This window comes from Trachinotus anak, unplaced genomic scaffold, assembly GCF_046630095.1.
Source record: "Trachinotus anak isolate AG129_WGS33_773 ecotype Australia unplaced genomic scaffold, CSIRO_AGI_Tana_v1 ptg000012l, whole genome shotgun sequence".
NCBI lineage: Eukaryota > Metazoa > Chordata > Actinopteri > Carangiformes > Carangidae > Trachinotus > Trachinotus anak.
Window position 1 is genome coordinate 25,345,919 of NW_027273863.1, and position 142,170 is coordinate 25,488,088.

Here is a 142,170-nt window from a genome sequence, read left to right on the forward strand (position 1 = left end):
TCTCAGCTCTGGACCCATTTAACCCTGTGAGCCCCTGATGGAGTGAGGCAGGGGGACCAGACGTTCAACTAACATCAAGGTTAAGATGTTGTATGGTCCATTTTAGGGGTGGGGGGGTTCAGGCAGCGATAAAGGTCTATATCAAATGTCTACAACACACGTTCATAACAGTAAGAGGTGCAATAAACGGAGGATCGGTCGCTCAGCTGAGTAAGTTTCCCCTTAACTGCTGAATCAGAAGCTGACTTCAGCGTCTGACAGCATATCAAGACAAAAATCATGTGTTTGTCCTTTTTGAAATATTCCCCTATAATCTCACTCTCCTCCTCCATTCTTTCAAACTCAGTTTGAAATTCCTTCAGAGACACTGTTGAGAGTAGAAGCAGGAACAAGAAATGACATAAAAGGGTTGACAGGGACTCTATCCAATCACAAACAAGAGGTGTTGTCCCACCCGTGAATTGTTATTGTGTTTAGATCCTCTCCAACACCTTCAACACCTGGTTTTAGTTTCTAGATTTCTGTCCCTGTTACCTTCTGGTCTGATCTGGTTCTGTCCTTCAGGTTTCTCTACAACTTTGTGATCCTTCAATAAAGAGATTAAAACCTGCTGCTGCTGTCTGAACAGCTGATCATCTGGTATGTTGTCCTCTCAGGCCAACTGGTGGAGGTGGAGGAGGGGGCGGAGTCTGTCCAGCTGCCCTTCAAGACCACAGCTGACCTGTCTGGACACATCAGACTGGTCTGGTGGAACAGAGACTACGGGAAGGTCCATGTGAATCTGAACGGTTCTGACAGACCTGAAGACCAGCACCAGGTTTACAGAGACCGAACAGAGATGAAGAAAGACCTGCTGAGAACTGGAGACCTCAGTCTGACCCTGAAACACCTCACAGTCAGAGACAGAGGAGAATACGTCTGCAGTGTCTCCAAGGACGGAAACTTCCTGACAGGGAAAACAGTGGTTCTCAAGGTCAAAGGTCAGTGTTGTTTGTTTGTCTCTGGTTGTTTGTTATGCCTCTGCGCCGGGGACAGTCCGGACCGGAGCCATCATGTTTTAGAGGTGTACAAAAAAAATATTTTACATTAGAATCATGATTCTATATCTCCTGATTTAAAATTGATTCATAAATTCCAAAAAACTGTCTGGTAACAGCTCGTTTCCATTTTTCTTGACATGAGTGTCAAAACAGGAAACTGAGCATAAAGAACTCTGACATCAGGGATTTTACATCTACCCAGAGTGTTTTAACAGCGGGACAGTCCTGGATAGGACTGTCCCGCTTTATCCGGCCAGTATAAATCTTGGTGTCTGTCATCCATCTTGGATAATCTAACAGGTGTAATATATGCTCTATTTAGAATTCTGTATTGTGTAATCCTGAACCTCACACATTTAGAGGATCTTAAAGCTGAACTCCAGATTGTGTTCCACTGAGAAGCAGTCAAAGACATATTTAAGTCAGTTTACATTCAGGCTAACCAAAACAATTCTATGCAATTGTGTATCTGTCTAATGAGAGCTGCATCATATGAGTCTATATGCTGCAAGTATAGTGGGTCCCAGAGGCCGTCCCGACACCAGACCCTCACGGCGCCGCTGCCACCATTGAGGCCTGAGTGAGACAGTTGACGAGGGGACCTCTTGGGGCCTTGCTCAACTCGTTGCAGGAGTAAACATATGAAGTTAAACTTTGGGAGGGTTTATCTGCCATCCAGAAAAGCGGTCATCCTTGCATCAGGGGGGAGGATGGGGAACGTACAAACATTATTAATTAAGAAAATAAAAACCACTGAAGAACAAAAACACAATGGAAAAGCCAGTTACTGGCATAGAAACTAGAAATGGGTCAATCCACATTTTTCAGTTCCGATCAGATTCTGATACACTGCTGAAAATCAGTATTGGCCAACATAGATTCTGATACAAGAGCTCTTTTTACTGTAATATTATTGTGTTTTAAGTTACATCATGAGGCTAAAATAAATCACACAGCACTTCTTATTAGAAGAGCAAAAAATATACACGAATGCACTGAATTTAAATGCATTGCAAAGGAATTTATTAGTTACACTTCAGGTAGCAGCAACAGCTGTAACATTTTTATTCAAATTTAATATTTGAGATGTAAAACTGATAATAAACTTATGATGAACATCAACAATAAGTTCACAGCTTCAACATCTTCTGACTGAGGACACTGGGTTGTATAGTTCGGGTGAAGCTGTCTCTGAAATGTATTTTCTGGATGGCAGATTATACCTGGGCTCTAAGTGCTCCGACAGGCTGTGGACGCCAACATTTTCCACAGCAGATGGTGGTTGGTCATCAAGTGTAATGAAGGTGAGCAACTTCTCTGAGATCCCTTCCACCTTTGAGTTGTCTGCTGGAAGTTTATCTGCAGAGCTTCAGTGAGAGTCTGCTGCCTGTCTCTTAGTGAGCATGAAGTGACTCGGCCCTGTCAGTCCGATATCTGATTAGTGAATGACGTCAATATCGGACCTGATACCGATATAGGATCAGATCGGGCCCATCTCTAATATAAATTCCCAAATCAACAATAATGCGGTGAAAGAAGCTAGAACTTGACTTCCCCTGGTTCTATAAATCCAGTAGAACTGAAGCTCCCCTCATTTATTATAAAGAAAACATGAATTGACTCCCTGTTTACACACTTTAAAGATATCAGTTCTTTGAGTTTGTCAGAAAAACTTTGGAAGATGTTTTTTCAGATCTTTTTCTGCATCCTTGGGCAAATTGCAGGTGAGGAGAAGATGCTCTGAAGTCTGTTCATGTTCTGAAGAACACAAACGTTAGATCGTGTTTTACAGTTTAATGTTAACTTACAGTAACTTCAGCTACAATAACAGCTGACTCAGAGAGACTCTCCAGCTGCATGCAGCTCAGTCTCCTCCTGTGAAAAACCAGAACTCTGAGTCCACCTGGTCTAGAGGAGCTGGATCAGTTCCACGCTGTGAGCTGATTGGTGCTCTGTGGTCTCCTCTCTGCCAGCTGCTTCCTGGTTTCTGTTGTAGCTGGAGGACCACTGAGCCTGAGGAGTGCTGCTTGATGTCAGATTAATTCATGTGTAGCTGTGGGCGCACACTGATGTGATGGTTCACAGTAATGACATGAGTCAGTGAGGAGGAGGAGGAGGAGACAACACTGTCTCTTTAAGACTCAACCAATCAAATAGATTTCAGTACAAATGTTTCACAGTTCTGCTGCCGCTGCTGCTGCTGCTGTCTGAACAGCTGATCATCTGGTTTGTTGTCCTCTCAGTCAAACAGATGGAGGTGGAGGAGGGGGCGGAGTCTGTCCAGCTGCCCTTCAAGACCACAGCTGACCTGTCTGGAGACGTCAGAGTTGAGTGGTGGAACCCTGACATGAAGGTCCATGTGAATCAGAATGGTTATGACATACCTGAAGACCAGCACCAGGTTTACAGAGACCGAACAGAGATGAAGAAAGACCTGCTGAGAACTGGAGACCTCAGTCTGACCCTGAAACACCTCACAGTCAGAGACAGAGGAGAATACGTCTGCAGTGTCTCCAAGGACGGACACTTCCTGGGATGGAAAACAGTGGTTCTCAAGGTCAAAGGTCAGTGTTGTTTGTTTGTCTCTGGTTGTTTGTTTGTCTCTGGTTGGCTGTCTCACTGTCTTCTGTCTCCTCTACAGGGAGAACCAATGGTGTGGTTGAAACACCCACTTTCACAAACGAGAGGGGGTTGATTGATCCAACTCCTCCGATGACTGATCAATCAGACGTTTGATCGTCACTCTGGGTCTTGGAGGTTCAGGATCAGTCCAGGAGCCCACCTGGTCTCAGAGTTCAAGGAGACTTCAGCTTCAGATCCTCAATTCTGACAGAGGTCTCACTCTGGAGGAATTCTCCTCACTCTCATGTATAGATGTCAAATATGTCCTGACATCGTCATGGAGCCTCTTCCTGTGTGATGTCATCATCATCTGTTCTCTCACTCTGAGCTGGATCACATGAATCTGGATCTGAGGCTGACAGGACATGTAGGAGCTGTTTCACTGATGATGTCATCAGATGTGGGTGTGGCCGAACTGTCCCAGCTGTCTCACAGCAGGACGTCAGTCTGGAGACAGCAGAGCCCACATGTGTTCTGTCCCTGGTGATGATCTGCTTGTGCTGTCTGACTGTTCCCTGATCAATAAATATAGATTTATTCTCTTTACATCAGTCAGGAGTCATGATGAAGAACAGTCATCATCTTCATCATCATAACAGTCTGTACAGAAACGTTCTCACTGCTCTAAAAATTCATTTCTCTTCTTAACTAATGTTTAAACCTTTAACCTGCTCAGTTATTTGATTTCATTATTATTTTAACAACTTTCTCTGTTTGTATTTTTCTGATTTCAACATTTCCTCCTTCTGTTGTGTGTGTGTGGTCAGATTCCTCCTCTTCACGTTATAAATAGTTAGCCTGATACCTTTCCTAAGTCCTTATCACCTCTCCTTCACTTCTATCCTTCACCTCCTGATGTTTTCCATGGAGGTGGAGGAGACGAGGTCAGAGGTCACTGCAGCCCAGGAGTCAGGACTGAGGAGGACCTGGTTCTGTGGGGGTCCCAGCTCCAGCTGCTGTTTTATGCAGATTTTAGCTTTGAATGAAAACAGACCAAAGACTTTGACCAGAGTCAGCTCCTTGTTTTCAGCAGGAAGTTGATTCTCTGTTCAACAGGTTTCTTCTTGTTTTTCTTTGACCTTTAACCTTTGACATCTTGTTAGACTGTGTTCTCTGCTGTGCTGAATAAAACCAGGTAGATCGTCCTGATCTACTGAAAACACAGAGTTCTCTTCATCTGTTGGGTCCTGTCACTCCACTGAGCTGAGGCCACGCCCCCTTTACCTGACGGTCCTCCACCATGTTGATCTGAGTCCCTCAGCTGAGGACAGAGTCAGCTGAGAGGTGACAGGGGTGGGTTACTGTGACATCATCACTATGGTTTCGCGTTTTCATGACGGTACAAAAAAACTAAACAGTTTGGAATCAAAAGAAAAATATGAAGAAAAAGAACAACCACACAAAGTTTCACATTTTATTGATTCTATTTTACAGACAAGCTTTTTGGTAAAAACAAAACCAGTGGGCTTGCAAGGCATGCAGAAGATATGTACACTTCTTTTTTTTTCCACTCATGTCAAGCTCCAACTGTCTCTGACAGCAGCTGAGAGCAGTTTACAGTTCACACTGTTCCATATGCTCAGCATTCATGTGTAAATGCTGCAGATTTATGGTCTTTAATAAATTGTTCCATGCAAGGTGTTCCAGTGCTTTTTCAGAGCAGTAAGTTTGAAAAAGCAATGAATACGTTTCTCAGAGTCGTTTCATTAGCTCAGTAAATCATTAATATTTCGCCTCTCATTTGCTACAAACATGGTCCATAAACTCAATACTGGCCAAAAAAAATCCTTCTTTTCTATGCAGAGTCTATGGAGCGAGCTTATTTTCCTTTACAGTGACTTCAAACCCAAGCAAGAGAAAATTATCCACAAATTAAAAGTAAACATGACATTGGTAATAGAAGACATTAATACCTCAGAGAAGAAATTAACAGTTTGATACTGAAATTGATCTAAAATGTAATGATTTAACTTTTTTTTTTTTTTTAAACCAAATTCTTCTCAGGCATCTGGAAGCTTCAGAAGCAATGTGCAAAACATAAATCCTAAAAAATAACCACAAGTCATGACACTGAAATTCCTTTTAAAGCAGCACGTTTCCAATCTGTATACATGCAGAAAGGCTGATATCAGAAACTGAAGTGCATTTGTGGGTATGCGTATACAAAAACCTCTTTTGAGATGAATAAAAACTAAAATGGCAGAATGTGTAAGGCAGAATTTTCCATCAGTAGCACAACAGGAGCAGGAGAAGGAGGAGAGATCCTGAAGAGAGGAAAAAATGAAAACAGATGAATGCAAGCATCATCCTCAAGGAACTGACAGAATGTGTTAGCACGTACCTGTTAGGTCGCCTGCTGAATGAGCCCTTTTTCTGGATCGTGTTTATCATCCAGATCCTCGTCAGAGTCTGAAAACAAAAGAGAAGCAAATGGATGTGAAGATAAAATGGCAAATTCAAAAAAATACCATCTGGAGCTTAGCTAGTTAGCTAGTGTAGCTTAGCTTAGCATAACCACTGGAATCAGGGGGGAACAGCTAGCCTGGCTCTGTCCAAAGGGACCAACGCTGTAATGTTACATTAGCTGATGTCACTGTGTTGTCACTGACACTCGTACAACAGGTCAGGCAGATAAATATATATCAAGTTATTTTGGGCGGCAGAGTTCAGCTAATAAAAAGCTACAGGTCGTTGAATAAAACTTTGCATTACAACAGTAATTAGTTAATTTGTCGATATAGTTTAGTTTTTACTTGGTGACTAAAAATATGGTATATTTTGATATATTTATTTATGTGATTTTAGTTTTAGTCTTGTTTTTTTCCGGATCAAAAATGAATTGGCAACACACACTGAACTGATCACCCTTAATTGTAAATACATAATTTTACAGGTTTGATACATGACTGCAGTGTCACCTCCAAAAGAACATAGATAAAAAAATCACCAGGTCCGCAGAACCTCAGTGACCCCTACAGGAGTTCAGGTGATTTCTGCAGGACACAGGTTCAGACTAAACCACAGGTGCAGTTTGACCTGCAGCCTCTGAGGAGGAATTGACAGGACTGACAGGGAGGATGCTGAGGTAAGTATTCTGGATGTTTTTCTTGGTTCAGTGGGAGTAAACAGACCTGCCACAGACTCTGGTGGAGAGTAGAACTGTCCGTCAGATAAAGGACCTGGACACATGAGTGGAGCTCGCTCCGTGGCGTCCATGAAAGACTGATACCCTGAAACGCAAACAGGAGGACACATGAGGGGACTGTCACAGCAGGAGAAGGACCACAGAGTATTAATACAGGTAGACGTAGTAATAACATCAGTGTAGTTCAAGTTGCACAATACTAGTTACATAAAAAGATTTAATAGTAAAAGTGCTGGAAAAAGATTTAATTATTTAATTAAAAATGTACCAATATTACTACTAAAAGTAGCAGCAGTAGTAGTTAGATTAACACATTAAATAGTAGTAATACAGTGGTAATATAGTGATTGATTCAATAGTAAGAGTGGCTGTCATAATGCAAACTGCAGTGATAATATTGCAAAGCAGAAGCAGCAGAATCACTAATATAAGCAGTACTAGTATTCATAGTATTAGTACACTAACAGTAATTTAAAAATAGCAGTGGTAAAGAGGAGTAGTAGTAGTAATACAAGTTGTTGTAGCAGCAGTAACAGAAGTCAACAGTAATAGCTATAATATTACAGCAGTAGCAGTACTAGTAACAGTGTGTGATAGTGATAGTAGTAGTCATGATACTGGTAGTAGTGGTAACCTGCAGCAATAGTTACTGTTGTAGTTACAGTAGTTGTAGTAGCAGTAGTTATGAGGCCAATGCTATAAGCAGTAGCAGCAGTAGTGGTCACATTAGTATCAGTAGTACTAATGCAGTAGGAGTATTTTCACATTTATGTAATGGTACTTTTACTGAAGTAAATAATACTTCTTCCACCACAGTATAATAGTGGTTACAGTATTAGCAGTGGTGGTGAGAGTATTAGCAGTGACATTAGCAGTAGCACTGCAGTGGCATTAGTAACAGCACTGACAGTTTAACAGTGGTAATTAGTGAAGAGCTGTGAGACTGTGACTCACTGTTTTCATCTTCAGCCTCCTGAGGCAGGACCTTGAAGTCGAGCAGCCATGTTTCTATCCAGGCCAACACGAAGGAGATGATGGGCAGCAGGTACCCAAAGGCCCCCTGAGACAGCAGCTACACACACACACACACACACACACACACACACACACACACACACACACACACACACACACACACACACACACACACGAAGAAGAATGCCTTTAGTTTTCAGTACACTTACTGTTGTATCTCATGTGACTAAAAAATAAATAAATAAATAAAACAAAGACCTGATAAATCTTTATGCAATATGAAGGAAAACTGAAGCAAGCAGGTTAACAACATGTGGAAATGAGTATGAATCAGTGTTATTACACCCTGTTTTATAGGCTGCATGTGTATGTGGGTTTTGCATCAACTATTATATAATCCTTTTTCCCCACCAAAAACTCCAATGATATAAAAATAAAATAAAAATTCTGTTAGACTTATTTGTGATTTGGGATAAGCAGTACTGCATAAACAGTTCTGTCAATAACAATCAATCAATTATATTCATGATTTATATTTATTATCATTATTAGAATTAGTATTGGTATAATTATTTATAAATAAATTATAAATACCCCTGAACACAAAAGTTAAGGAAAAATAAAAGAAAATGTAATAATAATAATAATAACAACAAAAATAACAATAATAATAATTATTAATAAAACATTTTAAAAGGGGACAAAAACATTTTCATGATGTTTACAAGTAATTCTCATAAAATTATAAAACATGATAAAGAATAATGTTAAATGTATCAGCAGGTTTGTCTTTGAGGGGTGAGATTATAAACAACCAGTGACAGTAGTTCTGACAATGACCAGCAGGTGGAGTCCTGAGTAAGCAGTCAGTCTGCTGATGGCACTGACCTTTTGACCTCTGGGCTGAAACACCATTCATGAAAATGTTAAGTAATTTAACAGAAATCATTACAATCATATTAATCTTACCTTTGATAAAATGACTTTAACTATCAGGAAAGCGCAGCTGACGGCAGTGGTGATCTGCACAGACAGAGAAACCATCAGAGACAACCAGGAAGCAGATGGATCTTATTATATAATTTTTATGCGATCATAATTAATATTAATATTTGGAAAAAATGGTCTATGATTATGCCATTAGTTATAATTTTCTCATCAGGAAAAGTTTTTGTCAACAATTGATAAATTATGTTGTGAATGAACTTTTCATATATTTTTACACAACAATTTTTTATATGTTTAAATCTTATTTAATTATTTTGTTCCACTTTTATCTGTCATTATTTTAGTGCTATATAAATAAAGTCACTGCTATTGTTATTATTAATGTGTGAACAGTGGCTTTTTAAAATGCATTTCTACATATACATGCCTGCCTTCCTGAGGAGACACTGAAGTTTTTACTGCACAACAACAGTTACTGAGCTCCTCTCGACCTCATGGGATAAAGTCAAAAATCAATCAACAGGATTGAAAAAAAAGTAATTTCCACTAAAGCTGACATTATAGACAGCATGACTTTTTTTTCCCCAGACAGCACAGAAACACTGTCATGTTACAGCCTTAAAGAATCATGAAAACTTACTGCGATGGCCCACCAGTGACAAAGCTTACAGACGGCGTACGCCAAGATGAGAGCGGCAAACCTGAAAACTGCCAGGAGCTGAGGGAGGAGAGGAAGAAAAGACACAAAGGAGAAGAAATAAAGATTAAAAGGGAACAATGACAATAAGATAAGAACACAAAAGAAATAGAGAAAGTAAGGAAGGAAATAAGATAAATAGAGAAAAAGGGGGAAACAATAAGAAAATAAAAAAAAGGAATGGACAAAGTTAAACAGTGTAAACGAATGACAACAAAAATGAAGGTCTTACAAAGATGTCGAAGAAAGAGCCGTGGTAGTCGTAGTGCAGGACTTCTTTCTCCAGCTGCTGCTGAATGCCGCCGTTCACCTGTTGCACAAATACAAACTGATGATCAATAAAAACCCTCTGAATGAAAACTTCAGTTCATCATCACATCATTTTCACACCTGAGACCCTCACACTGGTCGTTACTATCATTTAAAGCCACTAAAAATGAGAAGGCTTCGGTATAAAAATGCAATGTAAGACAACCCTAATTAAAAAATTAATATTGGTCAATATATCATCAAGTTTTTTATTTTTATTTTGAAGGAACAGTTAGAGAACTGGAGAAACACAAAGACTGGAAAACAGGAGGAAGCAACTTCCCCAGTTAACACATCATATTACATTTGTCTGCCCCCCCCACCAAATAAAGAGGACATCTTCGGTTTTCAGTGTTTATACGTTGCTGCATGTTGTTTATTTCTTTAAAATTCATTAAGAATATAAAACACTGACTTATTAAAGAGCTTTGGGATCATCTATGAGGGTAGATACCATAATTTCCACTGGTAAGTTTGTACTTACATCAAAAAAAGAAAAAAAACTTATGTTTCTGTTATTATCTATAGTATGTTTATGAAAAATCATTAATTAATTTCTTAATGACTATTTGTCTTCCACTGATATAAAATAACACTGGCCTCTTCATTTGAAGCGATGTAAGAAACCAAACTCTTTGCTGATGGAAAGACAGAAGCTCTGAGTGAGTTATGTTTTCATCTCGTCAGCAGCAGTGGTCTTCACATGAGCCTGACTCAGCTCTCAAACACTGGACTCAAAGTGTGAACTATGGGCTCGGCTTGACTGGATTTAGTTTACTCAGCTGCTTCATCAGTCCCTGTGGTATGTGGTATCAAGCAGATGAGGTGTCAGTGCTACAGCAGACACACTGAAAACCTGAGAGCAACAATGGTTTTCTGATTAACCAGTGTATACATGGTGATGTTGACTAAACCTATTCAGACCAGCTGCTGCTGCTCCTCCTCCAAAGCTAACCAGTGGTTATAGTAGTGGAATAACTCCATTATTTAGACAGTCAAATGTCAGCAGTCTGGGTCTGAGCAGAGTTATGTTAACAACCAGACTGCCTACATGCAGTGTTACACAGAGGAAGGAAGGAAAACTTCCACTCCACCGAGCCAACATCTACTTCATCTACATCTACGTCTGAGTTCCAGTGGAGACTCAGACGTAGATGTAGATGAAGTAGAAACCCGGGACATCAGTGAAAACAGGTTTAAAGTCACAGACTGAATAAAAAGTTCAGCGTCATGAGTCACTGGAAAGTCCTTCCGAATAAAGTTGTACAAAAAGTGTCAGTAAGTCGCCCCCCCTGTGTAGACAAAAGTTATTTCACTGCTGAAGGTTGACTTTGCTGAAACTGGAGCATTCTGGGAAAGTGTGCTGCAGTAAAATCACTTCCTCATTCAGGGAGCAAAGTTTTACAGCAGCGTGACCTTGATTCACTTCTCCAGCAGCACCTGACCCGTTTCTGTTTGGCCTTGACACAATTCAAACAAACAAAAAAAACATTTGACCATAAACCTGTTAGTGTGTGTGCAGGTGTAGATGTACTATAGTTAGTGGGCGTACCTATCTGACAAAGTCTTGCATAAAGTAATAACACATGATGACCGAGGGTCAGCTGAAGTCATCTTATGACACTGGTGACGTTAATGTTTGGTTAATGTTTGGACCTTAGTAAACACAAACAACATCAAACCCATTCAAGTCCACAACACAATGCTACCTTAACACAAGAACACCTTAAGACAATTAAAACTACTGGGAACCAGAAGCCAGAAGCCTGAAGACTGAAAGTTTGGGTTTGTCTTTACTCTGAGAACAAAGACGTTACTGTTCTCAACAAACCGAGCACACAAGTTATTACATTGTCCATGTAAGAATTAAAATGATCCTCTTGAGAATTCAGGTACCTTTAGTGAATAAACTCTGTGGCAGGATGCTATGTTGGCTAATTAGCACATCTGCAGCAAAATCACGAGACGTGCTGTATCTTTAGCTTTTAGCTTTTAGCTGTTAGCTGTTAGCAGCGTGGCTCTTACTTTGGTCCAGACTGAAAAGTCTTAACAACTATTCTTTGCCAGAGGATGAAAACTAATGACCTCGGTGATCACCTGACCTTTCCTCTTGCGCCACCTTTAGGTTGACATTTGGGGTTTTCACTGAAATATCTTTATCCGGTGTCACACATCTACTAGTTTCTCTGCTAAACTCACTAATGATGAATGTTAGGAAGAGAATAGTTGGTGTTTCTGTGCATTTCTGCAATACCCAACTGCAGCCGTACTATCTCTACACCTGTGTGTAATGAAATGACAAAAGACTTTTTAAAAATCATGAATCAAATGGTGCGTCTCCCCCTGGAAACTTCATTCAGTGTCTGACTCACATCCACAGCACAAACAGCCTGTTCTTACATTGAGCTCTATGATCCAGAGCAAGGTGATGAACAAAAGGTCAAAGGTGACGAAGAGGCAGAAGGTCCTCCTCACGTCGGAGATGCACTTCTTCTCCACAGCTTCGTACGACTCCACCCTCGTACGGATGGGCGTGGTGCTGATAGAGCCCACCCCCCTGCCGGTCAGCCGTGAATCGGCGCTGCTGCTGCATCGGCTTTCCATCGCTGGCCACGCTCCCTGGGCAGGGCTGCCCTCCCTCAGCCCGCCCACCGGTCAATGTTCAGAAGGTGGCCTCACACTCAGAGGAGGCGGGTCATCGGAGCAGGAAGCCGGGCCGGTCTTGGATGTGGACTCACTCAGTGGAGATGAACTGCATCACTGCATCTGCAGGGAGGGTGAAGCAAGATGTCAAAAAAAAACAGTCTCGTCTCAGAATGAGAAACGTGTCTGTTGTCTTTCTCATGAAAAGACCAAAACCAACAAAGTGTTAAACCACCTCTCAGCACTTTGACTTCTCTGTTCAGTCTGTGGCTTTCAGCTCCAAACCCACTGAAGACACCAATCTGCTAAAGGCTACTCCACATATGGTGAATGAGGCTCAAGATAGCCAAGAGACAACAACGGAGCTGTATGGCTCAGAGGAATAAGATGCCAGAGATGTTCATGACATTTGTTGACAATAAGAAAAATATATGACTTCACTGACTGTATTCTTTAAGGTGTGAGTTTACTAAAAAATTATTAAATCATTTTCTCATGTCATCACCTCTAGTGATTTGTGGCCAAGCAGGTAGTAATTTTCAAAGCTACTGACACTGAAAAACTACAACTCATAAAAATATGAAGCACTAGTCATACATTTCTAAACCTGGAACAAATCCAACCTTCAATATGGACACCTGTCCTTAGTCCATTAATTGCTTAAAGGTCCATATTGTACAAAGGCAGATGTCCATGTGTTTGTGATCATAAAGCAGGTCTAGGTTCTATATTAATACTGTGAAAGTATCAAAGCCTCAGTCCACAGAGAAATGCACACAGCCTGTATTCAGACACTGAGCCTTAAAACCAGCCGTCAGGACTTCTGGAACTTTGTGATGTCACAACAAAGCAGTCACTGCCCTCAGCCACACCCCAAGCCCCGCCCACCTGGACCCACCATCCAATCTTGCAGGATTTGGTTTCTCTGAGTGTTTACCTGAAATCTGCTATATTTTTAGTCAATCACTCAGAAAACAGTCAGCCAATCAGAAAAGAGACATTTTTTGGTTATTAAAATCACAGATACATCTTCATATTGATGTCAACATTTTAAACAAAAGTGTGGTACAGTGGACCTTTGATTTTTTGCTCTTAAAAAAAAGTAAAACATTAGTTTAAACAAATGTCATCACAATGTCCCTGAGCTCAAGGTGACGGCTTCAAATGTCTTGTTTTGTCCGACCAACAGCCTGAAATCCAAAGATATTCACTTTATTGTCATGACTAGGACTAAGAAAACCAAAAATACTCTCATCTGAAAAGCCAAAACCAGAGAGAACCAGAATGTTATAAGTTCAAATGTACTGAAATTACATGACTTATAATAATAAGTGCTCTTTGCAGGGCAGGAATAATATTATAATACCTGAGGTCCCTGTGTGAAACTGGGGGGTATTTTCATGTTTCAAATGCTTGACTGGAAAAAAAAAATACACAGTCATTATCTGGGTGCTGGGACTTTTGGCCTTGACCTCCATATAACTCTTGCTGTGTTTCAGGAAGTGAAGCTCATTGTGCTTTTGTAAGTCACTCTGATACAGACCAACAGAAAAGACACATGGCTCTCACAGTCTGGGTCCAGCAGACTCTCTCTACATTATAAACTGGGTGTGTGGCTGCACGTGCTCTCATATGATTTTCATATTTTACACTTGAGTCAGAAATCAGCTTCATCTCAGCACTGATTTTTTCTGAAGCAGACTTTAAATTCATCACAAAACCTCTGGTAGTACCTATTATAAATTATTTAAAAGCCACAAACTGTGACTGAAAGCGTCAAGCAAAAAACTGTTAATTCTCACAAGTCACACCACGTACTGTCATTTCCCCTGTAACTAAATCTTCCACCTCTTGCAGTTTCCTCTTCTCATGCCACAGAGCTTTTATAGCTGCAACAGACTCAATGTTAACAATGATTTAACCCTTAGATGCCTTTTTTTTAAACGGGAAATTTTTGTGACAACTGCTATTTCAGCAGTTCAAGCTGGTACTCGAATACCAGTTGACACAATATTCATGGTATCTGTAGATATTTATTTAACCAATTTATCTGCATTACAAAGATAATGACTGAGGAGAGTCAGCTCTTATAATAGTATTTTGATTAAACACACACCAATTGTGTTTGATAGAGGATTCAATAGCTTTCAATCAAAATGTTGAGCCGACTTTGCCTTATTTGGTGATGATTTTGCACTTTAAACTTATTATTCCTCTCGTACAGACAGTACAGACACACATCCTGTTGTTGTGCAGGTGTATACCTCCATCAATCTCACCACACACGGACACAGGAGGAGGAAGGTTTCAACCCCCTCCAGGTTTTATAATGAGTTTCTTCTTCTTCTTCTTCTTCAGTTAAACGACGTAAACAGTGTAACGTGACATGGATTATACTGAATGTGACGCATCTGTTCATGAGAGCTTATTGGAAAACACATCATTATAATACAGGAATTTCCCTCACAGATTAAAAACAGAAACAGGTAGTTAGTCTCAAATGCTTCATATTTCATGCTGTTAAAATGTGTTTAAAACGGCAAATAAACATTAAGTAAACGATTATTGTTTGAATTGAAATTATGACGATAATACAATTTTTTAACAAAAATAAATAAATAAATAAAAATCAGGACATAAAATTAACCAAACAAACACTAGTGATCTGTATTTGTTGCTTTTCTCCACCTACTTTTAATACTGTTTTTGTTGAATTTTTATTGTTACCATTATTATTACAGTTTAAGAAGTTTAATCCTTGAACGCAGTGAAAAGTTGACACTGTTGTTGGAATCTGTTGTTAGTTCACCACAGCCTGCTGTTCTTTGTAAAAACAGATTCTGGCAGAACTGAGTTACAACTCAAAAGCAGTTTCCAGGGGGCACTAAAACCTGATTCACCAGCTCATGTTTATGGTCCTGACGTAAGAGACAAGTGTTGGGAAACATATGAAAATTGTTTCCTGTTTCTGTGGTTGATAAAAAAGTTTCTGAGTTTCTGCCACAAACAAACTAACAGAATCAGACTCAGTGTAATTCATTTACTGGTGCAGTGGGGCGTGAACTTTAACCAGCAGCCACCTGAGAGAGGCTGATGGGAGCACTGGCCTGACTGGTTCGAGGGTGCAGGAACTGGAGCACTGTACAATCTTCACAGACAAACAGAGGAAGAGCAATTTAAAAAGTTTTAGGAGAGCGATGGGCTGTTTCAATGTCAAATACATAATTAACAGTGATCAAAAGTGATGTGAACATAAGTAACAGATTGGATTTGAAATGGGCAAATACTTGATATTAAAGTACTCAGTGGGTGGGACTGTCCTCACTTCCTCTCACCGTTGATACTGGGGGAGAAAAACCTGCAGCCGGCCAAGTGAATCATTTTGATCCGTGTGTTTATGGCTGTTCTCGTGTTTAAAAAGAAAAATCTAGCGGACTACTGGTCACAGGGTTTTTACAGATTAGTGGATTTCACTGAAACTGTTTCTCCACTATAATCTGCATGAAAGCAGTCATGCAGGAGAAGCTCTTTAAGTCTTGTGCTTCTTTAAGACCAAAGCATATTTGTGAATGTTCCTGTGGCAAATCATTTCCTAAGCATGACTGATGACTACCAGCTAATTCCTCATTGAAAGATATTCATAATAATAATAGTTAAAGCTAAATTAATAGATTTTTTTTCCCTCAACAAATCAGAGACACACAACTCAATGGTGGCACTGAGTTAAATCTACTTTCATGTTTTTTTTTCCTGAAAAACATACCTGCTAAATGTTCCACTGAGTTCACCAGCTGGTCTCTAACGGTGTCTGTCCACAATACCCTAAAACCAACAGTCAGCTAAAAGGGTTCAGAAGGAGTAAAGATTTACAAGTGTCTGGGTAAACAATAAAGTGGTCCGGGTGCACAATAATACTACATTACACAAGAAAGGCCAGAGCAGACTCCATCTGCTGAGGAGACTCTAGTCTTTGCCCCCTGGATACAGTGGAGGTGCATGACGCTCTCACAACACGGGACAATACTGTCGGTCTTCTCTTCCTGCTGCTGCCAGACTCTACTGCTGCTGTAACAATGCAGATTTAACCCCGTCAGATTAATAAGGTTCTCATTATCTTACAGAGCCACATCGATTTCTTTCTGTTTATGTTTCAAACCAGCAGCCTGACTTTGGGCTCTGGGGGACCATGATGGACAATTTTCACTTTTCTGATAAAAGAAGAAATTGATTACGTGAGAAAATAACAGATCACACAGTAAAGAAAATAACTGCCAGTTGCAGCAGCCCTAGAGAGGCCAAATCCATCAGACTGATAAATAACAAAACGGTTCATCCTGACATGAAGAAATGTCACTCTAGTCTAGACACACCTGCAGCCACCTGTGTAAAGGGGAGTCTCTTAAAGGTCCCACCCAGTCTAAAGGTAGATGTCCATGTGTTTGTGATTATAAAGCAGGTCTAGGTTCTATATTAATACTGTGAAAGTATCAAAGCCTCAGTCCACAGAGAAATGCACACAGCCTGTATTCAGACACTGAGCCTTAAAACCAGCCGTCAGGACTTCTGGAACTTTGTGATGTCACAACAAAGCAGTCACTGCTCTCAACCACGCCCCAAGCCCCGCCCACCTAGACCCACCATCCAACCTTGCAGGATTTGGTTTCTCTGAGTGTTTACCTGAAATCTGCTATATATATATATATTTTTTTTTATCAGGTCACTTAGATGACAGTGAGCCAATCAGAAGAGAGGATCTAAGCCTCTCTTCTGATTGGTTCACCGACCTGTTGTTGCTCCAGGTGCAGAGATAGGTCTGAGAGAGGAGATGAAATGTTTTTTGGATCTTAAAACCACAGATATATCCTCTTCTGGATATCAGCACTTCAAACAAAAGTTCCTACAACACCAGGAAAGTGTAAAACATGGGACCTTTAAGTCAACGACAGCCAAACCCAGGGTAGGACTGAGAACGGGGACAGGACAGTGTGTCTGTCCCCAGAGTCTCTGCAGCCTGATGCTCTGTCCAAACCGCAGCTGATACCGCACTAAAAGAAGCCATGAAGCCGTGTCCTCCCTCCAACTGTCCCGGTGATCAGCTGGTTAAAAATGAAAACTGCGCCACTTGAAATGACTGATGAAAGTATTCATGTGGACACAGAGAGAGAGAGAGAGAGAGAGAGCGAGAGAGAGAGAGGGAGAGAGAGAGGGAGAGAGAGAGAGAGAGAGAGAGAGAGACAGAGAGAGAGAGAGGGAGAGAGGGAGAGGGAGAGAGACACAGAGAGAGAGAGAGAGAGAGGGAGAGAGAGGGAGAGAGGGAGAGAGAGAGAGAGAGACACAGAGAGAGAGAGAGAGACACAGAGAGAGAGAGAGAGACACAGAGAGAGAGAGAGAGAGAGAGAGGGAGAGAGGGAGAGGGAGAGAGACACAGAGAGAGAGACACAGAGAGAGAGAGAGAGAGAGGGAGAGAGAGAGACTCAGAGAGAGAGAGAGACTCAGAGAGAGAGAGAGAGAGAGAGACTCAGAGAGAGAGAGAGAGAGAGAGAGAGAGAGAGACTCAGAGAGAGAGAGAGAGAGAGAGAGGGAGAGGGAGAGAGAGAGAGGGAGAGAGGGAGAGAGAGAGAGGGAGAGAGAGAGAGGGAGAGAGAGAGAGGAGGCCCAACAGCGTTAGCGCTGCAGACTCCTCCGCTGACCTGATTAACTGTGTGCGGGTCGATACCAGGAAAATCACGATTAAAGAAATGATGCCACGATGATCCAGAGCTTCATGTGACAGCTGCTCCGCCGGCTGCGGCCGTGTGTTAGACCCGGCGTGTGAAGCGCCTCCTCGGGGCTCCTTACCTCCCTGACCGGCTCCTGCAGGCGGTGCAATGTTGGGAAACAGCCCTCGGATGTTTTCAGTCAGTCCCTGCCTCAGTGCAGCAGCCGAGTCATCTGTCTCCCCTTCGTCTGCTCGCACCGGAAGGAAGTAGGCTGCACATTAAAGAAAAGAAAAAACACGCGCAAGGGATTCTGGGATATGGAGTCTGGAAATTGAATTTGACGTCGCGCTCCACCTGGTGGTCATGTTGGACATCAGCAGCTTTTCTTTGGTTAATATTGTCTGGACTTCTGCTCAGCTAATCAGTACAATGGCTTTGGTCTGAAAACGTAAAGGGAGGATACTTTCAAAAGTAATTTCACCAACAGTTTTTATTTATTAATTAACTTTATAAAAAGCGCAGTAAACAAAAAACACGATTATTGACAAATATTGTATTTTAGTGTAAATGTTGAAAAAATTACATATAAATACACCAATGAAAATATTAAATGAGCCCATAGAGACCTCATGGCAGTTTAAATTTTCATATGGAAAAGAAAATACACAAAAACAGTAATAAGTCTCCATGGATTTACTCTGCACCTTGGATATATGCTGTATTAACTGGTGTAATACTCTTATCTACTCATGTTAGTTTCACATTTTTTCCATTTTCATCATGAATGAGATCCTTGAATGAAGACAAGAAAATGTTTTATTTATTTTTTAAGAAAAACTTTATTCACTTTTTTTCAATTCATTTCATCAACACAATCAGTTTTTTTTAACATGAATCTCAGATATGGAAAAGAAAAGAATCAATCATCTTCTCATTGATTATTATCATGATAAAGACACCAACAAACATTTAGAGCACAGACAAGTTTGTGTTTTCATGTGGACAAATGTGAGTTGAGGTCAAACAAACATGATGATGAGCAGTGATATCCTCCATGGCTGCAGCTCCACCTGAACAAACTCAAACATCAACACAACCAGAAATGAGAAGAGGTCAAAGTACCACCCATAATGTTTGATTGACAGGTGATCTGTGTGCAGTGCAGAAACACAACAGCAATGAGCTTTTAGCAACAAACATGGAGACAAAATAAACTGGTGAACTAAAATACAGATTTGAACCAACTGCACCTTAAATGACCTTTGACTATTTGAGTTTGCAAAACTCAGCTGTGTCTCCATCACCAAAAAGATAATAAAGCCAAAGTCCAGCATGTAGAGGCTGAGTGAATGTGGTCTGGACTCTGTGGAGGAGAGTCATGGTTTCAGAGACGCTGTAGAAGGACAGAATACCTGCTCTGTGATCCAGGTACACTCCTACTCTGGAGGACCGAGGACCTGAGACTGGAGTGTTGATATTGGAGTGGTAAAATTCATAACTGTTTTTGTCACAATATAACGCCCAAGATTTGTCATTGTGTCCAAATCCACATTCATATGAGTTCCCTGCTCTACTGATATTCTTGTATGCGACTGCTACATTAACTCCTCTTCCTCTCCACTCCACCTCCCAGTAACAACGTCCAGTCAGACTCTCTCTACTCAGGACCTGATAATATGAAGTGAATCTGTCTGGATGATTAGAATAAGACTGTGGTTTACTCCATGTTACTTTTCTGTTTCCCTCAGATAATAACAGCCATGTGTTTGCTGTATTTGGATCCAGTGTGATTTTCTTTGAATATTTTAAGAATCCAGCTCTGGTCTTGGGCTCTGGTTGTGACAGTAAAACATCCACTTGAGTCTCTGTCAGTGAGATGTTTGTCCACGTCTCTCTCAGAATGTCCTGTAGTTTATCTCTGAGCTCTGACACAGCTGCTGTCACATCCTCAAAGTACCTCAGAGGACGGATATTGATGCTGGATGAGTCTGTAGATTGACTGAGTGGTGACAGTGAGGGGTAGTTGTATAGAAACTGGGTGTGATCCTCTGTGTGTGAGAGCTGCTTCAGCTCAGCATCTTTCCTCTTCAGCTCAGTGATCTCCTGCTCCAGCTTCTCCTGAAGCTCTTTAACTCGACTCACTTCAGTTTCCTGCTGGGATCTGATCTGCTGCTTCACATCAGAGCTTCTTTTCTCCATTAGACAGATCAGCTGAGTGAAGATCATCTCACTGTGCTCCACTGCTTTATCAGCAGAGCCATTGATAGCCTCCACCTCCTGTTGAAGCAGCTTCACATCTTTCTCTCTGTCCTGGATTCTCTGCTGGATGTTTTGTCGACTCAGCTGGAGCTCTCTCTGCCTCTCAGTCCTTTCTGCTGCAGCTGAGACTGTGTCGTGGCCTTTATGTTCATCCACAGGGCAGAGATAACAGATACACTGCTGATCAGTGCGGCAGAACATCTTCATCACCTCATCATGACGAGAGCAGATGTTCTTCTGGAGATTCTTGGAGGGCTCCACCAGCTTGTGTTTCTTTAATGGAGCTGCTTCATAATGAGGCTGCAGGTGTTTCTCACAGTAAGAGGCCGGACACGTCAAACAGGATTTGGCAGCTTTCAGTTTTCTCCCAGTGCAGACATCACAGGCCACATCTTCAGGTCCAGCATAGCAGTGATCAGCAGGAGCAGCTTGGAGTCCAGTCTTCTTCAGCTCCTCCAGTAAATCTGCTAACATGGTGCTTTTCACCAGGACAGGCCTCGGTGTGAAGGTCTGCCTACACTGAGGGCAGCTGTGGATTTTCTTCTCATCCTCTTCATCCCAGAAGCTTTTAATACAGTTCATGCAGTAGCTGTGTCCACAGGGAAGAGTCACCGGATCCTTCAGTAGATCCAGACAGATGCAACAAGAGAAGGTTTCCCGGTCCAACTGAACTCCTTTCTGCGCCATTTCACCTCTCAGTGTCAACAACTGTTTGAGTTTCAATTTCTCAGAAGTGAAACTAGTTTGAGCTGTGATCTAAACAACATGTGTCTCTGCAGTGAACGGGGCCTGTCAGCTCTCTCATTTCACCACATGTTGGTTCCACCCATCTTCAGACTGTAGATCTGAAGGGGAGGGAACAAGGAAACACATGGACAGTGGAGCTGGCTGTGTTAGAGAGCAGGAAGAAGAGGGAGGGTTATCAGGCTGTGACTCAGTCCAGGAGGAGGAGCAGTTTGATACTGTGTGTTTAACCCATTTTTACAATAGAGCCTTATTCTCATTTACACTGATCACCTGAACGTTTAGGTGACAAACTGGTTCCTTGGTTTTCATAATCAGTTCTTCTATTTTCTTAGAATACATTTGACTTTTTTTTCCTTTGTTTTATAAATTCCCATAATTCAAATACTATAGATGAAAATATCAATCATTGAATTCCTTGAAGTATTTTGAATATAACAGGTTAAATTTAGAATTAAATTTTAAGTAAAAGTGGTATTTTGATGTTAGATGACTTTAAAAACAAACAAATCAAACAAGGTACTTGTTGCAACTCTGAATCCCACAGGACGTGAATGCACCACATTATTTTACTCTCTAGTTCAGTTTAGAGACTGAAATGACAGAACAGATCCTAGAAAACTAACTGTTTTATACATCTCATTAATAATATTCTTTCAGTTGTTTTCCAAATGCTCCAACACACATCACAGTTTAGATGTCACATTGTCGTCACATTAGTACATTTTAAGTTTTTTTGATTAATGACAACACAATTATTTTGCATCAAGAGTGAAACAAGCCAAACACACTGTGGGGAAATGCACCTAAAATAACTGTGAGAACAATCTAACATTAGTGAGGAATAAAGCCGAGCACTGTTAAAAATGTCACTTATGGTTGATTACTGGCTTTCTGATAAGAGCAGAGTATAGTTCCAATAAACACAAACTAAATAAGATTGATCAGATTCAGTAACATTTTGTATTAAATGAAAAAAAGCTCAAATTTCGCACTTTATTTTACTTAGAAGATGAATTCCTAATGACTAACATCAGTTTCACAGAACTTACCATGATGTGTTATATCAGACATTTTTATTATAAATCTTCTCATCCTAAAATCATGATCTTCACTAAAAACTTCAGACAAACTGAGCTGAGGAGCTTTAACCTCCACTACATCCCTGCTCAGCAGGATGAAGGCGCCCTCTTGTGTTGTGCATCAGTTTTCAGATTTCAGTTGTTCACCTGCTTTGATGTTCACTGCAGGAAGAGGAGTAAAAACTTCACTCAGCCTGGGGGGCCCTGGTGGCTCACCTGACAGAGCACATATCGTGAAGGAAGACTCAGTCCAATAAGGCAGTGGCCAGGGTTTGAGACTGACTTGTGCTCCCGTGATGTATGTCGTCCCCTGAAGTTCGTGTCTCTCTCTCACTCTCACTATCCAATTTAAAGGCAAAAATGCTTTAAAAGAAAAACAAAACTTCACTCAGTGACTTGAATAGGCTCTATTTAATATTTTATGTGTGTCAAGGCACAACTAAACTTCTTCACACTGAAATTTACTGAAATCAATTATTTGCAATTATCATTTTTCCAGTATCTGAAAATCAACACATCAAAAAATGAGAAGAGGTTAAAGTACCACCCATAATGTTTGATTGACAGGTGATCTGTGTGCACTGCAGAATCACAACAGCAATGAGCTTTTAGTAACAAACATGGAGACAAAATACATTTAGGGACTAAAATACAAATTTTAAACGGTCATCAATCTATTTGAGTTTCCAGAACACAGCACTGCCTCGACAGAATGAAGAGATACGAAGTCCAAGTCCAGCATGTAGAGGCTGAGTGAATGTGGTCTGGACTCTGTGGAGGAGAGTCATGGTTTCAGAGACACTGTAGAAGGACAGAATACCTGCTCTGTGATCCAGGTACACTCCTACTCTGGAGGACCGAGGACCTGAGACTGGAGTTTTGATATTGTTAAACAAAAACTCATAATCGTCTTCATCACAATATAAAGCCCAAGATTTGATATTGCATCCAAATCCACATTTATTTGATTCACCGGCTCTGCTGATATTCTTGTATGTGACTGATACATAAACTCCTCCTCTCCACTCCACCTCCCAGTAACAACGTCCAGTCAGACTCTCTCTACTCAGGACCTGCCACCAGCCAGTGAATCTGTCTGGATGACTAGAGTAAGGCTGGTTCTCATATATTAACGTTGCTCTTTTGTTTCCCTCAGATAATAACAGACGTGTATGTGCTGTGTTTGGATCCAGTGTGATTTCCTGTGAGTATTTTAAGAATCCAGCTCTGGTCTTGGGCTCTGGTTGTGACAGTAAAACATCCACTTGAGTCTCTGTCAGTGAGATGTTTGTCCATGTCTCTCTCAGAATGTCCTGTAGTTTATCTCTGAGCTCTGACACAGCTGCTGTCACATCCTCAAAGTACCTCAGAGGACGGATATTGATGCTGGATGAGTCTGTAGATTGACTGAGTGGTGACAGTGAGGGGTAGTTGTGTAGAAACTGGGTGTGATCCTCTGTGTGTGAGAGCTGCTTCAGCTCAGCGTCTTTCCTCTTCAGCTCAGTGATCTCCTGCTCCAGCTTCTCCTGAAGCTCTTTGACGCGACTCACTTCAGTTTCCTGCTGGGATCTGATCTGCTGCTTCACATCAGAGCTTCTTTTCTCCATGAGACGGATCAGCTGAGTGAAGATCTTGTCACTGTGCTCCACTGCTTTATCAGCAGAGCCATTGATAGCCTCCACCTCCTGATGAAGCAGCTTCACATCTTTCTCTCTGTCCTGGATTCTCTGCTGGATGTTTTGTCGACTCAGCTGGAGCTCTCTCTGCCTCTCAGTCCTTTCTGCTGCAGCTGAGACTGTGTCGTGGCCTTTATGTTCATCCACAGGGCAGAGATAACAGATACACTGCTGATCAGTGCGGCAGAACATCTTCATCACCTCATCATGATGAGAGCAGATGTTCTCCTGGAGCTTCTTGGAGGGCTCCACCAGCTTGTGATTCTTTATCTGAGGTACATCATAATGAGGTTGAAGGTGTTTCTCACAGTAAGAAGCCAAACAAACCAAACAGGATTTGACAGCTTTCAGTTTTCTCCCAGTGCAGAAATCACAGGCCACATCTTCAGGTCCAGCATAGCAGTGATCAGCAGGAGCAGCTTGGGGTCCAGTCTTCTTCAGCTCCTCCACTAAAACTGCTAACATGGTGTTTTTCACCAGGACAGGCCTCGGTGTGAAGGTCTGCCTACACTGAGGGCAGCTGTGGATTTTCTTCTCATCCTCTTCATCCCAGAAGCTTTTCATACAGTTCATGCAGTAGCTGTGTCCACAGGGAAGAGTCACCGGATCCTTCAGTAGATCCAGACAGATGGAACAAGAGAAGGTTTCCCGGTCCAGCTGAACTCCTTTCTGCGCCATTTCACCTCTCAGTGTCAACGACTGTTTGAGTTTCACTTCCTCAGAAGTGAATCTAGTTTGAGCTGTGATCTACACAACATGTGTCTCTGCAGTGAACGGGGCCTGTCAGCTCTCTCACTTCACCACATGTTGGTTCCACCCATCTTCAGACTGTGGATCTGAAGGGGAGGGAACAAGGAAACACATGAACAGAGTTGAGCTGGCTGTGTTAGAGAGCAGGAAGAAGAGGGAGGGTTATCAGGCTGTGACTCAGTCCAGGAGGAGGAGCAGTCTACTGTGTGTTTAACCCTTTGCTTTTTTACAACAGACCTCATTTCTCATTTGTGATAAACTCCTTCAGATCTCTGCTTTTAGAGATTTGCATTTTCAGAATTAGCTTCTCTGTTGTCCTAAAATACAGATTAAATGTTTTATAGATTACAATTCAAATACAGTAAATGAAAAACAGAAATGAATTACTGCTTAAAGTACCTTTGAATAGAACATGATAAATGTAGAAACTTATTTCAATAGAAATTAAGGTGTTTTTAAACAAAAAATAAAACAAGTTACCTGCTTCAACCTATTCCCACGGGACATGAATCCACCAGATCATTTGATTCTGCACTTAATTTTGAGACAGACTTCACAACTCACATCAGATTAATAATATTCTTTAAGTTTTGTTTGAAATTCCCCAACAGACATCACACCTTAGCAGATATTCTCATCATACCAGTAAAAAATTACACTAAAATCAATGATGAATAAGCCAGAGAACTTTTTAATAAATGTCAAACATGGATAATTACTGGCTTTATAATATCAGTCTATTGATGAAGAAAAAAACAAAACCAAACCAAATGACAAGCAATAATTTTTCATCACTTTTTCTCTTACAGGTTCTGTAGATGATCATCACTGCCACTAGATGTCTCACTAGACCACCAGCATCTCAGACCAAAACAAACGCTCTGTCAGCCACACCTCAGCCCTCCGGTCGGCCAACCCCCGACAGACCCCCTTCCAATCCCCCTCCTTCCTCCCTCCACATTCTCATAATACATTCATGGTGGAAACACACAAAAGAAGCACAACTGAATAAAGTTACCATGAGTACACGAGAGCCAAATGCCCATGACCATTAGCCCACGCTAGCATTGCTGTGATATGCTAAAGCAATGCTGACAGTTAGCCAGCTAGCGATAGCAACAATTCCTGAACAAATTCATAATATTGCTAACAGCAAGTCAGCTAATGTTATCATGCTACTGTAGCCGTCGGAAATGAAATCTAACATTATGTTGCATCAAGTTAATAAGAATACTAGTTGAGGCTGAGTCAAGCTGGAGCCTTTAGCAGTTTGTAGGGTTCTCACTCTTGCTAAAGACAGAGCAGTATTGGCTCCATGATGGGACTGGGAAAGAAATTCAGCCTTGGAGTTTCTCCACAGTCTCACAAATGACATGTAAACTTTCTAGTTTTGATAATCCACTGGACGAACAGGATCCAACTGCAGTCCAACTGGGAAGGCCTGAATTTATTTTTGGCGTCTCACAAACAAACTTTCTGGATGTTTTGACTGGGCTTTGAACCATTAGTCCCCATGGCCGGTCGCTCTGTGCTCTGATCTCTCTTTGTCGGAGCCTTTTTAGATGTAAAGTGGATTCTTAAGTGGAGGAAATTGTGAAAGGTCACTTTCACCTGAATGCCGCATACTACAGTCAGCTCATGTGTGGGTGGTGCCTGTGTGTTTAACCGTGGGGAAGGCCGACGGTTTAAAATCTTGTTTAATCTCATTGACAGAACCTTTGGAAATAACTGACAGCAGTTTCACAGGAATAACTATGATGTTATATACCTGTCTTTATTCTCACAAGTCTTGTTATTAGTCTGAGCTTTTATGGCATGTTGGAAATGAGTTTCTACCACCTGCTGTGCGCAAATGCTTGTGCTTGGAAAACCCATCTATCACACCTCAAACAGATCAGTGCATGTCTGAGGAAGTATGGCTGAATCTCAAATAAACTACAAACCATAACGGCTGTGACTGACTTCATATACGTGCATGTTTATGAGGCACTTCACTTCTTTGACGGAGCATTTGGATTTATCAAACTGCCTGTCCTGAGCTAAGAAATTAGCAAATGCTTGTTAGCATGTAGTCAGATTCGTTCACGGAGACCCAACTGTTTGCTATAAGCTAGCTTGATAGTTTGGAGATTATCAATTGGTGACATGACAACATTAAAAGTCACTTGTCATCATGGAAGTAATCACTTCGTAATCTTAACCAGTTGTTATTATTATCTGTGAGCTAGCTTGTTAGCTTGCAGTAAGCAGGAATCACTGGACCTGAAAACAGTTTCCACAAATTAGCAGCAAATCAACAAACAGTTAAGAAAAAAAAAACCCAGACAAAGGCTTTATCTGAAATCACTTCCTTCTTTACTAAATACTGCACAAACTTTTTCTGATTTTCTGAGTTTTACGCATTTTTACTACTAACTGTAAAGCACTTTGTATCTGCTGTTTTAAAAAGTGCTATATGAATAAAGTTTATTATTATTATAGGGTAAGTGAAGACACACAATGACAATGGTTTGTAAGTGTCTGAAATCTTAAGCTCCTGTTCAGTATAGTGTAAACAGAGAGCAGTGAATTAGTGATTAAAGGAGTGATTTCAGACTCAGCCTCAGAATACTGTCAAGTGTCTGAGGTCAAAGGTGAGGGCTGGCGAGGCTTTAGCAGTCGGACTCCGCCATCCTCTTGGGCCGAGCTGATTGACAGGTGCTGGGCGGGGTGAAGACGTTGGGGTCGCTGATGCCCAGCTGGAGGTTGAAGAAGCGGGTAGAGGTGGTGACGCTGCTGTTCTTGGTGTAGGTCTCCTGCACCGGGTAACAGTCCTTCAGGGTGTAGACGCCCACCCAGGTCTCATCTGTTGGACAGAGGAGACATTATGGAAGCTCTGAGAGGAACTGGACGTTTTATTCCACCAACAGCTGCTCTTCTAACTGGTTATAATTTGGTATAAAAGAAGGTTTGTCTCGTTGAGAAGCAGCTGCACGAGGTGTTGAATGTAGACCAACCCTGGCTTAAAGAGGCACTAAAATTTCTTCTTATATCAACAATGGATCAAATGACTATATGTCATCAAACCTAAAGGGCCTGTTCACCAAAATTACACCCATTATTAGTAGCATCTATTTATCAAGTTTCGAGACCTAAAATTAGAGATTAGAGAAATTGAGATGGAAGCAGAGATACAATTACATCAGTCAGATTTCATTTGATTTCCAGTGTTCTCTGTATTTTATGCAAAACACACCATTGTACAGATTTAAAAACAAAAAACAAAAAACAGACTTACGTTGGCGCGCCGGCTTCCTGTCTGACCACTCCTGAACCTCCACGTTGTCCCCAGGGCCTCCGATGAAGTACAGGTCCTCGAAGGTGGAGTTGTTGGGGATGTCAAAGGGATCCCAGGTCTCCGTCAGTGTAAGCTTTGAGCAGTCCTTGGTTTTCTGGTCAATCTGGAACATCACTTTGCTCTGATACAAGTAGATGTACTCAAAAAACCTGAAGGTGAGACAAAGGGGTGAAAGGCATTTTTGGGTGGAGTTCTTTCTCATCCAGATCGAGGGTGTTGTACGATGTTTGTATTGTAAAGATCAATGAACTGAGAAAAATATAATGTTGATACTGGAATTCAGTTCACAGCTGCCCTAGCTGATTTTTGTTGTTGTTGTTGTTGTTGTTTTTGGCTCTTTGGGGCGAAACAGTGAAAACATCATCTGACATTCAGCTTATAAAGCTGTTCAGCTGTAATGATTTCAGTTTAATCATGTAGCATTGTTTTTAATTTTCAAAAAGATTACTATTAAAGCTGGCTTGATGTCCATTATCTCTTTATAATTACTGTTAATATTTATTTAATAAAATGTATTTTAATATGTATGCTTCATCTAAATGTATTTTTGGTGTTGGTTTCCTTATTATTATGAGATATACAGTATACATTTTTACTTTCTATATCATGGACTTTATATTTCAGTTATTAGCCAATCTTAAAAACTATTTTCGTGCTGCCAGGTTATTAAAAAAAAGTCCAACAAAATCCCTTTTTTTTTTTTTGGGAAACATTATTTTCTGAATATTATCACTCTCACAATACGACTGAAAATATATATCAGTGCAGGAAAATAACAGATGGATGATCATATTATTGAGGTAATTATTAGGTTAAATTTTTATTTCATGCACCTCTACCTTCATGTTTTGACTGGGAGCAGTAGGCTGATATTAAAATAAATCACTTGAGCAGAGGCGGATCTTACTTCTGACACGGGGTGTGTTTCTTGTGCTGCTGCAGGACTCGGATCCTCTGGTTCAGGCCGTCGTAGGACACGGCGGCCCGGTGGTTCCTCCCGGTGCTGTGGTCGTACTGCACCCACCTCCCCTCCCACTGCTGCGGGGCGAGGCAGGGCCCGGCCGCCTTTCTGACATCCAGCCCGGGGAGGCCGAGACCGGATGCCCCGGCAGCGACCAGAAACACAAATAACAGTCGGTGCATGGCGTCGCGTTGTTGTCACAGCTGACAGCGGGCTGCACCTGCTGCTCACAAGCGTCAGGACAGGCTGAAGGTTCGCCGGATGTCGCTTTCAAAATAAAAGCACGGATTTAATGGAACAACATCAACATGTAATTTATTCACAACAAAAACGAAACACACGCACATTAGGAGTTGTAAATAGAGCTAATTAATAATGTAATATGCATATAATAATATATTGGAGAAAAAAGCAAATACAACATCCGGAAGTCAGCAATATAAACACTGCAGTGTACTAATATACCACGTATACAATACTAATAATGTTAAATTGTAAAAGCTAGTACATAGAAAATGCATTGAACTTACTTAAAATTTACTCTAATTTAGAGATGAAAAAATGTAATCCGTTTATTTTGTTTGGTTGTGAGCCTCCTCCCCGCCACCAGAGGACACATGTTCCCATCCGTCCCGTTTTTTTCACGTCACACAACCAACATGGCGAAGAAACAACGTGGGAAAACAACTTCAGCGTCGAAGACGGCGGATAACGAAAATCAGGCCGAAGATTTCTCCTTAATGCTGGAGTCTAGTGACGACGAGGCGCCAGAAGAGGTGACCTTTGAGGACTCAAAGGCTCAGGCTCTGCGGAGCATGAAGCAGGCGCTGGAAACGGCCAGGAGGTAGCTAGCACAGCCGGCTAACATGTTCATGTGTACGGGGGCACCGCTAAGCCAAATTCCATTCAAAATAAATGGTCTTAGTGTGTTTTCGTGGTAATGGGCAGAATTAATACACCGCAGTGACTTATCCATCACAAATTCAGATTTCTTTGGGGGTAATTTTCATATCGGCGCAGACACTGAGCAGCTGTATTTAACAAAGTTTGTTGAATTGTTTCTCAATGCAACTCTTGAGTTGGCAGAAAAGACGAAGGATTATCCCGACAGTGTATCCCAGTAACTGAGGGTTGTTTAACGGAGTTTGGTGCCTGCCGTCTGTCAAAGATAACAGTTCAACATTAAACCAGTACAACAGCCATTTTTGGTATCATTTAATTTGCTTGGATTAATGAAGCATTTTCATGTTTGCAGGGAAAAAGAGCTGCTGAAAGAGAAGCGGAAGAGGAGACAGGAGCTGTTCCAGGAACAGAAGGTGTGTGTGTGTGTGTGTGTGTGTGATGATAAAACAATTACATAAACCTCCCTTAGTCACTCCTCTGACATTTTGTTTATTGCAACCATAAACATAATCAGTACTTTGTGCCCATGTTCTCAGTTATTTCAGACATCAACAGTGTAATAGTCAGTTTCATATCATTAATGAATTGCTGCAGCTCTACTGTGGTTTATAACTAAATACATACAAAACTAGTGACATTCATTACCATGCTAATACGCTGCTATAGCTAAATACAGCCTCATGTTTTTGTGTTGTCCTGTTTATTCTGGAGTATTTGCTGAAGTGGTTGACGGGCTGCTGAATACACTTGTCCTTTCAGGGTTAAGTATAGCTGCATGTAAATAATATTGACAGCTTTAAATAAAGCTTTGATCCGGTCTTTCTTCATTCTGCTGATTCCTGTAGAAAAGAAAGCTGTTACCAGACGACGTGTTGGAGGAAATCGACTCGACCTCTTCAAAGTACGTTTATTTCCCTGACTCATCCTGCAGCTCATTTTTAAAATCCATCCCTGCTCATTGAACATTTTAATCTTTATTTTTTAGGAAGCAGAAACAGTCTGAAGATGAAGGTGAAGAAGTTTCCCACCCTTCTGACATATTTTAATCAATAAGCTGACACTCTTCACTGCTAAACAGAGCAGCAGAATTAGCCTCAGAGTGGGACTTACTGTATCCTTTCAACCCGTTCTCACCAGCTGAAGAGGAGCGGCAGGACGATGAAGAGAGCAGGAAGAAGAAAAAGAAGAGGAGTGGGAAATTGGCACATTCTCGAAAGTATGTAAATACACCTTTAAAGGAGCTATTTGTAGCTTTTGCTATTGCTACATTGCCAATATTAGCATTAACAGATGTTTTTTAATTAGCAGTCTAGAATAAATGTTATGAGTTCAGCATCAAACTTCATTCCTTTACTCACCAAGAGCTGTCTCCAGAGGTGGACACTGCAGCCTCCAGCCTGTCCTGAAGCGCAGCTGCTCAGAGGACGTGTTATAACCTCTTGTCTTGTAAACACAGCGATGGCTGAAGCTTGTGGCCATCACCACCACCTGCTCCTGACAAAAAGACCAAGTTCTGCGGCAGAGAAAACTTACAAATAGCCTCTTTAATTATTGTTTTTGCCAGCATATAAATTCCAATTAATCACTAACTGCAGATAGTTCCAAAATCTGCCAGAAGAGTGGAGCTTGTTATAGCAGCAGGTTCATGCCCATAGTTTTAGAACAACATTATCCAGGTGTAATCTTCTAGTGTCGACGTACTTATTCCCATATGGTGTTTTAGGATAACTGATTTGGATGCTGGCTCAGACGACATGTATACATCAGGGCAGAGACTGGCTCCAGATTTAACCGACCAGTAACTGAAGCCTTTTGTTTTTTTATTGAAACTGGTCTCCTTCCTGTTTGTCAGTCTGAAGGGAAACTACAAGGTGGCGACAGTGAAGGAGGAGCAAGCGCTGGCGTCCTTTCAGCAGCAGGCGGCCGAGGATTTCATCCAGTCCAGACTGTACGGACCAGGAAGCTGCAGGACCACAAGTAAGAAGTCACCTATAGATCCAGACTGATCCAACAGCTGCCATATTTTACATTATTACAAAAAGATCCTTACAATTAATCAGTTGTATGTTATTCTGCAAGAACGTACAGTATATGGTTATGATTTTTTAGTTTAGTTAATTTAATTTCTGTGTAATCTAATATATTTAAATAGGGATGAAATAAAAGGAAATTGTCTGAAATGGATAAAAAAATTGTGCTGCAAGACGAGAAATCTGACAATAAGGTTTAGTTCTACACTGACTGAAGCTGTTTAGACAATAAAACAAATAAATGTCAGATTTATTAAAAGAAAAACACAAAACCCTGCAAGCTACACTCTGTGGCAGCAGTCTGTACAGACGATGATCTGTCTCAATTTGAGCTTTGCTACAGTGACGTGCCGTGTCGTCTCCCTGCGGTGTCCACTCTCCACGGACTCCCGCTGCAGACGACGGCGGCGACATTCACAGCTTTCAGTCTGACTGTCGGTGCGGTCGTCCAGCCGAAGGTATTTACACTTCACGTCCTTCTGCTTTCAGGTAACGAGCTGCTCTCCCTCCAGAACAAGAAGGGCAGGAATAAAAGCGCAGCTGTGCAGTTTGTCAAGAAGGACTGGGGTGAGTTCAGCAGAATGAACTGAGACTGCTGTGGAAGTTATTGAATGCACCTAAAAGGAGCTGAACATTTTTGAGTGTTGTGTGCTGCTGTTGCCCCACAATGCAAAGCACAGAGGCAATAATTAGAGAAGCTACTCAGAGCTATAGTATATTTAAATATGGATGGTATTGAGCTTCAGGAAGATATTGGCAGTTTAATCTTGCATATTAACTATATTGTAAAAATCATACTGTACATATTGTATACAGTTTGTATAGAAATGGAATCGGGACACAGCTCTGATTAAAGACACAGCCATACAGGGGAAAAATCCATTAATCCTGTTCAGACAGTGATGTTGCTCAGTCTCTAATCTCTGTCTGATCTTCCAGCCTGTAAGGAAAAAGCCAAAGCAGAGAAGCTGAAGAAGAGGTGGCTCCACAAGCAGCAGATTCCCTCCTGCTGACCGGTCGTCTCCACAGACCTCCACCCGGGCCTGCAGACCTCCTCTGCACCAGCCACATGTTGGATTTTAATGGACACCAATCACGGCCGGCTGTCAGAAACACTGTCTGGACAACAAATTATACTGAGTTAATGTGGGAACAGAAGCAGCCTTAGTCCCCCAGTTTATCACCAGGACCAGGACAGATGGGGGAGTGAGGTTACACAAAAATAAAAGTTCTTTGACAGACTGGTGAAGTTAGAGCTGTCCTCCATCACCAGAACCTGAGGCTCCTTGTCTTTGGAAACTGGGACGTTTCCTCACATCCACACTGAGTTTCTTAAAGAGTGGAACATATGGAGATACAACTGTTAAGGGTTTATTGCAAACTTTTCATCTATGATGAAGATAACTTCATACTCCCTTTGTTTTCTGTTCAATGGCTGTATTAATAAAACATTGCTGTTATATCTGTATCTTTAAAACATAAAATAAAGATTTGAGTGTGTACACACACACTTAAAAACTTTACTGCTTCAAATTATTAAAACAGTCAAAGATTCATTTTCACTTTATCAACGAATCATTTCAGCATTAAGACAGGAGAGAAATGATAAGGTATCACTGGTAAACTCAAGATCCACTTACTTAATATCTTTTCTGAGCTTTCAACAATTCTCCCTCAACAAATGCAGCAGTGAAAAAGCTGGTGAGTTCTCAAGGTCAAGAATAATCATTAACATTTAATTTACTTAGTCAGTGACTGAAACTAGATGTAGACTGAAGCTTGGTCTGTACTGCCCACTGCCCCGTCTGTGCGTCAGGAGCGCACCAACTGTGCACAGGTGCCCGTTTGCTCCGGCCTCTCGTCGCTTCTGCTTCCGCGAAAAACCTGAAGTAAAGAGTAAAGATTTAGATTTTTCTTTTTTCTTTTGGATTTTTTTTTTTTTGTTTTGTTTGTTTTTCCTGGAGTTGGCACATGGTTTACAGACCCAGGGATCTGGGCTGAAGCTTGCAGGAAGCTGGAGACTGACCAACAACCACATCTCTCACTTTGAGGGTGTCTGTGTTGTACAATCCAACAATGACGCGCAGTGAACTCCTGCTGTTCCTCTTCACCCAGCTCATCCTGGAGGCTGCTTTGACTCCGCTGGGTAGGTGCTGGCTGATTACATGTGGCTTGACGACAGGCGGTCTGACTGTGTATTAATCCATGCGGGGATTCAAGTCAGACCATGTAAATATTGCTTTTACTGTAATCATCTCCATGGGAAATAAATACCTAAGAATATTAGACAAATTTCACCAAAACAGGATTAATGTAGGCATTTCAGTCACACCAAAAGATTCACCTTTCAATCACTAGCTGATGCACAAGAATCCTTATGACAAGATTTCCTTACTGTAATAGAAACATTAAACAACGGGGCTCTAGTGGTGGATGTTTGGATTTATGATTGTAACATGCCATGTTCAGGCAGTCTGTATATAGTTCCAGACGGGAGACATCTGTCGGCCTGTAGTTCACTTTATTTACAACTCTGCATTCACACACACCTATAGTATATACACCTTTCCTGTTTGTCCGTCCCCTTATATGTTCCCTACTCAACAGGTACACATCTGCTCTCGCCACATCTCCCCCCTTTAGTTAACTGTCAGACTCTCAAAAGAACTTCTTTTGTTTTACCATATTTGTTAATAAACATGAACAGTAAACATACTAAACCTGAGCACTAAATATTCAAGTAACCAGCTTTACTTTTCCTTTCCTCTCTGTTTTTTTCTTTTTCAGTGGTGCATAACATCACCTGTAAACATATATCCTGGTTAACATCTGGTATAACATCAAATAACCATTCTTAACTGATTCTTTGGCAAACTTATTCTTTCATATGACATTCTCTTGTTGTTTTTTTTTTTTTCATTGAACAAACATCAAACATATGTATCTCTTTCTTCTCTACCCGGGTCCCCAAAGCTGTGCAGGGTTTATTCTGCCCTGTGAAACAAACCACAGCTTTCTATCTAGTCTACAAATCCATCCTTTTTGGTGGTCTTAAGTTCCGGCCCAATCTAGTCTCTCTGGCAGTCTATGGAGCAACCCTGATGTGAGATCGGTTTCTCCTGAGACTTCCTGAAGGCAGGTCTATGTTGTAAGACCTGGGTGTCTGAGCTGGACCACTGACAGTCCCTGTTTCTTTTGTGTCTTTCACCCAGACCCTTTGTCCAGGGCTGAGATCTTGTCTTGTCTTGGTGCTGTGTTGTTTGTTGAACCACAAGGTCTGTTTTTCTTTCAAGTCCTGATCCTTCTGTCTGAAAGCCTGGAGGTCAGGCCATGCTGGCTTTAGCTTCTCTTGGCTGACAGGCAGAGGCGTCCTGATGTTGCGGCCCATCAGCAGCTGTGCAGGGGATGAGCCGTGTGACAAGGGTGTGGCTCTGTAAGCCATGAGAGCTTTGTGTGGATCCTCCCCCTTTTTCTGGAGAGATTTCACCGTCCTCACGGCCCTCTCAGCCTCTCCGTTACTTTGAGGGTAGCGGGGGCTGCTGGTTGTGTGCATGAAATCATAGTCTCTGGCGAAGGCTGCAAACTCCGCTGCAGAGAACTGGGGGCCGTTGTCCGTGACTACGGTCTCTGGGACCCCATGACGGGCAAAAACAGTCTTCATCTTTCCTGTCACATGAGCTGTGGTGGTGGATGTAAGATTAGCTACTTCAGTATAGTGTGAATAATAGTCAACAACCACCAGGTACATGGCATTGTCCCACTGGAAAAGATCCCCTGCCACACGCTGCCATGGCCTTTCAGGCAACGGAGTCTTCAGCAGCAGCTCTGGTGCACTGCGAGCCTCACGTGCACAGGTTGCACAGTTTTCCTCTCTGTTTGATCTGTTTGGTCAGACCTGGCCACCACATGGACTGCCGCGCTCTGGCAACACACTTTGTTATACCTCAGTGACCTTCATGTATTTTGTTGAGCATTTCCTCTTGCATTGTGACAGGTATGACAAGTCTTGCGCCTTTCAGCAGTAGTCCGTCCACAACCAGCAGGTCCTGGTGCCAGTACCGCTGCAGTTGAGGCGGAAGAGCTTTTCTGCTCCGGGGTCAACCTGTTTTTGCCATGTTTTTCAGTCTTTTGCAGACATCATCTGTGTCCTGTGCTGTCCTGATCTGCACCAGCCTCTGCTCTGACGCTGGCAAGTGCTCCAGGGACACACACACATCCTGTTCCAGCTGCTTGTCCTCTGGTGTAGGCAGGGCTTGAATCGGTACCCTGGACAGTGCATCCGCTGTGATCAATTTCTTTCCAGGCACGTGTTCAATCTTGTACGTGAAGCGAAGTAGTCGCATCCTGAATCTCAGAATGCGAGGTGGCAAGTCATCTAACACTCTGGTGCCTAGCAGGGAGATGAGAGGCTTGTGGTCAGTTTGTATCAAAAAGTCCATCCCTATCAGGTAAGACTGAAAACGCTCACACACCCAGGTAAGTGCGAGCGCCTCCTTTTCTAGCTGGGCGTACCTGCGCTCAGTGTCTGTCATGTTGCGTGATATAAAGGCGACTGGCCTCCATTCTCCAGACAGCTGCTTCTGAGACAAAACTCCTCCCAGCCCAAAGGAGGAAGCATCTGCTGAAACTGTTGTCTCTCTGTGCAGGCAGCACTGTGCCAGCACTGTTGGTGAGCTCAGTTCTTTACGCTCTCTGCTGCGCACTGCCCCACACCCAGTCATTGTCTGTCTTGAGCAGGTCTCGTAGCGGTTGTGTGAGCTCTGCTATGCGTGGAGAGAACTTTCCCACGTAGTTAACCATGCCCACAAACCTTTTCACATCAGAAGCGTCTTTGGGTGTGGGCATCTCAGTGATTGCCTTGATTTTGCCCGGGTCTGCCTCTATGCCCCTTGCACTGACGATGTGACCCAGGAACATGACTTTGTCGACTGCAAACTGACACTTGTCGTTATTGAGCGTCAGGCCCTCTTCCTGGAGCCGCCCCAACACTCTGTGCAGCCTGTGGTCATGTTGTTCACGCGTTGATCCAAAAACAAGAATGTCGTCAGCATGACATACAGTCCCTTCTAGCCCTGTCAGCATCTGTGTTAGCCGCTTTTGAAAGTGTTCGGGTGCTGACAAAATCCCAAATGGCAGTCTCTTGTAACAGTATCGCCCAAAAGGGGTGATAATCCAGCCATGGCATCCAGCTTTGTAAAGACTGTTGCCCCTGCAAGCTTGGCCGGTGTTTCATCGATGGCTGGCAATATATGTCTCTCTCTGCAGATATACTCATTCAGATGGGTCATATCGGAGCAGATCCTGATCTTTCCTTTGGGCTTTGGTGCCACAACCATGCCTGCACACCAATCTGTAGCCTCTTCGATGGGCATGATCACCCCCATCTTCTCCATTCTCTGAAGCTCCTCTTTGACCTTTTCGCTTAACGGCAGTGGCACACGTCGTGGAAGTGACAATGCGTAGGGCTTGGCGTCTTCCTTCAGCTTAATTCTGTACTCTCCTTTTAGGCAGCCCAGTCCTGTGAAGACCTTGGGGTACTGTTTTTTCATGTCTGCCTCCAGCTCTCTTACACTGTCAACTAGATGCAGTAGCTTCAGGTCTGAGATTGCTGGCAAACCCAGCAGAGGAGTAGCAGGCTTTTGCACCACATATACTGGTTGTGTTGTTGTTCTGTCTTTATATTCCATGATGCCGTTGAACTGACCTCTCACCTTTAGAGGTTCATTGCTGGGCCCACAAAATGGTATTGTTGCTTTGGTGAGTGGGCCGTGCCATTCTTTTGAGTAGGCGGTACCTGGGATGACTGTCGCGTCCGCCCCTGCATCCAACTTGAAGGTAATGTCTTGGCCATTCACTTTCAATGTCTTTTTCCATGTTTCAGGTTTCTTTCCTGTGGACACCGCTCCCAGAAAAAGAGTGTCCTCTTCTTCTGCCTCGAGAACTGCACCTTCTCTGCCTGATTTACAAACGGCTGCAAAATGTCCTCTCTTCCGACATTTTCTGCATTCTGCGTCCCGTGCAGCACAGTTGTTCAGGGAGTGTGCTGGTCCTTTTCCACATCGTCCACAGTTTTGTCCTTTTTACTTTTTGTTTGTCCTTATATGTTCCCTACTCAGCAGGTACACATCTGCTCTCGCTACAATGATGATGCCCAATTTCTCTCCACTAAACAGCTGAACAACTTTCCATGTTCTCTTATGCTGCAGATAAATGCGGGGATCATTTAGAGTTAGACTCCCCAGGCTACTTGACCTCCCCGGCCTTTCCCTTTGAATACCCGCCCTCCCAACGGTGCATGTGGGTGATAACCGCCCCCGAGCCGGGTCAGAAGATCCTGCTCAACTTCAATCCACATTTCTATCTGGAGGACAGAGACTGCAAGTAAGAGTCCACTCCTCACTCTACCTCAAATGTAACCTTAACAAGAGCTGTCTCGATACTATTAAAATATAATTTTTCTTCATAAAAGATGTCAAATGAGATTAGATTACTTTATCATTAACCTTAGATAAAATTAAATCAAATTAAAATTAAAAAAATAATAAATTGGAGATGGGTGTGTAATTATTTAAGGATGGAGAGTCCAGACTGGGCTTCTTTAGTAGAGAGGGGCTTCTTTAGTAGTAAAGGAAAGGGATAGAGGTCAAATAAAAAAGATTTTTGACAGATAGCTCAGACACAACACATGCATATGTTCAGCAGCACCCATTGGTTTGTGACCTGCTGTTCTGAAGTCTAGAGTTTGTAATTTCACTGTTACCATCTTGGTTTTTTGAAACTGAACGACATGTATTGAAGAAGTGATTGAGACCATAAACTCATTAGGAAAATGTTTACTGAGTTAGTAAATCAAGTAGACTCATTTTCCCATAGTCTTCAATACAATCAGACGTCTTTTAGCAACCGAAGGAGTCGCCCCTGATGGTCATTCGGTAGAATGCAGGGTTTAAGGCACTTCTGGATTGGCTTCAGATTTCAGACCTGGAGTCTACGTCCATTTTTATGTACAGTTTATGTGTGCATTCAAGCAAAGAGTCTTAAAACATTGTAGAAGGGACAAACAGTAGTGCTCAACAATCCACTGAGCCAGGAAATTAACACTTTGCAACAACACGAACATTAACCTGTTTCTCCTCCTACAGGCATGACTATGTGGAGGTTTACAACGGCGGTGACGAGCTGTCGCCCTTGTTGGGAAGGTTTTGTGGGGAGATCGCACCGTCCCCGATCATCTCCAGCAGCAACCAGCTCCTCATCAAGTTTGTCTCTGACAATGAGACGCAGGGGGCGGGATTCTCTGTTCGTTACGAGCTCTTACAAACAGGTGTGGGGTGGTACACCTGAAAATTATTATCTATTATCTGACTGCTCATGTTTTATGCTTAGTTTGTCTCAATTACAACATTATCAATGTGTTCCCAAATCTCCCAACTACTTTGGTGGATTCAGTGTTACCACAACTGGGAAATGATGGTCAAAAGCTTTAAAATAAGAGACAAGTTATGATAAAGTGAAATTATCATTTAAATGGCACAAAACACCCACAAAACAAAAGTGATTCTGTTGTCTAACAAATCTAATACCCTGCAGTAACTTTTCAGAGAATACAAAGAGTGTTTTGAAATTCAGGTTCCAGTGCTGTCCAAGGTTGTCCAAACAGCCCAAGTGTACCAGCCTGATTGTCTGGTACACTGACCTCTAAGCTAAAGGCCAAATAATGGGACATGGGAGAAATCTGCCTCGACCTCTTAATGACAGAAAGCTCCTGTCTACAGTACCTCCTGTTAGAAAGGCTTTCTGGTAGAAGGCACCATAAAGGCCAACAGAGTCCACATTAAAGCAAATTGTTGTAGTGGGTTGATGGGGTTAAACATAGAAGTTTCACCCAGGAAACTGGGGTTCATGTTCTGCTTTACTTTTTGACTTTAAGTTGTGGTTTTTGTTTTTTCGGTATTTTTATCTTCAGTTTTCATTTGCAGTTTGTGTAGTTTCAGCAAAAAAAACTGATATGTTGCCTTTCTGGCAGAAAACCTTCAAAGCAAACATCTCCCACAGGCAATTCCGACAATATGGACTTAGATAAACATTGACTCTTGGCCTTGCTCTTGTTTTTGCATTTGCATTTGTATTTACTCTTTCCTCATGGGTCCACTTGAGTAGTTGCCAAAGTGCCAAGTCACCTCTGCCCACTCAATTTTCCACAAATGGGGGCTGATGACAAATCAGATAAAAAGGGGAACATGGGTTTATTCCTCTTTTTTGATTTTACCCAAGAGAGCAATGACGATGCCAAAGTTTCAGACACCCAGAAGGTTCAAAAACTGATGGCATTTTTGCAACAGGAGCCACAAAAGCTCCTTAATATGATATTTTGCCACATCATGGCAGTGGTAGTCATATGAGAACAGGTGATGGCCCCTTACTGCACTCTAACCCCTGATAGCTCACATCTCTGTCCAAACACATCTTGACACTTTAAAAACTCATCAGGCTCTTCTCCCTTCATAGGTGCAAATTGTTCCAGAAACTTCACGGCGCCAGGCTTCCCCAACAGGTACCCCAACAGCCTGAACTGCACCCTCATGATCTTCGCCCCCAATAGGTCAGAGATCGTGTCGGATTTCAACAGCTTCAGCATGGAGTCTGACAGTGAAGAAGACCCTGACACCACGCAACTGCTGAGCAACCTCTACAGATACGACTGGCTGGAGATCTGGGATGGCCTCCCTGCAGGTGAGGAGAGGATCTGGATCAGGCGGAGATCAATGAGAAAAATGGATGAAATTTTGATTGAAAACTGGGATGGTAGAAAAAGAGCTTTGGCTTTCTAGGCAGAGACTTGTGGAGGTGAGGGTGAGGGTAAGAGGGGAGAACGAAGGGTGAATGGCTGCAGGTGGGACAAGCTTGGATTGAGTGATGGAGGCGAAGGAGAAAAACAGAAGCGAGAAAATAAGCTGATAAAGAGGAAGGTGCATTGTGGCATCCCTCCTCCTTCCTCACCCAGGCTTGGGTCAGGCATGGCAGTTGAATGTGATAGCTAACAGGAAGATAAAACTTACAGTTTTAATTCAATACTCTATACTGTCTTGAAATAAAAGGATAATTTTTTGCTTTTGTAACTAATTATAATGCCAATATAGTGTGTTGTAGAAATGAGTGTTTCTGCTTTCTGTCATCTCACCTTACTCCTGTCTCAATGGATCAGCTGCTCACTATGACTGTCTGAAGCCTTTTGATCAGAGCAGGTTAAAGGCTTAATCTAAATTGGACGTTTGGTTTAGATGGAATATAAAAGATTAAAAACACAAGTCTCTTCAGTCATAAAGCCTGTCCCAGGATGGTGAGGGCCGGAAGGACAATGAGAATAATACAACGATACTACAGTTGATGAGTGATGAAGCTAACTGTCTCCATTTTCTTCATCACCCCTGCTCCATCGCATTAATTTTCTCTATCTATCACTCTTTCCTCTTCCTCATGCTTTTTTTATTTTCACTCCTTCACACTTAATGCTTCCTTCTCTTTTTTATTTCCCTTCGTCTTTCCCTTTTGAATCTCTCCTCCTTTGTACCTCTTATCCTCCTCTTCACCCTCCTTCATCACTCAGTGGGTACCCACATTGGCAGATACTGTGGCGAGACCTTCCCAGGCCAAGTGATCGCCTACACTGGCATCCTCTCCATAACCATCATCATCATCATGTTTCCTAGAGCACAGAACCTTGAGGAACTCCATGACTGACTTTAGTGTTGATAGAAGAGTCATTATTAACATGAACAAACTGGAGTCTATCTGACAAATATGACTTAAACCAGCTTAGTGCGGTTCCTTTAATGCCGACCATATGCTCTAGTCTCTGTAATAGAATCTTATGGTTGATGGTGTCAATTGCAGCACTAAGATCTAGCAGGACAAGTATAGAGACAAGTCCATTCTAGGACTTCCAACAATACTTTAAACTGCATGAAATATTAAATACGAAAGTAGCTTTTCAGAAAATATGAAAGGTATTTGGAAATTCAGGTGCCAGTGTTGTCCAAGGTTGGAGAACATTGGTCCCAGCCTGGTGCTGCATCTGTATTCTCTCTTCCCTGCTGGGTCCACTTGAGAGCCGCCATGGCAAGTTGCCTCTGACCACTTCAGTTTCCACCAATGAGGACTGGAGATTTTGTTTTTTAGCCCATAGAGCAATAATCATGTCAAAGTTTTAGACAGCTAGATCAAAAACGGTATTTCAGTTTATTCATGCATTTCCATGATGAAGATATTGTTTTTTGTAACAGGACAAATGGGGCTGCCTGAATATCAGGATAGAGTACAGAGCAGGTCAGATCCAATCCTCACTGCTTTAAAGGCAGTTGACAAACCAATGGGTGATGTGACAGTGGGTTGCCACTTGGTCCAAACACATCTTGGCACTTTTAAAGCTTATCAGTCTCTTCTCCCCTCATAGCTCCAGAATGTTCCAGAAACTTCACGGCTCCCCAGGGCGTCATCACAACACCAGACTTCCCCAAGGAGTACCCCAACAACCTGAACTGCACCCTAATGATCTTTGCCCCCAATACATCAGAGATTGTGTTGGAGTTCGATAGCTTCAGCATGGAGTCTGAAACCATGCAACCACAGGGCAGCCTCTGCGAATACGACTGGCTGGAGATCTGGGACGCCCTTCCTGCAGGTGAGGGGAGGATTTGGATCAGGCTGTGATCAATGAGAAAAATGGATGAAATTTTGATTGAAATCTGGGAGATTAGTGACCAGTAAAGAAAATATTTATTGCTAAGTCTACTCAAGAAACTGCAAAAAAATATGAAAAAACATATTCCAATTGTTCATCATCACAGATTATTTTAATTAAATATCCACAAGCAAGAAGATGATTACAAAATAAATATTTTCTCCACTGGCTACGTTAAGAAAATGCAAATAAACATATTTTAGGGCTTATAAAGTATTTAATGAACCTTCAAGGCCTTTTTTTCATCTTCAAAGCTTGTTTCAGAAAAAAAATATTTCAAGCTAAAGAAAATTAAAAAAACTGTTGCTGGGTGCTGCAGATAAGAAAAATATGTTGTTACCCTCTTATCTTCCTCTTCATCACTCAGTGGGTTCCCGCATTGGCAAATACTGTGGCAAAACCTCCCTGGGCCGAGTGATCTCCTACACCGGCATCCTCTCCATGACCATCATCACTGACAGCAGCTTCACTAGAGAGGGATTCTCCGCCAACTACACCATCCGTGAGAGGAGCCTCTCCTCAAACCTGAGTTTGGGGCACAAACATGAGTGTGAGCAGCTGAATTAGTGATGAGAAATAAAGGAGGTGGGGGTGTGATGTGGAAGGTACAGATGTCATGTGGCATGAGGAAGGATCAGGGTTCATTTCCTGGATATTTTTGTGTCATTTGTGTCAGTATAAAAATACGAGTACAGATCATAAAATTACCTCATCCACTGCTGATTGTCAGTGTTTGAATGAATTCATTCAGCCTCAGTCTAAGTGTCCTTAAGCAAGAAGCTGAATCCCTTGCAGCTCAAAAGGAGCTGGTCTACATGTGATCTATGGTGAGGACACTCTCCACTAAACAATTGAACAACTTTCCATGTTCTCTTATGCTGCAGATAAGTGTGGGGAAAATTTAGAGTTAGACTCCCCGGGCTACTTGACCTCCCCGGCCTTTCCCTTTGAATACCCGCCCTCCCAACGGTGCGTGTGGGTGATAACCGCCCCCGAGCCGGGTCAGAAGATCCTCCTCAACTTCAATCCACTTTTCAATCTGGAGGACAGAGACTGCAAGTAAGAGTCCACTCCTCACTCTCTCTCCGCTCACTGTCATGAGTAGATATTTCCTGTCTATAAAGGGTCACAGGTCATAAAATTTGCCTGCTTACCTTTGATATTTGTGGTCTGGGACCTGTCAAGTCAGTTTTAATTTTCATAGCACCACATTACAACTGAAGTCATCTCAAGGCACTTTTCATATAGAGCAGGTCTAGACTGTATTCTTTGTAATAATGATCAAAGAGACACAACAGTTCCCACCATGAGTGAACACTTGGTGACATTAGCAAGGACAAAACTTCCTTGAAGAGGCAGAAACCCTGAGCAGAACCAGGCCTTTAATAAACATTTAGATCTAAAGTTACCTTCACATCTCAGCATTTTTTTCTTATGCACATATAACATGTGAAGCCTCCACAGACTCAGTCATTCCATCAGAATGAATGGATGAACGAAGGACACAAACACACTTTGCAAAACACAAACCAGACCTGTATCTCCTCTCTCCTCCTACAGGCACGACTATGTGGAGGTTTACAACGGCGGCGACCAGCTTTCACCCTTGTTGGGAAGGTTTTGTGGGGAGATCGCACCGTCCCCGATCATCTCCAGCGGCAACCAGCTCCTCATCAAGTTTGTCTCTGACAATGAGACGCAGGGGGCGGGATTCTCTGTTCATTATGAGGTCTCCCAAACAGGTGTGTGGTGGTCCTTTGTTGGACTTATCAGTTTTCATTACCACAGGAAGGTACGATGCAGTTTTATCATCCTGGCGCTGACAGCGTCCTTGAATTTGCAATAACAAGGTGGTCAGATAGAGTAAAATGGACGCATCATGTACAGGTGTTTTGTGTCAAACTGCTCAGCTTTCATGTTTAGTTTGTCTTAATTATAACATTATCAAAGTGTTCCCAAATCAGTGCAATTGCTCAGGTAGTTTCAGTGTTACCACAATAAATGTAATCGTAAATGAGACCAAAAGTTTGAAAAGAAGAAGCAAAGTGTAACCAAGTGGAACACTACTTTAAACTGCATAAAATATTAAACACTAAAGTAGCTTTTCAGAGAATATGAAAAGTATTTGGAAATTCAGGTGCCAGTGTTGTCCAAGGTTGGAGAACATTGTTCCTAGCCAGGTGCTGCATCTGTATTCTCTTTTCCCTGCTGGGTCCACTTGAGTAGCCACCATGGCAAGTTGCCTCTGACCACTTCAGTTTCCACCAATGAAGACTGCAGATTTTGTTTTTTAGCCCATAGAGTAATAATCATGTCAAAGTTTTAGACAGTTAGATCAAAAACAGTATTTCAGTTTATTCGTGCATTTCTGTGATGAAGATATTGTTTTTTGTAACAGGACAAATGGGGCTGCCTGAATATCAGGATAGAGTACAGAGCAGGTCAGATCCAATCCTCACTCCTTCTCAGCTCCACCTTCTCATCTAACTATGGTTTCTCCTGGTTACAAAAACCAAGATGGCGACGGCCAAATTGCAAAGTTGAGGCTTTAAAGGCAGTTGACAAACCATGGGTGATGTGACAGTGGGTTGCCACTTGGTCCAAACACATCTTGGCACTTTTAAAGCTCATCAGTCTCTTCTCCCCTCATAGCTCCAGAATGTTCCAGAAACTTCACGGCTCCCCAGGGCGTCATCACAACACCAGACTTCCCCAAGGAGTACCCCAACAACCTGAACTGCACCCTAATGATCTTTGCCCCCAATACATCAGAGATTGTGTTGGAGTTCGATAGCTTCAGCATGGAGTCTGAAACCATGCAACCACAGGGCAGCCTCTGCGAATACGACTGGCTGGAGATCTGGGACGCCCTTCCTGCAGGTGAGGGGAGGATTTGGATCAGGCTGTGATCAATGAGAAAAATGGATGAAATTTTGATTGAAATCTGGGAGATTAGTGACCAGTAAAGAAAATATTTATTGCTAAGTCGACTCAAGAAACTGCAAAAAAATATGAAAAAACATATTCCAATTGTTCATCATCACAGATTATTTTAATTAAATATCCACAAGCAAGAAGATGATTACAAAATAAATATTTTCTCCACTGGCTACGTTAAGAAAATGCAAATAAACATATTTTAGGGCTTATAAAGTATTTAATGAACCTTCAAGGCCTTTTTTTCATCTTCAAAGCTTGTTTCAGAAAAAAAATATTTCAAGCTAAAGAAAATTAAAAAAAACTGTTGCTGGGTGCTGCAGATAAGAAAAATATGTTGTTACCCTCTTACCTTCCTCTTCATCACTCAGTGGGTTCCCGCATTGGCAAATACTGTGGCAAAACCTCCCTGGGCCGAGTGATCTCCTACACCGGCATCCTCTCCATGACCATCATCACTGACAGCAGCATCACTCGAGAGGGATTCTCCGCCAACTACACCATCCGTGAGAGGAGCCTCTCCTCAAACCTGAGTTTGGGGCACAAACATGAGTGTGAGCAGCTGAATTAGTGATGAGAAATAAAGGAGGTGGGGGTGTGATGTGGAAGGTACAGATGTCATGTGGCATGAGGAAGGATCAGGGTTCATTTCCTGGATATTTTTGTGTCATTTGTGTTGTACAGTATAAAAATACGAGTACAGATCATAAAATTACCTCATCCACTGCTGATTGTCAGTGTTTGAATGAATTTATTCAACCTCAGTCTAAGTGTCCTTAAGCAAGAAGCTGAATCCCTTGCAGCTCAAAAGGAGCTGGTCTACATGTGATCTATGGTGAGGACACTCTCCACAAAACAATTGAACAACTTTCCATGCTCTCTTATGCTGCAGATAAGTGTGGGGATAATTTAGAGTTAGACTCCCCGGGCTACTTGACCTCCCCGGCCTTTCCCTTTGAATACCCGTCCTCCCAACGGTGCATATGGGTGATAACTGCCCCCGAGCCGGGTCAGAAGATCCTCCTCAACTTCAATCCACTTTTCTATCTGGAGGACAGAGACTGCAAGTAAGAGTCCACTTTGCCTATTTACCTTTGGTATTTGTGGTCTGGGACCTGTCAAGTCAGTTTTAATTTTCATAGCACCACATTACAACTGAAGTCATCTCAAGGCACTTTTCATATAGAGCAGGTCTAGACTGTACTTTTTGTAATAATGATCAAAGAGACCCAACAGTTCCCACCATGAGTGAACACTTGGTGACATTAGCAAAGAAAAACTTCCTTGAAGAGGCAGAAACCCTGAGCAGAACCAGGCCTTTAACAAACATTTAGATCTAAAGTTACCTTCACATCTCAGCATTTTTTTCTTATGCACATATAACACGTGAAGCCTCCACAGACTCAGTCATTCCATCAGAATGAATGGATGAACGAAGGACACAAACACACTTTGCAAAACACAAACCTGACCTGTATCTCCTCTCTCCTCCTACAGGCACGACTATGTGGAGGTTTACAACGGCGGCGACCAGCTTTCACCCTTGTTGGGAAGGTTTTGTGGGGAGATCGCACCGTCCCCGATCATCTCCAGTGGCAACCAGCTCCTCATCAAGTTTGTCTCTGACAATGAGACGCAGGGGGCGGGATTCTCTGTTCATTATGAGGTCTCCCAAACAGGTGTGTGGTGGTCCTTTGTTGGACTTATCAGTTTTCATTACCACAGGAAGGTACGATGCAGTTTTATCATCCTGGCGCTGACAGCGTCCTTGAATTTGCAATAACGAGGTGGTCAGATAGAGTAAAATGGACGCATCATGTACAGGTGTTTTGTGTCTCACCGAGTTTATGTGATGTTCTCAGTTTTCTTTCATGTGTTTGCTTCTTTGTAAAATCACCAAAGCAAATCTTGACATGACAATTACTGTTAAATCTTGAATATTGATCAGAGAGGTGATAAGCAAACCCCCGTATTAGCCAAATTTATTTCATAGAGAAAACAGAAAACAAAAGTGAGTGTGAAAATGATCTGATTGTCAAACTGCTCAGCCTTCATGTTTAGTTTGTCTTAATTATAACATTATCAAAGTGTTCCCAAATCAGTGCAATTAATTCAATTCAATTCAATTCAATTCAATTTTATTTGTATAGTGCCAAATCATAATATACATTATCTCAAGGCACTTTACAGGGTAAGGTCAAAACCTTACTTTGTTACAGAGAAAAACCCAACAGTTACCACAAAGAGCAAGCGCTTGGCAACAGGGGGGAGGAAAAACTCCCTTTTAACAGGAAGAAACCTCCAACAGAAGCGGGCTCAGGGTGGGGGGTCTGCCTCGACCAGTTGGGTTTAGGAGGAGATAAAAAAGGGGGGTGGGGGGAGGAGAGACGTGAAAAGAGAGAGAGAGAGACCAGGAACAGCTGTGTAGGTAATGGTGTTATCAATAATAATGACAGATAACAGTGGTTAATAGTAATGATGAGCAGTGGTGGATCTGGATCCTGCTGCTCGAGAGGCAGAGAGACCTGCAGAATGAGGACAGAGAGAGGGAGAGAGAGGAGAAGCACAAACTACGGGGGAGAGAAAAAAAATACAAAGTTAATGGCATGAAGTCATCGAGAGAGAGAGGGGGAGAGAGACAGAAATAGAGAGAGAGCCCAGTGAATCATGGGAATCCCTCAGCAGTCTAGCTCCACAGCAGCATAACTAAGGGATGGGGTCAGGACATACCCGAGCCAGCCCTAACTATAAGCTTTACTAAACAGGACAGTTTTAAGCCTGATCTTAAAGGTAGAGAGGGGGTCTGCCTCCCGAACCCACACTGGGAGCTGGTTCCACAGGAGAGGAGCCTGATAGCTGAAGGCTCTGCCCCCCATTCTACTCTTACAAACTCTGGGAACCACAAGTTGACCTGCATTTAGAGAGCGAAGTGTCCTATTGGGAAAATAGGGAACTATAAGCTGTCCAAGGTACGATGCTGCCTGACCATTAATGGCTTTGTAAGTGAGGAAGAGGATTTTAAATTCTATCCTGGATTTTACAGGGAGCCAATGCAGAGAGGCTAACACAGGAGAGATGTGATCTCGTTTCCTAGTTCCTGTCAGTACTCGTGCTGCTGCATTTTGGATCAATTCGAGGCTTTTTACTGAATTTTTGGGACATCCTGACAATAAAGAATTACAGTAGTCCAGTCTTGAGGTAACAAATGCATGAACTAGCTTTTCAGCTTCCTGTAGACACAGAATGGGTCTGATTTTTGCAATATTGCGCAGGTGGAAGAAGGCTGTCCTAGAGACTTGCTTTATATGTGAAGTAAAGGACAAGTCCTGGTCAAAAATGACACCAAGGTTTCTGACTGTAGCACTGGAGGCCAAGGTGATGTCATCCAGAGTCAGTATATTATCACATAGTGTATCTCTAAGGTGTTTTGGGCCAATTATTATTATTATTATTCTTACTCTTAAACTGAATTTAAGAGTAAGAAATTACTGGTCATCCAGATTTTTATGTCCTTAAGACACACCTGAAGCTTGGCTACCTGGTTGGTCTCACCTGGCTTCATGGATAAGTACAACTGGGTGTCATCTGCATAACAATGGAAATTTATCTGGTGCCTCCTAATAATGTTTCTTAGAGGAAGCATATATAGAGTGAAAAGTATTGGTCCTAGCACAGAACCTTGTGGAACTCCATGACTGACTTTAGTGTTGATAGAAGAGTCATTATTAACATGAACAAACTGGAGTCTATCTGACAAATATGACTTAAACCAGCTTAGTGCGGTTCCTTTAATGCCGACCGTATGCTCTAGTCTCTGTAATAAAATCTTATGATCGATGGTGTCAAATGCAGCACTAAGATCTAGTAGGACAAGTACAGAGACAAGTCCATAGTCTGAGGCTATGAGGAGATCATTGGTAACCTTAACCAGAGCTGTTTCTGTGCTATGATGGACTCTAAAACCTGACTGAAAATCTTCAAACAAACCATTCCTGTGCAAATAATCACATAACTGGTTTACAACGACCTTCTCAAGGATTTTGGAAATAAAGGGGAGGTTGGATATAGGTCTATCATTGGCTAAAACATCTGGATCAAGAGTAGGCTTTTTAAGTAGAGGTTTAATTACTGCAACTTTAAAAGCCTGCGGTACATAACCAGTTGATAAAGATAGGTTAATCAGACTTGATATAGAGGTGTTGATTAAAGGAAAAACTTCTTTGAACAGCCTTGTTGGAACGGGCTCTAGAAGACAAGTCGATGGTTTAGATGAAGAAATCGAAAGAAATTACTCAGGTAGTTTCAGTGTTACCACGAATGTAATAGTAAATGAGACCAAAGGTTTGAAAAGAAGAAGCAAGTTGTAACCAAGTGGAACAATACTTTAAACTGCATAAAATATTAAATACTAAAGTAGCTTTTCAGAGAATATGAAAGGCATTTGGAAATTCAGGTGCCAGTGTTGTCCAAGGTTGGAGAACATTGGTCCCAGCCAGGTGCTGCATCTGTATTCTCTCTTCCCTCTTGGGTCCACTTGGCTAGCGGCAAAAGTTTTAGACATCTAGATTCAAAATGGTATTCCAGTTTATTTGTGCATTTCCATGATGAAGATATTGTTTATATGACATGATATTATATTGTTTTTTGGAACAGGACATATGAGACTGCCTTACAATCAGGATAGAGTGCAGAGGTAGGGGGCAGGTCAGATCCAATTCTCACCCCTGTTCAGCTCCACCTTCACGTCTAGCTATGGTTTCTCCTGGTTTCAAAAACCAAGATGGCGACGGCCATATTGCAAACTTGAGGCTTTAAAGGCAGTTGACAAATTAATGGGTGACGTGACAGTGGGTTGCCACTTGGTCCAAACACATCTTGACACTTTAAAAGCTCATCAGTCTCTTCTCCCCTCATAGCTCCAGAATGTTCCAGAAACTTCACGGCTCCCCAGGGCGTCATCACAACACCGGACTTCCCCAACAAATATCCCAACAAGCTGAACTGCACCCTCATGATCTTTGCCCCCAATACATCAGAGATCGTGTTGGAGTTCGATAGCTTCAGCATGGAGTCTGAAACCATGCTACCACAGGGCAGCCTCTGCAAATACGACTGGCTGGAGATCTGGGACGGCCTTCCTGCAGGTGAGGGGAGGATTTGGATCAGGCTGAGATCAATCAGAAAAATGGATGAAATTTTGATAAAAAATCTGCGAGATTAGTGACCAGTAAAGAAAATATTTATTGCTAAGTCTACTCAAGAAACTGCAAAAAAATATGAGGAAACTTATTTCTATTGTTCATCATCACCGATTATCATAATTAAACATCAACTAGCAAGAAGATGATCACAAAAAATAAATATTTTCTCCACTAGCTATGTTAAGAAAATGCAAATAAGCATATTTTAGGGCTTATAAAGTATTTAATGAACCTTCAAGGCCTTTTTTCATCTTGAAAGCTTGTTTCAGAAAAAAAAAAATTCAAGCTAAAGAAAATTTAAAAAACTGTTGCTGTTTGCTGCAGATAAAAAAGATATGTTGTTACATTCTTACCTTCCTCTTCATCACTCAGTGGGTTCCCACATTGGCAGATACTGTGGCACGACCTCCCCGGGCCAAGTGATCTCCTACACCGGCATCCTCTCCATGACCATCATTACTGACAGCAGCTTCACTAGAGAGGGATTCTCCGCCAACTACACCATCCGTGAAAGGAGCCTCTCCTCAAACCGGAGTTTGGGGAACAAACGTGAGTGTGAGCAGCTGAATTAGTGATGAGAAATAAAGGAGGTGGGGGTGTGATGTGGAAGGTACAGATGTCATGTGGCATGAGGAAGGATCAGGGTTCATTTCCTCCTGGATATTTTTGTGTTATTTGTGTTGTACAGTATAAAAATACAAGTACAGATCATAAAATGACCTCATCCACTGCTGATTACCCTGGTAAGTGTTTGAATGATTGAATTAATTCAGCCTCAGTCTAAGTGTCCTTAAGCAAGAAGCTAAATTCCTTGCTGGTCTACATGTGATCTATGGTGAGGACACTCTCCACTAAACAGCTGAACAACTTTCCATGTTCTCTTATAATGCAGATAAATGTGGAGATAATTTAGAGTTAGACTCCCCGGGCTACTTGACCTCCCCGGCCTTTCCCTTTGAATACCCACCCTCCCAACGGTGTGTGTGGGTGATAACCACCCCCGAGCCGGGTCAGAAGATCCTCCTCAACTTCAATCCACTTTTCTATCTGGAGGACAGAGACTGCAAGTAAGAGTCCACTCCTCACTCTCTCTCCGCTCACTGTCATGAGTAGATATTTCCTGTCTATAAAGGGTCACAGGTCATAAAATTTGCCTGCTTACCTTTGGTATTTGTGGTCTGGGACCTGTCAAGTCAGTTTTAATTTTCATAGCACCACATTACAACTGAAGTCATCTCAAGGCACTTTTCATATAGAGCAGGTCTAGACTGTATTCTTTGTAATAATGATCACAGATGCACAACAGTTCCCACCATGAGTGAACACTTGGTGACATTAGCAAGGAAAAACTTCCTTGAAGAGGCAGAAACCCTGAGCAGAACCAGGCCTTTAATAAACATTTAGATCTAAAGTTACCTTCACATCTGAGCATTTTTTTCTTATGCACATATAACATGTGAAGCCTCCACAGACTCAGTCATTCCATCAGAATGAATGGATGAACGAAGGACACAAACACACTTTGCAAAACACAAACCTAAACCTGTATCTCCTCTCTCCTCCTACAGGCACGACTATGTGGAGGTTTACAACGGCGGCGACCAGCTTTCACCCTTGTTGGGAAGGTTTTGTGGGAAGATCACACCATCCCCGATCATCTCCAGTGGCAACCAGCTCCTCATCAAGTTTGTCTCTGACAATGAGACGCAGGGAGCAGGATTCTCTGTTCATTATGAGGTCTCCCAAACAGGTGTGTGGTGGTCCTTTGTTGGACTTGTCAGTTTTCATTACCACAGGAAGGTACGATGCAGTTTTATCATCCTGGCGCTGACAGCGTCCTTGAACTTGCAATAACAAGGTGGTCAGATAGAGTAAAATGGACGCATCATGTACAGGTGTTTTGTGTCAAACTGCTCAGCTTTCATGTTTAGTTTGTCTTAATTATAACATTATCAAAGTGTTCCCAAATCAGTGCAATTACTCAGGTAGTTTCAGTGTTACCACAATAAATGTAATCGTAAATGAGACCAAAAGTTTGAAAATAAGAAGCAAAGTGTAACCAAGTGGAAGGATCCTTTAAACTGCATAAAATATTAAATACTAAAGTAGCTTTTTTCAGAAAATATGAAAGGTATTTGGAAATTCAGGTGCCAGTGTTGTCCAAGGTTGGAGAACATTGGTCCCAGCCAGGTGCTGCATCTGTATTTGCTCTTCCCTGCTGGGTCCACTTGAGAGCCGCCATGGCAAGTTGCCTCTGACCACTTCAATTTCCACCAATGAGGACTGGAGATTTTGTATGTAGCCCATTAAGCAATAATCATGTCAAAGTTTTAGACAGCTAGATCAAAAACAGTATTTCAGTTTATTTGTGCATTTCCGTGAAGATATTGTTTTTTGTAACAGGACAAATGGGGCTGCCTGATAATCAGGATAGAGTACAGAGCAGGTCAGATCCAATCCTCACTCCTTCTCAGCTCCACTTTCTCATCCAGCTATGGTTTCTCCTGGTTTCAAAAACCAAGATGGCGACGGCCATATTGCAAACTTGAGGCTTTAAAGGCAGTTGACAAACCAATGGGTGATGTGACAGTGGGTTGCCACTTGGTCCAAACACATCTTGACACTTTAAAAGCTCATCAGTCTCTTCTCCCCTCATAGCTCCAGAATGTTCCAGAAACTTCACGGCTCCCCAGGGCGTCATCACAACACCGGACTTCCCCAACAAATACCCCAACAAGCTGAACTGCACCCTCATGATCTTTGCCCCCAATACATCAGAGATCGTGTTGGAGTTCGATAGCTTCAGCATGGAGTCTGAAACCATGCTACCACAGGGCAGCATCTGCAAATACGACTGGCTGGAGATCTGGGACGGCCTTCCTGCAGGTGAGGGGAGGATTTGGATCAGGCTGAGATCAATCAGAAAAATGGATGAAATTTTGGTTGAAATCTGGGAGATTAGTGACCAGTAAAGAAAATATTTATTGCTAAGTCGACTCAAGAAACTGCAAAAAAATATGAAAAAACATTCCAATTGTTCATCATCACCGATTATCATAATTAAACATGCACAAGCAAGAAGATGATCACAAAAAAATAAATATTTTCTCAACTAGTTACTTTAAAAATTGCAGATAAACATATTTTAGGTTTTATAAAGTTTTGATTTTGTAAGTATTTAATGAACCTTCAAGGCCCTTTTTCATCTCTAGAGCCAGTCTCAGAAATACGTTTTTTCAAGCTTTAGAAAATAAAAAAAAACTGTCGCTGGGCGCTGCAGATAAAAAAAATATGTTGTTACCCTCTTACCTTCCTCTTCATCACTCAGTGGGTATCCACATTGGCAGATACTGTGGCACGACCTCCCCGGGCCGAGTGATCTCCTACACCGGCATCCTCTCCATGACCATCATCACTGACAGCACTATGACTAGAGAGGGATTCTCCGCCAACTACACCATCCGTGAGAGGAGCCTCTCCTCAAACCGGAGTTTGGGGAACAAACATGAGTGTGAGCAGCTGAATTAGTGATGAGAAATAAAGGAGGTGGGGGTGTGATGTGGAAGGTACAGATGTCATGTGGCATGAGGAAGGATCAGGGTTCATTTCCTGGATATTTTTGTGTCATTTGTGTTGTACAGTATAAAAATACGAGTACAGATCATAAAATTGCCTCATCCACTGCTGATTACCCTGGTAAGTGTTTGAATGATTGAATTAATTCAGCCTCAGTCTAAGTGTCCTTAAGCAAGAAGCTTAATCCCTTCCAGCTCAAAAGGAGCTGGTCTACATGTGATCTATGGGGAGGACACTCTCCACTAAACAATTGAACAACTTTCCATGTTCTCTTATGCTGCAGATAAGTGTGGGGATAATTTAGAGTTAGACTCCCCAGGCTACTTGACCTCCCCGGGCTATCCCTTTGAATACCCGCCCTCCCAACGGTGCGTGTGGGTGATAACCACCCCCGAGCCGGGTCAGAAGATCCTCCTCAACTTCAATCCACTTTTCTATCTGGAGGACAGAGACTGCAAGTAAGAGTCCACTCCTCACTCTCTCTCCGCTCACTGTCATGAGTAGATATTTCCTGTCTATAAAGGGTCACAGGTCATAAAATTTGCCTGCTTACCTTTGGTATTTGTGGTCAGTTTTAATTTTAATAGCACCACATTACAACTGAAGTTATCTGAAGGCACTTTTCATATAGAGCAGGTCTAGACTGTACTTTTTGTAATAAAGATCTAAGAGACACAACAGTTCCCACCATAAGTGAACACTTGGTGACATTAGCAAGGAAAAACTTCCTTGAAGAGGCAGAAACCCTGAGCAGAACCAGGCCTGAAACAAACATTTAGATCTAAAGTTACCTTCACATCTGAGCATTTTTTTCTTATGCAAATATAACTTGTGAAGCTTCCACAGACTCAGTCATTCCATCAGAATGAATGGATGAACGAACACAAACCTAAACCTGTATCTCCTCTCTCCTCCTACAGGCGCGACTATGTGGAGGTTTACAACGGCGGCAACCAGCTTTCACCCTTGTTGGGAAGGTTTTGCGGGAAGATCGCACCGTCCCCGATCATCTCCAGCAGCAACCAGCTTCTCATCAAGTTTGTCTCTGACAACGAGACGCAGGAGGCGGGATTCTCTGTTCGCTATGAGGTCTCCCAAACAGGTGTGTGGTGGTACTTAGTCGATGCAGTGTTATAATGCTGGCACTGACAGCATCCTTGAATTTGCAATAACAAGGTGGTCAGATAGAGTAAAATGGACGCATCATGTACAGGTGTTTTACATCTCACCAAGTTTATGTGATGTTCTCAGTTTTCTTTTATGTGATTTTAAAATCACCAAAGCAAATCTTGACATGATAATTACTGTTAAATCTTGAATGTTGATCAGAGAGGTTAGTATAAGGTTTGGCAGTTCGTTTTCTTTTAGGACCCACAAGCAGAACACAAGTGTGAGATTAAGCCAGCAAGGGGCATTTATTGCACAGTTTTTAGAGTTGGACAGACTAAGAGCAGTTGAGGGCTGGTGGCAGTGGAATTCAGGGGTCGTAGCAGTTCTGAATCTGAAGGTCCTCCAGAACACCGATGAGCTCTTGTAGCTGGGCTGGCAGGCAGGCAGACAGGCAGGGCAAGGTAGGGTAGCTGAGGCACCAAATCTGGGGCTTAAAGAGATTCAATCAGAACTCAGAATTTCACAACAGAGACAAGAGTCAAAAATTGCTGGCTGGATGTGATACCAAGGTAGGAAACTGTACAATCTGGCAAAGAGTGGAGGTCTGAGCCAGTCTTAAATACTGCAGCAGGTTGATGGGGATAATTGGAGACAGGTGCGGAGGCAGAACTGGCAGGAACAGCAAAGCAGGCAGCCACACCCAGCTACACACACATACACATAAACAAACCCAAAGGACAGACTGGGGACAAACACAAGAGGAGAGGGAAACAGGAGCACATGAGGAAAACAAGGGCCCAAGGGAAACTAATCCTAACAGTAACCCCCTTTTACCAGGAGCCTCCTGGCGACCCTTCAGGCTTGTCAGGATTGGCCTGATGGAAATCCCTGACCATATCCAGGTCTAGGATGAATGAGTGAGGAATACAAGACCATTCTTCAGGGCCATATCCTTCCCAGTCCAACGGGCATTGGAGGCCTCTACCCCTCCTATGAACATCCACAACGCAGTGGACCGTGGTGCTGTTTAACAGTAGAGGGGTTGATGATTTTGTCAATGACCGAAAGGACCAACAAACCGTGGAGCAAGTTTCTTAGATTCAGTCTTTCAGGGAGTATTCTTGGCAGATAACCAAGCAGACTGACCTGGAAGGTAGTCAGGGGCCGGGGTGTGATACTTTTCAGCAATTTTCTTCGCTGAATCCATAGAACGAAGGACAGCAGCTTAAGTGTCTTTCCATTACTTCTGGCAATGATGAAGGTCATGCTGAATGGAAGGTACAGCCAGCTTGGACTCCTGAGAGGGGAACAGAAGTGGCTGATAAACCAAATGGTGACAAACCTGTGGCAGAGCTGGTGAGAGCATTATGGGAATCCTCCACCCAAGGCAGATCCACCCAGAGTAGGGGTTGGAGGCCGCAACACAGTGTAATGCCGACTCCACAGGAGGAGGTGAATTGGGGCTCTCGCTCTGAGGCAATATCCACAGGAATGCTGTCTCTAAAGCTGAGGGCAGCTTGGACAGGGCCACTAGGTGAATGGCTTTAGAAAAACGGTCTACAATGGTGAGAATGGTGGTTTTACCTTGATTTAATAAAATCCAAGGCAATATGAGACCAAGGCCGACCAGGGACAGGAAGAGGTTGTAACAGGCCCGCAGGAGCAATGTGGGAAGCCTGAGCACATACTGAGCAGGCAGCAACGTATTCCTGTGTGTCAGAAACAATGGTAGGCTACCAGAAATTTCTCTTTAACAGAGATAAGGTGCGATTGATCCCAGGGTGGCAGGCAAATCGGGAGGCATGAATCCACTGCAATACCTGAGAATGGACAGAGTCAGGAACAAAAAAAGTGTTAGAGGGGCCATCACCAGGGTCTGGCTGATCTTGCTGGGCCTCCTGGATCTCAGATTTTACCTCCCAGGTGAAGGATGCCACAACATGATCTGGGGATGGAATGGTGTCAGGGGGTTCAGCACATGGATCCATTTTGGAGTCATGTTGAGATAGAACTGCTCCTACCCCAGAATCAGAAGGATCCACCTCTCTCCACAAATTGCTTGGAGGTACTGGGTTGGATCTGGACAGGAGCTGAGGTGAACAGATGTTTTAATTTGGGGAATGCTGCCTCCGCTTCAGGGACCAGGAGAATAATTGCTTGGTAGAGGTGAGTTTGGTAAGTGGTGCTGCTACCCTGCTGTAGTCATGGATGGGCCAATCTGCCACAGCCTTGATCTTTTCAGGGTCCACCTCCATCTGGCCACTTCTGATGATGTAGCCCAGGAAACCAACCTTGTCCACATGGAATTCACACTTCTCTGCTTTAACAAAGAGTTTATTCTCCAGGAGACGCTGGAAGACCTGGTGGAAGTGTGAAACATATTTAGCAGGGTTCTGTGAAAAGATGAGAATGTCATCCAGATACACAAAAACAAAATGGTTCAGGAAGTCCCGGAGCACATCATTAACTATGGCCTGTAAGACAGCTGAAGCATTAGTTAGACCAAAGGGCATGACTAAATAGTCAAAGTGACCCAAATTTCACTTGAGCCTCAAAGCTATCGTAAGACAGGGTTGTTAAAGGGCTGTGAGAATTCATAGCCTCCACCCATGCCAATGCTCTACCTCTAAAGAAGCCCAACACAAAATTGACCTTGGATGAGTCCGAAGGAAAGGCACGTGGACTCCCGTGAAAAACCATGTTGCATTGAAGTAGAAACCCATGACACTTCGTGATAGGAATCTTAGAGAGACGGAGTTGGGGTGGCGGCTTCGGGAGCTGGACTTTGACTTGCAGGGACTGGAACTGAATGCACAGAGGTTAGTGTAGAAACTTGAGCTAATTGTGAGACCTGATTGACCATAGACTGGTTGCTTTCAAACAGAGCCCGGATAACTTGCTCGTGTTGTCCGAGGAGGGCTCCTTGGCTGGAGAGGGCTCTCTGAAGAGCGGAAGCCTCAGAACTAGTGTATGCAGGGTCCATGTTGGCCATATTGTTCTGTGAGGTTTGGCGGTTCGTTTTCTTTTAGGACCCACAAGCAGAACACAAGTGTGAGGTTAAGCCAGCAAGGGGCGTTTATTGCACAGTTTGTTGAGTTAGACAGATTAAGAGCAGTTGAGGGCTGGTGGCAGTGGAATTCGGGAGTCATAGGAGGTCTGAATCTGAAGGTCCTCCAGAACACTGACAAGCTCTCATAGCTGCGTTGGCAGGCAGACAGGCAGGGCCAGGCAGGGTAGCAAAGAGATTTAATCAGAACTCGAGAGTTTCACAACAGAGACGAGTCAAAAATAGTTGGCCGGACGTGATACCAAGGTAGGTAACTCTACAATCTGGCGAAGTGTGGAGGTCTGAGCTGGTCTTATATACCTCAGCGGGTGAAGCCAATGACGAAGTTTGGAGACAGGTGCAGAGGCAGAACTGGCGGGAACAGCAAACTGGGCGGCCGCACCCAGCTACACACACATACACACACAAACAGACCCAAAGGACAGAGTGGGGACAAACACAAGAGGAGAGGGAAACACAGGAGCACATGAGGAAAACAAAGGCCCAAGGGGGCCTAATCCTACCATTTATAATCAAACCCCCAAATTCGCCAAATTTATTGCATAGAGAAAACAGAAAACAAAAGTGAATGTGAAAATGATCTGATTGTCCAACTGCTCAGCTTTCATGCTTAGTTTGTCTTAATTATAACATTATCAAAGTGTTCCCAAATAAGTGCAATTAATCAGATAGTTTCAGTGTTACCACAATAAATGTAATAGTAAATGAGACCAAAAGTTTGAAAAGAAGTAGCAAAGTGTAACCAAGTGGAACACTACTTTAAACTGCATAAAATATTAAACACTAAAGTAGGTTTTCAGAGAATATGAAAAGTGTTTTGAAATTCAGGTGCCAGTGTTGTCCAAGGTTGGAGAACATTGGTCCCAGCCAGGTGCTGCATCTGTATTCTCTCTTCCCTCTTGGGTCCACTTGGGTAGCGGCAAAAGTTTTAGACATCTAGATTCAAAATGGTATTTCAGTTTATTCGTGCATTTCCATGATGAAGATATTGTTTATATATGATATTATATTGTTTTTTTGAACAGAACATATGAGACTGCTTGACAATCAGGATAGAGTGCAGAGGTAGGGGGCAGGTCAGATCCAATTCTCACCCCTGTTCAGCTCCACCTTCACGTCTAGCTATGGTTTCTCCTGGTTTCAAAAACCAAGATGGCGACGGCCATATTGCAAACTTGAGGCTTTAAAGGCAGTTGACAAATTAATGGGTGACGTGACAGTGGGTTGCCACTTGGTCCAAACACATCTTGACACTTTAAAAGCTCATCAGTCTCTTCTCCCCTCATAGCTCCAGAATGTTCCAGAAACTTCACGGCTCCCCAGGGTGTCATCACAACACCGGACTTCCCCAAGGAGTACCCCAACAACCTGAACTGCACCCTCATGATCTTTGCCCCCAATACATCAGAGATTGTGTTGGAGTTTGATAGCTTCAGCATGGAGCCTGACACCATGGTAGCGCTGAGCAACCTCTGTACATACGACTGGCTGGAGATCTGGGACGGCCTCCCTGCCGGTGAGGGGAGGATTTGGATCAGGCTGAGATCAATGAGAAAAATGAATGAAATTTTGATTGAAATCTGGGAGATTAGTGACCAGTAAAGAAAATATTTATTGTTAAGTCTACTCAAGAAACTGCAAAAAAATATGAGGAAACATATTCCTATTGTTCATCATCACCGATTATCATAATTAAACATCCACAAACAAGAAGATGATCACAAAAAGTCATCTAGCTACGTTAAGAAAATGCAAATAAGCATATTTTAAGGCTTATAAAGTTTTGATTTATAAGTATTTAATGAACCTTCAAGGCCTTTTTTTCATCTTGAGCCTGTCTCAGAAACAAATACTTAAATCCTAAGAAAATTAGAAAGACTGTCGCTGTGTGCTGCAGATCAAAAAAATATGTTGTTTCCCTCTTACTTTCCTCTTCATCACTCAGTGGGTACCCACATTGGCAAATACTGTGGCACGACCTCCCCGGGCCGAGTGATCTCCTACACTGGCTTCTTCTCCATGACCATCATCACTGACAGCAGCATCACTAGAGAAGGATTCTCCGCCAACTACACCATCCGTGAGAGGAGCCTCTCCTCAAACCTGAGTTTGGGGAACAAACGTGAGTGTGATCATAAAATTACCTCATCCACTGCTGATTGTCAGTGTTTGAATGAATTTATTCAGCCTCAGTCTAAGTGTCCTTAAGCAAGAAGCTGAATCCCTTCCAGCTCAAAAGGAGCAGATCTACATGTGATCTATGGTGAGGACACTCTCCACTAAACAATTGAACAACTTTCCATGTTCTCTTATGCTGCAGATAAGTGTGGGGATAATTTAGAGTTAGACTCCCCGGGCTACTTGACCTCCCCGGGCTATCCCTTTGAATACCCGCCCTCCCAACGGTGTGTGTGGGTGATAACCACCCCCGAGCCGGGTCAGAAGATCCTCCTCAACTTCAATCCACTTTTCTATCTGGAGGACAGAGACTGCAAGTAAGAGTCCACTCCTCACTCTCTCTCCGCTCACTGTCATGAGTAGATATTTCCTGTCTATAAAGGGTCACAGGTCATAAAATTTGCCTGCTTACCTTTGGTATTTGTGGTCTGGGACCTGTCAAGTCAGTTTTAATTTTCATAGCACCACATTACAACTGAAGTCATCTCAAGGCACTTTTCATATAGAGCAGGTCTAGACTGTACTCTTTGTAATAATGATCAAAGAGACACAACAGTTCCCACCATGAGTGAACACTTGGTGACATTAGCAAGGAAAAACTTCCTTGAAGAGGCAGAAACCCTGAGCAGAACCAGGCCTTTAATAAACATTTAGATCTAAAGTTACCTTCACATCTCAGCATTTTTTTCTTATGCACATATAACATATGAAGCCTCCACAGACTCAGTCATTCCATCAGAGTGAATGGATGAACGAAGGACACAAACACACTTTGCAAAACACAAACCTGACCTGTATCTTCTCTCTCCTCCTACAGGCACGACTATGTGGAGGTTTACAACGGCGGCGACCAGCTTTCACCCTTGTTGGGAAGGTTTTGTGGGGAGATCGCACCGTCCCCGATCATCTCCAGCGGCAACCAGCTCCTCATCAAGTTTGTCTCTGACAATGAGACGCAGGGGGCGGGATTCTCTGTTCGTTACAAGGTCTCCCAAACAGGTGTGTGGTGGTCCTTTGTTGGGCTTGTCAGTTTTCATTACCACAGGAAGGTACGATGCAGTTTTATCATCCTGGCGCTGACAGCGTCCTTCAATTTGCAATAACAAGGTGGTCAGATAGAGTAAAATGGACGCATCATGTACAGGTGTTTTGTGTCAAACTGCTCAGCTTTCATGTTTAGTTTGTCTTAATTATAACATTATCAAAGTGTTCCCAAATCAGTGCAATTGCTCAGGTAGTTTCAGTGTTACCACAATAAATGTAATCGTAAATGAGACCAAAAGTTTGAAAAGAAGAAGCAAAGTGTAACCAAGTGGAACAATACTTTAAACTGCATAAAATATTAAACACTAAAGTAGCTTTTCAGAGAATATGAAAAGTATTTGGAAATTCAGGTGCCAGTGTTGTCCAAGGTTGGAGAACATTGTTCCCAGCCTGGTGCTGCATCTGTATTCTCTTTTCCCTGCTGGGTCCACTTGAGTAGCCACCATGGCAAGTTGCCTGTGACCACTTCAGTTTCCACCAATGAAGACTGCAGATTTTGTTTTTTAGCCCATAGAGCAATAATCATGTCAAAGTTTTAGACAGCTAGATCAAAAACGGTATTTCAGTTTATTCGTGCATTTCTGTGATGAAGATATTGTTTTTTGTAACAGGACAAATGGGGCTGCCTGAATATCAGGATAGAGTACAGAGCAGGTCAGATCCAATCCTCACTCCTTCTCAGCTCCACCTTCTCATCCAACTATGGTTTCTCCTGGTTTCAAAAACCAAGATGGCGACGGCCAAATTGCAAAGTTGAGGCTTTAAAGGCAGTTGACAAACCAATGGGTGATGTGACAGTGGGTTGCCACTTGGTCCAAACACATCTTGGCACTTTCAAAGCTCATCAGTCTCTTCTCCCCTCATAGCTCCAGAATGTTCCAGAAACTTCACGGCTCCCCAGGGCATCATCACAACACCAGACTTCCCCAACAAATACCCCAACAAGCTGAACTGCACCCTCATGATCTTTGCCCCCAATACATCAGAGATTGTGATGGAGTTCGATAGCTTCAGCATGGAGTCTGAAACCATGCTACCACAGGGCAGCATCTGCAAATACGACTGGCTGGAGATCTGGGACGGCCTTCCTGCAGGTGAGGGGAGGATTTGGATCAGGCTGAGATCAATGAGAAAAATGGATGAAATTTTGATTGAAATCTGGGAGATTAGTGACCAGTAAAGAAAATATTTATTGCTAAGTCGACTCAAGAAACTGCAAAAAAATATGAAAGAACATATTCCAATTGTTCATCATCACCGATTATCATAATTAAACATCCACAAGCAAGAAGATGATCGCAAAAAATTAATATTTTCTCAACTAGTTACTTTAAAAATTGCAGATAATTAGGGCGTATAAAGTTTTGATTTTGTAAGTATTTAATGAACCTTCAAGGACCTTTTTCATCTTGAGAGCCTGTCTCAGAAATACATTTTTTCAAGCTTTAGAAAATTAAAAAAAACTGTCGCTCTGTGCTGCAGATAAGAAAAATATGTTGTTACCCTCTTACCTTCCTCTTCATCACTCAGTGGGTACCCACATTGGCAGATACTGTGGCACGACCTCCCCGGGCCAAGTGATCTCCTACACTGGCTTCTTCTCCATGACCATCATCACTGACAGCAGCATCACTGGAGAGGGATTCTCCGCCAACTACACCATCCGTGAGAGGAGCCTCTCCTCAAACCTGAGTTTGGGGAACAAACATGAGTGTGAGCAGCTGAATTAGTGATGAGAAATAAAGGAGGTGGGGGTGTGATGTGGGATGAGGAAGGATCAGGGTTCATTTCCTGGATATTTTTGTGTCATTTGTGTTGTACAGTATAAAAATACGAGTACAGATCATAAAATTACCTCATCCATTGCTGATTGTCAGTGTTTGAATGAATTTATTGAGAGCTGGTCTACATGTGATCTATGGTGAGGACACTAAACAGCTGAACAACTTTCCATGTGCTCTTATGCTGCAGATAAATGCGGGGATAATTTAGAGTTAGACTCCCCGGGCTACTTGACCTCCCCGGCCTTTCCCTTTGAATACCCGCCCTCCCAACGGTGTGTGTGGGTGATAACCGCCCCCGAGCCGGGTCAGAAGATCCTCCTCAACTTCAATCCACTTTTCAATCTGGAGGACAGAGACTGCAAGTAAGAGTCCACTCCTCACTCTCTCTCCGCTCACTGTCATGAGTAGATATTTCCTGTCTATAAAGGGTCACAGGTCATAAAATTTGCCTGCTTACCTTTGGTATTTGTGGTCTGGGACCTGTCAAGTCAGTTTTAATTTTCATAGCACCACATTACAACTGAAGTTATCTCAAGGCACTTTTCATATAGAGCAGGTCTAGACTGTATTCTTTGTAATAATGATCAAAGAGACACAACAGTTCCCACCATGAGTGAACACTTGGTGACATTAGCAAGGAAAAACTTCCTTGAAGAGGCAGAAACCCTGAGCAGAACCAGGCCTTTAACAAACATTTAGATCTAAAGTTACCTTCACATCTCAGCATTTTTTTCTTATGCACATATAACATGTGAAGCCTCCACAGACTCAGTCATTCCATCAGAATGAATGGATGAACGAAGGACACAAACACACTTTGCAAAACACAAACCTGACCTGTATCTCCTCTCTCCTCCTACAGGCACGACTATGTGGAGGTTTACAACGGCGGCGACCAGCTTTCACCCTTGTTGGGAAGGTTTTGTGGGGAGATCGCACCCTCCCCGATCATCTCCAGCAGCAACCAGCTCCTCATCAAGTTTGTCTCTGACAATGAGACGCAGGGGGCGGGATTCTCTGTTCGTTACGAGGTCTCCCAAACAGGTGTGTGGTGGTCCTTTGTTGGACTTATCAGTTTTCATTACCACAGGAAGGTACGATGCAGTTTTATCATCCTGGCGCTGACAGCGTCCTTGAATTTGCAATAACAAGGTGGTCAGATAGAGGAAAACGGACGCATCATGTACAGGTGTTTTGTGTCTCACCGAGTTTATGTGATGTTCTCCGTTGTCTTTCATGTGTTTGCTTCTTTGTAAAATCACCAAAGCAAATCTTGACATGACAATTACTGTTAAATCTTGAATATTGATCAGAGAGGTGATAAGCAAACCCCCGAATTAGGCAAATTTATTTCATAGAAAACAGAAAACAAAAGTGAATGTGAAAATGATCTGATTGTCAAACTGCCCAGCTTTCATGTTTAGTTTGTCTTAATTATAACATTATCAAAGTGTTCCCAAATCAGTGCAATTACTCAGGTAGTTTCAGTGTTACCATAATAAATGTAATCGTAAATGAGACCAAAAGTTTGAAAAGAAGAAGCAAAGTGTAACCAAGTGGAACACTACTTTAAACTGCATAAAATATTAAACACTAAAGTAGCTTTTCAGAGAAGATGAAAGGCATTTGGAAATTCAGGTGCCAGTGTTGTCCAAGGTTGGAGAACATTGGTCCCAGCCAGGTGCTGCATCTGTATTATCTCTTCCCTGCTGGGTCCACTTGAGTAGCCACCATGGCAAGTTGCCTGTGACCACTTCAGTTTCCACCAATGAACACTGGAGATTTCGTTTTTTAGCCCATAGAGCAATAATCATGTCAAAGTTTTAGACAGCTAGATCAAAAACGGTATTTCAGTTTATTCGTGCATTTCCATGATGACGATATTGTTTTTTGTAACAGGACAAATGGGGCTGCCTGAATATCAGGATAGAGTACAGAGCATTTGTGTCATTCAGTATAAAAATACGAGTACAGATCATAAAATTGCCTCATCCACTGCCGATTACCCTGGTAATTGTTGGAATGATTGAATTAATTCAGCCTCAGTCTAAGTGTCCTTAAGCAAGAAGCTGAATCCCTTCCAGCTCAAAAGGAACTGGTCTACATGTGATCTATGGGGAGGACACTCTCCATTAAACAATTGAACAACTTTCCATGTTTTCTTATGCTGCAGATAAATGCGGGGATAATTTAGAGTTAGGCTCCCCAGGCTACTTGACCTCCCCGGCCTTTCCCTTTGAATACCCGCCCTCCCAACGGTGCGTGTGGGTGATAACCGCCCCCGAGCCGGGTCAGAAGATCCTCCTCAACTTCAATCCACTTTTCTATCTGGAGGACAGAGACTGCAAGTAAGAGTCCACTCCTCACTCTCTCTCCGCTCACTGTCATGAGTAGATATTTCCTGTCTATAAAGGGTCACAGGTCATAAAATTTGCCTGCTTACCTTTGGTATTTGTGGTCTGGGACCTGTCAAGTCAGTTTTAATTTTCATAGCACCACATTACAACTGAAGTCATCTCAAGGCACTTTTCATATAGAGCAGGTCTAGACTGTATTCTTTGTAATAATGATCAAAGAGACACAACAGTTCCCACCATGAGTGAACACTTGGTGACATTAGCAAGGAAAAACTTCCCTGAAGAGGCAGAAACCCTGAGCAGAACCAGGCCTTTAACAAACATTTAGATCTAAAGTTACCTTCACATCTCAGCATTTTTTTCTTATGCATATATAACATATGAAGCCTCCACAGACTCAGTCATTCCATCAGAATGAATGGATGAACGAAGGACACAAACACACTTTGCAAAACACAAACCTAAACCTGTATCTTCTCTCTCCTCCTACAGGCACGACTATGTGGAGGTTTACAACGGCGGCGACCAGCTTTCACCCTTGTTGGGAAGGTTTTGTGGGGAGATCGCACCCTCCCCGATCATCTCCAGCAGCAACCAGCTCCTCATCAAGTTTGTCTCTGACAATGAGACGCAGGGGGCGGGATTCTCTGTTCATTATGAGGTCTCCCAAACAGGTGTGTGGTGGTCCTTTGTTGGACTTATCAGTTTTCATTACCACAGGAAGGTACGATGCAGTTTTATCATCCTGGCGCTGACAGCGTCCTTGAATTTGCAATAACAAGGTGGTCAGATAGAGTAAAATGGACGCATCATGTACAGGTGTTTTGTGTCAAACTGCTCAGCTTTCATGTTTAGTTTGTCTTAATTATAACATTATCAAAGTGTTCCCAAATCAGTGCAATTGCTCAGGTAGTTTCAGTGTTACCACAATAAATGTAATCGTAAATGAGACCAAAAGTTTGAAAAGAAGAAGCAAAGTGTAACCAAGTGGAACAATACTTTAAACTGCATAAAATATTAAACACTAAAGTAGCTTTTCAGAGAATATGAAAAGTATTTGGAAATTCAGGTGCCAGTGTTGTCCAAGGTTGGAGAACATTGTTCCCAGCCTGGTGCAGCATCTGTATTCTCTTTTCCCTGCTGGGTCCACTTGAGTAGCCACCATGGCAAGTTGCCTGTGACCACTTCAGTTTCCACCAATGAAGACTGCAGATTTTGTTTTTTAGCCCATAGAGCAATAATCATGTCAAAGTTTTAGACAGTTAGATCAAAAACGGTATTTCAGTTTATTCGTGCATTTCTGTGATGAAGATATTGTTTTTTGTAACAGGACAAATGGGGCTGCCTGATAATCAGGATAGAGTACAGAGCAGGTCAGATCCAATCCTCACTCCTTCTCAGCTCCACCTTCTCATCCAACTATGGTTTCTCCTGGTTTCAAAAACCAAGATGGCGACGGCCAAATTGCAAAGTTGAGGCTTTAAAGGCAGTTGACAAACCAATGGGTGATGTGACAGTGGGTTGCCACTTGGTCCAAACACAATTTTCTGTTGCCATGGCGCCGCGGATGGCTGCCTCGGTGTGTTGGTGCGCACTTTTTTGCCTTATTGTCTTTATAAATTGAGTTTCTGCTTTGGTTTCCGGAGCTCTTTCACCAGAGAAGAGCTCATTAACATCAGAGAAACAACTCCAGTGGATTTTTTCCACCTTTCTCGACTCTCCTGTGGAATTATTGGACACTTTGGTCAGAGGTGCACTGACCGTTACTCTCGCAGTGAAACGCCGGAGGAGAGGAAAACGTGCCGGTGCGCATGCGCGTCTCCGCCGGCGCGGACTCCGCCCACCGCTCCCAGGTATCTTTCTCTCCAAGGTGCGTTCACTGCCCAACAAACTGGATGAACTTCAGCTACTGGTGCAGAAGAACAGAGACTTTTCTTCATCTTCCGTCCTGTGCTTCATGGAGACGTGGCTGTGTGGATGGTTCCGGACTCTGCGCTGGAGCTGGCCGGCTTCCAGCTCTTCAGAGCGGATCGCGACACAGAGCTGTCCGGCAAAACGAAAGGTGGAGGAATCTGCTTTTATGCAAACAGTGGCTGGTGCAGAGACGTGACAGTGATCCTGCAGCACTGTTCTCCTGACCTGGAGACTTTCATCATAAACTGCAGGCCCTTCTACTCCCCCCGTGAGTTCACCTCATTCATCCTGGTCGGTGTTTCCATCCCACCACAGGCCACAGCAGATACTGTGTGTGGAGCGGACCAACCCGGACTCCGTAGTTATTGTCCTTGGTGACTTTAACAAAGGTGACCTCAGCCACGAACTGCCCAAATACAGACAGTCTGTTAATTGCCCGACCAGAGAGGGGAACACTCTGGACCACTGTTACCCCACAATCAGTGGTGCTTATCACGCCGTCCCCCGGGCTGCACTGGGCCACTCTGACCATGTCATGGTCCACCTGATTCCCACATACAGACAGAAACTAAAACTGTGTGTAGCGCTCCACTCAGTAGTCCTATTGATGAGGGCAGAGCTTTTGGGTTCTTTTAAAATATTTATCAAATGTTTTTAACCCTGATTAACTCAGTTTTACATATTATCTTGGATTCCTTTTGAAATATACACGAGATGTTTTTCAACCTACTTATGAACTCACCTTTAAGTTATATTTCTAACAAAGATTTTTAACCCTATGTGTTTGAATGCCTCTCTCAGAATGAAATGATAACCTCTTTCCAGGTAAGTAAGAAAACAACACAACACAAGGTCTTAGAAAAATAGGTCTCAATTATTTACTTAATAAAGAAATTATTATTTAAAATGAAATAAGAGAATGTAATAGAAAATATGTTCTTTTTTTAAACCTTCAAAATAAAATGTCCCTCTTTTTTCAGGAGAACACTATAAATGAAATATCCCTTTTTTCTGGAAAACCACTGTAAATGAATTCTCCCTCTTTTAAAGGAAAACACTGAATACTGTACTTTACACCAATATAACCACTTTAACTCGTAAATGGATTAATTCAGAAAACCTCAAATTATCACTTTAAAGTCACTTAAACACAATTTGTGGGCCCACACACCCCTTAATGCAATATAAAGCCGGCATAGAGATTTATTTGAACTAAAATGTACCGTTGCAGGCCTGTTACGTGTTCGTTGTGGCCCAAACTTAATGGCCGCTTCACTCGTCAGCGAGCAGAATGAAAGAAACAACACCGGAGTTCAGGTCTCGGTCCTTCCGCGGTCACAGGTGCAGCCTCAGCATCCGAACAGCATCTCCACACGGACTCCGTCAGCTCCTCTTTCCTCCTCCAGGCTGCCGGGAAACTCACGAGTGAAGTCCTGGTCGCTCCACGCTCTGTCTGGGTCTCTCCTCCATCTTCAGGTCGGAAACAGCAGCTAAACCTCTCAAACAGTTCAACTGAGGGAGTCAAACCTGAACTAGAAAATGTCTGTCCAGTCGTGATGAACTCACTCCAGCTTCACTTCACGGCGGCTAAGCGCTAGCATTAGCATTAGCATTAGCACAAAACGTAAACAGTCTCTGAACTTCGGGTAGAAATTCCTCCCGTTTCACAATATGCAGCTCGTCACTCTTCTTACTGGTTGTTGTGCAAACAATCATAAGACACAAGTTACACACTGGTTTGTGCACTTCTAACCAACAAAATAACTCAGGAAACCTCTGGGTCACGCTCCTCTATCACTTCTCTCCCGCCTCGTCCCTCAGCCCGTCCCCTCCCGCTGCCCGGGCTGAAACACCTGACACCGGACGGTCCGGCCGATCGCTATTAACCCCATAAATGCTGGTTCAGACAGTTTTCACAAATACACTTTTAATTAAAATAATAAACATATAATATTTTTTTAACAGCTTTTAACATTTTTATCAGAACTGTTTAAATGGATTCCAACCTTTTTAATCACACTTTTTATATTTCTAATCCTAAATGATACTGTAAATATCACTTATTACTTCATGCTTTTAACCGGGTTACATGTGTAAACCTGTTGTGAGGACATCGAAGCAGTGGAGCAGTGAAGCCATAGAGGATCTGCGGGCATGTTTGGACTGCACTGACTGGGAGGTGTTCAGGACTGCTTCCAACAGTCTGGATGAGTTCACATACATCAGCTTCTGTGAGGACTGCTGTATTCCATCATGCACCAGGGTGAGTTATAACAATGACAAACCCTGGTTCACAGCTAAGCTCAGTCAGCTCAGGAGGCAAAAGGAGGAAGCTTTCAGGAGTGGGGACAGGGACAAGTTTAAAGAGTCCAAGTACAGGTTTAGCAAAGCGGTGAGAGAAGCTAAACGACTGTACTCTGAGAAACTTCAGCTCCAGTTCTCAGCCAACGACTCTGCTTCTGTCTGGAAAGGGCTCAGACAGATCACTAACTACAAACCTAAACCCCCCCACTCCATTAATGACTTCCGTCTGGCCAACGATCTGAATGAGTTCTACTGCCGCTTTGAAAGACAATGGGACAGGCCTGACACCAACCCCCGCGAGTCCAGCCTCCACCTCCAGACCACCAGCTTCTCCTCCCCCACTTCAGCAGGGGCCCTGGCACCTCCACAACTAGCCACATCAAAGGAACGTGTCTCTCTATCCTGGAGAGAGATGTCAACAGGCTTTTTAAGAAGCAGAACCCCCGCAAAGCAGCCGGTCCTGACTCTGTCTCTCCATCATCCCTGAAGCACTGTGCTGATCAGCTGTCTCCAGTGTTCACAGACATCTTCAACACCTCACTGGAGACCTGCCACGTGCCAGCCTGCTTCAAATCCTCCACCATCATCCCTGTCCCCAAAAAACCAAGGCCCACAGGTCTAAATGACTACAGACCCGTTGCCCTGACCTCTGTGGTCATGAAATCATTTGAGCGCCTTGTCCTGTCCCACCTCAAATCCATCACTGACCCACTCCTGGACCCCCTGCAGTTCGCCTACAGAGCCAACAGGTCTGTAGACGACGCCGTCAACATGGCTCTCCACTTCATCCTCCAGCACCTGGACTCCTCAGGGACCTATGCCAGGATCCTGTTTGTGGACTTCAGCTCTGCCTTCAACACCGTCATCCCGGCTCTGCTGCAGGACAAGCTCTCCCAGCTGAGCGTGCCTGACTCCACCTGCAGGTGGATCACCGACTTCCTGTCTGACAGGAGGCAGCACGTGAAGCTAGGAAAGCACGTGTCTGACTCCCAGACCATCAGCACTGGATCCCCGCAAGGCTGCGTTCTTTCTCCTCTGCTCTTCTCCCTGTACACCAACACCTGCACCTCCAGCCATCAGTCTGTCAAGCTCCTGAAGTTTGCAGACGACACCACTCTCATTGGACTCATCTCTGATGGCGATGAGTCTGCCTACAGGTGGGAGACTGAGCGTCTGGTGACCTGGTGCAGGCAGAACAACCTAGAGCTAAACGCTCTGAAGACAGTGGAAATGATAGTGGACTTCAGGAAGAGCCCAGCCCCACCCACCCCCATCACCCTGTGCGACTCCCCCGTGGCTACCGTGGAGCATTTCCGCTTCTTGGGAACCACCATCACAGAGGATCTCAAATGGGAGCTGAACATCAGCTCCCTCATCAAAAAAGCTCAGCAGAGGATGTATTTCCTGAGGCAGTTGAAGAAGTTCAACCTGCCAAGGACTATGATGGTGAACTTCTACACCTCCATCACTGAGTCCATCCTCACCTCCTCCATCACCATCTGGTACGCTGCTGCCACGGAGAGGGACAATACAGACTGCAGCGTATCATCCACTCTGCTGAGAAGGTGATTGGCTGCAATCTTCCATCCCTCCAGGACCTGTACGCCTCAAGGACTCTGAGGCATGCAAGGAAGATTGTAGCTGACTCCTCCCACCCTGGACACAAACTCTTTGAGACACTCCCCTCTGGCAGGAGGCTGCGGTCCTTCAGGACCAAAACCTCTCGCCACAAAAATAGCTTCTTCCCATCTGCTATTAGCCTCATCAACAAGGCTAGAGAGCCCCACTGTCGCTGATCCCCCTGATCCTCAACTGCACCAATCACCAGAAAAAATTCCTTGTATGTGAAAACATACTTGGCAATAAAACTGATTCTGATTCTGATTCTGATCTTGGCACTTTTAAAGCTCATCAGTCTCTTCTCCCCTCATAGCTCCAGAATGTTCCAGAAACTTCACGGCTCCCCAGGGCGTCATCACAACACCAGACTTCCCCAACAAATACCCCAACAACCTGAACTGCACCCTAATGATCTTTGCCCCCAATACATCAGAGATCGTGTTGGAGTTCGATAGCTTCAGCATGGAGTCTGAAACCATGCAACCACAGGGCAGCCTCTGCAAATACGACTGGCTGGAGATCTGGGACGGCCTTCCTGCAGGTGAGGGGAGGATTTGGATCAGGCTGTGATCAATGAGAAAAATGGATGAAATTTTGATTGAAATCTGGGAGATTAGTGACCAGTAAAGAAAATATTTATTGTTAAGTCTACTCAAGAAACTGCAAAAAAAATATGAAAAACCATATTCCAATTGTTCATAACTAGTTACTTTAAAAATTGCAGATAAACATATTTTAGGTTTTATAAAGTTTTGATTTTGTAAGTATTCAATGAACCTTCAAGGCCCTTTTTCATCTTGAGAGCCTGTCTCAGAAATACATTTTTTCAAGCTTTAGAAAATAAAAAAAGACTGTTGCTGGGTGCTGCAAATCAAAAAAATATGTTGTTACCCTCTTACCTTCCTCTTCATCACTCAGTGGGTATCCACATTGGCAGATACTGTGGCACGACCTCCCCGGGCCGAGTGATCTCCTACACTGGCATCTTCTCCATGACCATCATCACTGACAGCAGCTTCACTAGAGAGGGATTCTCCGCCAACTACACCATCCGTGAGAGGAGCCTCTCCTCAAACCGGAGTTTGGGGAACAAACATGAGTGTGAGCAGCTGAATTAGTGATGAGAAATAAAGGAGGTGGGGGTGTGATGTGGAAGGTACAGATGTGGCATGAGGAAGGATCAGGGTTCATTTCCTGGATATTTTTGTGTCATTTGTGTTGTACAGTATAAAAATACAAGTATAGATCATAAAATTACCTCATCCACTGCTGATTACCCTGGTAAGTGTTTGAATGATTGAATTAATTCAGCCTCAGTCTAAGTGTCCTTAAGCAAGAAGCTGAATCCCTTCCAGCTCAAAAGGAGCTGGTCTACATGTGATCTATGGTGAGGACACTCTCCATTAAACAGCTGAACAACTTTCCATGTTCTCTTATGCTGCAGATAAATGCGGGGATAATTTAGAGTTAGACTCCCCGGGCTACTTGACCTCCCCGGGCTATCCCTTTGAATACCCGCCCTCCCAACGGTGCGTGTGGGTGATAACCGTCCCCGAGCCGGGTCAGAAGATCCTCCTCAACTTCAATCCACTTTTCAATCTGGAGGACAGAGACTGCAAGTAAGAGTCCACTCCTCACTCTCTCTCCGCTCACTGTCATGAGTAGATATTTCCTGTCTATAAAGGGTCACAGGTCATAAAATTTGCCTGCTTACCTTTGGTATTTGTGGTCAGTTTTAATTTTCATAGCACCACATTACAACTGAAGTTATCTGAAGGCACTTTTCATATAGAGCAGGTCTAGACTGTACTTTTTGTAATAAAGATCAAAGACACCCAACAGTTCCCACCATGAGAGAACACTTGGTGACATTAGCAAGGAAAAACTTCCTTGAAGAGGCAGAAACCCTGAGCAGAACCAGGCCTGAAACAAACATTTAGATCTAAAGTTACCTTCACATCTCAGCATTTTTTTCTTATGCAAATATAACTTGTGAAGCTTCCACAGACTCAGTCATTCCATCAGAATGAATGGATGAACGAACACAAACCTAAACCTGTATCTCCTCTCTCCTCCTACAGGCGTGACTATGTGGAGGTTTACAACGGCGGCAACCAGCTTTCACCCTTGTTGGGAAGGTTTTGCGGGAAGATCGCACCGTCCCCAATCATCTCCAGCAGCAACCAGCTTCTCATCAAGTTTGTCTCTGACAGTGAGACACAGGAGGCGGGATTCTCTGTTCGCTATGAGGTCTCCCAAACAGGTGTGTGGTGGTACTTAGTCGATGCAGTGTTATAATGCTGGCACTGACAGCATCCTTGAATTTGCAATAACAAGGTGGTCAGGACGCATCATGTACAGGTGTTTTGTGTCTCACCGAGTTTATGTGATGTTCTCCGTTTTCTTTTATGTGATTGTAAAATCACCAAAGCAAATCTTGACATGATAATTACTTTTAAATCTTGAATGTTGATCAGAGAGGTTAGTGTAAGGTTTGGCAGTTCGTTTTCTTTTAGGACACACAAGCAGAACACAAGTGTGAGATAAAGCCAGCAAGGGGCATTTATTGCACAGTTGACTTGCAGGGACTGGAACTGAATGCACAGAGGTTAGTGTAGAAACTTGTTGAGCTAATTGTGAGACCTGATTGACCATAGACTGGTTGCTTTCAAACAGAGCCCGGATAACTTGCTCGTGTTGTCCGAGGAGGGCTCCTTGGCTGGTGAGGGCTCTCTGAAGAGCGGAAGCCTCAGAACTAGTGTATGCAGGGTCCATGTTGGCCATATTGTTCTGTGAGGTTTGGCAGTTCGTTTTCTTTTAGGACCCACAAGCAGAACACAAGTGTGAGGTTAAGCCAGCAAGGGGCGTTTATTGCACAGTTTGTTGAGTTAGACAGATTAAGAGCAGTTGAGGGCTGGTGGCAGTGGAATTCGGGAGTCATAGGAGGTCTGAATCTGAAGGTCCTCCAGAACACTGACAAGCTCTCATAGCTGCGCTGGCAGGCAGACAGGCAGGGCCAGGCAGGGTAGCAAAGAGATTTAATCAGAACTCGAGAGTTTCACAACAGAGACGAGTCAAAAATAGTTGGCCGGACGTGATACCAAGGTAGGTAACTCTACAATCTGGCGAAGTGTGGAGGTCTGAGCTGGTCTTATATACCTCAGCGGGTGAAGCCAATGACGAAGTTTGGAGACAGGTGCAGAGGCAGAACTGGCGGGAACAGCAAACTGGGCGGCCGCACCCAGCTACACACACATACACACACAAACAGACCCAAAGGACAGAGTAGGGACAAACACAAGAGGAGAGGGAAACACAGGAGCACATGAGGAAAACAAAGGCCCAAGGGGGCCTAATCCTACCATTTATAATCAAACCCCCAAATTCGCCAAATTTATTGCATAGAGAAAACAGAAAACAAAAGTGAATGTGAAAATGATCTGATTGTCCAACTGCTCAGCTTTCATGCTTAGTTTGTCTTAATTATAACATTATCAAAGTGTTCCCAAATCAGTGCAATTAATCAGGGAGTTTCAGTGTTACCACAATAAATGTAATCGTAAATGAGACCAAAAGTTTTAAAAGAAGAAGCAAAGTTGTAACCAAGTGAAACAATACTTTAAACTGCATAAAATATTAAACACTAAAGTAGCATTTCAGAGAATATGAAAAGTGTTTTGAAATTCAGGTGCCAGTGTTGTCCAAGGTTGGAGAACATTGGTCCCAGCCAGGTGCTGCATCTGTATTCTCTCTTCCTTCTTGGGTCCACTTGGCTAGCGGCAAAAGTTTTAGACATCTAGATTCAAAATGGTATTCCAGTTTATTTGTGCATTTCCATGATGAAGATATTGTTTATATGACATGATATTATATTGTTTTTTGGAACAGGACATATGAGACTGCCTTACAATCAGGATAGAGTACAGAGGTAGGGGGCAGGTCAGATCCAATTCTCACCCCTGTTCAGCTCCACCTTCACGTCTAGCTATGGTTTCTCCTGGTTTCAAAAACCAAGATGGCGACGGCCATATTGCAAAGTTGAGGCTTTAAAGGCAGTTGACAAACCATGGGTGACGTGACAGTGGGTTGCCACTTGGTCCAAACACATCTTGGCACTTTCAAAGCTCATCAGTCTCTTCTCCCCTCATAGCTCCAGAATGTTCCAGAAACTTCACGGCTCCCCAGGGCGTCATCACAACACCGGACTTTCCCAAGGAGTACCCCAACAACCTGAACTGCACCCTCATGATCTTTGCCCCCAATACATCAGAGATCGTGTTGGAGTTTGATAGCTTCAGCATGGAGTCTGAAACCATGGTAGCGCTGAGCAACCTCTGTACATACGACTGGCTGGAGATCTGGGACGGCCTTCCTGCAGGTGAGGGGAGGATTTGGATCAGGCTGTGATCAATGAGAAAAATGGATGAAATTTTGATTGAAATCTGGGAGATTAGTGACCAGTAAAGAAAATATTTATTGTTAAGTCAACTCAAGAAACTGCAAAGAAATATAAGGAAACATATTCCTATTGTTCATCATCACCGATTATCATAATTAAACATCCACAAGCAAGAAGATGATCACAAAAAGTCATCTAGCAATAAGCATATTTTAAGGCTTATAAAGTTTTGATTTTTTAAGTATTTTTACATCTTGAGCCTGTCTCAGAAACAAATTCTTAAATCCTAAGAAAATTAGAAAGACTGTCGCTGTGTGCTGCAGATAAAAAAAATATGTTGTTACCCTCTTACCGTCCTCTTCATCACTCAGTGGGTTCCCACATTGGCAGATATTGTGGCACGACCTCCCCGGGCCGAGTGATCTCCTACACCGGGATCCTCTCCATGACCATCATCACTGACAGCAGCATCACTAGAGAGGGATTCTCTGCCAACTACACCATCCGTGAGAGGAGCCTCTCCTCAAACCTGAGTTTGGGGAACAAACATGAGTGTGAGCAGCTGAATTAATGATGAGAAATAAAGGAGGTGGGGGTGTGATGTGGAAGGTACAGATGTCATGTGGCATGAGGAAGGATCAGGGTTCATTTCCTGGATATTTTTGTGTCATTTGTGTTGTACAGTATAAAAATACAAGTATAGATCATAAAATTACCTCATCCATTGCTGATTGTCTGTGTTTGATTGAATTAATTCAGCCTCAGTCTAAGTGTCCTTAAGCAAGAAGCTGAATCCCTTCCAGCTCAAAAGGAGCTGGTCTACATGTGATCTATGGGGAGGACACTCTCCACTAAACAATTGAACAACTTTCCATGTTCTCTTATGCTGCAGATAAATGCGGGAATAATTTAGAGTTAGACTCCCCGGGCTACTTGACCTCCCCAGGCTATCCCTTTGAATACCCGCCCTCCCAACGGTGCGTGTGGGTGATTACCGCCCCCGAGCCGGGTCAGAAGATCCTCCTCAACTTCAATCCACATTTCTATCTGGAGGACAGAGACTGCAAGTAAGAGTCCACTCCTCACTCTCTCTCCGCTCACTGTCATGAGTAGATATTTCCTGTCTATAAAGGGTCACAGGTCATAAAATTTGCCTGCTTACCTTTGGTATTTGTGGTCTGGGACCTGTCAAGTCAGTTTTAATTTTCATAGCACCACATTACAACTGAAGTCATCTCAAGGCACTTTTCATATAGAGCAGGTCTAGACTGTACTCTTTGTAATAATGATCAAAGAGACACAACAGTTCCCACCATGAGTGAACACTTGGTGACATTAGCAAGGACAAAACTTCCTTGAAGAGGCAGAAACCCTGAGCAGAACCAGGCCTGAAACAAACATTTAGATCTAAAGTTACCTTCACATCTGAGCATTTTTTTCTTATGCACATATAACATATGAAGCCTCCACAGACTCAGTCATTCCATCAGAATGAATGGATGAACGAAGGACACAAACACACTTTGCAAAACACAAACCTAAACCTGTATCTCCTCTCTCCTCCTACAGGCACGACTATGTGGAGGTTTACAACGGCGGCGACCAGCTTTCACCCTTGTTGGGAAGGTTTTGTGGGGAGATCGCACCGTCCCCGATCATCTCCAGCAGCAACCAGCTCCTCATCAAGTTTGTCTCTGACAATGAGACGCAGGGGGCGGGATTCTCTGTTCGTTACAAGGTCTCCCAAACAGGTGTGTGGTGGTCCTTTGTTGGACTTATCAGTTTTCATTACCACAGGAAGGTACGATGCAGTTTTATCATCCTGGCGCTGACAGCGTCCTTGAATTTGCAATAACAAGGTGGTCAGATAGAGTAAAATGGACGCATCATGTACAGGTGTTTTATGTCTCACCGAGTTTATGTGATGTTCTCCGTTTTCTTTCATGTGTTTGCTTCTTTGTAAAATCACCAAAGCAAATCTTGACATGACAATTACTGTTAAATCTTGAATATTGATCAGAGAGGTGATAAGCAAACCCCTGAATTAGCCAAATTTATTTCATAGAGAAAACAGAAAACAAAAGTGAATGTGAAAATGATCTGATTGTCAAACTGCTCAGCTTTCATGTTTAGTTTGTCTTAATTATAACATTATCAAAGTGTTCTCAAATCAGCGCAATTGCTCACAGTGTTACCACAATAAATGTAATTGTAAATGAGACCAAAAGTTTGAAAAAAAAAGGCAAAGCGTAACCAAGTGGAACAATACTTTAAACTGCACAAAATATTAAATACTAAAGTAGCTTTTCAGAGAATATGAAAGGCATTTGGAAATTCAGGTGCCAGTGTTGTCCAAGGTTGGAGAACATTGGTCCCAGCCAGGTGCTGCATCTGTATTCTCTTTTCCCTGCTGGGTCCACTTGAGTAGCCACCATGGCAAGTTGCCTGTGACCACTTCAGTTTCCACCAATGAAGACTGCAGATTTTGTTTTTTAGCCCATAGAGCAATAATCATGTCAAAGTTTTAGACAGCTAGATCAAAAACAGTATTTCAGTTTATTCGTGCATTTCTGTGATGAAGATATTGTTTTTTGTAACAGGACAAATGGGGCTGCCTGATAATCAGGATAGAGTACAGAGCAGGTCAGATCCAATCCTCACTCCTTCTCAGCTCCACCTTCTCATCCAACTATGGTTTCTCCTGGTTTCAAAAACCATGATGGCCATATTGCAAACTTGAGGCTTTAAAGGCAGTTGACAAACCAATGGGTGATGTGACAGTGGGTTGCCACTTGGTCCAAACACATCTTGGCACTTTCAAAGCTCATCAGTCTCTTCTCCCCTCATAGCTCCAGAATGTTCCAGAAACTTCACGGCTCCCCAGGGCGTCATCACAACACCAGACTTCCCCAACAAATACCCCAACAAGCTGAACTGCACCCTCATGATCTTTGCCCCCAATACATCAGAGATTGTGTTGGAGTTTGATAGCTTCAGCATGGAGCCTGACACCATGGTAGCGCTGAGCAACCTCTGTACATACGACTGGCTGGAGATCTGGGACGGCCTTCCTGCAGGTGAGGAGAGGATTTGGATCAGGCTGTGATCAATGAGAAAAATGGATGAAATTTCGATTGAAATCTGGGAGATTAGTGACGAGTAAAGAAAATATTTATTGCTAAGTCTACTAAAGAAACTGCAAAAAGTATAATCCACAATTAAACATCCACAAGGAAGACAATAATCATAAAATATAAATATTTTCTCAACTAGCTCCATAAAAAAATGCAAATAAGCATATTTGAGGGTTTATAACGTTTTGATTTCATAAGTATTTAATGAACTTTCAAGGCCTTTTTTCATCTTCACTAGTCTGTATCAGAAACAAATTCTTAAAGGTTCAGAAAAAAAAATGGAAAAAAGAGTACTGCAGATAATAAAAACATGTCGTTACCCTCTTACCTTCCTCTTCATCACTCAGTGGGTACCCACGTTGGCAAATATTGTGGCACGACCTCCCCGGGCCAAGTGATCTCCTACACCGGCATCCTCTCCATGACCATCATCACTGACAGCAGCATCACTAGAGAGGGATTCTCCGCCAACTACAGCATCCGTGAGAGGAGCTCCAACCCAGGAAGATGAGGGGGTTAGCTGGATTAGCTATTGGAGGTGAAGGAGGTGTTTGTCTGTCATCTCTCAAGGTTAACTATAGAGTCCTGATAAGGATGAGCAGCTCAGTTAATTAGGCATTTACCTAGCAACTTCTGTAGAGATGAGTAAGCAGTAATTTAGAGTTAGACCAATCAGACAACCCGGTCTGGAACTGTTGACCAGCTGGTAATACTGCATCCCTGTAGGAGAAACATTAAGTAAGAGGGACAGAAGAATATATTGGAAAAGAGATTTCTTGTTCTGAAGACCCTTTGCATGTCAGATTTCTTCTTTGAACTCTGTTAAGAATAAAGATTGTTTGATTCATTATTGAATTTCCTGTCCTCCTGTTCCTTTGATTTGGTTCCTGTGAACACAGATGGGAATGTTTGATAAACATTTGTTAAAGAATCAAAGATGACAGAAGACATTCCTCTGCAAATGATTGAATTAGTGGGTTGTCGATTAACTCAGCCTCAACCTAAATGCCCTTGAACAAGATGGTGAATCCAGCTCTAAAGGAGCAGTTCTACAGGTGACCTGTAGTGAGGACACTCCACTAAAAGAGAAGGTGGGTGAAAAAACTTGAGTCTCTCTCTCAGTCTCTGAGGTAAGAGTCAGCGCCTGCGAGGTACCTGCTAGAAATTGTAGCTGCATTTCTGAAATCACACACCCTGGTATTTTTCCTTGGTTAAGCCCATGTCTGAAGTAACATTAATATAGCTGTCCATTGATCCAGTTAATATTACTCATCAAATGTTATCAAGATTGCTTCAACTCCCACATCAGTGTAATTAAATGACCAAATGTGAATTAGCAGATTTATCGCAGTGTTTGCCATGTGGCCACACTGCCCACACCTGAATTAAGAATTTAATACTTTTGATTACAAGTCTGATTCATTTGGTTTATCTATTTTCCTTCAGTCAAAGGTGGTGCCCCTATTTTCAATGGATGCAGATTTTACTTAAGTGTCCAGTGGTGACTATAGATCTTTAATCTAGGAGACAATTACAAGCAGCATGGAGTTTAGAGCGTCCCTCCTGCTGATCCAATTTAGCACCAACCCACCTTAACACATCCACTGAATAAATTAATTGAATAAATTAACTTGGCGTCTTGTCCAATCACAAACAAGAAGTGCCCCCACCCTCTCCATAATCTGAACTGTTTTGTGAAATGTGTTTAAGGACCACAATGAAATTCAAACATTTTTTGCATAAAAGAAAAAAAAGAACTAATGAATTTTTTACATATATGAAACATGGGGCAGAATATTGCAGCAACGAAATACCGCATTTCCATCATGTTTTCTTTATTGTTTTTATAGTTTGAGGTTTGACTGGTGCTCTTTTTACTTTGTCTTGTTGCAGTTTACTGACACTTGATTGGAAAAATTAGCGCCACCAGCTGTTTAATCTCAACAAACCAACTCCTTACACATGCACAACAGTAGTGGATGGATTTGGTTAGAATTCAAACCCTAGCTAGAGAAGACATGTTTACTGTCAACACAATGTTACAGGCTGCATAGGTGTATGAACTGTGAGCGGTAAGTACCAAAGAGTGAGACTCTCCTATAAACTTCTCAGGTTGTTTCATTTGCCAGGGGAGACAAAAACTGATCAACACTTCACAATAAAAGCAGAAATCAAAGACATGTCCAAACAAGAAAACTATTTTTTGTCCTAGACCTTTGTTTTTCCTTATTTTTTAAAATGTCTTTATCATTTTGTAACTGCTAGAATTTATGTGACCCCGGTTGGGAAACACTGGCCTAAAATTTTTAATCAAGCAAAACTCTCCAATTTAAGTCACTTCAGGTTAATTTAACTTTGGTTTTTGGACTGGTGGTGTGACACATTTTTCAGTTTAAAAAGCCATCATTAAAGATAATATCACAGATTAATTAATTTGAACACATTTGTTCATTATAGCCTTACATTATCTAGGTTTAATGGGTTAGTTCAAAGGTTCAGAAATGACATCATACTGGTTTTATGGTCATCTTTCTTTCAGGCTTCATATGTGGGTTCGTGCTTTCAGAACAGGGGAAAAACACTTTGCAGGATTATCTTCGGACAACACGTCATTTAGGATTAAACTGAACTGTGCACAGCCTAAGATGGTCACTGACTCCATGAACTCATTGGAAAGCAGCACATAAACTGGGTTCACAGGCAGAAGACAGACTTCAGCTCCAGATGTGATGCAGCATCCAGACAAGTTCGATCATCATTTGTCATTTTTAATATAAATCTTTTCACCCTCACACAAATTGCACATTTTTTTTTTCTCCAAATGGACACACAGTCAGCAGTGGACAACTTACTGGTTGACATCTTCCTTATACACCATGAACTGGCTAAAAGAAGGAGAAACGAAAAGAATGAAATAAGAGACATCTAACTTGATCTTACCACCACTTTACTATGGCATGCATAGGTTTCAGACCTTACTCAGCAAGAGACAACAGACACTTTGTCTAAGAAATGTTCTAAATGATGCCGTGACTGCTTGCGATCCAGGAAAACAAACAAACAAAAAAAAAAAAACAGAAACAAAAAAGTGAGAAACCAACCAAGGTACAGAAAAGCTCTGTTCCACTGTGAGGAGAAATGTCAACTCTGGGCCCCTGGGAAAAACTAGAGGAAAAGATGGAGGTGGTGGTGTCTAGCAAGAGTCTCAGCATTCCTGTTTCTCTGCAAGTGGCAAGCACAAACACACAGGCTTCAAACACACAGCTGCGAAGTAGCCTTCCTAAAGTATTTGGTTTCTTTATCTTGTAAGTGTGGTAGCCACAGTGCAGTTGACAATACTGGATGTTTTTTTTAAATGTTTTTTTAAATTTTGTATTGCCCCATTGCTGCTTTGAGCACTAAGAGGCCAGAGGAGAGGAAGGATGATGGTAGACATGGTTGACTGGAGACAGGTGGACTTGTGTTTTCATACCTAAATACTAGTTCAGCAGCAGCTTTAGAAAATAACTAGATAGTAAAACCAGAGAAAACTGGCAAAAACTAGTGACTGAGCCAGTCTGACTACTAAACATTAAAATTGAACTGAAATTAAAATTCATTAGACATCTCCTTGGTGTTTAATTTGATTTGTGTATATATTTGGTCAGAACTTATTACCAAAAGAAGAAATAACAGTTTTTAATTACTTTTTCTTTTTTTTTTTGCAATGATAGTGCCACCTTGTGTTCTCCAGGAGGGAGTGTTGGAATCAGTAATTTGATTAATCCAATAGCCATGCAGGCAGGCACTAAATACAGTTCACATTATTGCTTCAGGTGAGGAGGCCAAGGTGGTTGCTGAGTTTTATTTATTTCCATTCATGCTGTAGCTAAGACTGGTGATAAGAAGCTTGTAGTTGCCAGACACATTTTCCAGGACCTGAGTTTTGGTGCACAGCAGTCAGAAACGGCAATTGGCAGAGGAGTGGTGGAAAGCTTTGTTATTATAAACAGAGACCAAAGAAATGCTGATACATCTGACTGAGCCTGAGCCAATCAAAAAGCTTACAGCTTTCCAAATCACCATGAAGGGATGTTATTTACAAAAAGTTTGGGAAGCACTTGGTTAGTCGCATCCCTGTATAACTCTAACTCTGTGTCACCATTCAGATTATGAGATTATGCAATAATCTGCAGAGTGCTGTGGTTACAGGACTAATCACTGCTGAAAATTTCTACACACAGCACTAAGTGTGCACAGGCTGCCGATGATTCAGCAGCTGTTACAATAACATGCAGGAAAAGTAACAGTGACTTGGTTTGCTAGCTTCCATTTTCTGAGGGGAATACAGACTTTACAGCACGATGAGTCCTGTTGATGTTGAATGTTTAAAGGGACCGATGCTTGAACTGCTCATGGCTGATAACCAAGACTATTCAGATTCGTTGAAAAGGGAAAAAAAAAAATCTTGTATGAATGTCTGGAGACTATAAGTCACCACAGCACGTTGGCTTCCGATGTCTGCTCTTAGTTTCTCTCTGTCCACCCAGATGCCTGAAGCTTAAAGACAAATATGTGCAAAGAAAATAGTTTTGACCCATTTTGAAAATCCAAAAAAAAAAAAACAAAAAAAAACACATTGTGAACATTTGCTGCAATATCAGCTCTTCTTTCACAAGAACTGAGAAGTATTTGAATTTCAGTTCAACTTTAAATTCAAGCACTCAGCTCAGTTCAGCTGTTGCTGTTGTCCTGGTCTGAAAAACCTGTTCAGCTAAAAACAAAAGGAGTCCACCTGTGATTAAGGCCCGGGGTCTGTGAGCTGCTTGGTTGGACCTTGGTATTCTAAACTGAGGAGGAACGAGGGGACATCTTGGCTCCAGAGTTCTTTGTGGGTTAAGGATAAGCATAGACACGATAGGAAAATAAAGATGAACAATGTTTGCATCAAACCTGATGTGAAGCTGTTCTTTTTTTTTTTTTATTAAAATGGGGTCAGAGATCATCGCAGGGCTCCAATACAGGGTTTCGATTTCAGAAAGTGTAGACTTCATTCAGAAGTATTTGAAGATTCTTTCTGATAAATTTAGCGAAGCTGCAGTAAAGAGCGATTACTTCACAGGAAGTACCACCACATGTGAAATTAAAGCGCCTCAGGACCCTAAGAGTCATTCTGTTGGAAGTGGTCAAATACATCACCTTCCCACCTGCATAGGAACCCTGGAGTCAACAACATGGAGAAAAAAAGAACAAAAAAATAAACTGCAGACTAGGAACAACCAGCACGCTTCAGGGGTCTCTGATGTCAGTACAAAGCATTAAAGGATTGTTTTTTTTTTTTTTCAAAAATTTCCTTTCATTTGATAACTAAATATCTCGCTCTATTGATATAATTCCATTTTGTTAAAGTCATATATAAACGTTAACATGTACACACGCTCGTCACTGGGAATCGGTGGAATCGGGACCTTTATTATAATAAGTTGGTGGAACTTGCTCTCGCTGGCGCTCAACAAATATACTGTGAATGCAAGTAACAATAATTAATATAATGATAATTAGAATAATAACAATAATAATAATAATCGTCGTCTGCACCATGCCTTGTAAACCTGGAAAAACTAAAAACAAAACAAGAGCCAGGTAACCACGCCTCCTCAGCCGCCCGCCCCCTCCCCCCACACTTCACCCATGAAAAACAAACAACAAAACTAAAGATTAAAAACAGGGAACATTGAGACGAGACTGCAGATTCTCTCTGGCTTCTTCGAAGTCCCGAGTCCACATGCGTCACATTAATGTCCGCCGATGTCCTGAAGTCAGTGGAGGGTGGGGGGAGAGGGAAGGGGTTGGTGCAGGGGGGTGAAGGGGTGGTAGGCTGTCTTTAACAGAGCCTCGCGTTGGCTGGAGTTCGAGCGCTCAGCAAGCCTCTGTGGAGGTGGACTTTTTTTCATCCTGTTCTCAGCATCAGCCTCCGTGTTCGCTTGTTTGCATGTGTTGTATGTGTGCGCGCGTTGACCTGGTACAACAGGTTTACGGGGACCACGTTAAAGGGTGGTCGGCCATGGTGGTCACTCGTCTGTTTTCTTTTTTTGTCGTTTCTTCCTTATTTTTCCATTTACGTTTAACCAGGGGTATTTGCCAGTTTTGTCCGCCCTGGTTTACTGCCCCCAGGTATATGGTGGTGGGGTATCTGTGCCGAGTCCACACGAGTTAGGCTCTCCCGAGTATTTTCAAGTTGGCTACTCTTGGCTGGCATCCCCGCTGTCAGTCAGAATGATGTGGACGCAGCCTCGGAGCTCTGGAGGAGGGGTCAGTGAGGCCAACCAAGGTGGAGATGTGATTTCATATCTACGACGGAAAGGGAGGTGGTGTGTGCGTGTGTGTGTGTTTGCCTGTGTTTGAAATGTCAGTGGTGTGGGTCGGCACTCTGAAGATCTGCCCAGAAACGGCTCCCGGTCCTCGGTGGTGTTGGTGCCGATTGGTAAAAGCAGAACAAGAAGCAAGTGAGGTTAACTTTCTACTACCTGTTATCGTGCAGAGGAGCTTCTCCTCAGCTAATGTGACTACACTGATGGAGGAGGTGGAGGGAGATGTTTCTGGACAGGTCCTCAGAGAGAGAGTGTGTGGGTGTGTGTGTATATGTGTGTGTGTGTGTGTGTGTGTATATGTGTGTGTGTGCGCGCGCACGGGGCTAGTGCAAGTAATCGTCCACAGAGGCGAAGGCGCAGGAGCCACTGCCAGTCCGTGCCATGATGGCAAGGCACTGGGCGGCCTGACCCACGGCCTGGGCCAGGGGGGGCTGCTTAGGCAGGTTGTGAGTCTCTGGAGAGGAAGAAGAATAAGGAGGAGGAGGGAGGAGGGAGAAGAAGAAGAATATCGTCAGGACTGCAGACAAAGAACAGGAGAGACGAGGTGTCAGTATGCTTCAACCTTCCAGTGCTTGAGTGATGGAAACTGGCATCATTTTAAACACATGAAAGCATTGTTTTGTGTAATTACCTCTCACTGTATATAGTCTTCTGTCCTGCACATGCAGACCTGCCAATGTGAAACCCACTTACCCATGTACATGCCTAGGTTTGGGGTTTGATAGTTTTGCATTGAGTATGAATCCAGAATCAAATCTGAATCCTTTAAAATCCCATATAAAATTCAAGCTTCTATCATTTGCTTCTATTACTTCAAACAACTGTTTAAAGGAATCAAAGGCTGAAGGAGTGCAGAGCTGAGGCTGCCAGAGAAATATCTTCTTATATGTTGAAGACAACTTTGCTTCTGTCTCATGTCGTCAGATATAAACATACAGACAGTGTGCACAGCTGACCTACCTAATATTGCACTGTTGAGAGTGGAGCAGACCGGCTCTCTTTGAATGGCGTCCAGCTGGTAGCCGACGGGGCTGTTCCAGGGGTCTGAGTAGGCCAGCAGGCTGAACGCATCCTGCAGCAGGAGACGGTGACAACAGCAGACACTGATCACGCCACAGTACAACACACTGCTGCGATTTCCTCCTCCACACATGTTCTTACACTGTGCTGCATCATCAGTCTATCAGCGATGTTCAGCTCCTGTTGATGTCTTTCACGTTTATGTTTATGTAAAGCCTGGACAGAACCAGAGGAGCCGTTTCTCTCAGTTTCTAAAAAAGGTAGCAAAATCCCCCACCAGCACCTCCGATTAGACATCGTCTCTTTCTTCTAATTTGTACAAAAACCAAAATATGAAAATGACAATTGCTCTTTTGTGGTGCATTAAACTATTTCATGGCCAGGACCAGTGACTTCCTGTTTGCTTGGCAACTGCTCCAACAGTTAAAATGTGGGGGTGTGGACATTGTAACAGATGGCAAGTCATTAGGCAGGAAGAGTCAAATGAAAAGATGCTGCTGACTATGGGAAAAGTAGGATGACAGGTTTGCGTTTTGTCTTGAGCGTCCCGATGTCTCAGCCTCTTCTGCTTCACTTTTCATTATTCATCTTTAATCCTAACTCTTGCAAATCCTACAGTTATACAGGAGATACCATCCTAAATCCCTACTGCATTAAACTTCAGGTGGAAGTTCTTTAGATTTCCCAAAATGCTTTTCAACGACTCCAGACAACACATTTCATCCTGCTGTGAATCCATCAGCCTGTTAATGGTTTTCTTCTGCCCCCTAGCAGGCAAAATTTTAGTAATGCAGTTTCTTCCCACGTTTTTGGACCTAATGACTTTAACTGTATTGTAACTGTCCTTCTATAACTGCTGCTGAAAACATAGTTTAACAATCATTTTTCCGAGTCCTACAAGTGAATTATGTTCAGAATGAGAATCATTCTGGGCTCAGGGTATGACTGAATATAATGCTGATACACTACTCAAGGTTTGGTACTTAACTTCTTTTTGTACAAAAAAGTACCTCATATAAAACTCAGTAAATAGTAAATGTCTGATACATGTTGTTGAATGTCTGAACACAAACACAGGTGTAAGAGCTTTACCTACAGAAAAAAAAAACCTGTACAATTAAACAAGATGTTTACACAGTGTGGGTCGAGTTAGCTTATCGACTGGTGCGTTACCTTGAGCATCTTCTTGTTAGCAGAGTTCTTGCCACACTCGCGGCGGAGGTGTTCGCTCATGCTCTGGAGCTCTCTGCCAAAATGGATCATTCTCTCGATGGCCGCCTGACTCCCGCCACACAGCTGCCTCTTGGACTGAGCGGACTCCACCTCTGCAGAGCCACAGCCAGTTTGACACGTAAAACAGTTTTTTAAATGTAGGCTGAATGTGATGCATTTACAGGACAGGTATTTAGCTGGAGTGGTTACCTTGAGACTTACAATGACAGCAAGAGTAGAATAAGCCTCACACAGTGGTCATAAGGTCATGTTTACAAAGGAAGAATTAAACTGTCTCGTTCTTACAGAAGAGAGTCAAAGCAGAAAACCGTCAGCTGCTCGCCAGGAGTTAATCCCAGAATTCTCACAACCAAATCAGAGCACAGAAATTACAGTATGTTGCTATGCTGATAAATGCTAAAGTCTCACACACACACACACACACACACACACACAACGCACCCATGTCTGCGTCACAGTCATCAGGCTCAGCGGTGTGTTTCGAGCTGCCGTTGAGGAAACCATTTGAGGACGATTCTGTTACTCCGTTGGTGAAGTGGTCGACCTCCATGTCCACATCGTTACTGAGGAAAGAGACAACGTTGGCTTGACCACATAAGCTCTCTGAAAATTTAAATGGTGGGAATCGACTGATATGAAATGCTATGATGAGCACAAGCAGTGATGTCAGGGGGTACTAACACACCCTGGAGCTCAACCTTCTACATCGCTGTGACAAGATGGAGTCACTAAACCACTGGAGTACTGATTTTTAAATTTTTTTTATTCATATATCAGCCAAAATAAACAAACAAACACTGAGCTGTTTCCATTTCCAATACATACCCACTGCTCTCACTACCTGGTAATGGGCTGTTGACTGCGGCTCCCGTTGATGCTAATGTCAGATGCTGGGAGGGTGGAGCCAGAGCCTGGGGGGCAGGGCTTGTGACTGTGAGGAGAGGAGCTGTGGCTCTTATTGGACGTCACACCGTTACAGCAGTTGCTGTCAAACCCTAAAAACAACAACAGTGATAGAAATCATACAAGTGCGTGACCGGATAGAGGACTCTGCACTGTTTGTGGCAATATACAGGCTGTAAAGATGCTAGATGCACTCACAGTATGAGTTTCCAACTCACACATGTTGACATTAACTTTGCAAAGCTGTTGATGCAAAAATAAAATATAAAAGCAAAGTGTAAACCTCTTAGTAAATATGTCAAAGCTGCATTTGTCTATAATCAGGATATTCTTTAGAGACTGAAGCTGTAAAAAAGGTATCCGTCATCATCACTGGATGTAAAATGGAGACGGCTTGAGGCGTGTTCTGATCTCCAGATGTGAACGTAGTAAGCACAGCTGGACTGTACCTGTGAGGTAGGGCTGGGAGCTGCTGGCTTTGTGGCTTGGGCTGCTGAAGGGCCGGGGGGAGCCGGGGTAAATGTCCTGAGACTTTGGGCTGCGACCTCCAAGACACCTCACCTCACTGTCTGTCCCATTCACCATCTCTATGAACTGTCTCACCCTGAGGACAGAGGGGAGGGAGGGAGGACAGGGGGGTGCAGGAAGGAAAGAGCGTTAAGAGGAAGAAGGTAAGAGGAAAACAAAAGCCGTGATCAATCAGGGGAAGATTAAAAGGCAAAAAGAAGAGAAAGAGGACAGGAAAGAAATAGAGAAGGTGAGGGTAAAACAAGAGAAAAGAGGGACAGAAGATGAATAATGGAATATTAAGTATGAAGTCATAGACATGAAAAAAAAAAAGTAAGCGCTCAGTTTACAGAGGGGAAAAAAAAAAAACACAACAGCAAATCACTAAATAGGAATGATAAGATCAGAAAGGTTCTTCCTTTAGTGATTTAAATAAATCATCTATATTTTCCCAAACATTTCCTGTGATAAAACCACCTTATTTCATCTAAAAAAACATGGCTGACGCAAAAACAAACAACATACAAATCAGAGCTGGACATTCCCCATCTGATCCGAGTGAAACTGTGACTGAGGCAGGAAAACTAAACCTTAAATATTCATTAAATATCATCAGTGTTAAACAACACAGTTACTACACAGAACGTTCCACCAGAAGGTTGACAAGCGGCTGTTGGCAACAAGTAAGAAGAAATCACCAATCACCTGATATGTGACTTTGTTGAATGAATGAACTGTGAAAATAAACTTGGTCTTACTTGAGCATGAAGAGAAGGTCTGGGTTCCTCTCCAGGAGGTTGGGGTAGAGCTGCTGGGTGGTCTCGATGGCTTCACCCATTCTACCTGACAACACCAGCTTCTGGATCTCTGCAGACCAACAGTGAACATGCTTAAGATGTAATACTTACAGTGCCTTGAAAAAGTATTCATACCCCTTGAATTTTTTCACATTTTGTGACCTTACAGTCACAAACTTTAATGTATTTTGTTGAGATTTTATGTGATAAACCAACACAAAGTAGCATATAATTGTGAAGTGGAATGGAAATGATATATGGTTTTCAAAATTTTAAGCAAATATAAATCTGAAAAGTGTGGTGTGCATATGTATTCAGCCCCCTGTAGTCTGATGAATACAAATACAATGTAAATATAATCCAGTGCAATCAATTGCCTTCAGAAGTCACCTAATTAGTAAATAGAGTCCACCTGTGTGTAATTTACTCTCAGTGTAAATACACCTGTTCTGTGAAGGCCTCAGTGGTTTGTTAGAGAACACTAGTGAACAACAGCATCATGAAGACCAAGGAACTCACCAGACAGGTCAGGGATAAAGTTGTGGAGAAGTTTAAAGCGGGGTTAGGTTATAAAAAAATATCCCAAGCTTTGAACATCTCAAGGAGCACCGTTCAATCCATCATCCAAAAATGGAAAAAGTATGGCACAACTGCAAACCTACCAAGACATGGTCGTCCACCTAAACTGACAGAGCGAGCGAGGAGAGCAGTGGTCCAACAAGCAGCCAAGAGGCCCATGGTCACTTTGGAGGAGCTGCAGAAATCCACAGCTCAGGTGGGAGAATCTGTCCACAGGACAACTATAAGTCGTGCACTTCACAAATCTGGCCTTCATGGAAGAGTGGCAAGAAGAAAGCCATTATTGAAAGAAAGGCATAAGAAGTCCCGTTTGCAGTTTGCCACAAGCTATGTAGGGGACGCCACAAACATGTGGAAGAAGGTGCTTTGGTCAGATGAGACCAAAGTTGAACTTTTTGGCCTAAATGCAAAACGCTATGTTTGGCGGAAAACTAACACTGCTCATCACCCTGAACACACCATCCCCACTGTGAAACATGGTGGTGGCAACATCATGCTGTGAGGGTGCTTTTCTTCAGCAGGGACAGGGAAGCTGGTCAGAGTTGATGGGAAGATGGATGGAGCTAAATACAGGGCAATCCTGGAAGAAAACCTGTTGGAGGCTGCAAAAGACTTGAGACTGGGAAGGAGATTCATCTTCCAGCAAGACAATGACCCTAAACATAAAGCCAGAGCTACAAAGGAATGGTTAAAATCAAAGAATATTCATGTGTTAGAATGGCCCAGTCAAAGTCCAGACCTAAATCCCATTGAGCATCTGTGGCAAGACTTGAAAATGGCTGTTCACAGACGCTCTCCAGCCAATCTGGTTGAGCTTGAGCGATTTTGCAAAGAAGAATGGGCAAAGATTTCAGTGTCTAGATGTGCAAAGCTGGTAGAGACATACCCCAAAAGGCTCGCAGCTGTATTTGCAGCGAAAGGTGGCTCTACAAAGTATTGACGCAGGGGGGCTGAATACATATGCACACCACATTTTTCAGATTTTTATTCGCTTAAAATTTTGAAAACCATGTAGCATTTCCGTTCCAATTTACAATTATGTGCTACTTTGTGTTGGTTTATAAAATAAAATCTCAATAAAAAAATGTTTAAGTTTGTGGTTGTAAGGTGGCAAAATGTGAAAAAGTTCAAGGGGTATGAATACTTTTTCAAGGCACTGTACACCAGGCTTCTCAGGGGTGACGCTGTTTTTGTGTGCTTTCCTTGTGTTTTGTTACAATAATATTTCTATAATAAATGTAAAAAAGATTTGATCTGGGAGCATTTTATAAAGTTTTTACATCTGCATGTCAGCCTATGAGAGAAAGTGGTAACAGCCTTCTTCTGTGGTGTCATTTTTAACACACAACAATAGCCAAGTAACACTGCAGTTACCAGGAGGGCTTAAAAAGTTGACTTGCTGGGAATTTCATTCCTAGAGATTAGTGAAAAATTCCTCACTTGATAATTAAAGATCACATATGTTAAGTTATGCAAATATACTCTTTTTCATCTGTTTCTATTTCTGTGATAATTTACACTGAGACCAGTTCAAATCTAAATACAACATGTGATGATGCAAGTTAAGTTGAAAAAGGGAAAATTAAGAATGAAAATTGGAAGAATGGTTGGCAGCTCTCTAGGTGTCTTGAGATACCTCATTTAAGCTGGACGGACATTTCCCCTGCTCATTACTGTGCACAAATGTACTGATTTAAAAAAAAAAAACTCCATTAATTTAATTTTTACTTAAATATCTAAAAAATATTTCACAAGAAAATCCCTGTCTTGCCGATGATGTGTGGTAAAAATACCTTCTTTTACTTCTACAAACATCAGACATATTTACACGACTTTCAGCATCAGAATTAAAATGCTGAGAAAATTCAAAGTTCCTAATTTTAGCCTGGCAGCAGCAGCATTTGGAAATGTGCCAGAGCAGAAGGACTCACTCTGTCGGTTTTTGATGGAGGCCAGCTCCTCATGTACAGCCTGGTCAGTGGACTTGGCAAAGGCTTCAGCTGTGGCACAATAGCTATGGTGCACCAGGTAGGAAGCCACCATTCTGACAGAACAAAACAAAACACACTTCGTGATTAGAGACAACAACAGCAGAAATCATACAGACCGACCGTGGTAGGAAAAAGTAAGTGAACCCTTTGGAATTCCCTCCATTCATATATAAATTTGCCCCAAAATATGGTCACAACTTCATCCAAGTTACAATAATGAACAAACAACATCTATTTTAACTAATAACACATAAATCATTGTGAATGTTTCAATGTTGTTTTCAATATAGATAAGAACAATACAGTGTAGGCTGAAAAAATAATGTGAACGCCTCAGCTAATGGCATCAACAAACGCTAACTGGAGTCAGGAGTAATCAAACCTCCAATCAATAAACAATAATCAGAGGTGTGGGTAAGAGATACTGTGACTAAACTAGAGTTTCCTCCTCGTGGTCGTTTCCTCCACCAACCAGCGAAGTTACAGAAAATATGGTCACGATCTCTCCTTCCTGAATTACAGCACTGAAAAATGCTAAAGAAGTCACAGTGAAGTTGACCTTTGACCTTTTGGATATCATTTTATTCTGATAGACATTTGAGTTAAACTGTGTCATAATTAGTGTATGGATTTGTGAGTTATATCCAAAAACGTGTTTTGTTAGGTCACAGTGACCTTTGACCACAGGCAGAGAACCTGAAAACATAATGCCCCGGTACAGATACACAAACACTCAGACATTAAACTACATTCCTCCTGAACATTGTGCAGGTCCCATCAGCAGCTACTGGAAGAGCTTGTTTGAGGTTTTTTGTGCCAAAGGAGGTTCAACCAGTTATTAAATCACGGGCTTCACTTCCACCAGCAGAGTGAAGGTTTAATGGGTGTGTTCAGCAAAGACACAAAAGATTATAATTATTTATGATATATATATATAATTATTTATGAAATATCTTAGGGACACTGTTACACTTGTAACTTAGACGAAGATTAAAAGAGATCTGTTTATAATGTATCATATATGGTTACATCAATATCTAGATCACCACTCTCTTGTAAATATCTTGAGTCAAAATCTTGTTTTTTCTTGTTTACTTCCATTCACAATTTACTTTAAAAGCTAAAGTGGAAAACTGTGGATCAAACATTCAGTAACTATGATGTGTTGATTTGAGTCAGACTGGAACGAGCAGACTTCCTGTACAGACAAAAACACTGCCCTTCCCAGACACATTTTAGACAGGGGATACTGCTGTAAGTACGGATATAGGCAAACTCATCTAAACTGAAGGTTAATGTTGGTTTACACAACTTGGATCATGGCAACTGAGCAATGATGTTTTTTCCATCATTTCTATCAGTTATGATAAGATTATACTCATCAAGTTATTCAGGAAACTCTGGGACAAGAATCAGGAAGGGTCAGATGGTCAGACAGGACGTAAACAAACCTAAATCCAGATCATTTGAACATCTTTCATTTGAAATAAATCCCTCACTGCATGAGCAAACCATGTGCACACAACTACAATAAGTACAAATGGTCGAAGTTGAAGCAGGAAGCTAGTTTGTAAACTGTGCTTCACAATGGACAGTTTGGGTAATAATTATGTAGCTGGCCTTTCTTTCATGTCCGTGGCTCAACTGTTGGCTCGTTCCCAGTCTGTTTGATCGTCCGTCTGGTTGCACAGTGTTCCCAAATCTGAGGATTTAAATCTGCGAGTACAACATTATTACAAATATAAAAGACCACCAAAACCAAGTTGTAATAAACTGGAATTATTCTTTATGTGTGTGCAGGTGACTTTTGAATGGGCAGACAGAGGGGATGAGCTGCTGCAAGCAGGGAATTCTGTCAGTAGAAGAACTGATCATCAAGTTACTGTTTCTCTACAAAGACAAAAACACTTCCCATCCACCAATCTGTCCCCATCTTAAAAACTTCCTGTTTTCAATTCAAGGCTGTGAGTCGACTTTTCCGGCTAAAGGCAATGACTCCACTCCACCCTCAACCCCAATCCCCATCAAACCGGAGATTAAATCCATTCTGGACAAGTAATCATAGCAACAGAGTGCTAATCCCATCAGGGCATGGCATGAAGAGAAACCGAGTCCCACAGCTTTTACTTCAGTATCGTGGCTCCTGCTCTCTGATGGGGAAGTGGTCCCTCTGGGCCTTGATCCTCGTCATGTCAGTGGTAATTTCCTGTCACCTACAGAACCCAATACTTCCTTTACTCTTAGTGCTCATCTTCAACTAATCTATGACCTGATAATGAAGCAAAATGAAGAGCTGACTTCCAAAATGACCTCACATTACATACAGTAAATGCAAAACTTTAGAATAACTTTACGTGAAGCCAGATAAGGAAAAGTTATCCTGGGTATGTTGAACCTGCTTTGTAGTACAGGCCTCTGAAGTCACAGACTCACAGGTAACTCAGATCAGGTAACTGATCCTACATGCTACCATGGTTACCAATGATTCGCATAAATATGCACTTGGTTATTATGAGATCACTTCCTGAACAGTTTAAAGTAAGCGAATTGATTTAATAGCAATTTAATTTTTAAAATCATGCTAAGAATCACAGATCTACCCTAAAAGAGTCCCGTGCTTTGTCCATTGTTTTCACGCTACAAATGAACTGCACCAGAGTCCACATGGAAACGGACCAAAATCCTCCTGCTTAAGCAGTCTCTGTCTGCATTAGCTGAGCAAACACATGCAAGTTTGTTTTAATAGAACCAAACAGGGTGTGTGTGAAAGCACCTTAAAATTCTACAGAGAAAACTAAAAAGATTTCTTGACTGAAACTAGACTAAAAGTTACAATAATCAAATGTCTAAAACTACAATACAGTTTCTAAAATCAAAATAAGCTGCCAAAACAGCTCGTATTCTCATCTAAACTCCATTATTCCACTGTGAACGCGCATCGTGCAGATTTAAACAGGAATAATTCTGTTTTCCAATCCTCTTACTTCTGGATCATAGACTGCCATTCGCCCTCACGCTCTCCGATGGGGAAGCGGTCGATCTGGGCCTGGATCTTTGTCCTCCACTCTCGCATGTAGTCCTCAATGTCAAACACAAAGGGGTGCTGCCCGAAATTTGCGTCCACTACCTCCCCTGGAGTCTGAAGGCCCACAGTCGGATACAAGTTGGGCTGCAGCAGAAAGAGATAGAGGAAAGAATTAGGAGGATAGAGGAAAAGGGAGTTTGGGAATGTAATCTGAACAATAAATCAAAGCAGGAAACAGTGAGAGGAAAAACAGGAAAACAAAAATTCTCAGGAAATAAGCTTTTGTCTACAATTGTCCCTTAAAGCTTGATTTTACAAGCTGACAGATTATACAGTAAAACAGCAGTAGCAGCCTGAAAAGCCATCTTTTAACAAACTCTATGACATTAAAGAGGCAGTAAATAAGATTTCTATTGCACAGATTGACCATAATGCATCCATCAGGCTGATAGATGAACTGATTTGTTCATCAGAACCAGTGACTCAGTGATTATATTGCCAGGTACTAAGATCTCTGGCTCTGAATCACTTTCTGTCCTGCTCCCGTGTCTGGCACTCAACTTCCCAATCAACGGGTTTATGGCATCCCCCAGTCACTACAACCTCCATGCCACCAGATAAATGTTTTCTTCAGGGATCAATACTGTATCACAAAAGCTACAGCGGGATCTCTGGTTTGGTTAGCAGAGCTGACGAGCACACATGCTAAAGGTAAACCTAACCACCATTCAGCAGGGAGAAGGTGGTGGGGATCACTTGTACATTCACCATCTGTCTCTTGACTCTTTCCTTTTAACCCTCCCTGTTGCTCACCAGCTGTGGGTGTTATCTTTTAGTGCACAATCATACTGAGATAACAAACAAGCACATGATGTGGTCCAGCGACAACATAAAAGATCCTATCATTGGCTTATCACAGTGATCGGCCTTAATATGAGAGATTTTCAACATTTAAAAAAAAAAAAAATTTTAAGATAATTTTGTTTTAAAATATTTACAAACATTATTTTTACATACCTTTTATATATGTAATTATAATTTTGCAAATGATTTGTCAGCCCACATGCAATACCTTCGGGGCCCACAGGTTGGAAACCACCTTACTGTCAACAAATCCCATACAATGACGAAAGCCAACAGTGTGTTAGTCCGTCTCTCAGTAGTTTCTGACTTCACTTCGCCATCTATGGCACTCAACCCCAAGGCCACTGGTTCCCACTGAAGTCGTAAATCTTCAAAAACGGCTGAAAAATATATAGTATCATGTTGACAAAAGGCTCAGTCATCTCCTAAAACACTTGGCCACTGTAGCTTCTGGCAAACATTACTCAAACAGGAGTAAATAGTTCCTTTTACTGGGGATGTGACTTGTTTTAGTGTTTTTTGTGAGAATTGTTGACATGTTGCATGTCACTGCCAAAGGGTGAAATACATGTCAATTTCTTGTTTTGAGGAACAGCCAGTTCTGCTTTTTATTTTATTGTCCCTTATGACACCTGTGATGACAGAATGAAGAGATAAACAGAAAGGTGAGGTAAGGAAGCTTGTGGGTACGTTGTCCCACCAACCTAATCACAGCCTTCATTTGATCAGACGAGGTGGTGACTGACAAGAGGCGTCCACCACTATGACTGTGTGTTTGTCAGATCGGCTGTGGACTGGTACAAGTGCCCTCAAAGTATCACAAAATGTTTCACAAGTTTCACATTGCCATTACAAAAAAAGCAGATTATATGACGTCGCAGGGTAGGAGGACAAATTTAGCGTTAGGACTCTTCAAAAGGTACAGGACTAAGTCTAGACCCAGAGTAAAGGCTAATGACATTTCCGGGTAAAGGAACTGATTTCAATTAGAGTTAAGGGTTGGTGAAGAAATTTGTCACCATAAGAATAGCAGTACAAAGGTGTGTGTGTGTGTGTGTGTGTGTCTTTTAAAGTTGCCTTTGTCATGGTCCAATAACCACAAAGGTCAGCTGTGCTGAGGTGACGCACTTCAGAGCACAACTCTGGAGCGACATGAATGTCTGGCTCACAGCCAAGCCTGTTTTGCTGCTCAATGGATTATTGTTGCGGCTAAGACTCTTATTTTCTTCTCCCTTGAAAACAGTCTGCTCCGTTCTCATTTGCTACGGAACAAGGAAGCGAAAAAAACCATTAAAAACAAGGGTCTCCCTCACAATTCAATGCAGTTAATACATGCATGAATCCCATTAGAATTAATGTCCATTCAGTGTGGGAGTCGTTTACATAATGAAGCATGGGAGCCGATGAGGGCGAAACTTGCCTGACGATGAGCCACAACAGCACAGTGCAACACAAGTGACGTCCTGTTCAGACACCAACAGTGTTTAAAAAGTTTTATTGAAGTAGTAGTTAAACTTTCAGTTAGTAATTCTTTGGCCACTAAGTGGCAGCAGAAACAAGCTGTAACCCAGACTCGGACTTGACCTTTGTTTAAGATGATTTGGTAAACTCGTTCGCAAACAGTTGTTTAAATAAACATCCAGCAGACACAAAGCAACATAAGCATGAGGAGTCATGTTTCTGACAAGCTGATGACTTCAAGCCCAATATTCAGCATATCTTTATCTCCAAGTTCTGACAAAATATCTGGCTCTTTAGCTGCCAAATGCTCCATAATGTTCACCAGCTAATCTCTCACTTTGGCTGCCGTTTTGTGCTGAATCGATGGTTTGCAGTGTTTATAAGACATTTTTTGGCTGGAAACAGCTGTTTGCTACAGATGAAAACAAGGCAATGAAAGACATAAACCATCACAGTAAAGTTACAGGCTGTGAAGCCAAAACAATGAGCTGAAAGATGCTATAAAGCTCCATGTAATAATGAGATGTAAGAATTCTGTGGGTTTGTCACTATGAGCGTCCCCTTTCACAGACAAGCAGCCATGTGATCCATTGTTAATATAAAAATATATTTAGCAGCTTTAAAGAGAAATTCCATCAGTTTTCTCATCAAAATCTTCATTAGTAGTAACATGCAGCCTGTGAAAACAGTTGGATAATGTCATCTACAGCTCTGAAGAGTTTAGTCTGTGAAAAGAAGACTGATAAAAAGCCTGCTTGTTTATGACTGATGCAGACATAAACACCACGATTAGTATTGAAGTGACACAAAAACAAAGGGCTTTTGGTTAAACGTGTTTAAATAAGCAGACAGGATACAGAGTGTACGACTGTTTTCTTGTGTACAATTCGTAACTGTATCTGTCATTGGATACTGAAAATAACACCTCAAATTCTGTGATTTAACCTATTATAATACTCAACAATGTTAATTTCTCCCCCTGTGCCCCTTTTTCCAGGGAACCACCAACTCTCTGATCAACATCTGAAGCGCACAAGTTTTCCAGGCTCCAATCCATTTTGCAAAGTGTAAACATTTTGACTACAGTGGACATTCTGAAGGACATGACACATTTCTATAAATAGCCCCTCATCCTACAGCCCTTATTAATTATGGAAACTACAAAGATTTCATTACAACACAGAAAAGAATAATATGTGGGTACTTACTGGTAGGTCTGTGAAGGCAATACCTGCGAAAAAAAGAGAGAAAGTGCCAACATGAAGGAGAACAGTCTTTTCTATATCTGCACAGCAGGAGGCCAGTCAGTGTATTTACATGTACCGAGGTAATCTGGTTATCATCATCTTTCCGCTGTAACCCAATTTCGTTAATTTGTTAATTTCATGTGAATGAGAAAGACGGTGGGGCAGTTGGACAGAAACATCACCCAGGCATGTATCCCAGTATCGCTGTAGCAGCAGGTACAAGGCAGAATTTGTACAGTGAGGAGGGGGGAGAAAAAAAAAAAAAAAAATCTGTGCGTGCTTGTATCCAAAATAATTTAATCCAATAGACTGATACTAAAGTAATGAAGTCTAAATGCACTGTTTTCTGCAGCAGAACACACATTTAAAGAGCAAATAAAACTTTGGTCTCCATCTTTGGACCTTAAGGTGCGGCAAGTATGGTAGGGAGGGGGAGGGGTATGATTACTAACCAGCTCCATGCAAATGTAGGTGTTACAGTAGCCATGTTACTACACAGCACAAACAAATCCTCTGATTTCCCGCCCTAACTGTTTTCATGAGACCATGAGGGTCCCTAAATCCTTTTTTGGCAGGAAATTATGTTCAATTTGTTGCCTAAAGTGGGACACACGTTTTAAGCACAACTAAAAATCACATTTAGTCATCAGTTTTATACTAATAAATAATGTGATACATATTATGAAAGAAAATGTCAGCATGTTTTAAATATATTGTCAATTATTTGTATTAATGAAAAAGAAGGTAAAAAAAAAAAAAAAGAGTATTTGTTACTTCTTTTTTCAAATACAGAAACACTGCAAATACCAAAACATGTACAAGAGCTAAAGCATAAACATTAAGGTAGCACCTCTGATATGACAGGTAGGTGTGGCATGTTTTGAGCTAAGACTTCGATACATGCATCGACATTGATGATGTCGAGTATAAAATAAAAAAATATTATAACTCTTGTGAACTCACGTACCTGTCACACATTGAGGTGTGCGAATTCATTTTTTAGTACTAAGTATTAAAGAATTGTAGTTGTACTTATGTACTGACAATGCTTTTCAACAGGTAATATACAGGCCCACACAATAGAAGTTCAGGTCAAAATGGTGTCTGAGCTCTTTACCTAGGCTGTGGCCATTCTTTGTGTAGAAGCAGGTGTTGTTGATGAGGTTGACGCAGCAGCCAATCACGTCGCCCGTTGTAAACGTGGGTCCGTAGGGTTGCCCAGTGCCGGACGAGCAGAAGGAGTGGCCGTCATCTCCGTGGTAACCATATGAGTGCTTGTCCCAACCTGAGGGATGTGAATGCAAAAGTGTCAAAATATGGGGCAGTGAAAAGGTGTAAAAGCACAACAGATGGTTTATTCTGAGACAACATTCAAACAAAACAAACACATAGGCATAGTGACAATACACTACACAAAGGCTGGACGCAACGACAGCAGCCTGGACACAGTTTGTCCCTTGTAAACATGACTGTCGTGGAACTGATGCCACAGAAGAGAAAAACCTATTTGGTACAATTCAGGAATAATTAGTGTTTTCTAAACTCCAGGCATTTGTGACCAATACAGATCAAAGACTTCACAGAAGCTAGGGACACAAGGATGACTTCAGTGCTGTAACCAAGTCTTCTGCAAATTCATTAGAATGCAGTGTGAATCTGTGATTAAACAAAACGCTGAACTAATCTGCACTGTCTCCCCAAGAAAAACATCAACCACAAACTGTGAAAAATGATGGCTGGATGTTAGAGAGATGTAGACCCAGATGTCTGATGTGCATTGTTAATGTCAGTGAAGTGTGTCACTGCAAACCAAGCAATCAAACTCCACAAATCCTGTTTTAGCCACAGTGTGTGCTACTCTGGTTTGTGGAGGAAAGATTTGCAACACTGCAAACGAACCAAATCAGAAATTCTAATTCTGCTTTTTAGAACTTGGAAACATAGTCAGTGTAGAGAGTAGAAACTGTGTCTGATTATTCAAAAGCTTTATAAGTACTCATGTGTTTTGGTAATGGAGGCCTAAGACCCCAGGAGGGCTGTGAAGCTGAACTCGCCTCACTTTTTTTAAACATGCACATAGCCACAGCCTCACTCACAGTACTTCAATGTGAGCCTGCAAATAGACACCTGCAGCGGTTCAATGCCTTGCTCAAGGACAGTGAAGGATATGTGACTGACTGCTGATGGGTATTCTATGGGAACTGAACCTGCAAAATCACACAAGTCATGCTTTTCAAGTGCTGGAGCAGCTTGTTGTTTTCACTGTGGCTGCAGAACGACACAGCTCATTCAGCTTCTCCAGAAAGCTGGATAAAAGCCCAGAATTTTGAGATTTTTAGCATTTTGATCTCATTTCTTTCTTTGGCTGTTGACTCAGTCAGATTGCAGAACATTTTTGTTTCTCTACTCTTTACTTCACATGAGTAAATATCAATTGTGCTAAGCATAAAAATATGAAAAAGGTCTGATACTTTTTCATTTTTATAGAGAATTAAACCTTCATGTGTGTGCCGTGGGCATTTGTCCGATCTTGGTTTCACAGGGAGAGGGGAGGAAGCAGCAGCCTCCGCTGCAGCATGGTCGGCCTTGGGGCTGTTTTCATGTTACAAACCAAGTGGCAGGATCTTGTGAGTTACTGCTGAGCTGCAGAATTAATCCTGCTGTTGCCACATTCATCACTGGAGGAAAGCACTCAACTCTGCAGCAGTCTGGCATCAGTTCCTCACAATTAGTGAATTTTCATTAGCATCTATCCATCAGCTGGGACTCTGCAGCCTGCTCAGGGCCTCTTGTTATCTTTGTATGGAGAGACTGGAGCTCCTGGGTGGGTCCAGTTCTCAGACTCTTGAAGGGGTGTTGGGGCTCCTGTTTGGCCTGATAACCTCAGCGGAGTGCTGGGCTGACGACTTTTAGCGCTGTCTTGATGGCACCATGTCATGGCAAAGAGAACTAGTAGCAGCAGAAACTCTAGATAACTTTGCCCTCCTTGGTTACATCTTGTAGAGAACTGTTTAAGCATTTTCCACTAAAATCAAATGAAACCATATTAAATAGAAAAAAAAAACACTTGATCAGACAGAAGTTAGTGATATTATATAGTTAGTGATATTAGCTTGGATCATAATTGTTAACTGCTTCAAAAAAGTGGGCAGTAACCACCTCTCTGCAGGTGTATGTTTTTTTATATGCTGACCTGATAGCAGGTGTAATCATGAATGCATTAAGAAAACTCATTCAAAGAAGGGGCCCCACTGTATAAAAGTTGCTGACTCTGCATATGATGAAAACAGAAGTTCAAGCTTCCCTGTTTCAAAGACCATATACCAATTAGCACTATAGTCCTTCTCCTGCTGAGCCAGTTGAGAACATGTGTTAGAGACAAACTGAGCAGACTGACTTCCTGCTGGCTCCCTGGACACGTGAACACAATGAAATTACAGCAGTTCCTGTTGTAATCACATTTGAGTTTGTTTGAATTTTTGTGGCTAATACATGTGTTGATGTGAGACATGCTTTACTAAAAAAAAAAAAGAAAAGAAAACATGGACATAACACTTCCAACATCCAAAATATTTGAACTGCCATGTCATGTCAATTTTACTAATTTCCATGTTTTCTTTGCATACGGTTCAAAATGTTGCTGCTCAACTTCTAACTGTTCAAGTTTATATCTGTCCGTTCTTAACATCTCTACACTGGCTGCCTGTTTATTTTAGGATTGATTTTAAAATTCTTTTCATTACTTTTAAGGCTGGGCTTGGATTGGACCCTGCTTATATTGCTGAGCTTTTATCCCCCTATGAGCCAGGACACCATCTGAGATGCTCTGGTAGTGCACTGCTGGTCTAGGTTGAAAACAAAAGGAGACGGGGCCTTTGCTGTCAGGGCCCCTAAACTTTGGAACCACTTGTCAGGGGAAATCAGACTCAGAGTCAGTTCCCTGTCTTCTTTACCTCTTAAGACACATTTTAATAAAACAGCTTTTATTGTGTGATGTCTTTTTAATTTCATTTACATTTTACTTTGATTTGTTTGGATGTTTTATATTTGATTCATGTGAAGCTCTATGTTACTTGTATTAAAATACAATCTTATTATTTTAAAAGTCGTATTTCTATGTTGTTTAACATTGGTCTTGGCTGGAGGCCAAGCTCTGAGTGCCCTCCTAGTTGTTTATTTTTGTGTTTGTTTGGTTTTTTTTTTAAATAGTGTATGTTTTTATAATGTACCCATAACCAGAGGGAACACCTTCACTGAATGGAGCTACCACATTCATTCCCTTCCCTGACCTCTCCAGGCTTGTACCATATGTAGAAATGCTGTACATCAGCCTCTGCCCCAATAATAAGAAAACATGCACATGTAATGAGATAATTGACAAACAACACATTTATATAAATGGTTTCTCACTCACAGTCAAGGACAATCTCATCCTCCACCAGACACTAAGTTCACAGTCAAAATGACACCCACACAAATGCAAAAGATTGCTGGTATCATATACAGTAGACATAGGCAGTGACGAGCAAACAGACAAATTCTTCTCACCACACCCAAAGGCAGCAGCAATAAACACTGACATGAAACAAACACACAAAAAGTGTCATCTTACCAGGGAGTCTGTTCATGTTTACACCCTGAGCTGAGAGGCCAATGCCCATGTACCTGTGGAACAGACAGTTGAGAGTTTATTTGTACATGTAAATAGAATCATGCCTGCTGATAAACATCCTAAAACATCTTCCATATCTGATTGTCTGCAGCCACAGTTTCAGCCTGTGAGGTTGTAACTTCCAGCACACATCTTGGGATCATGAATGTCTGTACAGAATTTCGTCGTAATCCAGCTAATAGTTGTAGAGATCAGAGCTGCAACGATTAGTCGATTAATCTAGAAATTAATTGAAAGAAAATTCATTAGCAAATGTTTTGCTTTTCTTGTCTTCTGGGATATTCACTATTTTCTGATGATTCCAAACAAATAATCAGCGAATTGATAAAATAATCAAACAAACAAACAAAAATTATAATAATTGTTAGTTGCAGCCCTAGTAGAGACCATTCCTGGTCCCAAACTGCTAGATTATGTTTAAATATGGAATTAAACTTTGAATCAAATAATGTTTAAATCCCTGTTTTCTAACCATTACAGACATTACACCATGACAGGAATATAACTGTGTGTGTAGAAATGTTGGGACCATCAAAGTATTCAGACATCTTGGGTACAAGGAGGTTCCATTAGTTGAAAACAACCAGTGAAGTCACATGACTTGTGGCTGTTTCACTGTAAGATGACGCTGTTTAGATAAGTGAAGCCTTGTGAAGATTTTAATCATGCTTTCACTTTTTCACTTTCGACTTGTGTGTTATGCAGTTTCCTGATATGAATTTCTAAAAACCTCATTTGCTGTACAGGGTATGTACTGAATAAACTCGTCTGGTGACTTGATCGTAATGCATAATGTAATGATTCATCATGATTTACAGTTCAAGGTTCGAAAGTGTGAGCAATGCATTACTATGACTTGTCTGATTAGGTATTGATAGCATCACAACACGACAGCCTGCTGAAACACATTTTAAAAGAATCTAAACTTTGAAGAGAAGTAGAGCGGGACTGTAATCTTCTGTCAGATATCATCTTCAGATGATTTCTGATCTGCCACAAAAACATGAGATAATCAGGGCCTCCTACAAGATTTGCTTTAGTTATCTCTTGCCCCAGTTAACTGGACCAAATTTATAATAACTATAATATGTACCTATAGCTACATATTGATTTGGTTAAACTCCTGATGCAATTTTTGTCTTAAATAACAAGCTGCTACAATAAGAGCCAACGTTCTGCAGGGCTACAGTGCATAAACATCCACACTAGACTCATCAGTTGTTTGATCTTCAATTGTTACCAAATTTTTAAAGCTTTGACAAATTCTATACTTTGTGGAAAATTGCACATCAGCCCACAAGGCTGAAAAGTTTTTAGACATCAGAAAAAAAAACATTCCCATCCAACAAACTTGCAGGGCTGTTAGCGCAGCTGTAGATTTGGTTCAGTGTTTATTAGCATCAGTGTTAAAGCTCTACTGTGATTTCAGCTTACTGCTAACATCCTTATATTGGTTTCATGTTAACATTCTAATGTTTAGTGTGCAGCCATTAGCATGTTAGAAGGTAGATATGCTAATGCACGTACACATATTAATATGCTAACATTTACTGCTATGTAACACTTTAAGTTGATCTTCTCTTTTCAACTATGAAAAATACAATGGAATTAAATATTTTTTCTTATTGAGAATAAAAACGACAAACTTATGTTGACAGGAATTCCGTTTGGAACTGAATCTTTAAACGAGTGAATTTTTCACCCACTGTTGGTAAATGAAAAGTCAGTGGCTCAACCAACACTTTGAGATTCATCCAATCTCAGTGGTGGACAGTAACGGAGTAAATTTACTTGAGTACTATACTTAAGTACATATCCAGAGGATTTGTACTTTACTTGAGTATTAGATTTCTTTGGTACTTATTACTCTTACTTGAATACATTTCCAAGACAAATATTTTTACTTTTACTCGAGTAAATTTCTAGGAAGGCTGAAAAGTACTCGTTACTTTCAGGTCTGCTCTTTTTTTTTTTTTTTTTTTTTAATTCTAAAATACTATTGGACACAAGCTGTGTTTGTCAAAGAATGAAACCTATCACAGTGCACGCTCTCCACTGGGATCTACGTAAAAGCGGATAATAGAGACAAGAGACAGACAAGACAGACATGGGGAGACAGACATTGGGAGACAGGCACGGAGACAGACAAGACAGACATGGGGAGACAGAGTTTGTTGTGCTCCTATATTGTACTGGCACATGTCCTTCCTGGAAAGTCAAGTGACTTCAACATTGAGTTATTGAAAGCAGAGATGTAGTTTTTTGTAAAGCAGTGGTTCTCAACCAGTGGTCTGGGGACAACACTGGTCTTTGAGGGGGTTCCAGTTCCCAACTTAGCTAAATGATAGAGAGTTAGTTGGACGGTGCAGGTTCATTTGGTTAAAGTTTTAATGATTGTTAATAAACACTGCATCTGCAACATCTGCTGTCCTCTTATGATCCCATTCATTGTATTTGTTCTTACAGGTGTTTCTGCAGGCTTTATATAACATTGTGGTTCTAAAAGCAAGCACATCAGTGCAGGTGGTTTCAAAGAGTTAATGCTCAGAAACAAGAGTTAAAAGGTCCTTAAATTCATTGATGTGAAAAATAAGAAGTTTACTCTTACTCTTACTTTTACTTAAAGTAAATTTAAAAGCATGTACTTTTGGATACTTAAGTACCTTTAAAAGCAAGTACTTTTTTACTCTTACTCGAGTAACATTTAGACTGAGCTACTTTTACTTGTAACGGAGTAAATTTTGACCGGTAGTATTTGTACTCTCACTCAAGTACTGGGGTCGAGTACTCTGTCCATCTCTGTCCAATCTTCACAGCAATCAATCTAACGGCTGTTGAGATATTTTACTTTAGTCTTGGAGAAACCTTCAGGACACTGCCATCCTCTGAGCGAAGCTGCTAGTATAGCTTAAGTGTTGAAATAAAATGTTTTGCTTTGTTACGTGTGCTTACCCATCTCGGCCTTTACTGATGATCTTCACCTCGAAGTAGTAGACCCCGCAGGCGGCTGGAATGGGGTGAGTGGCCCGTACAGACGCTGCATCTTTCGGGGTTTTGCCATGACCTTAAGGTGAGGGTAAAACACAGAGACAATGGTTATTACAAATGTACACTGGTTCATTCCATTATCATAAAGGGACAGAAATGCTGACTATGAAGACAGCCAAAAACATTTCAACAGCTACTTAGGTTGATGATGACCAGCAATTTTGTGCAGTGCAGGATTGTTTGTAGATTGTCAGCACAAGTGGCTGTGGAGGAGATTAAACCCAAATCCTGACAACAACAAAGCCAGCTCAAACTATGTGTTTCACAAGCAGAGACCATACTGCTCCAGCAGTTTTAAGTTTTAACCAGAAAGTGAATGTTGGCCATATTGGTCAGTTATTCCCCCTACAGTGAAAGAATACTACACTGAGCAGATAAAGTTGCTGACAATTCTGTATCATCAAAATTTTACAACCTAAAATGAAACCAACCTGAAGATAAGTCATGCTTGGTAAATGTGTATTGGTAGTATTTTGAGTACAACAATTCCCCAATTTACATTCTGTGCATGACTGTAATAATGTCTGACAAATATTCCACATGAAACAGAGTGTTGGGAAGGGATGTGTAGAGGGACTCGATTTGAAATTTAAAAATTAAACCCTTGGGTTTATAAGAGGGAGAATTGGCTTAGTGATCCCAAAGTATATAATGATGTTTAGATTAATTTTTTATGAATATGCTTACGCACATGGTGGTTGTAAGATTATCACCTTAAATTCTCTGAATCTGGACCTCATGGGTTCTGGGCTGTGATGCTGCTCATCCTGCTAAGCTAACATTAGCTCAAGCAGCTACAATGCAGGGCTGTCAACAACATCATTTGGGTAATATATCAGACATGTTTACATTGTCAGTTGTTACAAAGCTGTAGTTTGTAGTGATTACAGTAAGTGGACAACTTGGCTGCTGTTATAAATAAAGTTTTGAATGTCATGTTCTTACTAAATAGGAGCTAAAATGGAGAGTTTTTCTGTAGAAAACAAGCTTGGGCAATAACCAAAATTTAAAAAATAAAATTTTCACATATGGCAGGAATTATCACTACATATACATACATCATATATATATATATATATATATATATATATATATATATATATATATATATATATATATATAAAAATCATCCCAAGCCTACTATCTTTACTCATAAGTAGGCTTGGACAAGAGCTCTGTTGAAACAAGTTATATTTCTGATAATACTAGATTTAAACTTGTCTTGTTTAATGCTATGTAGACCACATCAGATATTTTTCTGAAACTGTTCAGCCTTAAGACAAAGAATTTCTTATTTCATATGTTGTATTAATGATAGCTGGTTACTTGTCAGAGTTATTCAGACTGGACCATCTCACCAGACGTACATTTCAAGGAGCAGGTTTTATTACTGATCTGGAGAGTATTGCTTAGGAATACCTATGACCCACTCAAATCTGGAAAATGAACTTCAGTAGAAAGATTAAAATTAATCTTTTCACCTCCATTTTACATTTACTCTTGTGACAAAATGGTTGCTGGTGGAATATACCATTATTGTGCCAAAAATGCAAAAATACAATATCACCAACAGGGCCTGTGTTCAAAGCAAGGTTGCAAGAATATCATCATTTTCAATTTTAATTAACAGTTGTTGTGATTGATCTTTTACACCATAATAATATACATCATTTTAATCCATAACATATCAGACAATAGCAAAAATGACAATTACAATCTTGCATACTTAAGTTGTTCTAAGAGGTGACACAGTTGTGATGTGTATGTTAATTTCATCATCATGTTCACCTGAGATATATGACATCAGTGCGAAGATCTATGCTCTTCAAACATCCCAAACACTGCATCGCTGCAGTTCTTGGGGCTCTAATTATGATTATTCTCATTATTTATATCATATTGATAATTTTCTCAATTAGGTAATTGTTACAGTTAATTGTTCCCAATCCCAAAGTGTTTTTTCAGTTTATCATTATTGTACAAGGCAAAAGTAAATAAATTTGAATTCAAGTACCTGGAACTGATAAATTGTTTGCTTTTTTGCTTAAAAACTGACTCAAGTGATTAATCAATTATTAAAATAGTTGCTGATTAATTACATACTAATTTCAGCTCTGGGACTTTTGATATATGGACTCAAGTGATATTTAATTTTAATAAAAATAACTGTTGGAGAATATGTTAATTTGGGCTTTAGAAAACAAAGCATTTAACTGCTGATTATGTTAATTATGGATAATAACAGATTAGACAAAGACTTTTCAATTTACTTTTGTCATTGTGATTTAGATCCTATCCAGAGTGTGTCAAAATACTGGGACATTTGACATAGTCAAACTTAGTTAATCACAGACAGCCTTAAATTTTCAGCTTACCACTGCTGTTGAAATACAGCACTGAAAAAGAGTGACTTTCTAAGTGGTGATCTGCATTTGCTCCGTGCTTGTGATTCATGTAAAAGGTCCCAATGTGTAAATGCTAAAGTTATTCAACATGTGCATACCTGCTATAGGATATCCAGGTGAATTTGTTGTACAAATACAGAACATTCTAGCTGTAACAAGGAAGAGTGTGTGCAGAGGGCCGTCAGACCCAGAATAGTAGAACACACCCAGGAAGCACAGTTACACCTTGTTTTTTTTAAAACATTAGCCTTTTCTTGTAGGCCTGTACCAAAACCCTCTTGATAGCCTTGCTAAGCAACTAGTCCAACCTGAATGTCAGACAAGACACTTGATATCTAACCCTCTGCAGCACAGAACTATCTATACCTATACTGTCAGCAATAAATACCTCACTGGAAGCGTGTCAATTCTTCTAAGTAACTTAAGCTAATCATGATATTTGACACTGTGTATTTCCTGTCATTTAATCATCTAATAATGCTACATTAGCCTACCAAGAGGCTGTGTAGTCCTATCCATTTTGGCTAACCTTAAACGGAATGATTTTGTGACTCACAAAGAGTCTAACAAGCAGATAGGTGGTATAAGGTAGCACTTTGGTTGACAACGATTACATGTAATAAGTTATACATTAAAAGACAGCCTGGTAGACTGTCCGCCGTCAAAGCATTCGTGGTGACAGTTCATAGAGCTGAAAGGGTAGCTAACGAGCTAGTAGGTCAGTTTTGGCTGTGAATACACCTCGCCAGCTGGTCGGGTTGCAAGATGTCCTCTGCCTTGTTGTTGATGAAGCTGCTAGCCTAGCCCACTTTGTTTTTAGCCACAACGGCAGCTGGCTTTGATCCGTTAACCGTCAAGCTAAGCTAACGTTAGCAACCTAGGCGTTAGCCTTGGGTAATAAAAGTGCTTAACTGAGCGTGTGTCTTTGTGTCATACCTTTATAGTGTACGCGGAGATTGTTCTGAGAGAGCCCGATGTAGCTAAACTTGTCCTTCGGGCTCCAGGACCGAGGGAGCGGAGTCTCGTTTTCATTAACGGCTGGATAGAGCCGTCGGAGTCGCTGGTTGAGCTCCTTTTCCTGCTCGTTCAGAGCCGCGTCTCCGTGGACAACAACCGACATGAGAAACCCACAGCCCGACGACTGTCCAGACATGGCTACGACACGAGTATTAGTAAAATGGCTTGTCAGCAACAAGCCAGAGCCACTTGTGTCAGTCAGTGTCAAGTTTGTTAAGGAGGTGGAGGAGGAGGAGGTGGGGGGGTTAGCAAAGCTAGCTAGCTAGCTAGCAAGCTAAGCTAACTGGCTTCGCTGATCGTAGAGAGGCAGCCAGAGCTGGTTAGCCAAGTAGCTAACCTGGCTAACGTGTTTAGCTTGGCCAGCGCAGGCAAAGCGATCACTGGAATGGCTCAGGCTGACATTAGCTGACACAAAGCCACTAGAAGAAGATGATCTGCCGCACAGGATCTGAAGAAAGTGGTTAAAAGACAGAGGAGCGCGTCGCTGCTGGGAGCAAAGTAGGAACTAACGCTAGGCTAGACGGATCGACTCAGTCTGAGGAGCTCGGCTAGCCTCGATCTTTTGTTTGTTGTCGGAGCGTTATACGCGAATCTGATTGGCTGACGAGGCTCCACTCACTTCCTATGGGAATGAGAAGTATATCCACAGAATGAGCAGTGGACGTGCAGCAGACAGGGCAACAACTCATCAATAGACTTACAAGGTAGGCACAGTCACTGACTCACCATCATCAGCAGTACTCTGGATTCATCGCCTATTCTTAAGCAATTTTATTTTATTATCACATTGTCCTATATATCTATTATGCTACCTTTTATTAATTTCAGATTTTTACAAAACACTGAACATTTATTTTGTGAATATTTATTCAGTGTACACATAATTTGCTGTATCTTTCTATCTGATATGTCTCATCCAGAGATTTTATTTGGACTTAATCATTTTTTTCCCATTTACAGTAATCTAAATTAACTGTTAAGGGCAAAGTGGAGCTGTGGGCCTTTGTTGACTTCTACACATTCTTCTTCCTTGTCCAAATCTGGGCACCAGGCACTTATAATAACATATATAATAATGCCCCAAGACCTGTAAACAGACTTTGATGTGTAAAATTGGCACACTTCCCCTGTAGGTACCAATCAGGGACAGTGCACACAACAGGCCACACATGGCAGCTTCATTAGATCTTGCCAAGAGCCCCAGACACCGACAATATCCCCTAGAAATTCTTCATATGTTCATATGCTACTAGTGCGGAACAGAAAATAAGAGAAAAGAGAAAGATAGTGAGCAATATATTATTATTTTTTATCAACATAATGAGGAAATGTTTTTAATGAACATATCTGCAGAGTTACAAAATGTTGAGTGACATCATACAGTATTTTATTTGTTTTCCCTACAGTGTCTACTCATAGCAGGTGAAGCATGATTAACATTTCTTAGCACCTCGTTCCATGAAAAAACATTCCCACAAAACATAATTCTACAGACATAATGGTCATTTACTGTCATTTCTTGAAGACAGGTTGCTGAAACCAAGGATTTTGACACAGCACGCTTCACAAATTGCAAAAAAAATTGTTTCCTAGAAATTTTGTTTAAGTGCTACAGTTTGTCTTTCCAATTGTGTTCCAGGGGAAACATAATTGCAGCCTAGAAAAAGTTCCCTAGTAGTGTTTTTATATTGTGGAGGGTGCAACAGTTACATACCGTATGGTACATTTACATTACATTTACATTTACTCATTTGGCAGATGCCTTTATCCAAAGTGACTTACAAGTGAAGGACTATAGTAAAGCTACAGTGCAGTGGGAAAACTTCATATAAGTATTAGGTACTACATCCATTTAATAAATGCTGGGACATTGTATAAGGAAGTGCGTCAAAAAGTGCTAGTTAGACATGTTGAGGTTTTTAGGAAAGGAGGTGGTCTCGGAAGAGATGAGTTTTCAAGAGATTCAAGAGAAAACAGAGGGGAAGGTGGTTGGGGTCGATTGTGTCTGTACAAATGTAGAACTTCTGGGGTTTGCATTTTGCAACCTTGGGTGAAGGTTCGGGAAAGACTGTAGTTCTGATTAAATGTCAATAAAGTAAGCATGTTGGTCACATGATCCAAGTGCCTGCAGACTTTTCAGTATTAAACCAGACCACAATCTTTTCCAAACCTTAACAAACTGCTGCAGGTGCCTAAACATAACCATAAAAGATTTAGAAGATATTACATTATAAGGCAGGAGATTGTAGGAAAATAAATAAAATGCACAGTGAGAAAACATTTTGCAGATATGTTCAGAGTCAACATTTTGTATCTTGGCAGATACGGTAATTAACAATATCCTCGTTATGCTGACAAAAAACATAATCCAGGTTGCACTGTGTTTCCTTTAAAATGTATTTTCTGTTGCAAATTATTTGTATACAAATGTAATTTTTGAAAGATAGGGTTGCAGGGTGTACAAACAATGCAGGAACCACCTTCAAGGGATGATAGACAACTTCTGTTTTAACTGATTATTATAAAGTAAATGTTGATTGCACAATGTAATGGCCAAGGAACAATGACACCATGGGCTTTTAGACTGGTTCCTTATAAGCCTCGCGTTTGCAGGCTCGATTTACAGCACAAAGGAGGCACACCTCCCACTGCGCAATCAAAACAGACAGAGGCTATTGCTTTGTTTTCCCTGGTCGCTTTACCCAGGTAGCAAAGGTAAAGAGCCCACTGGGGGAGGCAAAGAAGGTAAAGGCAGGGAGCGATAGAAACCAGGGAGGAACAAGAGTGAAGAGTGACGGGCATTTACCTGATGGAGAGAGCCATGGTTGGTCTAGGACAGAAATTCAGCCCTGGGCTTTTCCCATGGGACTGATAGTTGCTTACTGTCCACATGCACACCAATGCGGCTGCCCACCGGGCTTTTTCATGGTATAGTCCCTATGGCCAGTCCTAGTAAAAAGAGAGCTCCGGGCCAGAAACAAACAATTTATTATGTGTTTGATAATCTAAACAAAGAACACGGTTCCTAGGGTTTGACCTTTCTAATAGGAGCATCAGAGAAAGGTACTATATTCTTACCATCCACCATTAATATCACTTGGAAACTTGGTACACGTGGTAGGTGAAAACGTTGTCTATTGCCACTTTAAGGATCTTATCATTTCATTGTGTTGTAACAATTGTTTAACTAAACTGATTTGCTACTGATCAATATAACCAACAACTAATTAACACACATTGAATTTAGTGCCTTTGCGGCTCCTGAGGGTCTGGGTCCCTGAGGTGGTTGCCCAGCCTTGCTAGTTGATATAATCTCATGGTGAATTTATTGGAAACCAGAAGCTGCCTAGTACCATACGTCACACACAGTCAAAACACTCTGTAAAAGCATGATTTGGAAAAGTGGTTGGCAGTATTGTATTATTCATGATTGCCAGTGAATGAACTAAAATAACAGCAGTCCTTCAGAGTGTCACATTTGGCTGTGTTGTTTTTGTTTCCAGCAGCTTTGATCAGAGATATGAGGTTGAGTACAGGCTGAGGGGAGCTTTTTTCTTTTTGTTTGGCTTGCACAGTCTGTGAACGTCCCTCACACCGACATGTGGGAATGTTCATTGCTTCACTAAAAAGGAATCTGAAATGATGTTACGCTCCCTGTAGGGAAGCACTTGCTCAGATTCAGACTCAGATTCCCCCCGTAAAACAGAAATGGTTGAAGGCCCAGACTGTTTATCATCAGCAAGACGTGTGTTGCAGAAGCAGAGCGAGGACAAACTGTGCTGGGAACAGATCCTCTGTGTTTGCTTCATAGCCTGCTTGGACGACTGGCTGGGAGGAGCTTACCAGCATCATGACAGGGATGGAGCAAATACTCAAGTAACACTGAAGATAATAGCTTAATATCACGGCGGTACAAGTCACTGTCCTGGACTCAAAACCAATGGTAGAAAGAACATTTACTGAAGCTCTGTACTTGAGTATTTTCATTTTAAGCAGTTTTATACTTCTACTCTGCTACATACAGGGAAATATTTTAGTCATTACTCCATTACATATATCTGACTGCTGTAAGTACTGTTATTTCTCAGTTTAAGAATAAACATTAAATACATTTGATGAGCTTATAAACTGTTTGCAAAGTCTATCAAACGCTGTAGATGTTTGGTGTAACACTGTATGCACAACTAAAAGCACAAGCTGAAATGACAGGATCTTTAAAGGTACCCTGTGCAGTTTTTGACCAATAGTAGTGCAACTGATGTTTTTATGTGCGGGTCCTCAATTTCTTTGGCAGCGCGATGCCATGATTTATACTATTCTCCTGAAGCCCTTAATTGAAAAGCTTTTTATAACTTGATTTAATCTTGCTGTGTGTTGATGTGTATATTTTGGCTGGTATGAGTAACATATATGTTATGACCTTATTTATTTTTTAGTTTTGTGCTTTTTGTAAAGCACTTTGTAATCTCTGGTTTTGAGTTTGTGTTTTATTAAGTGCTGTTTATGTAAACTTTGTTATAGTTTGTTATTATTGTCTACAGTTGTTGGTGCTAACATGCAAAGAAACATAGCAATACACCAACAAAGGCTTAAAGAGCTTGTAAACATAGACATTTTGATTGTTTACAAGACAACTCAGTGGAGCACCTTTTAGATAGACTTGCATTATTATGTAATCTGCAGGCGCAACATCTGGTTTTAAGGCTTTTAATGTTTCAGTTTATTTTGCATCATGGATATCATTATTACATGATGTATACTCCCACATTATTTGGGCTTGAGTTAGCACAAATTAATCACTAATTATCAACTAATGCATATGCCACACACAGAGAGTGAGAGACACAACCCAGACCCAGACCCCATGGAGAGTTACTCTGGCCCTGACTTCAGTTCAGACAGTATCAAGCAATAACAGCATGACAGTTTCATTTGACTTTCAAATGCCTCGTCTAAACACTCCTGCAGCCTTTGTATTGTCCTCTGACTCAACAATCTGAGCTGTGACAGTTTGATTTGAAGTGGAGGAGATTCTGTCTGCCTAGCATAGGCTGTCATTTCATATCTTAATCAGTGGAGCATCACTGAATATTTTTTAAAATCAGAGTTTCTGTTTTCTTGGACAGAGATGTAGTGGAGGATCATCACTTATTATCAGTCTCATCTAATGTTTTCCTCTCTTATAGTGCAAACACTTAGAAACTGAATGAAGACGCAGGATACAAACTGCAGGATATCCCATAATGACAGGGCAGAGCTGTCACAGCACCCTCTGGTGGTTAAGGCTCAACCTCACCACAGAGGAGGAGTTATTATGGAGAATCTGCCTTAATTAATCATCCTGCTACTTTCATTCATCTTAATTTTCATTCAGTTTCAAATTTCTGTTAATTAAAAGTAATTTAGCTGCCAGGCTTTCAACCAGAACCAAGAGCCTTCACCACATCACACCTGTCTTCAGTTAACACACCTCAGGTATGTTTAAGAATAGATTTTGAGAGCATGTTGATTATTTTATATGGTCTTTGTAGCCTCCCTGAATTTATGACCCTGTACATGTAGTTTGAGATCCTTAGGCGGAAGCTTAAGACTTGAGGGGACAGGATGGTTGTTAATAATAATAAAGATTATTGGGCCCCCAAGGCTCAAAGCAAATAACGCTGGCTGAGTTAGTGTTATCTCTTAAATCATACTTTCATAGTACTTTTTCACAGCAGACATTTTGACCTTTCACAGTAGAAAAGGCCTCAGTGTTCCTAATACATTAATAGTGACTCTGTTCGATTTAACTGTCCCAGTAATTAATCTCATTATTTACACCTGTCTCTTACTGTGACATGTCAAAATGTCCTCTGTGAAAAAGACCCATTTGATGTGAATTTTTCATTTACTTAAAATGCCATTTTATTTATTTTACCATACACAGCTGATCTGTTTTATTATATGATACAATGTTTTTATAATTTCTTGATTTTGATTTGCTGCCCAGCGTGAAGAACTTTACAACTTGTGTTTGAAATAAAAAATATAAATGAAAACTACATTGTTACAGTTTTAACAATGGAAATTAACACTGTAACACTTTAAGTCCCCTTATTTAGCGTTCATAAGTAGTGTTCAAAAAGTTTATAATGACTTTTTTTACACAATATAATGTATTTAAGCAGCTACGAGGACATTTTTAAGTGTTTGTTATTTTTAGCAATTATTACTTATCTTATGAAGACATAGGTTATGTTATTACACCTGTGTTTTATTGTATTGTTTATTTATTTATTTGGATCCTCATTAGCCATTACCAAGGTGGTAACTATTACCTTTTCACACATTATTTGTTTATACAGCACCTGCCACTTATTATATTGTTGTCAATAAAGATTATTACAGGCAAGGCTTATGATCATCAAGTATGATCAAAATAATCATACTTTTTTGAAAGAGCTTTCCTGTATAAAACTGATAGTTATTGATTCGATTTTTTTTAAATCTGCCTGAAAACAGTACAATACAGAAAGCAAATGTTTATACCGTGAAACAGTTTTAACTTGCTGCAATTAATCCTCCTGTCTATGCTGCTCATTAAAATATCCCTTCCAAACATGCTTCCAGTGGAAACAGTGTCAAAATCTAGTGCTTGTTCTGCAAAAATATATTCCAAAATGTATCTGGAGCTAAAATACAGCTTCAGCAGTCTTAGTTACTCAAATCACATGGGTATCTTCCAAATTTATCTTTGTGGTACAGAATTTCTTCTTTGTGTTCCCCCGACTGTGCTGCAGAGGAGGGATAGTAACACAAAGAAGGAATTTGTACCAAAAAGAGAGTAACTGTGGAGGATAACAGCTTGAACTGATTAACTCTGAGTGCTGAAACCTCATTACCTTCAGATAGTCTTAGGAATGGAACAAAGACTGTAGGTTTTATGTAGGTTTTAGGCACAGAAAGGGATCTTTTAATAGTCAATATGAACAGGAGGAATCATTTGAGCACCTGATTTTTGTTTAAAGACAAAAATTGTGACCCTATCCTTTAACATCCTATTGATTTTATGTTTGCAGTGTTTGTCAGAGTAGAACTAATCCAAAAATGATAATGGTGCAAAGCTTCTTTTAGCTGTCAGTCACTTTTTCATTACAAAACATACAAACAAATGTGTTTGTCCTCAGTTATCCCGTTCACACAGGCAAGGAGTAACTACTGTAGCAACCAAGGTGTAATCCCTCTTTGGCCTCCTGCCTTTGCACTCCAGCTGCAAGGGGTTGAAGCAGGGTCTCTATGTGAATGGTTTTATTCTAGAACCACCATGGTAGTGTCTGGTATATTTTTTAGCCTAGTGTCACAATTCCCCTCTCAAAAAAAACCCCCAAAGTCTCCAAACTGATAAATACCCTGCAGGACATTAAACATATTAGTAAGGAAAGAGGCTCTGGACCTTCAACTAAAATCCAACCAGTCTTCCAACCTGAACAACCCTGAAGGTCGTTTTTTTCAACCCTCTGATATGACTCATATGAGTATCTCCTGAAATAACGCCCCTACTCCAGCAGGTATGCCGGACCTTAGTTGTCATGGTTGTAATAAACATGCAGACTGCATCGCTATTGATTTCTATAATAACGGTCAGGGCTTGGTTAGGGTTAGGCACTAAAACTACTTGGTAAGGTTTAGGAAAATATGGTGATTTGGGTTCAAATAACTACTTCCTCAATATTAGATTATCTTTGTTGTCTTGGTTACAATAATAACAACGTGGTTAACTTTGTCGTCAATCGAACACCCATCTCCTGGTCATACTTCTGCCATAATTACTTCGGCCGCTAGATGTCACCTAATAATAAAACGTAACTCTGGGTCATTATAACCTGCTGCACAGACGGCCTATGGGCACGTATTTTTTATTGGAGAACATAACAACTACTGCATATCCTGTTTATATTTGTAATCTTTAATTTGATTCTTTCATGGTGAGAAAACACTGATCTCTCTTTTTGGCGACAACACACTGTTGTTCATAGTAATTTCAAGAACTCTCAGGACTCTGTGATGATAAAGTTCACATTTGATGCATTTATGGGTGTGACATAATCTCAAAGACTGAGAACCACTGTTAGATAACTAATTAGATCCACAGGTGTCAGAGACACTTATTAACACCTTAAATTCCTTCTGGTTTCTCACTACAACAGTATTATGTGTAATATTTAGCAGATTCCTTCAGAAATGGCATGAAAATTTAGCTTTATCTGTCACTGAGCTCTACTGGATAATTAATTGGCTATCAAGCTAAAAAAAATGCACAAATTACAGTGTATAATAATGAAAAGCCTCAAACTGTGAGCTCCATTTATAATGTACATAATCTTCTTCTCCAATAAAGAAAAGGATCAATTTTCTGCCACTGAAGTAAACGTTCAACATGATCAGTTACACAGTAACATCCCCATTAGTGAATTCTGGACATCTATTGTCAAGCATATTCAAAGCAAACCATTGCCCATTCATCTGCTTCCATTATGGTGGCATGCAGTCCCAGAATTCATGGCAGATACACTGGCAGAATCCGTAGACCATGATCATGATGAGGCTGGCAGGAACCAGGCTCACCAGCAGTACCCCGAGCGTTGTCCTCTGCATGATGAGCAGGTAAACCCCCATGGGCAGCGAGCTGAAGTACAGCAGCCCGAGTACCCACACCAGCGCCCGAGCTGACGTCTGGCACAGAAGGGCCGCACAGTTCCACACCGTCCACCTCTGCGTGATGGACGCCATGGAGTCCAGACTGGAAGAGCGGTAGCCCCGGTTTGTGTGAGAAACACGTGGCTGGTGGTAGAGGTCCTGGTTTGAGGCAGCTGCTGGTGGAGGCTCCATGATGGTGATGACCACAAAGTTAGGGGAGCCCCGGATGGAGGAGTAGGTAGTGGCGGAAGAAGTGGAGGAAGTAGGAGAAGGGGACACAGGTGCGTTGCTACCCATCAGCGAGGTCAGGCGCCTGGGGCTGAGGAGCAGCTCCGTGGTTGCATCCGGATGGAAGTGGAGGTTCCTCTGATTCCTGCTTTGGAGGGCCAGCGCCGCCACCAGGTTGCAGTCATCTGGCAGACTACTCACAGCATCCCCTGGCAGTCTGGTGATGTAGCGGCAAAACGGGCACACCACAGCGTTGGGAGGTGACTCACCCAGATCCAGGATCTTGGCGAGACATTTAGCGCACAGGCGATGGCAGCACTCGAGCAACTTTGGCCTGCGACTCCCGGGGTTGTACGCACAGTAGCAGATCTTACACTCCAGCTCCTCAGTGCTCAGTACATCCATGTGGCCACGACCACCACCATCACTGCCACCATCCTCAGTGCTTTGCAGCTCAATCATCATCTTATCCCCAGGTTTTATCCTGACTCAAGATCAGCAGAAAAATCCAACCAAAAGCTCAGGTCCAGGCTCAGCTCCGAGGGACGTGGCAAGTTTCCCATAGATGGAGACGTTGACAATGGTCCACTCCACTGAAGGTCTGGGGTTCATTGTGGTTGTCCAACAGGCTCCTGCAGTGTGTGTATGTGTGTGTGTGTGTGTGTGTGTGTGGGAGAGAGATTTGTGAGTTAATGTGGACAGCACCTCACAAGCTCCGGCCTCTGGGGTTTGCCTGCCTCTGACCATTTGGGGTAGCTGAGCTTCGTTTGGGGCAGAAAGCCTTTCATGGGCCGCACGAAAAAAGAGAGAAAGTGAGAGAGATTGAAAGAAAGATACAGAGAGACAGAGAGAGGTGGGGAGGGGGGAGGGGGGTGAGAAAGGGAGACAGATAACTGTTAACACAGCATTGGAAGAGAACAAACAGAGGCAAAGGGAAAACAAAGCAGAGCCTGTACAAACCAGAGCTGGAATTTTCGAGCCTGATCTTTTGTTGCTCAGTGAAATTCAGTCCAATTAGTGGCCAACACACACACACACACACAGTCACACACACACACACACACAGTCACACACACACACACACACAGTCACACACACACACACACACTCTTTAACATCTACGGTGCTCTGTTAATGGTGTGTGGGTGTGTATGTACAAGAAATCATGAATGAGTGTGTATCTGGAAGACTTTGTTTAGTGTGTGTGTGTGTAAGTATGCAAACTTTTGCATGCTGTGTGTACAAGTGATTGCAGTAAATTAGTTTTTGTAGCAATGCTTGTGTGTGCACTGACTGTGTTTTGCGATGCATGCTTGAATGAATGAGTGTGACAGTGTGTGTATGTATGAGAGTGTGTTATCCGTGCAGTGTTTCACATTATTTGTCTCCATAAAACAAATATTTGCAGCTAAATCAAATTTATGACCTATATGAATGAACACATTACTTCCCAACTACTTAAAAGGTGATGATATGTCAGTGTTGTTTTCACAACTTGTTTCTGCTGCCCCCAATTGGCCAAAAAAATCTGTTATTGCATGATATTCAAGAGGAAGAAATATTGACCTTTAAGAACCTAGGAATTCAAAAAAGAATTAATGTTACTTTTCTAGACTTGTAGAAAACTTATCAATGTACTTGTGGTCCTCTGGATGGGATGACATTTTCAAGGCACTTGAAAAACAACAGCATTGGTCAACTGTCGAATGCTGATAACAACCGTTTACATCGTGTTTATAAGTGGTCATGTGAATAATGACCATCCTCTCTCAGTGGTAAAGGCAGATCTTGTGTGACAGTGTTCTACTACTGTAAAACTCTCAGGGAGGAGGATGGGGTGGATGATTGGGTGTTAAAAATGTTTAACTTTGTCATTAGAGGCTGTAGTTTGCATCCTACTAACAGTCAGCACTGTTTTTATTCAAGAAGGCGATTGTTCCCAAACCTTACCCAAGTTGCTCTAGGTGCTTAAACTTAATCAAACCCTAAGTATAGAGTTGGCAGAGCAGAAAACACTCATATGTGTCATTTTGAAAAAGGCATATGTTTATATGGGACCTCCTGTTTTCATGTGGTGTTTCCTTTAACCCTTTTACAACCACGGGGATAACCGGTGACACCGCGGCGCATGTGTATTTCAAATTACTGTAACTCCTCCTGAATTAGATTTTTGCAATCTCAGAAATGTTCAATCTGCACTTTTCAAGAATTTATAAAAAGAAGGTTGAAGAAAATTAAATTCCGTTTTTGTCCTTTTCTTCTCATAACACACAGCTTTAGGTATTTAATTACATAAGAATGGTAAATACTTGACAGATTTCTCCTGGACTTCTCCTGGAAAAAGGGTGTAAATTATTTACACATAGGGCATTTTTTGACACAATTATTGACAAAAATAGACAAAAAAAAAACAGGCGTTTTAATAAATATATCTATTATTATGGTGCTTAAAGGGTTAATAAATCCAGCATTGTCAGTGTCAAAGGGATGCAACGTATTCTTAAAAGGATGTTTTAATGAAAACCTATAGATTTTTTTTTTTTGTAAATTTGCAGTCACACTGACGAGGTTGACATCATCTATTTTGTTTAAAGGTCCCACATTTACGCTTCCCCTGTGTTTTATCTGAAGTGTTGATCTCCATCAGAAGATATATTTGTGGTTTTAAGAACCAAAAACCATCTCAGTGTAGTTTTACATCTCCTCTCTCAGGCTTCTCTCTGGAGCTCAAGTAACAACAGGTCAGTGAGCTGTGAATGTTTTCTGAATGATCCAATAAAAATATAGCAGGTTTCAGGTAAACACTCAGAGAAACTAAATCCTTCAAGGTTGGATAGTGGGTCCAGGTGGGCAGGGCTTGGGGCATGGAGGGCGGTGACTGCTTTGTCATGACATCACAAAGTTCCAGAAGTCCTGACGGCTGGTTTTAAGGCTCAGTTTCTGAATACAGGCTGTGTGCATTTCTCTGTGGACTGAGGCTTTGATACTTTCACAGTATTGATATCGAGCCTAGACCTGCTTTATAATCAAAAAACACTTAGACATCCACCTTTATACTATATGGGTCCTTTAAAGTTAATATTTCAGTTGTGGCTAAAGCGAGTTCAATGTTTGCTGTAACCTGCAGTCTGCAGCTGATGTTAAAATAATAGAGACAGAAAAGTTTGTTACCTTTCAAAAACAGGTATGAAGCTGCATTAAGAACTGGCCCGTGGATGTGAATATGTGTCAGAATTGGTGGACTGATGGAGCAAAGGCAGTGGAAAGTGGAGCAGGTCATTGTTGGAGATCACGGTTTGGCACTGGGCTCTGATCTTGATTCAGGTCCAGAACAGTGCAAGCTGCAGTGCAAAATGGGTCATCATCTCTTTGTAGGTCTGAGTTTCCCTGTTGCTCCCCAAGACGGTTGCATTCTGACTCCATCATATGTGGCAAGTGGCCCAGTCTGCAGTCTGTCTGTCACACAGGCTGCATTCATCTAGCTGTTTTTTTGTTTGCCTAATTAAGTCTTCAGTTCATAAAATGTCACAAATACTAACAATTGCCTGTTACAAGTCTCAACAGTCTTATGCAATGAGCTCAAAGTTTGTAACTAAACCAGTTTTACAGTTTCTTTGAATGCAGGTACTGCACCTTCATGTTCGGTTTGTGACCACGGTTATTAATACTGTTATATTTGGTGTCAATCAATCATCATAGTGTTTGCAGTGTCACCACTCCGACATTAAACACAAATGACAGCTGAATCACCACTGAATAATGTTGCAGTATTAATATAATTTTCAATATCTTATGCCAAATTATTATGGCCTATTACAAAAAAACAAACAAAAATGTCAGAGTCTTCATCTGCACCCTCGGATTCTGAATGCAGTCAGAGCTCGAGTCTAAGTCAAAGTCCGAGTTATCAGTGTTTAAACCCAAGTTAAGTCACAAGTCCTGAAAGGGCAGAACTTTGTTCGTACTTAGGTCCCAGTCTTGGACTTCAGTAGTACATCACAGGTTGTTATGTTATGGTTTATAATAAATACAGTGATATCTCTGTTTGCTTATTCTTATATTTCTCTTATTCAGGAAGCCCCACACAGACCAGGTTTAAACCTGTGCAGCCCTCTAGTAAAGTACAAGAAAAACTTCTAATCACCGAAGTGATTACAAAGTCCACAACCAGTGAAACACTTCAATCACATTTAGTGCATTGATAAATGCATCATTCCTGTATTCATGGTATTGTATTGTATTTGTCAGGAGTCCTGCTTAAAGCTCCAGCAGGTGACTTTTGCCACCAGTGGCAGAGAACAAACAGTTGCCCGTTTACGGTGTCCACTAAAAACAGGGCAACATCACCATCTTAAGTTGTTGGTGTCATATTGTTGGTGTTGTATGTTGGTCTCCTTTTGATGATTAAAATGTCCAGTATTCATGTTTGGCTCTGTCTTTCACTGGAACACTTGAGAAATATATCTGGGCGCACACTTTGTCTGTCTGTCTAAATGATGGACTTCACTCCACAGAGCTGCAGTGGAGTCAGTCTTTGATATATGATATTTGATTCCTCTATAATATCAGAAATCTTTATTAATGCAGGTTCATATACAATCACTCCATTCTGGTCACCCTTCATTTCATATTTTACAGAAATATTATGTATAACAATATGACTGTAACACAAACAACTGACGTCAGACTAAAGCTACAATACACACACACACACACACACACACACACACACACACACACACACACACACACACACACCTGACGTCAATGACCTGAACCACAACAAAACTAGCAGCAGCTCAAGTCTGAAGCTGCATCAAGTTAGGCAGAACAAGACTGAGTGATATAGGAAGTGTGGCGATTTTGTCTTTCACAGTAAAGGCATAAAATGAAAAATGAAAAAAAACAAAAAAATAAAACTAAAAGTTCAATAGAATTTCAGCATATTTTACTTTACCTGCATGGGTGACAACAGGAAACAATGAAATGATACGGTATAATACAAACAAAATTCCCACCAGCCTAATTAGTCACTGCCAAACATTAAGGACCAAAAGCTATGACTATAGTCATGAAAAAAATGTGACCTAATAGATAATTATATACATATAGTTGCTTGCAACACACATTTTGCATAGATTCCTTACAAAATCACACATTTACAGTCTTTACCTTGATAAATTTCTTTACATTGAACTTTTATTGATGGTTTCCAAACTCTATGGCTTGTGTCCCCTTAAAATGAAGCAATGTTATGTTTGTCCCCCTTTCACAAGTTAAAAATATCCATTAGTTGGACCAGTGTAATCAGATAAAGTTCCCTCCACTAATTTTATGCTTCAGTGCTGGCAACAGTCAGGACCGGAGGCGCTATGTTTCCAGGTTGTCCGTCTGTCCATCCTATTCTCATGAATGCGATATCTCAGTAAGGCCTTAGGGGAATTTCTTCAAATTTGGCACAAACATTCACTTGGACTCATGTGTGATTATTAGGGTTTGGTGGCTAAAGGTCAAAGGTCAAGGCCAGCGTTACCACACAAAACACTTTTTACCCATAACTCAAGACTTCGCACAGCAATAATCACAAAATGTCCCACAAACGGTTAATATTTTATCTGATTCTGGATAAACAGGGATGTAATGAGTCTAGGGTTCAACTCTGAGGCAGTGATTCCAGCTGAAACTGGAATAGTTTTGTTAGAGGCCTAAAAAGTAAAACTATCTAATATGACACTTTACATTTTGAATACTTTACTTTTGTACTTTAACTTTAAAAATAGTAGCCTATTGTGGGTTGCATTATTTTCAAACCTCACATTGTTTACACTGTAGTTCTAAGTCAGCAAACCTGAAATGTTCCAACTGCAGACACAGAGTAGTCTAACAAATCACAGTGCTTGTGGTGACTTTTATTTTGAAACTCCACCGCCGGATATGACATCGTGAACTCTTCGGCTAACTTGACACCGATCCCTGCCGGAGGAGCGGAGCGGTAGAGCGGAGGGGCCCCAGTCGGTTTCCAATGCTGGTGAGCCGGGAAGCAGGAGCCGCGGGCGGCGGGGAGGCGGCAGCCGGGCCGCCGGGGCCGCCGAGCCAGGTACACGGCGAGGAGGAGACGCCTCCCGGCCGCGCAGGGTGTCGTCTCTCCGGCCTGGTCAACTGGAAGCGGAGACCGTGCAGGACCTCAGCCCTGTTTGCTGCAGCCAACACGGTGTTCTGGTAGGCACCATGACGCAGGGATATCTGACAGACTCCCATAACACAGAGCCCCTGTTAATTAAAGGGGAAATAATTAGGATTTTCATTTGAACCCAAACCTCAGTTAAAAAAAAAAATCAATAACCTAATGTTGCTCTGACTTCACATGAGTTTATAATGATTTTACCCTCTAAATCATTAGGCTGCTTCTTTATTATCACTGATACAGACTATAAGATTATTGAGGTCTTTGTTTTTTTATTATTCAGCTTTATTACTGAGTGTTTGGTTTTTGGTATTTTTTGGTATATGTTTTTTTGCAGAGAACAGTTGGAGCCAATATTTCTGTTCTTGAAAAATAAGGCATTTTGTAATAGTTTACATCGATCCTGTTTGTCTCATATTTTCTAATAATACCTAGAGTTTCTTATGCACAATAGCACTAATATCCACATATACATACTCTCCCAATATACACAAACACAAACAATAAAATCAGGTATTTTCTTTGTTCATTTTCATTTATTCAGTTGATGGTTAAGTTATATTTTCTCGGTGTTATGGATGTTTAATGTGAGGATATTGTTACCAGTTTAGCAGAGCATCCCCTAAGAAATGTTTACCAACTAAAACAAACAGCAGTTTCAAATAGCACCTCAAATGCTAACAGAAATCCAAATGACACTCATTTGGATTTATTTTTGGTCATGTAAAAATGTAAAAATCTGAAATCTAGTGGAGCAGAGGTATAAAGTAAATACTTAAAGTAAAAACATCAGTGTTAACCTTTTTTTTTTTTCTTTCGCTCTAGGTTTGTGGCCTTCACCTCTTTCCGAGCTTACAGCCTTTTGGCCGTCTTATTGGCTGCGCTGGTCGTCACGGTGACTGTTAGAGACGTTGCTCGGTCCAGATACACAGGTAACTCCTTTTATATCCACTCACAGTATAACAACGTTAGAGAAAACGACCCCACAGATCGTCTGTGAAAGCATCTTTTTTACAACCCGTAATTATTTTAATTTGTTGGATGACCTCTAGCTGCCATGGTTACTATGACAGGAGCAGAGGATCAGGGGATGTAGTCAGTGTTAGTGAATGGACGGGTCAACAAAACACTGCCAGCCTTAACCATGTGCATATTATTGTTACCTTGACGACAAAGATCTGGTACACTCCAGTGTTTTGTATCTGAGGGTTGGGACAAACGACCAATACGGCCATTAAGGATGGACGACATGTTGCAATGTTATCAATTTCTGTCACTGTAATCAAATCAAATCAATAGGACAACAATAGAAATTTCTGCTAATGATGAACTTTCCTAATAAAAGAAACTCTGAATTGCAGCTGAATTACAGTGATTAGTTGATTGATTGATTTGTTGATAGACAGGAAAAGAATCAGAAAAACTCGACATTGTGATGCATTGTTGATATTTTGATGTATTGCCTTTGTGCTTCTACTCTTTGAGACGTACCTTCTCAAACTGTTAATGTTAATTTCAGATGTTTCCCTGACCACCACACCTGTCAAAATGTTGTCTTTGATGAGAGCGATTAATTGATTAATGGAGAAAAGTTATGAAAATAATGTCTCATGGCTCAGCGTTGGCAGCAGTTGAAGTTTTTATTGAAGCTGCTGGATGTGAGTCCAGCTCTGATTTCCAGATGATTTCACCCTGATGGTGACTCGTTAGCCTGATGAGTAAGGACGGACGAGTCGGCTTACAGCACGGCAGCATGACGGTTACTCATTACCATTGCTTACTCTTGTGCTTTTGTTTAGACACATTTATTCTTAATGTCAATGATTTAAAAAAAAAAAGCATGTTCAAAATATGGACCCAGTTTATCACTGTAATTTTCTTTTATCCAGAAAATGCATTTTAAAGTTTGACTCACCACCTTTTCAGAGGGATCTCTGTGGCATGTCCCTTGTACTCTTTGCCAAGCCAGCGAATGTGTTTTTCTTTCTACTTCCACTTTGGCATGTTCTTCCTCTTCCTCTGGACTGCCCGAACACATATAATGCCGCATCCAGATGTTTCCAGTCGTTGCAGTGAAGCTGAACAGCAGGAAATGCATCAAACATTAACAATAAGGAGTCACATTTTTTGTGTCAGTGTCTCAAAATTACAGAGCGAGGTGGCACAGAGGCGGCACAGAGGGCGACTGGTGCGCCCTCAGAAATGAGCAGATCAGATACAGCAGCTCAGCAGCCACAGTTTGCATCCAGCCGTAATCTTCATTCCCCCATCGTGTCCTTTAAGGCTGATATCTCTGGTTAACAATCTCACCCACTGATGCCCTCCTGTCCAATAAGACAACAGTGTGCTTCTAACTTTGTGCTTGTCCTCTTCCTGTTCCAACATGACAATACCCTCGAACACAAAATTGCAACCACCCTGTTTATAAAGACTATATACATACTTAATGGTTTATAACACTAACATGTGGTTAAAAGAAGATACAGCCTTTATTAATATCCTATGAAGACATGTTTGATATTATCACAACAGATTTTTTATATATACATCATATGTTTACACAGCAGCCACTGCTCATGGCGGAGGAGGAGTCATAGTTGTTGACATGGTCATTAGTAAACACTAGTATCTGCTAATAGTCTGTTAGAAACCTGTTTAAATGATTGTACATTGCTTATAAATGCTACTGAAGGAGGGTGACAGTAAAATGTTTCTAATATTTTTCAGTCTTATTAGCCAAATGTTTAATCTCATTATTATGGCACTTCTCACTGATGAGACCTACTCATTACTGATGAATAATAGATTTCTTCTCTTCCACAGGAACTCACTTATGGCGCAGCATGACTGCAAGGTAGGACACTGAATGTGTGTTGATGCCTGTGTTTGGTGGTGGTCAGGCCTGAAGCTCAGCTTAGTCTTTAAAGAGCTTGAGGTTTGAAAGGGTTAGTTTAGTATTAGAATTAGAGAAGTAAAGACGAAGGAAAAAAAATCCAGGGTCCTAGATTATTACATTATCCCGGCTGCGAGGCTTTGAGGCTCATCCCTGTATACATGACAAACACTAGTACCCTGATTACTGCATGCTGTTTGTGCAGCTGCCTCTAATGTCTGCAAACACAAATCAGCAGCTTTGAATGGTTAATCTGAGAGTCCTGCATTTATAGCATCTTGTAATATCACATTTATTATTGTATACCTAGTAATGTTTCTTTAGTATTCGCCACCATGACCTGACTTGCGCCACTGTGAAAAGAAAGCGTCGCCCTGTAACCTCTTTACTACGGACTTGAATGGGTCAGCATTTGCTCTCTGCCATCGAAATGACCAAATATGTAACCGTTTCATACGGCGGCCCTCAGAGCTCAACACAGTGCAACTGAAGAAAACACACGCAAACAGACAAAAGACAAACTAATTCAGGAAACATCTTCATCAATTTGACAACAGGTGATGTAAATACTCACAACACAACCAAATACAAGACAAAATCGTGTTCATTGCCCCAAAAAGTGAGACGCTTTCTGTTACATCACTTGGATGAAGCTGCACCTCGGCAGTCGGCAGCGTTCAGAAAGCTGGATAAGATCTACACAGTAAGTGACCTGAAGCTAAAGAAACTTGTGATTTTACAGTCCGCTCTTTAAATCACTTCACCTTCACATTCTGGGTCACCGTGGGAAGAATTCAGCAGCTATGATGCAGTGTTTACTTCCTCATTTTAACAATCAGACTTTCTGAATGTTGCAACACCTGCTTGTTGTATTTTGGAGCTGTTTGCAGAAAAAAAGATGGAGATTTACAGTGAAGAACTCTCTGTTCTGCTTCGCTACTCTGTCAGCGAGTAAAGCTGCTGCTCTGTGACCCTGTGACGGTTAAAATGAACACTGAGATTATTTTGCCTTCAGATCAACTCCAGCTTTGGGAAAATAAAACTCTACTCTACTGCTTATTTCTTTCTTAAATTTGAATCACTCCTTTCTGATGTACTGTAAAGTTTCCATTGCAAAAAATGTGGTTTCCTGGAAACTGAATGCAGAGATGTGCTGAACATACAGGACGACGTCCTCTGTGAGAGCGCAGGGTCTGATCCTGAGTCTGGACCGCAGCCCTGCAGCGCTGATCGGTCACACATGACTGTCTAATCTAATCCCACTGCTAATGTCTCCTCTCTGAGACTGAACCACAGCACCTCTCAGAAACTGAAACCCACAGTTTCAACAGACAAATCAGATGCTCGTCGTGTGACACGCAAGTGTTAGCGTTAGCTTTGAAATGATTAGTGGATCGATAGAAAACGAATACGGCCATTGATCACACAGAATAAGCAGTTGGTACACATCAGTTTGAGCTGTACGTGGAAATTAATTATCACATTCAGCAGTAATTAAAGAAGTCAGTCGTTGTTGCCCTAGTTTATGCATCTGTGCATGAGCCACCCTGAGGTAACCCCCTCTAACTCCCAGCTTGTGCCTCTTTATGAAGAACTGATGCTGTGTTCAGAGCATGGTCAACATGTTGATGGCAGTGTAATGAAGAGGTTACATTAATGATTTAATTAACTCTGATTTAATGTCAGGCATGCACGCTGCTGCTGCTGCTTGAAGTGGTTTTCAGTCAGGTTGTTCCAGGTTCTAATCTGCTGCAGACATGAACCAAATCTATGTCATGCAGACCCACATGGACTCGTGGATGTCTGTTATAGGCCACATGCTGTAATTTATCGATGGGCAAAATTTATTCCTCACCTCCCCCTGTATTGTTAACCCCATCCCAATGGGGTTCAAGGTAATCTCTGGTGGCACTATTGCCTTTCACTGATATGTAGTCAAGATGCAGGATGGAAATGTTTGAACACCAGGCAACTGTCTGGGCCCCCCAAGGCCCCCCTGCATTTTGCAGTGACTATAAACTCCATTAAGATAGCATTAAGGCACTATACAGTGCACTGCTGCTGCCCCAAACCTCCCTAGGTGGGGCCCTGTCGCTAGCATCTAATGATGTGACATGTGAGGCGTTCAGGGAACATGGATAAATCGTATTGTGTAACATCCTGCATTTGAAGTGTTCAAGAAACATTGGTAAATTGCACAGTCTAATATAGCCTGCCTGTGAGGCGTTTAGGGGACATGTAGTCTGTATGTGAGATACAGGGCCTTGGTCAGATTCAAACTGCGGCTGTTGTGGTTTATGTGGTTTGCATCTTAACTTCAAGCCCAATCTCCTAAATTCTTCAAAATTCTTTATCTGTATTCTTGTTCTTTTGTTTTTCTTGCACTGCGGAAACAGATTAATGACTGATTTCAGTCCTAATTTGCATATCTACTACGTCCGTCGTCACCCTCTGTAGTTCTTTCTTTCTCTGTGTCTGTCACATTTGGCCAGCAGGGTGGGCCTGTGTTATCCTCACCTGCTGTTGTCTGTCAGAGGTGTCTTGTGGGTAATCGTACATCAGGCTCAGAGCAAGTCTCAAGCAAAGGCTTGTGGGAGATTAGCTGCTGACCCAAAATGCGAGCAGCTGTTTGGACCAACCGTGTCTCTCCCTGTTGTCACTGTGTTTATGTGGTGAATGAAGTCTGCGACATGGCATTGAAGTATTACATTCTGTTTGGATGACCTGCTGGATTCGGGGGGTGTTTTTCTGTTTTCCTTACACTGTTAAATAAAACCTCATGTTTGAACTCAAAAGTGCTTCATGGCCTTAAAGTTTTGGGTTAGATAAAAATTATTTTTTTTCTTTGCCTATCTTTGTTATCTTGATTAAAATTCACCCGTCTTAGTTTGGTCATTAGACTTGTTATTTTATTCACTCAGGTCCTGATTTAAAATGAGGAAGTTACAGCTGTGGCTGTATTTATTTCAGTCAAGTTAATGAGGAAAATTTTGTTAATTCCACTAAATTCCACTAAGTTCCCATCAACTGCGTCATTATAAACACATATGGAGCACGATCATCATCTCTAATGGTGGATATATGAAAAATATATTTGTCATGTGAGTTAATGTGGATTGACATTATGTGACTGTGTGTGTGTTTTGTGTTTTTGTGACACTGGATTCGTGGAAAGACGCTGCACTGCTGTTTGTTCCCACAACAAACACAAGTGTCTCAAGAGTTGTGAAACCTGAGCACTGTGTGTGTGTGTGTGTGTGTGTGTGTGTGTGTGTGTGTGTGTGTGTGTGTGTGTGTGTGTGTGTGTGTGTGTGTGTGACTCAGCTGTTTCTCCACAGCCGGAACTGATTCAGAGGTGTGACACAAAGCGGTTGAGCCAATCAGATCACTTGACACAAAGAGTGTGTGTTTCAGAGGGAGCCCTCTGATTGGGCCTGAGGACGACTGGTGGAAAACAACACAACAAACCAGCCACGAGTGTTTCATCACAGTCAAATGATGTGAATGAAGTCATATACCGTATAAACAAGAGTCACTGTGTATTTGTAAAGCCTTCAATACTCAATATAAGTCACAATGTGGACATCACTCACAAAGTTTGTGTTTGCTTGTGTGAGTGTAAATTAAAATGTAGTTGACCAAATGGTACATTTTTGACAAAATATGTATTAAAAAGGTTGTTACAGAAAGTCTAACATTTTTAACAGTTTCAAATTAAATTTAAAGTCATTGTCATAAATACTGTAAAACACAGCCTACACTGTGATAATGGTTCAGTCACGATTAAGTAAAAGATACAGTCTTAACACCTATGGGCTGAATACACTTACTGTTAGTTAGTTAGTTTAGATAATGTAGATGTCTGTCCAGAGTCAGCAACTGTCAGTTCTTTCTTTGCTCAGGTCATTTGTTTTTATCTCTTTACCTCCACTGGTTGATAGTGAGTGAGCTGCTGCTCTGTGTGTAGAAGAGGATGCTGAAATTTACTTAATTGTAACAAAATAAAAAATTGGATTTACAGGAGTAAAACCTCCAGGAGGTGTAAAAACAATGGACAATTTAAAGTGAGAATTTGCCATTTTATAAGGTTAACTGTGCCGTTTATTTGCTATTTTCCAGTTATATTTAGAAGCTCCTCCAAACTTTTAGCGACTTTTAGGCAACATATGTTATATTCCTGAACCACAACAGAGTAAAGCATCCACGATTCCTCAAAGAGAAATTGATAAAAACTATTTTATCTAACTGATATGTTCACTGTGTTTCTCTTTGGCCAACAGGGAGGCTGCACTCCCTGCTGAACCCCTGTTCCCACGATAATGTTCATATTCTGTTAAGCGGCTTTGTGGTCCATCTATAAACACTTTTTTAAGATTTTATTTTATTTAATTTTTTTATCAGCTCTAAAATTCACACGCAGAACCGTGTAGTAACTGATTCTTCATTGAACTTGAGCTGTATCATCCTCATATAATGTACTGTGCACTGGCAACTGCTGATTCAAGAAGTGACAGCAGCTCGTTGGCTGGTTGTGGTACTCCCCATTTCTAGATCAGTTTACCCATCTTCTTCTTTTTTACCGCAACATCTTCACTGTCCTGTGTACTGAACATTATTTACCAGGAAACTAACTATGAGCCATCTGTGCACCAACTGAAAGCTACAACTTGTGCAACTTCCAAGAAAGTATTTGTGTACTAACATTCACCTGATATACCGTCACCATGACGTGATCATGTGAACACTGTAAAACCCCCTTCTTCACAAATGTTTTTTGTTTGTAATTTTTATCCTGCTTCCATATGAATCAAAATGTTTCAAATATTTTATAAAATCAAGTTTCACTTTTCTTGATTCTAGTGCAGATAGCCTGAATTTTAGGGAAAAATTTTTACCTTTTGTTTTTTTAAAGTGTGTAGTACTCCAACAAATAAGGTATGAAGTCAAATGTATTTAGCTTAACTTACGTTAATTTGGGAAGTAAACTAAATAAGTAAATTGCCACATTCATATTTATATTGACACAATTATTAATAAATACTACGTGATATGTTATTCCCTTTGTTTGCTCATCTGCTTATTTGCTTTCTGTCTGAGAGTTAGGTGAGAAGATTGATACCACTTTGCTGTCTGTTCCCTAAATTTAATGCTATTGCTAATCGGCCCGACCAAGAAATAGTTTGATACATCATCCCCTGTGGAAATGGTGAATTATCATTTTTAGACTTGGGTTTTTGTAGAAATTAAAGCAGCTATTTGTAAGTTTTCGCTATCACTACACAGCCAACATTAGCAGTAACAGCTATTTACATCTACAAGAGACATTGTGAGTTCAGCATCAAACTTCATTCCTTTACCCACCAAGAACTGTCTCCAACATTGGAAAGCAACACTTATGTTTTACTTCTATTTCAGTCACCTCTTTTCTTCTAATGAAGTTAGCATACCAACCAGGCAGCCAACTATTAGTATGGTGTTTATACTTCTGCTTTTAACTTCTGCTTTTATTTGATGTATTTTGATTTTAATTATTTCATTTGATTTTGTTTTATTAATTGCAAAGCACTTTGTAACTAGTGTCTCTGAAAAGTGCCTCATAAATAAGCTTGCTTGCTCGCTAGCCATGGCCTGGTTGGACTGTCTCGTCGTTTTCCGATACCGAGTCACTGTAGTGTCCAGTCTGCCCAGAGGATGTATTATAACCTCTTGTCTTGTAAACACAACAGTGGCTGAACCTCTTGTCAAGACTGGTAAGTAAACAGCTGTTCATCCTGATGTTGGCTATGTAGCAATAACAAGACTTACAAATAGATCCTTAAAGAAATTAGTTACTACGTGAGCTTTAGAGGTGCTGGTTTGTGGATTCTGCTACTTTTGAAAAGAGTTTGAAAAGAGCCAGACTAGCTGTTGTCATGCTGTGCTATGTTTCGCAGTGGCTGGCAGGATATTTTCACACTCCATTTCCAAAAATGTCAAACTTTTCCTTCGAGTCAACAACAATTTTTAAAAATATTGTCATCAACATACAAATAATGTTGCGTCAGACTGTGAAACATACATGTCCCCTCTCATCTGTCCGTCTATGCCACGTCACTGACACAAGAAGAGGCGTGTTTGAGAGATTGATGGTGTTGGGGTTGGTGGAGGGTGTTGCTGTTTCTACCCCCCTTAACCCCATCCCTCTGTCCTCCTGATGGCTGCCGGTTGGAATGTAGTGTGACCAGGTTATTTTTAGATGAGGCTGCTTGAAATAGTCCAACCGGGGCTTCAATGAGGATAAACACAAGCTGCTTTCGCGCCGTGTGGCACGTAAAACACTGAGTTTGGTTCGACCCTGGGTTTGCGCCTGCATTTTTCCTCGTTGGGAAAGACAAGTTGTAGCCATTTCTCGCGCTCTGCCTCAAAAGTATCATCTTGACTATCCAGTGTTTGGCTGTCTTCAACAGTGTCGTTGAATCTTCTGAAGGTACCTGAAGCTCTTGAGATGTCTCCTGAAGATCGTGGGGCAGGACTGAGGTACGACTGGAGTTGTGTGTTCTTGGGAAGAAACTTGAGAAGGCTTAGAGAAAATGGCTTCTTCAGTTTGTTTCTTCAAAGGGTCAGCTCGCCCAAATCATGTCGAAACATATTTTCTCCCTTTATGGCAGGTGGTATTTATCCAGGTAAATAGTTTTAGTTTTATTCATCCAGGTTTTGAGACATTAGTCTATTGAGATTCCTTCCACCTCAAAACAGTGGAGGTGATTGAAAATTAATTTGCTGTGCTAAAAGAATAGAACATTTTGAAGCAGTAAGAAGCAACATGTTGTTCCAGAAACAACATCCCAACTTTTAACCAAAGAAATAAAGAAAAAAAGTAGTGCTAAGTGAGAGAAGCATTGTTTTTTTTTTTGTTTGTTTTGTTTTGCTGAATTGGATCTTTGATGCTTTTGACACTGCGTATGAAGCTGTCATACAGGTAACTCCTGTCTTGTTCTTGTTTTTGTTTTCTAACCTTAGATCATGATATGGGAAGTTTTTTCATACCAAAAACAGCCAAGTTTTTGGCACATTTAACTCTCAATTTTAGTCTAAATAGATCAACAACATGAGTGACACGGCACAGATCTACTGGCAGTACACATCATTGCGTCATAGCTCCCCATCCGTCTTATATTACTTGTAGCTTTTGGCTTTGTGTCACATGCAGACTGGCCTTTTGCATTAACTGTAAATTCGATCAGCTGGGATCTGCTGTCTCAATCTTGCGCGTTAACGTCAGCCTACTGTATATGTGGCTGTACACAGATCATAAACAGGTATTAGTTGCATCAGAGTCAGGCTTCTTGTGGTATCAACCCACACAGACAGGTGGATAAACATATTTTCACCCTCCTCCCCCAATCACAAGTGAAGAGCTGGGAGGTTTTTGCCACCATTCCTCGCATTGTTTGTATGTCACTCTATTTTTAAAGTGCCATCACCAGGCTTGTTAGAGGCTCAGACATGCCGCTCCCTGTGTTGTTTCAGAGATTATTCATTGGGTAAAAAGTTATATCTGCCCGACAGCTGCTCACGTGGTGGTGACGCCCTCCTTCGAAGCCTGCAGTCATCTGACGTCGCTGTTGTCAAGTTCCCTGCTGAAATTATTCTGTCTGAGTGATGACTGGTCTTCATGCTGTGGATTGATTGACACACCAGTGGATGGAGGTGGTCTGTAATAATCTGGAGGAATTAAATGTGATATAGTTGCTTCTCAGTACCCAGTGTGTTTGTGGCGCTCATGCAGAATGTGACAGGAGGTCAGAAAAATGTTGGGATTTGCAAACTCAGTGTGTTGAGATGACAGTTGTGCAAAAGCTTCTTGTAACTAAACACTAGAGAGGTGTACTTAAAAAAAAATCTCCACTGGCTGAGACAGATAGGAATATAAATCCACTCTATACATAGTCTGAACTTGAGAAAATGTTAAAATTAGTATTAAAAAAAATATCCAACTGTCATGATATAATGAAAAATAGCATCACTAGCCTTATCTGGGGCTTTCTCTGAAAGTCTGATTTACCATACCATTTTCTATTTCTATTGATTATCTGGCTGGCGTCCATTAAAACTGTACCAAATTTCTGGTATCCAGTTTCATTACTATTTTGAATCAGTGCACAGATATTCAGCATAGAGTAATTCACATTATTTTACCAGATATTCATCCCAGTTTAAACTAACCATGGGATGAACTGATGGCAAGCAAACTAAAACGGATGACATTTTGGGTCATCTTGTAGGTTGTACAGTTGCTGCTGTTGGCTGTGGGTAATGTAGTTTAAGGCAAAAGGAATGATGGAAGCTTTACTGCTGCCTGTTTCTCATTCAGCAAACCATGGTTATATAAAATTAGATGGCCCGTGTCTGGCCCATATACTTCCACTTTTGGGTAGAGTCCAGCTGTTATCATCTGGTGTTGGCTTACAGCCGGAAGATTTTCTGTGTGCCAGAATTGGTGCAGATGTGGAAGTAGCATCTGACCATCATGCTGTGTCATCATGCTGGGCCAGACTTGTATACTTGTGTCTTATGCTGTGGGAGTCGGATATCAGTTCTAGATATGATGTCACACCCAAGTTGACTGCGTTCCCATACAGCAAGTCAGAAGCTTATTATTGTTATTGCTTGCTTGTTGTTGTTATTGTTAGCAATACCAGTTGATAAGAATGCATTAGGCAGTATTTTGTGCATACAAACACTGTAACAATATGTCCACAGGTAGAAGATCAGCAGTACTGTCTGTACACTAGATTTAATGAGATACACATCAGACAGAAGTGCTATTCAGCAGAATTTCTGATATCCCAGTTCACATGGAATGCACCATTATACAAGCATGCATAATGGCTGCCACAGAATCATGTTGAGGGTCCTCCAAGAAAACCGTTTGTCTCCACATTGGTGGGGAAGAAACAGCAGCTAATGCTAGATCTGCCAAGGGAATCTCCCAGTAACAAACTCTAACAATCTACTCCTCTTCACTCCAGATGATCTGTGATGTGGTGAAACTTTACTATTACTTTATTCAAATAGATTTGCACCTCTTTCCAGGGACACCTATGTCTTTCGTGGAATAGACATGGTTATCCTGCCCTCCCTTTCTGCTATTATTACTTCACAGTATCACTGTCACATGTGCGACCCATCATGTTTCCCTAGAAACCAGCCTCCTACGGGCGCATGTGCCTGGAAGTCGAGAGGGGAGCCATGGGTTGACCTTTCGCCATAAGGGTTATGTGATACAAGGCTGGGTGTTTGGGTTGGGTGGGAGGGGTGGTGGGTGTATATGAGATACTGTAGCTTCTGGTAGCCTCTCATGTCTAGATACATTATGAGGGGAAGGGGGATTTGGATGGGGTTCAAGCGAGGAAAAGGGGAAAAGGGTTCAGAAGGAAGGATGAAAGCTCAACAGGCAAAGTGACTTTGGGTGGTTTACTTTGTCTCCTTTAGCAAACACTATGGTTGAGCTGTATTTGTGGATTGAAGCTGATAGCCAGTGTTTAGAGTAGGGTTGGGTTATTGTTTGAATCAGATTCAAATTCTGCTTCTTCTGCTTTATGTTACACTGGGGCAGCAGCAACAAATCAAACACCACCCAGCCTTTCAGATCGACGACATGCTGCCTTAAATGTTTGCTCAGATTTGATGTGCTACCTAACATTCAGCTAATTACCTTCACACATACTTTGACCATTTACCATGGCTAACTGTTTTATGGAGTTAATTGTAGTGTACGTGCTAGCTCATATCTCAACAAATGGACACACTGTTGCTTTTATGTATGACAGTCATGTAGACAGGTCCTGGCAGACAGCTATGTAGGTCCTTGCAAATATGTAGGAACCGAAAAGCACAGCTGAAATTCTCTTTTTCACAGTTACCTGGTTCTTGGCATTTTGGAACTGGTTCTAATTTGGAACCAAGTTGCGGTTGCCAACCCAAGCTTTGAGTCTAAATGCAGTTTTTAGTCATTTTGATCCCGTCCAACCTGTCCATCACGAGTCTGACAATAGGAGGTCGAAGTTTAATCATTGTAGCGCTCTGTGAAATGGAACAGAAATTTATTTGACAAAACTGCCATTTGACTCTGCTTTTCCTACACTATTGTCGTCCTATCAGAGATTGATGACACTGACAGGTTAATCATCCTGTGATTTACATCAAGTGATTTGTTTTATCTGAACTTTTATGTTGTTGCATTTGGTGCCTGGGAGTGGAACAGCTCTGGGAGGAAAACTGACCAGGAGAAAGGAGCTGCCAACAAATCCTAATTTGCACCACCTAAAATGCCAAAACCTTTCCTTAAGAGAAATAAATGTGGAATATGTTGTGTGATCGGTTCCCAATTCAAGGTACTTTTACACATGGATACAAAAACCTCCATATGCAGAGATCCTGATAGGGTAGCTTCTGGGGTATAATCAGTATAGAAAAATATTTGACAAGCTACAATATGTGAATAACCCTTAAAGACCATGATCATATAGTTTCCAATTAGCAGGGGAACCTCACTGCTGTGTTAAATGGCAAGATCCTGCCTGACTGTTGTAGTAACGAGATCTCCATGGTGATTTCACACCAGCTGTTTCCAGGACAGCTGCTTTCACAAGACATGTAGTTTCCATCCTCTGTTGGTCTTATTTTTGGAACATTGTCATTTAATCTGATGAGCCCTGTTGAGGCAGTTACCTAGTCCACTCTGATGGTTTGAATAATTATGCGTGAACAACAGTGGACATTTGATTTAGTCTGCCATCGGTATGCTTCAAAAACAATATATTTTTCTTGAATGATAACAAATGAATATTTATTTAATCTTTGTTGCTGTCCAGTAAAGTATTAGCCACTCATTTATCACACGCCATTTCAGCTTTGACGAAACCCACTGGGATTCCAGCTAGTTAAGCTAGTGGAACAGAGAATAGCTAAGAGAGAAAGCAGGACTTTTACTGCCTCACACCCTCATCTATTTATCGCACATTACCAACACATGAGCCACGTGTGTGCCTTTTATAGCTGGTTTATGCAAAGTGTCCACAAGGGCTGATAGTAGAGCTTAAACGGGAAATGAATTTTAGGAACCCCCCCCCAAGCTGGAGGGGAAAGTTTCATACCTCACCAGGTGGCCCAGAATTCCTAGCAGTACCACAGCATGGAAAACACTTTCACATCCCCGTTCCCATCTGCCAACTGTCTGTTAAGTCATCTTTCAAGTTTTATTGTAGGCTTCTTAATTTAGACAATGACATTTGCACTGGACTGGCCTTTTTTTCTTGGACTAAATCTTATCAATGACCTCCGTCCAAGTAGAATTCTAAGCCTCCAAATAAACCTCTACAGTCCCTTTCTTAGTAAAGTCAACTGATGTTATTATTTTTAATTCAGAGTCACTGCATATTGTATCTGTCAAGTCACTGTTGCCACAGGAAGTGCCAACAGCTTTAGGTCAGATGATCTCAGAGTGCTGTAGGAGACTACGAAGAGAAACCAAAGCATGGATGAATTTAATGCAGGTATAAATGACAAAATAATCTGGTGTCCTCACTGGTCGAACAAAGACAGACTAGCGTCACTTTGTTTCAAGTTTAGAAAGCTTTATCATTAAACAAAACCAATGTGTGTCAGACGCTTTGCATGGGCAACCATCCACCTGTCCCCCATCATTTTAGAGACTTTCATTGTCAGCATACACTGGTGATCTACCTTAAAGATGATCAACATGGCCTCTGTTTTCATTTCCCTGTAGCTGGGAGATCATTGACTCAGGCCAAGAAAGCCAGTCTGGGACTGGACCCCAGCTCACCGACTCCCTCAAGCTTTTCCTCCAGGAGACATCGGCTTTCAAACAGCAGAATCCAGGAAAGGTGAGGCAGAGATGGCTGACGAACCCAGAATAACCTCAACTGTTCACTGAGATACAATAAAGAGGAGAAGCATGTGGTTGTCAGGATTTCTGGAGGTATTTTGCCCGTTCAGATACAAACTGAATTCATCACTCTCTGGGGCTTTGAATGATGGAGCAGGTTCAAGAAAACTGACACAAACTAGACCCCTATTTGGTAAGATCTTGTCCCTGGGTCCCTGTCTGGTTTTTGCTTTTATATGTTTTATTAGAGAAAGTGTTTGACACCCATGACCAAAATATTCATACATTCTGTCATTGTGTTACTTCGATTGAATTATAGTGAAAATATAAATTAATCCCCTTTTTGTTGGGGACCTCCAGGAACCCCCTCAAGGACCCCTGGGGGTCCCTGGACCCCACTTTTAGAACCATTCGTCTAAAGAAGCCTGGTTGTGAAACTGCTTTAAGAAATGCTGCTTTAATCCATGCAGACAGATGCAAGAAGATGCTTATAATGCTTACAACTCTCATGTCTGTATGGAACTGATGGTAATTATCTTAGCTTAGCATAAAAAGGAATTAGGGGGAAATAGCTGTATCCTGGTGCTGTATCTCACTTGTTTACTCTGTACACAAACAGAGACGTTGAAATGACAGTTTGTGTTTTTTAGAGGGAGTTCATCAAGAAAACAGTGTGTTTTCCAAGATGTTGAACTTTTCCTAAGAAAGTAGATGACACTTACTCGCTGTAACTGGGAGCAGAAATGACTACATGAGTATACATTTTTACTGTCATTCTCCTTGTTCTCGGTTTCTTTCTCTTCTAGTTTTGCCTGCTGGTTTGCAGCTTGTGCACCTTCTTTGCTGTCTTAGGACGCTACATTCCAGGGATTGTTATCTCATATATTCTAGGTGAGTAAAGTTTTGGATACAACAAGGTTACCTGAAGTTACCTGAAGAACCTTGTACCCGTATTAACTGCGCCTAGCTTCACGGAGTCCTGATACTTTAATGAGAGATGCCATTATGTGCATCAGCTGAACACTGATGAGATATATCAAAGCAATAAACTGATGAGGATTATGAAGACAGATTTAAAAGGTGCATTATGATGTTTATCAAACACTCTATCCCAACAAGGTCAGCAAACTTGTTTTTTGCAAATAAAGTTCAAATGACTTTGTATTGTGTTTTAAAGGACCATAGGTACAATTACTCTTCTGCAAACATATACTGAACTCCTCTCTTGACATCTCTCTGCAGTGCTGGGCGTCTTCCTGTGGCCTCTGATTTCATCTCATGAGGTTGGTTTGTGGCTGGAGCCAGTTCTGCAGAAGCTGGACTTTGGCATTGGGGAGTTCCTTCAGAAAATCAAAGAAAACCATGGTAAATATTACATAGGACACATATTAAACATATATCAACATTATTGCAAAGGGGCTCATTGTTTCTGCTATGACCTTCTTTAAAAGATGTGAGTGAGACAGCATGGTTGGAACTATGACCCATTTTTCCACTGTTTTTTTTTTTTTTGGATGAAGTTTGAGTGTTCCCAGGTGGTGCCCTTGACTTTTGATGACCACTCTTGGTGGCTAACGCTCAGGCTAATGACCCAGTTTGTCCTCAGTTTACTCCAAATGAAGAAAAGAACTTAGATAGATAGATAGATAGATAGATGACTTTATTCATCCACGAAGGGAAATTAGTTTGTTGCAGCAGTCCGGTGTATTAGAATACAAAATATACAATAGAATAAAATACAGAGGTAGACAGAAAGAAATAAAAATACAGAATGGCAGATATAAATAATAATATACTATGTATATGCATATGTAAATGGAAAGTGCAAAAAGATGGATACAAATATTGTATGAATATGATATATAATATCAATACGGTTAGTATTTGGAGTGGAGTGTTGTGATGAACTTGCAAGAAAGATGGGAAAGAGCTTTTAATTATTCATTATCGTGAAATATCAGATGTAGGAATGTGCACAGAATATACTGTAGATA

The 142,170-nt window shown here is 41.6% G+C and overlaps 9 protein-coding genes and 1 long non-coding RNA gene across 33 annotated transcripts in view; 3 read left to right on the forward strand and 7 right to left on the reverse strand.

The window, feature by feature from the left end:
* Positions 1–5,062: 5,062 nt before the first annotated feature.
* Positions 5,063–18,318, reverse strand: stard3nl (STARD3 N-terminal like). The gene is made up of 9 exons (XM_071491871.1): positions 18,070–18,318; positions 12,137–12,502; positions 9,660–9,737; positions 9,371–9,448; positions 8,752–8,805; positions 7,762–7,879; positions 6,794–6,892; positions 6,004–6,071; positions 5,063–5,926 (listed from the first exon to the last, which is right to left on the reverse strand). The coding sequence occupies exons 2-8, from the start codon at positions 12,338–12,340 to the stop codon at positions 6,007–6,009; spliced, it is 696 nt and encodes a 231-aa protein (XP_071347972.1). The 5' UTR covers positions 12,341–12,502; positions 18,070–18,318; the 3' UTR covers positions 5,063–5,926; positions 6,004–6,006.
* A 542-nt stretch (positions 18,319–18,860) lies between these two features.
* On the reverse strand, positions 18,861–25,203 carry LOC139629662 (tripartite motif-containing protein 16-like). Its single transcript, XM_071492431.1, has 2 exons — positions 25,070–25,203; positions 18,861–21,182 (listed from the first exon to the last, which is right to left on the reverse strand). Exon 2 carries the CDS (start codon positions 21,022–21,024, stop codon positions 19,345–19,347), a length of 1,680 nt encoding a protein of 559 aa, XP_071348532.1. The 5' UTR covers positions 21,025–21,182; positions 25,070–25,203; the 3' UTR covers positions 18,861–19,344.
* LOC139629661 (tripartite motif-containing protein 16-like) lies at positions 22,556–25,171 on the reverse strand. Its single transcript, XM_071492429.1, has 2 exons — positions 25,070–25,171; positions 22,556–24,675 (listed from the first exon to the last, which is right to left on the reverse strand). Exon 2 carries the CDS (start codon positions 24,515–24,517, stop codon positions 22,838–22,840), a length of 1,680 nt encoding a protein of 559 aa, XP_071348530.1. The 5' UTR covers positions 24,518–24,675; positions 25,070–25,171; the 3' UTR covers positions 22,556–22,837.
* Positions 25,204–25,253: 50 nt separating the features above from the next.
* epdr1 (ependymin related 1) lies at positions 25,254–29,144 on the reverse strand. Its single transcript, XM_071492437.1, has 3 exons — positions 28,834–29,144; positions 27,867–28,075; positions 25,254–27,434 (listed from the first exon to the last, which is right to left on the reverse strand). The coding sequence occupies exons 1-3, from the start codon at positions 29,067–29,069 to the stop codon at positions 27,241–27,243; spliced, it is 639 nt and encodes a 212-aa protein (XP_071348538.1). The 5' UTR covers positions 29,070–29,144; the 3' UTR covers positions 25,254–27,240.
* Positions 29,145–29,510: 366 nt separating this feature from the next.
* On the forward strand, positions 29,511–33,343 carry nol7 (nucleolar protein 7). The gene is made up of 8 exons (XM_071492436.1): positions 29,511–29,731; positions 30,143–30,203; positions 30,636–30,691; positions 30,776–30,801; positions 30,928–31,006; positions 31,643–31,767; positions 32,310–32,387; positions 32,760–33,343. Exons 1-8 carry the CDS (start codon positions 29,547–29,549, stop codon positions 32,831–32,833), a joined length of 684 nt encoding a protein of 227 aa, XP_071348537.1. The 5' UTR covers positions 29,511–29,546; the 3' UTR covers positions 32,834–33,343.
* A 292-nt stretch (positions 33,344–33,635) lies between these two features.
* LOC139629656 (cubilin-like) lies at positions 33,636–80,041 on the forward strand. Of its 23 annotated transcripts, none has more exons than XM_071492400.1 (40): positions 33,636–33,966; positions 38,027–38,201; positions 38,963–39,144; positions 40,329–40,553; positions 42,274–42,501; positions 42,929–43,111; positions 43,446–43,620; positions 44,122–44,303; positions 45,214–45,441; positions 45,870–46,052; positions 46,391–46,565; positions 46,996–47,177; positions 50,415–50,642; positions 51,072–51,254; positions 51,592–51,766; positions 52,268–52,449; positions 53,358–53,585; positions 54,028–54,210; positions 54,559–54,733; positions 55,196–55,377; positions 59,741–59,968; positions 60,398–60,580; positions 60,773–60,947; positions 61,448–61,629; positions 62,541–62,768; positions 63,205–63,387; positions 63,646–63,820; positions 64,321–64,502; positions 65,632–65,806; positions 66,308–66,489; positions 71,967–72,194; positions 72,572–72,754; positions 73,098–73,272; positions 73,735–73,916; positions 75,804–76,031; positions 76,424–76,606; positions 76,945–77,119; positions 77,622–77,803; positions 78,902–79,129; positions 79,534–80,041. In XM_071492400.1, the coding sequence occupies exons 1-40, from the start codon at positions 33,897–33,899 to the stop codon at positions 79,695–79,697; spliced, it is 7,545 nt and encodes a 2,514-aa protein (XP_071348501.1). In that variant the 5' UTR covers positions 33,636–33,896; the 3' UTR covers positions 79,698–80,041. The 23 variants fall into 23 exon arrangements, with proteins under 23 accessions (XP_071348501.1, XP_071348503.1, XP_071348502.1 ...); XM_071492402.1 differs by having other exon boundaries at positions 60,398–60,574; XM_071492401.1 differs by having other exon boundaries at positions 51,072–51,248.
* LOC139629669 (uncharacterized) lies at positions 59,867–63,325 on the reverse strand. 2 transcript variants are annotated; one of them, XR_011693017.1, is made up of 4 exons: positions 63,186–63,325; positions 61,423–62,762; positions 60,379–60,555; positions 59,867–59,991 (listed from the first exon to the last, which is right to left on the reverse strand). It is a non-coding gene; the product is annotated as an uncharacterized lncRNA (long non-coding RNA). The 2 variants fall into 2 exon arrangements; XR_011693018.1 differs by having other exon boundaries at positions 61,418–62,762.
* A 1,897-nt stretch (positions 80,042–81,938) lies between the features above and the next one.
* On the reverse strand, positions 81,939–110,948 carry ranbp9 (RAN binding protein 9). The gene is made up of 14 exons (XM_071492426.1): positions 110,225–110,948; positions 106,788–106,899; positions 103,776–103,828; positions 100,281–100,448; positions 99,125–99,147; positions 95,551–95,735; positions 92,507–92,619; positions 89,958–90,066; positions 89,142–89,296; positions 88,631–88,784; positions 88,231–88,352; positions 87,730–87,881; positions 86,497–86,608; positions 81,939–85,990 (listed from the first exon to the last, which is right to left on the reverse strand). The coding sequence occupies exons 1-14, from the start codon at positions 110,439–110,441 to the stop codon at positions 85,860–85,862; spliced, it is 1,806 nt and encodes a 601-aa protein (XP_071348527.1). The 5' UTR covers positions 110,442–110,948; the 3' UTR covers positions 81,939–85,859.
* A 5,646-nt stretch (positions 110,949–116,594) lies between these two features.
* On the reverse strand, positions 116,595–120,025 carry rnf182 (ring finger protein 182). The gene has a single exon (XM_071492435.1). The coding sequence runs from the start codon at positions 119,672–119,674 to the stop codon at positions 118,817–118,819; it is 858 nt and encodes a 285-aa protein (XP_071348536.1). The 5' UTR covers positions 119,675–120,025; the 3' UTR covers positions 116,595–118,816.
* A 4,513-nt stretch (positions 120,026–124,538) lies between these two features.
* retreg1 (reticulophagy regulator 1) overlaps positions 124,539–142,170 on the forward strand; it is a 24,031-nt gene continuing 6,399 nt past the window's right edge. The window contains exons 1-6 of the mRNA XM_071492434.1: positions 124,539–125,428; positions 126,219–126,325; positions 128,217–128,247; positions 140,057–140,174; positions 140,983–141,067; positions 141,419–141,541. Of these exons, the coding sequence (XP_071348535.1) occupies positions 125,232–125,428; positions 126,219–126,325; positions 128,217–128,247; positions 140,057–140,174; positions 140,983–141,067; positions 141,419–141,541 (661 nt within the window). The 5' untranslated portion in view covers positions 124,539–125,231. The remainder of the gene's footprint in view (positions 125,429–126,218; positions 126,326–128,216; positions 128,248–140,056; positions 140,175–140,982; positions 141,068–141,418; positions 141,542–142,170) is intronic.

What these genes read in the sequence shown, in the direction of transcription:
- stard3nl (XM_071491871.1), bottom strand. Translation starts at nt 12,340, where the DNA reads ATGGAAAGCCGATGCAGCAGCAGCGCCGATTCACGGCTGACCGGCAGG. An exon ending in GCTCTTTCTTCGACATCTTT is followed by an intron (nt 9,449 to 9,659) that starts GTAAGACCTTCA and finishes CTCCTCCCTCAG; the next exon opens with CTCCTGGCAGTTTTCAGGTT. An exon ending in TCCACCAGAGTCTGTGGCAG is followed by an intron (nt 6,072 to 6,793) that starts GTCTGTTTACTC and finishes TTTTGTTTTCAG; the next exon opens with ACTCTGACGAGGATCTGGAT.
- LOC139629662 (XM_071492431.1), bottom strand. Translation starts at nt 21,024, where the DNA reads ATGGCGCAGAAAGGAGTTCAGTTGGACCGGGAAACCTTCTCTTGTTGC.
- LOC139629661 (XM_071492429.1), bottom strand. Translation starts at nt 24,517, where the DNA reads ATGGCGCAGAAAGGAGTTCAGCTGGACCGGGAAACCTTCTCTTGTTCC.
- epdr1 (XM_071492437.1), bottom strand. Translation starts at nt 29,069, where the DNA reads ATGCACCGACTGTTATTTGTGTTTCTGGTCGCTGCCGGGGCATCCGGT. An exon ending in AAACACACCCCGTGTCAGAA is followed by an intron (nt 28,076 to 28,833) that starts GTAAGATCCGCC and finishes TCTCACCTTCAG; the next exon opens with GTTTTTTGAGTACATCTACT. An exon ending in CAGGAAGCCGGCGCGCCAAC is followed by an intron (nt 27,435 to 27,866) that starts GTAAGTCTGTTT and finishes TCTGTCCAACAG; the next exon opens with ATGAGACCTGGGTGGGCGTC.
- nol7 (XM_071492436.1), top strand. Translation starts at nt 29,547, where the DNA reads ATGGCGAAGAAACAACGTGGGAAAACAACTTCAGCGTCGAAGACGGCG. An exon ending in AGCTGTTCCAGGAACAGAAG is followed by an intron (nt 30,204 to 30,635) that starts GTGTGTGTGTGT and finishes TGATTCCTGTAG; the next exon opens with AAAAGAAAGCTGTTACCAGA. An exon ending in GAAACAGTCTGAAGATGAAG is followed by an intron (nt 30,802 to 30,927) that starts GTGAAGAAGTTT and finishes CGTTCTCACCAG; the next exon opens with CTGAAGAGGAGCGGCAGGAC.
- LOC139629656 (XM_071492400.1), top strand. Translation starts at nt 33,897, where the DNA reads ATGACGCGCAGTGAACTCCTGCTGTTCCTCTTCACCCAGCTCATCCTG. An exon ending in TTACGAGGTCTCCCAAACAG is followed by an intron (nt 64,503 to 65,631) that starts GTGTGTGGTGGT and finishes CTTATGCTGCAG; the next exon opens with ATAAATGCGGGGATAATTTA. An exon ending in CTGGAGGACAGAGACTGCAA is followed by an intron (nt 65,807 to 66,307) that starts GTAAGAGTCCAC and finishes CTCCTCCTACAG; the next exon opens with GCACGACTATGTGGAGGTTT.
- ranbp9 (XM_071492426.1), bottom strand. Translation starts at nt 110,441, where the DNA reads ATGTCTGGACAGTCGTCGGGCTGTGGGTTTCTCATGTCGGTTGTTGTC. An exon ending in GACCTTCTCTTCATGCTCAA is followed by an intron (nt 89,297 to 89,957) that starts GTAAGACCAAGT and finishes CTCTGTCCTCAG; the next exon opens with GGTGAGACAGTTCATAGAGA. An exon ending in AGTCAACAGCCCATTACCAG is followed by an intron (nt 88,353 to 88,630) that starts GTAGTGAGAGCA and finishes CTCTTTCCTCAG; the next exon opens with TAACGATGTGGACATGGAGG.
- rnf182 (XM_071492435.1), bottom strand. Translation starts at nt 119,674, where the DNA reads ATGATGATTGAGCTGCAAAGCACTGAGGATGGTGGCAGTGATGGTGGT.